General features: G+C 38.0%; 3 protein-coding genes across 5 annotated transcripts; 2 read left to right on the top strand and 1 right to left on the bottom strand.

The window, feature by feature from the left end:
• Window positions 1-14,246: 14,246 nt before the first annotated feature.
• Il5 (interleukin 5) lies at window positions 14,247-17,479 on the bottom strand. The gene is made up of 4 exons (XM_027949568.1): window positions 17,336-17,479; window positions 17,109-17,141; window positions 14,443-14,571; window positions 14,247-14,345 (listed from the first exon to the last, which is right to left on the bottom strand). The coding sequence occupies exons 1-4, from the start codon at window positions 17,477-17,479 to the stop codon at window positions 14,247-14,249; spliced, it is 405 nt and encodes a 134-aa protein (XP_027805369.1).
• Window positions 17,480-29,552: 12,073 nt separating this feature from the next.
• Rad50 (RAD50 double strand break repair protein) lies at window positions 29,553-128,023 on the top strand. 2 transcript variants are annotated; one of them, XM_027949635.2, is made up of 25 exons: window positions 29,553-29,974; window positions 31,284-31,367; window positions 42,363-42,514; window positions 46,016-46,201; window positions 47,300-47,504; window positions 50,456-50,584; window positions 51,017-51,182; window positions 51,801-51,994; window positions 52,414-52,620; window positions 54,261-54,443; window positions 55,790-55,947; window positions 57,770-57,945; window positions 58,389-58,626; window positions 65,738-65,927; window positions 66,455-66,581; window positions 67,022-67,215; window positions 69,056-69,166; window positions 69,649-69,741; window positions 69,815-69,928; window positions 78,530-78,657; window positions 80,195-80,419; window positions 121,677-121,762; window positions 122,296-122,438; window positions 124,988-125,121; window positions 126,371-128,023. In XM_027949635.2, exons 1-25 carry the CDS (start codon window positions 29,846-29,848, stop codon window positions 126,555-126,557), a joined length of 3,939 nt encoding a protein of 1,312 aa, XP_027805436.1. In that variant the 5' UTR covers window positions 29,553-29,845; the 3' UTR covers window positions 126,558-128,023. The 2 variants fall into 2 exon arrangements, with proteins under 2 accessions (XP_027805436.1, XP_071468202.1); XM_071612101.1 differs by lacking the exons at window positions 29,553-29,974; window positions 31,284-31,367 and adding an exon at window positions 38,650-38,726.
• An 11,549-nt stretch (window positions 128,024-139,572) lies between these two features.
• On the top strand, window positions 139,573-141,933 carry Il13 (interleukin 13). Of its 2 annotated transcripts, none has more exons than XM_027949663.2 (4): window positions 139,573-139,707; window positions 140,668-140,721; window positions 140,962-141,066; window positions 141,393-141,933. In XM_027949663.2, exons 1-4 carry the CDS (start codon window positions 139,573-139,575, stop codon window positions 141,495-141,497), a joined length of 399 nt encoding a protein of 132 aa, XP_027805464.1. In that variant the 3' UTR covers window positions 141,498-141,933. The 2 variants fall into 2 exon arrangements, with proteins under 2 accessions (XP_027805464.1, XP_027805466.1); XM_027949665.2 differs by having other exon boundaries at window positions 141,390-141,933.
• Window positions 141,934-144,179: the final 2,246 nt, after the last annotated feature.

The following is a 144,179-nucleotide window of genomic DNA, read 5'->3' as shown; positions in this document are numbered from 1 at the left end:
AAAAAAGAGTAGAGACAACAATAAATGTTGGTGAGGATGTGGGGGGAAAAGGCACACTCATACATTGCTGATGGAACTGAAAATTGGTGCAACCACTCTGGAAAGAAGTATAGAGAAAAAAACTTGGAATGGAACCCCATTTGACCCAGTTATCCCACTCCTCAGTTTATACCCAAAGAACTTAAAATCAGCATACTATAATGCAGCCATATCAATGTTTACAGCAGCTCAGTTCACAATAGCTAAACAGTGGAAGAAAACTAGATGCCCTCCAATATATGAATGGATAAAGGAACTGTGGTATATATACTCAATGGAATAGTACTCAGCATTAAAAGAGAATAAAATTATGGCATTTGCAGGTAAATGAATGGAGTTGGAGAATATCATGCTAAGTGAAGTTAGCCAATCCCCCAAAAAACAAAGGCCAAATGTTCTCTCTGATAAGTGGATGCTGATCCATAATGGGAGGGGCATGGGGAAAATGGAGGAACTTTGATGGGGCAAAGGGGAGGGAGGAGTGGGGAGGGGGCATGGAGGCAGGAAAGATGGTAGAATGAGATAAACATCATCACCCTAGGTACATGTATGACTGCACATATGGTGTGAAGCTACATTGTGTACAACCAGAAAAATGAAAAGTTGTGCTGCAATTGTGCACAATCAATCAACATGCATTCTGCTGTCATATATACCTAAATAAATAAATTAATTAATGGAGGAGGAGGAGGAGGAGGAGGAGGAGGAGGAGGAGGAGGAGGAGGAGGAGGAGGAGGAGGAAGAGAAGCGGCCATTGCATTCTTCCCTCTAGTGGCAAGAGGAACAAGCACATTCATGACGCTGTTGGTCCCTCCATCCATTCCCTCGGCCAGCTGATATTAATGGATTCCTATGCATGCCAGCACTGCACTCGCAAGGGAGAGAGGGAGTTGGCTAGGCCCCTTTCTCCACAGAGCTCACCCCAGAAGGGACCTGAAGGGCGAGGACATGAAAAGTGACGTTCTGGCACAACTGTAATTCAGTCATATTTGATTACTGATTTGGTTTGCTCTTGCTGCCCACTGAGTCAGATGCTGAGGATGAGGCGTGAAACGTTCTAGGGAAGGACATGAGGCCAAGTATGGCCACTCCCCCTGGACCTCCTCTCCATCGCCTCTGGGCCTTCCAAGCTCATGGTCACTGCCCTCTCTCCTTGATTGGACTCATGCTGCTTCTGGGGGTTTAGCTGGGATCGATTCCTAGAGGCCCGGGCTCCCTGCAGAGGCAGAAGTGGGTCCAAGGACTTGCTGAGATGTGCCGGGAAATCAAGAGGCGAGGAGGGGAAGGCTGGCAGGCTGTGGCCTCTGAGGTGGTTATGGAGGGGACAATGGGATATTAAATTTAACGTGTCAGCCGCCAGAGGGCGGTGTTGAAGCCTGTCAGTGGCTCAGACAATTATGCCTCTGCCAGGGAAAAGTAACCAGAACCTGGCTTCTCTCAGCCCCGGCTTCCGTGTCAGACAGGTTTCATTTGTTTTTCTGATATGTTTTTAAGCACCTTAAACCCCTAGAACCTCTTTGTGCAGGACCAGCAAAGGGGGAGCCCTGCACCCAGTCCCAGGATCCCTCTAGTAGGGATTTGCTGGGGAAATACCTGGATCAGCCACAAGAGGGAGGTGGGGAGCCGACGTCTTGGGTCCATAGAGGAACCATGACATGTCTCAAAAGGGCTATAAAAATTGCTCTGTCGCGCTTGTAATCCCAGTGGCTTGGGAGGCTGAGGCAGGAGGCCGCGAGTTCAAAGCCAGCCTCAGCAACAACTTAGCGAGGCCCTAAGTAACTCAATGAGACCCTGTCTCTAATGAAAGATTTTTTAAAAAATGGCTCTGTATTAGAAATTGAGGCTGAGAGTGAGGCTCAGTGGTAGAGTGTATGCTTAGCTTGCGGAAGGATCTGGTTTCCTTACCCAACAACAAACACAAAAATAAATAAATGAGGGACTGGGGTTGGGCTCAATGATGCAGTACTTGCCTCACATGTGTGAAGCCCTGGGTTCAACTCTCAGCACCACATAAAAATAAATAAATTAAATAAAGGTATTGTGTATATCTACAACTAAAAGTTTTTAAAAAGAAATCAACGAAATGGAACTGGGTGAGAGAGGGGGAGCTGGTGCAAGTCAAAGACAAGGAAAATGGAAGGGAACTGGACATGGAGTAGTGGAAGCTGCAGAATAGGGGCAGCATTCAGGCCCTCCTGATGGATCGCATGCAGAGCTAACCACGTGGCATCAGCAAGGCCCCAGTGGTGGCCTTGCTGACACAGGTATGGGAACTTGCGGCCACCCTGGCAAAGGCTTTGTAGGTTTTGGACTTGGATGTGAGCAAATTGGAGTTGGAGCCTGCCAAGAGAGCTCAGCTGAGGAGAGGGCTCGGGGCCATAATGCAGGCAGCAGGTTGGAGGAAAGGAAGGAGGGACCCTCCTCCCCCTCCCCCAACACACACACACATACTCTGCAGAGAAAATTGAATATCAATGGGGGAGGGGGAGAGACTTTTCCAGCAGAAGGTGGAATTCAGTTCTGGGTCTTGAGGGGAAAGAGGACGTTTCCTGGGGGAGATGAGAGGTCAGAAGCCCACATTGAGGCCCAGTAAAATGGGATTCTACCCCTTTTCCACTACCAATCCTGGGCATTCATCCTGTTATCACCATGGACTGAGGGAAAGCTCTGACCACAGAGCAACAGCCGCTGAACAGGTTTCCTTGATTGAACATTAACACCCTCCTTGGTTTCCACACAAAAACTAGAGAGCTTTCAAGAACACACATCAGATAATGTCCCCCCTCTGCTTTAAACCTTCCATGAGTTTCCATTACTAGTATTAAACTCCACATCCTTTCTGTGGCCTGCCTGGGCCTCCTTCACTCTCCAAACTCATCGCCTACCTAATGTGCCCCAGGTGTCTCCATCTTCCTGCTGCTCCTCACCTACCCAAGCTCATTCCCACCTTGGGCTTTCAAACTTGCTATTCTTCCTGCTTAACCATCAGGATTTCCATCATTTAGCTCTTAAATGTCATCTCTTGGATATAGAAGGTGGCCCTCATTCCCTAGAACCTCCCTAACTTTCCTTTATCACATCAGACCCCATTTCTTATCACTGTCTGCAGTGGCCTTTATTTCTCAGTGACAACTTCTACATAGAGATTCTCAATTTTTTTTTTTTTTAAGATGGCTTCTCACTACATTGTCCAGACTGGCCTGATCCTCCAAGTTGCAATCCTCCTGCCTCAGCCTCCCAAGTAGTTGAGATTATAGCCATGAACCACCACACCCAGCTAAGAAATATTTTTTTTGAAAGAGCAAATCTTCCACCAACTCATTCAACAGGTTTGATTATCTCTTCCATTTTATAGAAAAGGAAACTGAATCCCCAAAAGGAAAATTCACTTGTGCAATGGGTAGACAGTGAAGGCAGAGGCTAAGCCTGGGTAGCCTGACTTTAGTGCTTCCGCTCGAAACTGGGTTATCTCACCTCCAGCCTTCGCTTTTTCCTTGATAGCATTTACCATAATCTATCGTTGTTCTGTTTGTTTGTCAGGTGATTCCTGCCCACCCACCACCCCTACCCCACCAGTGGGGACAGTACTGCTAGAGAGCATGTCTATGTCTTACTCCTCCCAGTTTAGCCAATATTTTGAGCAGTGAGTGCTTTGTGCATTGTAGCTACTCAGTGAGTATTTGCTGAGTGAGTGACTAACCAAATGAACAGACAAGTGCAGGATGAATGGAGGAGTAGGAGGGCACCAGTAGTGCCACCCTCCCAGGCCACAGCTGGAGCCAGAGCCCACTCTCACCTGGGCAAGGGGGTCTGCAGAGAGGTGGCTTCTTCCAATGGCATTTCTTAGGACTCTCTTGCAGCAAAAGTCTCGCTGCTCCATGAATCTTTAAACTTGGGGTCATTCCCCACCTAGATGCAGAGATTTGGCCTTTGTTCCCAGCCACCGCTGACAGTCCAGCCCACCCACAGGAGGGATGCCAAGGGCTCTGGGCAGATCCTGCACGCTGCAGGACTTCCACTCGCTATGTTATGTCAGCACCTTTGTCGACTTCTGAGAAACAGGAAGCATTATGATGTGTGGTGGAGTTTGAAAAGGATGATAAGAGACATAATCGTATTTCTTTGGTTTGGGCCCTGGAGGGCTGGGGTTCCTGTTTGCTCGGACTCTAAAACATCACCTTTTCACTTAAGCCAGAATGGTGGAGGATGAGGATAATGTAGAAAATAGGCTTTCAGGGCGAAATGAAAAAGCAGGTATGAGAGCTTTAAAAAACATTACTATAAAACAGATCCTACATACAAGAGAAAATATCACCTACACAAACAGTCTAAAGGAGCAAAAACCCACGTGCCAACCACATGGTGATTGATAGGGAAAAGGGCTCCATAGAAACTCTATACCATCTTCACAATTTTTTCATCAATCTAAAATTATTCCAAAATTAAAAGTTTCTTTAAAAACAATGCTGCTATGAATGTATTTGTTTATATTTCCTGATGCTCATAGGCGAGAACTTCTCTAGAGGATGCGCTAGATTGAAATTCTGGGTTATAGTGTACAGGAACCTTCAATTATAAGGAACTGTCATTCAAAAGTACCATTTTACTCTTTTGCGGACAACGTATAAGAATTCCTTTTATTCACATTCTGAGCAAGACTAGTAATGTCTGACTTTTAAATTTCTGCCAGTCTGGTGTGGTGTGAAAATTTTATCTCATTGTGGTTTAATTTTGCATTTCCCTGACTACTAACAAGGTTCAACATCTCTATATATGTTTATTGACCATTGTGTTTCCTGTTCTAAGAAATGCTTATTCACGACATTTATCTTTTTTTTTTTCAGATTGGGTAATTTAACTTTTTCTTATTAAGATGACTTAGCTCTCAGTACCACACACACACACACACAAAGGATGTGTATACATTCTGGAAACTAATGTAATCTTTAATATGTGACGTAAATATTTGTCCTAGCTATGGCTTGTCTTCACTCTGTGTGTAATATTTTTGATGAATGTGGTGTTGTGGTGGCACATAATCCCAGTCACTCAGGAGGGTCTCAAGTTTGAGGTCAGCCTGGCCAACTTAGTAGAACCCTGTCTTAAAATTTAAAATAAATACATACATGTAGCTCAGTAGTGGAGCACATCAAGAAAGAAAGAGAAAGAGAAATGTTGAGGGAATGATCTCTTCCTTGATGATCTCTGTTTTGGGGTTTTGCTTATGCAGTCCTTCCACTCTGGACTGGAGGCTTCCTGGTTTCCCCTCCAGACCACTCTCAATGCTCCTTTCACCATGCCTGGGTCACGGGAGGCTAACCTTTGTGGATTTCTTTGTCTATAGGTTCTCTGTTGAGTTTGGTCGTGGTGAGTATCAATGGATAATACACAGGACAGTCCCCTACAACAAAGAATTGTCCCACCCAAAATGTCAGCAGGACTGATGTTGACAAATCTTGGGGGGAGAGAGATAGACCAACAGGAAACTGATCTAAAAAGACAGGATGGAATCCAGGTGGGAAGAAGGTGAAATCCGGATATTTATTCTCTCCTCTCCTTTTTTGTAATGTTGTGCAGGCTGACCATGTCCCTTGACTGAAGGTCCCAGCTCTTGTCAATGGCTCTCTGCCCACAGCTCTTTGTATCTCTGAGTTTCAGTAACCAGTGGTCCCTCTCCTGTTACAGCTCCTGTTGTTACTAGCCCCAGAGGACTTTGTTTTCCCTACATCCTGTTCTCACTTTTATAATGGCCCTTTATTAAATAAATTATCTTCAAGTTATACAATACGACTGATCCAGCCATTTTCTGTTGGGTATGCCCATCCTATGGTAATATTTCCTCCATCCTTCCTTCCTTCCTTCCTTCCTTTCTTTCCTTCCTTCCTTCCTTTTTTTCCTACCTTCTATCCTTTCTCTCTCTTTTTTTAGATACTGGGGATTGAACTCAGGGTACTCAACCACTGAGCCACATCCCAGCCCTATTTTGTATTTTATTTAGAGACAGGGTCTCACTGAGTTGCTTAGCGCCTCACGCTGTTGCTGAGGCTGGCTTTGAACTGATGATCCTCCTGCCTCCCGAGCTGCTGGGACAGGCATGCACCACGGCACGGGGCTTCCATCCTTTCTTTTTAAATCAGTTTCTTGTTGGTCTATCTCTCTACCCTCAAGATTTTTCAACATCAGTCCTGCTGACATTTTGGGTGGGACAATTCTTTGTTGTAGGGGACTGTCCTGTGTATTGTAGGGTGTAACAGCGTCCCTGCCCTCTACCTACTAGATGCCAGTAGCATCCACTCCCTTCCTTCCAGTTGTGACGACCAAGAATTGCCAACAGTTCCCTGGGGGAAGACTCACTCGCCCTCTGTTGAGAACTACTGCCGTACCCTCTTGTCAACACCACACTGACTCTGTTATTAAAGCCTGATATTGAGCAGGGCAAGTTGTCACACTTTGATCTTCAAGATTGAATTGGCTATTCTTGGACCCGCATTCTTTCATGTACAAGAACGAATAAGCTGTTTTAGAACCGAGTCTTCCTTACCTTTGTACCTGATAGGTCTCTGCCTATCTTTCAATAAAGTTTTTAATTGTTGTCTGTTTTGTTTGATTTATTTCTTGGCACCATATTAGCCTTATAAGTATTATAATAATAGTTACACTTACTTGTAATGATGTTTTCTTTAAAATTATATTTTCTATTTTTGGTGATAGGTAATAATGTAATTGATTTTAAAAAATTGTTTTGTAGTTGTAGAGAGAAAGTATGCTTTTATTTTATTTGTTTATTTTTATGTGGTGCTGAGGTTCAAACCCAGTGCCTCACACATGCAAGGCAAGCTCTCTGCCACTGAGCTATAGCCCCAGCCCTGTAATTGATTTTGTATATTGATCCAGCAACTTGCTAAACTCTCTTATTACTTATAATTACTTAAATGACTCTGTATTCTTTTCTTGCTTTTTTTTTCCTAATTAAGTGAGGGAGCCATGTTATGTTGCCAAGGCTGGCCCCTAACTCCTGACTCAGATGATCCCCTTTCCTCAGTTTACTGTGTAGCCAGTTCGACAGGTATATGCCACAATGCCCTACTCTCCATTCTTTTGAATTTTGTTTTTGTCATAATGTATCATCTGCACACACACACACAACACACACACACACACACACACTTAACTTTGTTCACAATCCTTATATTTATTTATTCTATTTGTAACTTATTGTGAAGCCCAGGCCCCTTAATCACAGTACTTTATTTAAATGGAGTTAGAAGTATCCAGGGATTACTACTAGCTCATATAAAGCCTTTGTACAATTGGAAAAAAAAGTTTCCTCAAGACACTTTACTTCCATCTGGTAAGAAATTGTTCTGATGTACTTTCAAATCTACGATGTCTATCATGTGACTGGTGCTTGCTTTGTTGTGGAGCCCTCACAGAGTGGTACTAAAGATGTTCAGACATTATTTATTTATAGAGAGGTTTAACTAAGAGGCGCTTTATCACTGAGTTATATCCCCAGTCTCTTTATTTTGAGACAGTGCCTCCCTAAATTACTGAGGCTGGTCTCGAACTTGCAATCTCCCTGCCTCAGACTCCTGTGTTGCTGGGATGACAGGTGTGCCCCATCAAGATGGGCCAATATTCCTGCTTTTTTTTAAAAAAAAAAAAAAGGTTTTTTAGTTGTAGATGGACACAATACCTTTATTTTATTTATTTTTATGTGGTGCTGAGGATGTGCTAGGTAAGCTATCTACCACTGAGCCACACCCCCAGCACTATTCCTGCTTTTAAAGGGATGCTTTTGACATAACACCATTGTGCACAGTATTTCCTACAAGCTCTTCAGGTTAAAAAAATTCCCTTCTATTTCAACTCTGTAAATAGTAGTCATCATAAGTGGATATTAAATTTCAGCAATGCCTTTTGTGCATTGATGAAGAGATTAATGTGCTAGATTACATTAAAAGATTTTCCAATGTTGAATCTTAAATTCCTGAAATAGACCCAACTTAGCTATCACATAATATCTTTTTATACATCTGGATGTGGATTAATAATACTTTGTTCACAATTTTTACATCCATTTCGTGAGAGTGAGGGATTGAGGGATCCTAATTTTTTTCTTATGCTGCCACCTCTTGTTTTTGTATGATGTATATTAGCTTCACAAAATGAGCTAAAATAAACAAAACATTTATTTTCTATGTGCTTAGCTATGCTAGGATTTACACAGGACTTGAACATTTAGGAGGATTCACCTGTAAAACCGTGTTACATATTCTTTGAGAAAGATTTGAAATGACTGATGCAGTCTCTTTAATGGTTACAGAGACATTCCGATTTTCTATGTCTTTTCCCATCAGTTGTGGAAATTTATCTGTGTACTGGACACACATTTTTGTGCCTTCTCAAACTTCCCCCACAGCCTTCTTTTTCTGTCTTGTTCAGCACCCTACCTTTGCCATGTCACCACTGTGTGTAGAACAGGGTCTGACTTATGGCTACCAATGACTGGATGGTACAGTTTGGCCTCGCCCACATCCTGCGTGGGCTATGAATTTTGGGTTTCCCTTGCGTGAAGTGTACTGGCTGAGAAATACAGCGAAAAATCACAGACACTGAAAGTAATTTTCACAAAGCGGGGGCGGGATGGCTTCATGGCCTTATGGGTCCTGCTTCCACACTGAAAGGAGAGCAAGAGAAGAGCCCCCGTTTGCTTTGTTTATACAAGGAGGCTTCAAAGGATTTTCATGGAATGTTCTTTTGCCAAATCAGGTAGGAGAAGGGCTGTCCAAGCCCAGTGGGAAACGCCCTTCTGGAGCTACAGAGCAGCTTCTCTAGCTGAGAGAAGACTGAGGTCACCACGTGTCACCATTAAGTGGGAGAAGCCACAAAATGACTTGCAATGCCAGACCCAAATCTCCTTGGCTTCAAGGCCCAGTAGAGGTTTTTCAAATAGCTCAGGGGTGGCCCCCCACAGTTTGGAATTGCAGGGAAGCGAGCTCTTGTGGAGTGAAGCATGACCTTTGAGTTATGGGCCAGAATGACAGCCTGGCATATACATGTCCCTCTCCTATATGTTGTTAGGTAGGATTACGGTTGTGCAATACTGTGTCTGGCCAACCACATTCTTCCACATCTTTCTTTGCCTCACTTCCTTTTTCCCTCAACCTTAACCAGCCCAGGCTTATAACATCTGGAAAATGTCAGCACTTCAATCTTTACCTCAGACTTTGCTTTCTGAAGCTATCAAAATTGGTACCAGCTGTAGTTTTAGATAAGCTGTGGAATGGAATTGTGAATTTGGATTGTTCCTGTCTCTAAAATAATAGAAACTAGTCCTGAGGATAAGTAAGTTGATCATAACTTCTGGCATAAAATTATTTGAGATTTTTAAGCATTTAACTCTGGTTAATTTGGATAAAGGGCCGGCAGAGAGCAAAGCAACAGAATATATGGCTTGGATACATGGGAATCATGCTAATTACAGGATTGCAAAGTACAGTGCCTCTTCTGACACCTCTTTTATTTTTTTGTTTTTTAATCAAAAGAGAATGATGGTACAAGACAATCTAATGCCAACTTAGCATCCTTTGAATTCTACCAGGTTTCAATGGCAACTTTAAAGAAAAACCTATTTCCTACAGCCGCAGATCAGATTGAGCTGAAAACTAGGTTCAGGGTCTGACAATTTGCAGGTCTTTGAAGAGCCACAGAGGAGGATGGTTGTGTACCTTTGGCACTCCTCTGTGTCAAAGTCAGACCCTGATAAGGAAAAAGTGGGACCGTGAGACCTTAACTGGACAAACCTGAGACTCTTGAACACCCAAATTCTCCTGAGCCCTCTTCCACAGGCAGAAGCAGTCCATTCCCTCATGCCAGAGTAGACTTGCTTCCCCCTTCCTTGTAGACAGAATAACTATTTTCACTCAAAACATAAGGTGACCTTTGCTCTCTTCTCCCACAATACCCCTCATTCCTCCAGGCCAATAATCACAGTCAGGTACCTAAACATTTAGTATTAACTAGGGACTGATCAGAAGATAGAAACCATATTGTTCATCTTATTTTATGTGGATTTTTCCCCAATACCTTTATTCTACTTATTTATTTTTATGTGGTGCTGAGGATCGAACCCAGGGCCTCATATGTGCTAGGCAAGCGCTCTACCACTGAGCTCCAGCTTCAGCCCAAACCATTTATTTTAATAGAGAGAATAAATATAAAGAACTGTTGCCATGCATGCACACCTGTAATCCCAGCTACTCAGGAGGCTGAGGCAGACGGATTGGAAGTTTGAGCCAGGCTGGGCAACTTAGTGAGACACTGTCTCAAAATAAAATTTAAAAAGGAGTAGGGATGTAGTACAGTAGTAGAGTGCTTGCTTAGCATGCATGAGGCCCTGGATGGAACTCCCAGTACTGGAAGAAAAAAAAAAGTGTTAACAGGGCATGAAAAACTGGATAGACAAAAAAGGGAACCACAGGGTACTATGGAGGTCACAACTGTAGGGAGGAGCTACCACCCTTTTGGTTGAAAAGCAAAACCAAGATGTTAGAATTATTAAAATTTACTTTTTGGAGGAGATGTCTGTGGAGGCGACACGGCCCTGAACTCAGAAAAGAGATCCTCCAGGAATAGAACCCAGGCATTTGGGGGAGTGCTTATTGTCTGATGCTAAGGTCTTAGAGGGGGGTTGGAATACTTGAAAGCTGATATTATGAATGGTAGAAAAACTTCAAAATGTCAAACAACTATTGCTAGTGGAATGAACTGCTGCTTCCAGGGTTAATGTTAGGCTTGGGAACAGGAATCTTAAAGGATAAAGAACAGGAAACAGAAAAGGAAGCAAACAGAAACAAACAATCCTTTCTTACTGGAGCCTCCTAGGCTGACCCTCCTTAAGGTTAGGAAGACATTGGTTTGCAGAATCCCAGCTCCAGCAGAGTTTATAAGGTGGGTTTGAAGTTGAGAGACAACATTTCAACAACTGACATACAGTCGTGGCAGGGAAGCAGAAGATCTGGAGGAGTTCAGTAATATGTACTGTCAGAATCCAAGAGAGAATGGATCCTGAGGTGCTTCATCCAGAAGAATGCAGACTTAAATAGGAGTGAATTCATTCATATGGCAACTACTCATTATCACTCAGAATTTAATGGTTTTATAAGAACACCCAGAGCTAGTTCTACCAGTTTACTGCATTGGGCCCTTGAAGCCTGACCCTGATGATGCTGTGCGGCACATGAAGTAAAGATGCTAGAGCTTCCTTCCATGGTGTTGAAGAAGAAGGCTCAAGGAAGTAGGAAGGCTTAAATGGATTTATTGCATCTTGTCTAAGAACCTGCTATCTTGCATGTTCCTGGAGGGCAACAGAGTATGGTCCTTTAACTAACACAGCAAGGGAGGCCCTGATGAAGAGAAGCAGGCGTCGTTGTGAAGGATGCTAGTGGATGACCTCTGTAAATTGGGATGAAAGTGAGGGATGCTGCCTCTGCCATGGATGCCCCAGTATCAGTGGGCAAGATGGGGTCCTTGAATGGTAGAGGCCAAGTTGGGAGCACTTCCTGTCAGAAGCAAGATGGACAAAGTTACTACCACGAACCTTATTCCTGAAGGTAAAAGTTCAAGGTACCCTGATTGCTTTTGTGGCCACAAAAGCAATCAGGGTACCTTGACCTTTTACCTTCAGGAATCTATGATGGTGACTTATAAAGTGTTTTTCTAGAGAATGTTAGAAGTACAAAGATAAGGAATTTTGTCTGTTTTATTCACTGATGGATCCTAGTCCTAGAACATACTGTGGTTTATTAAACATTAGACTGAATCTCGACTTAATTCAATTTGGCAAATATTTTGCAAGTTGAGTTTCCTGTTTCCTGTCAGTTTCTAGAGCAGCCATCATGGTGATCTGCTCATCCACCTTCCTCCCTCGCTGGCTCAGCTCATGGCTCAGAGTGTGTACAAGTTGGGAGACGGAGCCAGGGTGGCTCAATATTCTGTCCCCCATGCCTGGACCTGTGCTTCTTTCTCAGAGGAGCTTGCATTCTCTCACCTGGGAATCTGCGTCTGTCTGCTCTGGCCCCTCTCCTCTGCCTAGCAACAGTAGGAGCAATTGTTTCACATGCACATTGGCGGGCCCAGCACCGTTGTCAAGCGTGTAGATAATGTCCAGGATGGTGGCACTGACCTCTAAGGACAGGTGTCACAGTCCCACATCTGTGCCCTATCCCTAGCACAGGACCCCAATAAATATTTGTTGGATAAAGGAATGAAGGAATCAGTGGCATAACTGAGTATTGTTACTGAGTCTATTTCAGTTTTAAAATATATTTCACAGAACATATTTTCTGGATCTTTGATAGATTTTCTCAAGCAGAGAAATCTCCATTTATGCTACTAATAGCCATCAGCAGGCAGATGGGAGTGTTGTTCTGCCTGGTGCTACTCTTCTTCTGCGAATATAAGATGGCAGGCCCCTTTGGGACCCCATTTTCAGAGAGAGACTTTCAGGAGCACTTCTCTGCTCCTTTTTCAGTTTCTTTTCTTTTGTGCTGGGGGTTGAATCTCTGCTCCTTTTTCAGTGCTGTTTTGACAGATGTTGTGAGAAGGAAATCCAGGCCCAATGCTCTGGGCCATTAGAAAGCATTTCAGACTTCTCCCCTGAGCTGGCAGAATGGTTGGTCTGGCAAATTCTTATCATAGGCTGAAGACAAACCTACTTACAGGTTTCTACACTGCCCTCCTCCCAGGGGCAACCTTAAAACTCATTTTAATTCTACAGCCAGTCCAGAAGATCCACCCATTCATTCATTTACTGCTTTTTACTCTGCCCCTGTATAGGTTGTGGGGATACTATTGTGCAAAAGAAATCAAGATCACTTCCTGCCCATGTTCCTGCTTTCTACATGCTCTCCAAGTGCTGCTGAGTCACTTGCTCTTGGTTTGCCCAGTCACCTCAAGGCTCGTGCCACCGGAAAGATGGAAATGCTCAGCCAGCGTGCACTGAGGGCTTCCCTCCAAACCCTGCATATCCTCACATGGACTTGAAGCATTAAGACAGAGACCAGTAGTTAATCGAATCAGAGTTGTACATTTTTATTTTATTGGAATGTCACAAAGCATAAAATAAATATTAATTTACCAAATTCTTAATCATTTCATAAATAATATTAAGTTAATTGACATCTTACAGAATGTTAAATTAAATAAAAGTATCTATTTGGCAAACTGGAGGAGAACACTTCAGTGATTTTTGTTATTTGAAACATCTCAAATACTTTACGCTTTCTGCTTGTGTGAGGTGGTAAAGTAGCAGCACTCCTGAAATATTTACTTTACCTCTGAAGTTTATTTTATTTTACTTTATTTTAGGTACTGGGAATTGAACTCAGGGGTACTTACCACAGAGCCACATCCTCAGCTCTTTAAAAAATTTGTTTTTTATTTGAGGCAGGTTCTCGCTAAGTTGCTTAGGGGCTTTGCTAAGTTGCTGAAGCTGGCTTTGAACTTGTGATCCTCCTCCCTCAGCCTCCTCAGCTGCTGGGATTACAAGCATGTACCACCATGCCTGGTTTGCCTCTGAAGCTTAATTACATTGAAAATTAAGAGCCACTCTTGGTTGACTCTCATTCTTTTTTTTTTTAAGATTTATTTTTCAGTTTTCGGCGGACACAACATCTTTGTTTGTATGTGGTGCTGAGGATCGAACCCGGGCCGCACGCTTACCAGGCGAGCGCGCTACCGCTTGAGCCACATCCCTAGCCCCTGACTCTCATTCTTGCTGCAAAAAAATGTCCTTTCCCTCCTCCATATTCTACTCCAGGCACAGAAAGGTAAGTACCATATGATCTCACTCATGGGTGGAATGCAAAAAGAAATGAAGAGGAGAGCTGTAACCAGGGGCTGGGGAAAGTAGTAGAGAGGAGGAAATGTTGATCAGCAGATACTAAATTACAGTTAGATTATAAGAAGATCTGACGTGCTATTACACGGAAGGGTGACTATAAATAGTGATCGTGTGTTACATGTCCTTAGAAGAAAGGATTCTGAATGTTTCGATATAAAAAAGGTAAATGTTTGAGGACTTAGATATGTTTAACCTACCAATGTGTACATATATCAAACATCACATGGTATCTATTAATATGTACAGTTAAAATATGTCTAATAAAAAAATACAAGCTTTGGTTACAATTGGCAGGTTAGTCTCAACTTTCCATCATCCACTCGGTATTTATCACACCAAGAAACTCTTGCAAGTACTCTAAGAATTGCTTGACTCTCCGTCTTTCCTGGCCACACTTTTTCTGTAAAAATAATAGACAATTGAAGAAAACTGTCAGTTTCTGTAGAAACAGGCACAGCCAGACAAATACAATTCCCATAGAAATGTTCATAACTTACTTTTTGGATGTCAATGTATTTTTTCATTAAAGACAAGTTTTGGAATAGTCTTTCCACAGCATCGCCTTGTGCAGTTTGATTCTTCAGCGTATCTATTCCCTGAAAGATTTCTTCAATGCATAGTTGGTGCTAAATGAGGAAGATTTAAAAAGATTTAAAAGAATGAGAGCCAACCAAGAGTGGCTCTTAATTTTCAATGTAATTAAACTTCACAGGCAAGCCAGGCATGGTGGTGCAAATTATCAAAACACGATATAAAAGTTGGGTCTATTGCATAACACTCCTATGTTCCACTGTAGAACATTCCTATATGTGAATACATGACTGGTGTAACTCCACATCATGTATAACCACAAAATTGGGAAGTTATACTGCATGTATGTATGATATGTCAAATACATTTACTATCAAGTATAACTAAAAAGAACAAATAATAAAAATTTAAAAAACTTTGTCATCCCACAATGTATACATATTTCAAAACATAATATTAGAAACAATAAATATACACAATTTTAATTTGTCAACTTTAAAAAATCAGAAAAAAAAATCTGGTCCCAAAAGTTAGGCTTCATTTTATGGCATTTGTTCTCCTCCAAAGAGTTTTATTGCTTGTTTCTTTCCCAAGTGGCAAACTACCTCATGCTGAGAAAATCATCAACAGATAGATGAAGCTTTTTAATTACTGAAGAGCATTACAAAAGTTATTAAGAAATTACACAAGGGCTGGGGTTTCGACTCAGCGATGGAGCACTCGCCCAGCATGTGCGGGTCACTGGGTTTGATCCTCAATACCACATAAAAATGGAACAAAGGTATTGTGTCCAACTAAAACAAAATATTTTAAAAAATAAATTACACAATATTGGGTGCAGTGGTGCATGCCTGTAATCCCAGTGACTCCAGAGGTTAAGGCAGGAGGCTCCAGGCCAGCCTGGGCAACTTAGTGAGACCCTGTCTCAAAATAAAAAATGAAAAGGGATGTAGTTCACTGGAAGAGAACCCTTGGGTTCAATATCCAGTACCACTAAAAGAAAAAAGAAAAGAAACTACATAACCAGAAAAAAAGTGTTCAGGAAATGAACACATAACACAATTATGTTACTAATAGAACTCACATCAGTGTTTTCTTTTATGGTTTAGACTGGTAATTTTAATTCATTTAGTCTAATGAAATAGTATATTTTACCTTTGAGTATGACCATTATGTGTTTCAAATGTACATAATACCATTATATAGTCATAATCATTTAACTATGTGAAAATTATTAAGAGGGCATTTGTTGTTATATTTTAATGTCTACCGATCATGATTCTAAAAATATGACCCAAGTTACTAAGAGTATAACAGAGAATTAAAAGCTGCTTTTTCTAAAAGCACTGACTCTTCCTTTGGGCCTGCAGATGCCCAATGGGTAACTAAAATCAGAGAAGTTTTGGCATCTCTGCTTCCATTTCATCTGTCACCTTTATTACCTTAAATTAGGGTAACATAGTTCTGTGTGCAGGCATAATAATATAAGGTTTATTGATCCTAAATTTACCTATCCTCTCTTGTTCCCCTTCAAGACAGAGGACACCAATAGAAGAGTAACTATGATATTTTCAAGATTTGCAGAGACATTCAACTGCCAGCTTTTACAACCTCCTGCTCCAGAGCCCGAGAGCAGCACCTAGAAGTCTCCAGTCATTGCCCTACCCCTTCCAGAGGCAGTGAAGATTGCAAAGATCACCCCAAGGTGGGACTACTCCCCTAAGCAGGAATAATTATTTAGGGGAACCAAATTGCCCCCTTTCAATATCACAGATCTAATAGATGAACACCCAAGCAGCAAATAGAGATCGCTCCCTCAAGTACTAAGGGCTTCCTGGAGCCATTCTGCATCACCAGGATTGAGATAATAATGTTCAACTTGACCAAGACTTTTAAATTATGCATATCTCTCATCCCCTGCCTGAATTCTTCCTCCATTTAAACCTAAAGTTCTTATCAGTATCCCCAAGACAGGGCTGAGACACTTGATGTACAGTTCCTTGCCTACTCTTCATCATTATTTTTTCTGTTTGATTTTTGGGGTGAGTGACCAGACCTGATTTATTTGGACCCCCAGAGTTGAGCCTCTGATCTAGGTCTCCAGTACAGTACTTTCAGAATGATATTAGACAGAGGGCTGGGGCTGTGGCTCAATGGTAGAGCGCTTTGTCTAGCATGTGCGAGGCAGTGGGTTCTATCCTTGGCACCACATAAGAATGAATAAATAAAATAAAGGTAATGTTATATCTGATTTTTTTTTTAAAGAATGATATTAGATAGAGAATGGCCATAGATGGTCAGAACTGAGAAGAGACTAGCAGGCACCTCTCAGCCCTTGTGGGATTCTTCTGGGAAAAAAAAAAAAAAACTCTAACATGAGGTTCTTTGGGGTAGAGAACTGAAAATATCACCAAAGCCTGATCCACTTGCTTATTCTAATTTTAAAAGTCATTCCTAAGATTCTAATTTTAAAACTCATTCCTAAGATCTCTAAGTACATACATTCACATCCACCCCATCTGAAAACAAAAGAGAAAATTACGTAGTTCCAAAGACAACTAATGATTTATAGTGTAAAATCTGAAAGTTGCTTTTTCATGGGATCGGTTTGTTGAATCATAATTTAACTTACATTTTTATGTGCAGGAACAGGAATCCTCAGGGTCTGGAAAAGGAAAGGTCAAATAATTATTTTTAAAGCCCTCAATCATTCATAACTTTCATTATTATGCTTGCTAGTGATGTGGTTTTCACCTATGCTCATAATTTTGTTATTTATAACGGATCTTTATACACAGTAAATGAAATACCACATATAATTATGCATTTTAAAGAAATGCAGGAATGAAAAAGACTTACCTCATTGCCTATTAGCACCGTTTGATGAGTGGAAAGCAGGGTCAAAGTCTCTTTCACCAATGTACTCATGGGAATTTCCAAGGCCAAGGCACAAGTGTAGGCAGCTCCAAGAGCTACCAAACTCAAGCGCAGCAGCATCCCCATGGCTTGAAATGCTCACAGTTTGCAAAGAAAGCTAAGAAAGTGCTTAGCATGAGATTGCATCCCCAACCAATTTATTCTCTCTCTTTGAGGAAATGAATAATTTCTAACAATCAGATAGAGAATGTCTAATGATGGCAAATGGTGAAACTAAATGTTTCCAATGCCTTGTATCTTAAATAAATTTACTTTTTATTTTATTTTTTTCAGTTCTAAGGATGAAACATAGGGCTTCTGTATGCTAGGGAAAGTGCTCTATCACTGAAGTACGTGCCCGACCTTTTCTAAATTTTTAATTTATTTTGAGACAGAGTATTGCTAAATTGCCTGGGCTATTTTTGAACTTGTGATTACCTGCCTCAGCCTCCCATGTAGCTGGGATTACTGGTGTGTGCCACCTTTCCTGGCTTATCTTTTGAAAAATCCCTACTTCTTCCTTTTTAAAAACATTTTCCATGACAAATGAAAATTTGTAGGTTGATATACATCAATATCTCATGTTTGCATTAATTAAAATCAGAAGATTGAATTTCTTTTAAAAGAGGTACGCACAAAGGAATAGAAACCGCTCAACAGAATTTTATACTAAATGAGAATATTTTCCAGAGGAACTAACTTCTACTGTGGTTGTGGCTGGATTGATCTGTCTCAAAAAGAATTGAAAATACTGGTGGGCAAAAAGACAGTCATTAAAGCAGAGACCACTAAGATTTGGTAAGATCAAGTTGTGTTTGATAGGGTCTTGATTAGGATACTTTCTGTTCTCAGTGACCCCAAGCCTAACCCAAACAGGGTAGAGATAAGCAGAGAATTTGGGTCATATATCTGGTGGAGGTTCCTGTCTGTTCTACTTGCTTTTACGGCTCTTCCTTGACTCCATTCTTAGGCAGCTGTCCCACTGTGGCCCCAAAATGAGGCCAGAACTCCTGGATCTATATGTATCCTGTCATGAGCAGCAGGAAAAAAACCAGTTTTTCTTTTCTGATCATTCAATCAGAACAATTCAGATGCTTTGTGAAAGGGTCGATGTGTTCACCCTTGAACTATGGCTAGGGGCATGAGCTATACTCATGGGTTCTCTCTGAATTAGAGGTAGACTTCATTTCCCCAAACCACACAGCTGAGGAATGTGGGGTCCTAGGTAGTTGTAAGAGGGCCAGGGATGCTGAGATGGTAACTAATAAATACCTGTCACAGACACATAACACGTGGGCATGGCCTTTCCTGTGTGTCCCACAAGGTTAGGTGAGGGGTTCTTTCAAACCTTGGATGGGCTATGTATGAACATGTGTACTCAAGGGAATCAGCCTTTGCTCCTTAGGCTCAGACCTATATTTTCAAGAAAAGAGCAAATGAAACTCCCTTCTAGGCCTCAGTCTTTCTTTCTTGGCTCAGCACACATGATGGTATGGAGGGTTTCAATTTGCATCCTAAAGTAGTTGTGTTGGTGGCCTGGAAGTCTGACTTTAGGACTATCTTGAGCATCTAACACAGGTGGTAATAAACACAAAATGTGACCCAGAACCCTTCTCCAAAGCTGGATGCTATTCTCCATGAGAAACAGGCAGCGAGGGGATAGATACACTTCTAACATGTATGTGATCCCAGATCTGCATTGTCTATATAAAAACACAGCATTCTGGGAGTGGTGGTGCACACCTGTAATCCCAGTGGCTCAAGAGGCTGAGCAAGGAGGATCAAAAATTCAAAGTCAGCTTCAGCAACTTAGCGAGATCCTGTCTCAAAAAAAAAAAAAAAAAAGTGGGGTGGGGGTGGGGAATATGGTTCAGTGATTAAGTGCCCCAAGTTCAATCCCTGGTACCAAAAACAACAGCAACAAAACCCCCCAGTATTCCAGTGGCATCTGCTCACACCATGTCTGCTTTTGTGTATGTGTGTGTGGGGGGGAGTGTGTATATATGCATACCTGCTGAAGTCTGGGGCTCTTAGGCATGCCTGATTTGAAAATCTGAGAAATGTTGGCTCACTACAGTGTTATAAATCATAGTAGTCTTGGTTCAAGGGTATTTTAAAATGGAGCTCTTAGAATACAAGTCAAGTTCTAGTTCAGCCTTCCTTGCCAAAGGGTATGAGAGGATTCTTTCTGCTTCCCCTCTGAGACCTTTGGGCTACACTGAGGAAATGTGGGCTTAGATAAAACTTTCACGGAAATCATCAAATAGCTTATAATTCCAGTATCTTGAAGATTTGAGAGTTAAATTATATCATAGAGCTACACAACTAGAGGAGGTAGCAGATTGAGATGCCAATGTTCCAGACTTCACTGGGAAGGAGAAAACTCACCAACCAATCAACCACTATTTTTAGGGGAATAGTGAGTGATATGGGCAGGTGCTGCTTTCTCAGCACTCAGGTGTGATACCCTTGGGCTTACATTTTGAGATCATCCAGTTTGTCAAAGAAGTCTGAAATTTTGATTGTTTTGTATAATCTGATTTTCAAATATCAACAGCTCCAGGGTACCATTTTGCAGTCTGATTTGCAATATAACTGTGGGTTCCTATTGGAAGGCTGATTACAAAAAATACTTCCTATTTAAAATTGTATTTCTGGGCTGGGGTTGTAAAGCAGTAGAGTGCTCACCTAGCTTGTGCAAGGCCTTGGGTTCGATTCTCAGCACCGCATAAAAATAAATAAATAAATTAAATAAAGGTATTGTGTAATATAAAAAATTGTATTTCTTTAAAGTTTAAAAAATTATAAAATGCATATAACAAAATCTAACTTCTTATCCATTTTTTAAATGTACAACTCAGAAATATTTAGAATGTGTGCAACAAATCTCCAAACTATTTCCATCTTGGAAAACTAAAACTCTGCTAACATTGGACAGTAACTCCCAGTTCCTCCTCCTGCTGCACCTGGCAACTTCTCTTCTACTTTCTGTCTCTATGAATTCAACTACTCCAGAGCCTTAAAAAAAATCATATAGTGTTTTTTTGTGACTGGCTTATTTCACTTGGCATTATGTCTGTCCGTGTTGTAGCATGTATGAGAATTTCCTTCCTTTTTAAGGCTGAATAATTTCTATTGCATGTATAGACCATATTTTTTTTATCCCTTTGTCTGTTTAGGGTTTGGGTGGCACTGGGGATAGAATCCATGTCCTCTACTGTTCCAAGCATGCACTCAACCACTTAGCTACCTTCCCAGCCCTAGCCCTTTGTAGGTTGATAGACACTTTGGTTGCTTTCAACTTTTTCCTATTGTGAATACTGCTGCCTGGAAGATGAGTGTACAAAATTATATTCCTTTTCTCTGCCTCTGTCTTTCTTTGTTTCACTCTATGTTGCCCATGCTGGTCTCCAACTGCTGGGCTCCAGGGATTCTCCTGCCTCAGTTCCCTGAATAGCTAAGGCTACAAGCATACATCACTGCACCTGGCTAAAATTTCTATAAAGTTGTTGTGTCATTAGCTTTTCCTCTATGAGACCTCCTTAACCTGACTACAAATTTTCTCAAGTAGGGACTGTAAAATGATGTATTTTTTAAAAAAAATTTTACATGTTGATGATCTTCATTTTATTCATTTATTTATATGTTGTGCTGAAAATCGAACCCAGTGCCTCATGCATGCTAGGCAAGCACTGAACCACAACCCCAGCCCTCAAATGATGTATTTGAAAGAGCTTCATTAATATAAAATTCGAAATAAATGTTGATGATTGCAATCTCCTTTGCAGAAGAATTCCAAATAACTTATGTGGATATTCCCCCCTCAAGGAGATGTAGTGTGATCCCCATTTCCTTAAGAGTGGGATTCACATAATGGCTTTGTTTTTAAAAAATCAAACAGGAGGATAAGGGAGTAACTTTACACAGAGTAACTCGATAAACTTTTGGCCTAAGCTAGGTGATGGAGGTCAACATCAGCAGTGGTAACTCGTGTTAATAGTATATACCTTTGATGTGATGTCATAAGAATAGCATTTTATCTCTGTGGCCCCCTCCAACCTATAACCTCTGTCTGACCATGAGAAAAATACTGCCCATACCCAAAGAAAAGGACAAAATACTTGATGACCTTATAACTATTAAGGTCATTAAACAAACAAACAAAAAATAGCACTCTCAGAGATGGTCACAGTCCAGAGGCATCTAAGGGACATATCCTGGATGAGATTCAGGAACAGATGGAGGACAGTAAGTAAAACTAAGGAGATTAAAAAAAAAAAAAATCTGGGGCTGGAATTGTAGCTCAGTGGTAGAGTGCTTACTAGCATATGTGAGATACTGAGTTCAATTCTCAGCACCACATATAAATAAAAAGAAGGTCCATCAAAAACTAAAAAAAATTTTTTTTTTTTAAAAATCTGTGGAATCTAGTAAAGTACCAATCAATGTTGGTTTCTTAGTTACAAAAATGTACCATTGTAATATTCACACAGGGGAAAACTGAGTGCAGGGTACACTGGAACTCTCTCTAATACTCTTGAAACTTTTCTTTGCATCTGAAATTACTCAAAAAGTTCATTTTAAAAGAACAATGTGGGCCAGGGATGTAGTACAGTAGGTAGAGAACTTGCCTAGAATGTGCTGAGACTTAGGTTCAATCTCCAGCACCAAGGTGTGTTTGTGTCTGGAGGGGGTGGCCCTGCAAGTTGAAAAAAGTTCATGATTATTTTTACTATTGTTATTTAAAAATACTTTGTATCCCATGAATACCATGCATGGAACCATTTCACCTCTCCACCTGTGTTTTTTGGGAATAAGGTTTTTATTTATTATTTCTCCTTGAGTTCTACCGTATTGTAGACAATTAATGTTACTTATATTAATAAGCAGGCTCTTTGTTGTATTAGCCGAACAAATTAATATGAATACTCTGGAAATTCAAGGAGTTTGTTCCCTGTGCTGGGAAATTGAAGTAACAGAAACAACTTTGGCAGGACTCTAGGAAAATAGAACAAAGCCCCAAGGTTTAGTTATAGACACCAAACCAATGTAAACAACTGTGACATTTTTAAAAATCCACATTATTTTAGGGGAATAGAAAGAAATTAGCAGTCAGTACTCTGAATTAAAAAAAAATTTAATACAATAATTTTATGTATTTATTTTTATATGGTGCTGAGGATTGAACCCAGTGCCTCACATGTGCCAGGTGAGTGCTCTACCATTGAGCCACAACCCTAGCCCAGTACTCTGAATTTTAAAAAATGATTGGTAATTACGTAATTTAGAAAAAGAACTTTGAATAACTTTGTTAATTATAATGTTACATATTGAAATAATACATAAGATAACGTTATTTAAATGTATAATATATAATTTAAATGTACTTTAAATGTATAATATATAAAATATATTTAAATGTATACTATATAAATGTATAATATATAAAATGATATATAATAATAAAGTAAAATTTGTGTTTAAAATAATGTTCAAAAAGGTATGTTAGTGGGTAACATTCAGTCTTTTGTCATAAAATTTTTATCTTTATTAGTGGTTTTGCATATTGGTGACATGGGCTTTTTTTTAAATTTTAAGCTGGTAACTGTGGTTTTTACTGTGTGTAGTCATTTAAGGTCAAATGACTTTTCCATGAATTGATCCTAATCAATCAACTGAGCATGATCCCCAAAAGTTTTGTGGTGACTAAATGTTAATTGATAACATCTCCTTTTCTTTTTGACTTTATTTTAATCTCCATCCATTCAATCCTCAAGCATATCTTCATTAGAATTTTTGAACAAAAAGTTATAGGAAAAATACACACTTAAATTTCCCCTTGGCATAATAAATGTGTTTTTTGATGACTTCTTCCAATCTTTACTGATGCATAGACAGTTTTACAGTGTTGTAATCAATGAATATGTACAATTTGCACTTATCTTTTTTGCTTATTAATATTTCTCAATTGTATTTCTATAGTTTTGCATATAGGTAGTTTCCTACTTATTGTTTTAATGGTTACATGGTATAAGATGAAATTGATGTACCAGTTTTTTTCACAATTCCCTAACTTATAGGCTTTGGGGTTCTCTCTAGCATTATAAAATTAAATAATGCAACTAGAAACTCCTTTGTGGAATAAAAGAATATTTCTTTTTGCTAGGGAATTTATATGATCATTTTTATGGTTTTGGTTACATTTCACCATATCATTCTCTAAAAACTTTTAATACACGAAGAAGAAATCCTTTGTACATTATTGGTTTACAACTTATAAAGCACTTTCACAAAAAGAACTTTAATTCTGACATCAGCACTGTGAGATAGATTTCTTTACCTGAAGGTCCATTAGCACCAGGCTTTCACAGTCTGGAGAATTTAATGAGTGAATGATTTCAGAAGGAGGAAGTGGTAATTGGAGTTTGATAACCGTGTTGGTAAAGCTAAATAAGTAATGCTGGTTTAAAAAATAACTTATTTAACTTATATTGTCTCTTATTTCAAGACAACAAGGAACAAAAATTGCAAACAATTATAACATGGAAGATGGAGTGGGTGATCAGAGTTGGCATATTTTACAGTCTGTAATGTTCAGAAGAATGCTAAAAATATTAATTTTATATTTCAAAACAGGCATTGAAAACGTTAAGAGTAATAATTAAAATCATAGAAATAAAATGTATATCCTTAAACCAGTGGAGTGAAACAAGAGAATAAAGCAGCTCAATTAAGGGGATGGCATTATGGCTTAGTGGCCTTACATGTTTGATCCTTAGCACCACATAAAAAAATAAATTAAATAAAATAATTATTCTTAAAAGTTTATCTTTAAAAAAAGTATTATAAGGATGAATAAGTTCCATAGTAGCTATAAGATAAAGTAGTTTTATTTTTCATTACACTAATTTTGCTACAAGCAAAACCAAACATTTTTCAAAAGTATGTAAGTAGTTTACTGAGAAGTGGGGACTTGACTGATTTACCTTTTAGCTCTTTTTATTTTAGGATCTAGTTGTGCTCACTGAAAAAGATTCTCTACCCCAATCCTAGAGCTTTGCCTTGGTTTTATAGTTTCCTATTGTTACAAAGTTGATTTTTTTTTTTTGTAATGGAATTTGGCTACCTTGTCATTTCCATTTTTTTCCCCTTTCAACTTACTAATTTATTCTGAAGTATTTTAAAGTCTCCAGTGGACAGTATGACACCATCACTAATACTTCCATATGCATCTCAAAAATATAGTTTTCTTACACGGCAAAAAAGTTTTTGTTTAAAGTTGGTGATGGACCTTTATTTAATTTATTTATATGTGGTGCCAAGAATCAAACCCAGTGCCTTACACATGCCAGGCAAGTGCTCTACCAGAGCTACAACCCAGCCCAAGAAAGTTTTCTTAAATGTCACATCTAATATAATAAAATTAACGATTCTTCTTTTTATCATCTAGTTTCCAGTCTACATTCAAATTTCCTAACATGACCCCCAAATATTCCTCATGTCTACGTGCAAACCAAGAGCATGTGATACATCTAGGTGATGTGTACCTCAAATCTGTTTAATTTCAAACAATTTCTTTAAAGTCCACAACAGTCCTTGCTTTAATGACACTAATCTCCTGAGAGCCTGAGCCAATATCTTATAACATGTTCCATCTTCTGGAGTTACCTTTTCGTCTTTACAGTGTTGTTAATTTAATCCTTATAATTCCTGTTAACTGGAAGCTAAATCTAAAGGTGTGATTAGATTTGATTCAAGTTAAGCTTCTCTCTCTTAAACCCCCTCTCAACTTTTGCTTTAAAAAAAAAAAACAGCATAAGGAGTAATGCTGGGGACTTTATACTGAGATTAGAGACATGCAATTAAGTCATTACTAATTTCTTGTTACTTTGAGTCACAAAATTCTCCTTTAAAGTAGAAGTAATTACATTTCTGACCTTTTATTCCTTTAGAGTATCTGGATCTTCATCTATCTGGAACTTACAGTAATAAGTAAAATATGGTATAGACTTGCTTTTTTTTCTTTCTATTGATATTCTGAAATCCACAAAATTTTTTCTTAGTGGTCTTGGTGGGGAATGAATCTTTATATTTGTCAAAACTCATGGAACTGTATTCTGGAAAATGGTGAATTTATGGTATGAAATTATGGTTCAATAAACTTGACTTTCAAACTTACTTGAATAGCTTTTTCTCCAAAAGAAGATATACGAATGGACAATAAGCATCATTTACTTTATTGAAATGCATATTAAAACTATAAATGAGATACCACCTCACACTCACTAGGATGACTACAGAAATAACAAGTGTTGGTGAGGATGTTGATAAATTGAAACCTTTGTACACTGGAATGTAAAAAGGTACAGCTGCTGTGAGAAAAAACATGGCAGTCCCTCAAAAAATTAAAAAAAAAGAATTGCCATATAACCTAGAAATCCATTTTTTGGGGTATATACCTAAAAGAAATGAAAGCATGGTCTCAAAGGGATAGATATATGTACGCCCATATTCACAACAGCATTATTTACAATACCCAGAAACATGGAAGCAACCCAAATGCCATAGATAGATGAATGGATAAACAAAATGTGATGTATACACAAAATGGAATCTTAGCCTTAAAAAAAAGGATTTAAATTCTAACAATTGCTACACCATAGATGAATTTTGAGGTCATTATGCTCAGTGAAATCAGCCAGTCACAAAAAGACAAATATTGTAATTCAACTTCAACAAGATTATTAAAAAATAGTCAAAAATCATAGAGGCAGATAATAGAATGGTGGTTTCCAGGAGTTGGTAAATGGTGTTACTGTTCAATGGCTATACAGTTTCAGTTCTGCAAAATGGAAAGACAGAAGGTGATGATGGTGGCACTATGATGTGAATATATTTAATGTCACTGAGCTGTATTCTTAAAATGGTCAAGATTTAAATTTTTTTTTTTTTATGTATTTTACCACATCTTTAAAAACTGGGGATAAAGGGTCTTTAACCTTTCCCATTGTTTTATTACACTGGTCTGTCAACTAAGACATAAATATATAATTTCAGTCCATTTTGTTGCATTGATAATTTTAAATCTCTTGTAATAAATGATGTGTTCATGTTCTCTTACTTGGTAGTGTGCTTTTATAGTTAGGAATGAGAATAAGGATTTTTTGGTCATCACAGGAACATTGCTGGCTTTGTTCCTGTGGCGAGCAAATAAATCCTCATAACCTCCAAAATTAAAAGTAAAATATAAAGAAGCATGTTTGATATCTCTCATCAATAGAACATTATTTAGTAACACAACTATAAAGAAAAGTCAGGTTATTTAACTCAGAACTAACTTAAATTTAGGACTGCAACATAGAAACCTATGGAATTAAATTTTGTCTGAAAAAGATATCTTTCGTTAGCATTTACAGGTAGGCATTCTTAAAAATACAGGCTCTGAACAGCTCCGGTAGAAATCTGAAACACAGTAGTACAGGTTAGTGGCTGGAAGGCGGGACTAGAAGTCCTGTCTGAGTGACTGTGGAAGAACCAATCGGAAGCCCGCGAAAGTGTGGGAGGTGGGACCAGGAAGCCGGCTCTTCTGGCCAGGCACCCCATGGTTACCATGGTGATGCAAACAACATGGAGTCCGCTGTCCATTGTCGGGGCAAAGGTTTCCCAAGTTTTCCTAGCTGATTGCATTTTATTTTCCCCCGCCTGGCCAAGATCCTACTGCGGCAGCAGCTTGTTCTGTCTCTGCGACCTGCGGTTGCAGCTCGTGTACATCCTGCACTTTTTTCTGTGGCACGTGGGTGCTCCAAAGGTTTTTTAGCAGCAAACGCTAGCATTACCATCAGATTTTAAGTTAGTCTGTGTTTGGCATTTAGGTCAAGTAATTCAAGGGTTAAAAGCACTGCTGGCCGCAGGGGCTAGGACCCCATAGCGAGCAGCAGCGGCTAAAGTCTCTTGTCCCCAGTGGCTGAGTTACAGCCATTCTGATTCATAGGACAATCATGTACTAAAAAGGCCTGTACATACTTTCTGAGTATTGACAAAAACAATAGAAAATTGAAACATTTCTCTCCAGATAAACATCACATTTTCTCTCCCTTTTTCTCACTCTCCTAGTGCAAACTTCTAGAACATAAAGGCCAAAAAATCTCTTTTTTTTTTTAAAGCCTTTTTTTTTTTTTTTTTTTATGTGATGCTGAGGATCGAACTCAGGTTCCGCCCATGCTAGGCAAGCACTCTACCGCTGAGCAACAATCCTAGCCCCCCAAAAATCTTTTATAAAAACAATTTTTAAAAATATACAAAAGCGCGCTTTCCATGGAGAGGACTCAACTCAACAACATAGCCCATCAGTCATCTTAATAACTATATTTCTTTAGAGTCTCTACAATTATACCCCAGTATTAAAAATTTTAACGTCACAGATTTTCCTTTTGTCTAATTCACTTACTTTCTACAATTCTGCCCACAATACTCTGCAATCCTAAACATGCTTAACTTCTGGGGAGAACTTTCAACTTCACTAACTTTCTTTAATATTTAGAAGTCCCTTAGGAGCCAGCATTTGTCGCTTTTGTCCCGGAGGCTTAAAGATGCAGATCTTTCGGCCCACGTTGGACGCCAATTGCTGGGTTTCTGTTCTCGCGACTAAAAGGCTCAGGGGTCACTCTAGTTAAACTGGGCTAACTGGGCTGCATGTAATAACCATGCAAGAGACACAAATACCTTTTTCTTTGGGGTTGCTGTGACGGCTCCTCTGACCTTAAGGGTCCACAGAAAGAGAGAGAGAGCACGTGCTGACCCCTTTTATTGAGGAGAAGCTATTCAAATGAGGCAACGGGTCAAGTTTCAGGGGGCTGAGTATCTTCATGATGTCCACTGTCAGCAGGTTGACTAACACCTGGGTAGGCCACACCCAAGGGCACAGTAAGAGGAGGGGACACACACAAGGCACTTCCATGGATGATTCTATCCTAAATAGGGCAAGGGGTTATATTACAAAGGAACAGGTGAGCATAGCTTCACCCTTGGGGCTGTAGCAAGACACACCCATTTCTGTGACTGAGTGCCTCAGCACCCAGCTGGGGAGTGTAACTCAGTCACCTGTAAGGTTGGCCTCCCACAGTAGTGCAAGAGACTACTTCTCATTGGCCTTCCCCATCTGTTTTCCTAAACACATTAAATTTTTTGGTTTACGTATTAGGTTCTGTATATTATTTTCTTTGGATTGTGTGATTGGACAGCATTTCCTACATTTTTCCATCTCAGGAGCAAATTATACCATCGCATTAAAGTTTTTAATTTTAATATCTTCCAGAAATTTATTTTCAAAGATTTACCTATAGGTGATTACATGTTGTATCCTTCCATTAAGTTTGTTTCCAAGAAAGCAATATTCTCCATTTCGGAAGGTGATTTCTCCTTCCCTTATTTTAAAGCTATCTATCCCTGTTAGGTGCAGTGGTGCATGCCTGTAACCCCACTGGCTTAGGAGGATCCATGTTCAGAGGAGGATCCCAAGTTCAAAGCCAGCCTCAGCAATTTAGCGAGGCCCTAACTACCAACCCTTAGTACCAATGGGGGGAAAAGGTATTTCTTTCCTGTGGAAGTGCTGTTAGGACTAGATTTCCTTTACATTCTACATATTTGCACAACTCTTTAATTAAAGAGACCTACAACAGTAGTTCTCAGGATTTGTCTTAACAGCCCCTTTACACTCATAAAAATTACTGTAGACCTCAAAGGGCATTTATGTGAGTTATAACTAGCAATATTCACAGTCAATTGGAAATTAAAATTGAGTTTCTTTTAACCATTGCACACATTCCATTGCAATGACGTATTCACACTCTTGTGATCAACGGAAACCCCTGGACATCAAGGAATGAGAGTGAGTTTTGACGTTTCTGGAACACGATTGATTCCACCCCATTCCAAGAGTCCCGGGGATAACGCTCTGAGAAACGCAGCGCGGCCCATCACAAGCCACTGTCTTCCTTTTGTGCTGCCCGGCACCAGCAAGAAGTTATAATCCGCATCAACACGCAACAGTATCTGGTCAAAACGCAGACGGTACCCGGAAGCAGGCACTACGCGCGCCGTACGCCTCGCTTCCCGGCGTGCACCGGGCATGCGGCGTGTGACGTAGAGGCGCTCGGGCCCACGTGACCTGTGGGGCCGCTGTAGCGGGAATCTGAGTTCCCGCGGTTGTAGGGTGGCTCGGCCTTTGCTTTTGTCTTCGGGCGGGTCCCCTTCCCTCTCGCCCTCCAGCCGGAAAGGAAGCGGGTGTGGAAGAAAGGGCTCCAGCCTGAGCCCCTGCCCCCTCTCGCTGCTCGCCCTCGGAACTTTTGGCCTTCCTGTGCCTTTCTCGTCCCACATTCGCCCTGCTGCAGCCTCACTGTTAAACCTCGGTGGGCTCCAGGCCCTTTGGTGTCGAGACACGAGACGTTTGCAAAAATGTCCCGGATCGAAAAGATGAGCATTCTGGGCGTGCGGAGTTTTGGAATAGAGGACAAAGATAAGCAAATTATCACTTTCTTCAGCCCCCTCACAATTTTGGTTGGACCCAATGGGGCAGGGAAGACGGTAAGTCCTGAGTAGCCGCCTTCCGTTTACTCGCCCCATGTTACGAATCCAGAAAATAAAATCCCTGGGGGAGTTCTGAACTCTGATTAGGGAAAGGAGAGGCGTACTTACTACTGTGCTTCTGGAGGCCTAGAAAGTGAATCGGGGCGTGGCCTTTTGCGTCATCCCAGTCCCAGGCAGTTTGGGTGTCTGGGACAGCTCCGTGGACAGGTGTCGTTGAGAATCCCAGAGACCTGAACTCGGTCACGGTCCTACATGAAGACCTTTGGCTCATGCTGCTGTTATTTACCCCTGCCCCCTTGCTTTTGAAGCATAATATTCATTTCCAGTAGTTGGCCCATACAGGAATTCCTTAAAAAGTTATGAAGTATGATAAATAAACACTTGGTAAAGATGCCCACTGTTCCTAATAAATGGAAAACGAAATGACTTTAAAATGAAACTGATGTAGTGAGGATTTAGGTTCAATTGGAGAACTGTATTTGGTTGTTACTTAGTTTTTTTTTTACTTTTGCCCAATTAAAGTTGGAGCAGAGCTTGATTACTGCTATTGTTAAAAGCCCAGGTAATATTACAAATTTGAGTGAAAAATGTAACCAAGAGGTGTTCTGGTCCAGAAATAATAGCTTGAGAAAAGCAAAACATTATCAGTATAGGAATAAGCAGAGTCTAAGGGAAGAATTTGTGAAAAGCATGTAGAAAGGGAAGGTTGAGAGTTGAATGCTAGACTGTTGTCTACTTTTATTTATGTAAAAATGTTATATATTGTATATCTATTATTTTCTCAGCATTGTACTAAGTGCACTACTGGAGGGAAGACTAATAAAGTGTTTTTGAGCACCGACCACCTGAATACAGATTTTTTTGCCTCATCATTTATTACTTGTGTGACTGCTGGCAAGTGACCTAACTTCACTGTTAGGTCTAGTTTTAAGTCTTAGTTTTGCCTTAGTTTTTTTATTCATAATATGGTGTAAAAATAGTTTCTATGGCCTAGGGTGAATGGGAGAATTCACTACTTGCATATAGGAATCTGTGTGTAATTGTTAACAGTTGTTTTGGAAATATTTTTCTTCTAAATCACGAATTCTTTATTTTAGGATGCCTTTTAAATTATATAGCTTTTTCTATGAGCTTACAGCAATTATTCTTTAAACTCTTAATCTTATCTTTATTATGAATTTATATTGTCAAATTTTTCCCAATCACATTCTTATAATCTCCATGAGAAATATTTTAGTAATGAATTAATATTTATGGTAAACTTAAGCAGTTCTCTTATAACTAGTATAATTTTCTATTTCTTTAGACCATCATTGAATGTCTAAAGTATATTTGTACCGGAGATTTCCCTCCTGGAACCAAAGGAAATACATTTGTTCATGATCCCAAGGTAATGGTGCTAGTAAAACTTCATTTTAAAATAAAATTTTTGTAATTATGAAAATGATAATGGCTTATTGTAGAGAAATTGGCAGTGGTAAAGTATAGAAATGAAAGTCACCTACACACACAGTCTTAGCACCCAGTGATAACCATTGTTGATATTTTTATGTGTTTTTCTCTTACTTTACATATTGTTTTACGTAACTGAGGTCATATTGTATCTAATTTTGTGTTCAGCGTTTTAAATTTTTTTCCCCACTACACATTATTCATAAAAGTCCTATGTCATGGACTGGAGTTGTGGCTCAGTGATAGAGTGCTTGCCTAGCATGTGCAAGGCCCTGGTGTGATCCTCAGCATCACATAAAAACAAATAAATAAAAAAAAGGTATTGTGTTCAAGTACAACTGAAAAAATAAATATATTTAAAATTCTTAATATGGGCTTATGTTATATGATTGCTTCTTTTTAGTCTTTGTTTTATGAACATTTTTAGTAGTTGCATTTTTTTTTACATTTAGACTACATTTAGTTTTTTCATTAAAATATTCCAAGATGACCATTTGCATATGAATCCTTGTTTGAATTTTGGTGTTTATACTATTAGTATGTGGAAAGGACATAGGATTTGGCCTATCTATGAAACAAATATATATATATATATATATATATATATATATATATATATATATATATGTTTTGTGGAGTTGTGTGCTTCTCTCACTGATCCCTGCCCTGAGTCCCACTAGGTTAAGAGTTCATTGTATTTTCTTTCAGGCGTTTTTCTGTCTTTATAAAACCATGCCCGTGTGATTTTATAAGTACACTTGGTATATTTATCTTTAAACACATCAGTAGATTTTTATTTTATAGTGTAAAAGTTATTTAGTGACATACTGTGGATCTGTTAATACACACATACACACACACACACACACACACAAATCCACATATTTCTGTTTCATTATTTTAAGTTACTAAGTAATTTTCCATTGAGTTTATATCCTGTAGTTTAACCAACCCCCTACTGGTCATTTAAGTTGTGTCCATTTCTGTGTAACTGAAGATAGCTATAATTTTGAAGGTATTTATGAATTTTCATATATTATATTATTATTTGGTACCTTTACTGAGTAACAAATAACTATTTTTCTGAAATGACTGTTTCTACCTCTCTTGTTAAATCCACAATGTACTTTCCTCAACTAATGATCTTGCCTTGTATTTTATTGAGAAATAGGAGGAATCAGATACATTCTCTCATTTTTCCAATCATGAAATTTATGAAACTACCATGTACACATTCCTATATAGTTTCCTCTCCTGTAGTGAGGGTAAATTGATTTTCATTTTTTCTAAAAATGAACCAACTCTTTTTGGAGGCTGGAGCCCATCCATCCCTCTTATCAACTAAAAAAATTTTGCTCTTTAGTTCCTTCTCTTTCTGTATTAGTAGTTTCTCCTTATAGGATCATTCACATTAGCTTGTAAATATGCTCCAGTGTTCAGATAAAAAAATTCTCTCTGTACTCCAAAACATCCTCTAGCTATTATCTTTGTTTTCTTTCAGTTTGTAGCAGAATTCACAAGGGTTGTATGTATACTTCATTGCCTCCCATTTCCCCCTCTGTGTATTCCACTCGGGTTTTTTTCTTCTTCTTTTACTAAAATTGCCTTTGTAAGGTCACCAGGAATCTCTGTGTTGCCAGATAGAATGGTCAGTTTCAAATTCTCATTAACTTCTCAGCAGATTTGATTCAATTATTCTTTTTTTAATATATTTTTATGTGGTGCTGAGGATCAAACCCAGTGTTTCACACATGCAAGGCAAGCACTCTACCACTAAGCTACAGCCCCAGCCCTTGATTCAGTTATTCTTAAAAAAAAATTCCCTTTTGCTTTCTATGACATCATAATCTTATGGTTTTTCTCCCTTTTTACTTGCCATTTCTTAGTCTTTGCTGGGTCTACCTTTGTCTGATTTCTATATGCTGTTGTGCCCTAACACTCAGCCTCTTTTCTGTTTTCTCTCTTGGGTGATCTCATTCTGTTTCATGAATTTAAGTACTGATGAGTCCCAAATTTATGTATTTAACGTTGACCTCATTCTTAAGCTTTAGGTATATGTCTAGCTGTTTGGGTATTTACTAGGTGCAGCAGTCTGGCTGGGCACAATCAGGAGCCACTTGTCAAAAGAAACTAACTTTATTTTTAGAACCACACACGCCAAACAAAACAGCCTCTCAGGAAAAACCCTCAGAGCCTCAACTGCCACCACCGGCTTTCCACAAGCCTCTCTCTCCCACACAAGCTTCTCCCCACCTCCCACAATCCTCCAGCTCTTGAGGCCGATTGGCTGGGTCATGTGGGCGGAGCCAAAAAAGTCCCCCAATGAGCAGCTCCGTGGTCTGAAAGGGCAGGGAAACAGTCCAATGAGCATCACCGCAGAGGAGCCAATCAGCTAGATGTTGCTGGGGCCGAGGAGCCAATCAGCTAGATGTTGCTGGGGCCGCTGTGAGCCAATCATCAGCCGGCAGCTGGAAGTTTGCTGGGGCCCCTTTGGCTGTGGCTCTCAACATCTAGGCATCTCAAACTTAGTATGTTCAAATAGAACTCTTGATTCCTTGTATCCCTATTCCTCCCACATTGTCAAGTCTGCTACTACTTAAATATACCAATTTAGTAAATTATATCATCATCCATACATTTGCTCATGCCAAAGTCTATGGGCTGTCTTTGATTGATTGTTGTATCTCACTTTATTTCCAATTCATCAGCCATTCTTAGCTACCCTTTTAAATTGTGCCCAGAATTTGTCCTCTTCATTCCATTGCCAATACTTTCCAGGTACAAGCCACCATTATTTTTCCCTTGAACTGTTAAATACTAATCTTCTAAGTTGTTTTTCTGCTCTAATTCTTGGAGTTCTCTCCTTTTCACACAGCAAGCAGTTGTCTTTTAAATATTCATTCAAGAAGAGTGAATTGTTAAGAATATGGAGTAAGAACATACATTTGATCTTAATATTTAAGGGCAAAGTCCCTGAGGTATGAACATGTTTGGTTTTCTTACCAAGAAGAGCAAAGTGCGGGGGAAAATGGTAGAAAATTCAGTCACAACAATAGAAAGGACTGAATTCTATGAGATCTTGGATTCTATTCTTAAGTAGAAATCTATTGGAAGATATTGAGTAGGGAAAGAACATGGTCTTATTTATGTTAAAAGGGACTAAATTTTCCTAAAACAGGAGATTCTAAGCCAGGTGTAGTGGTGCATACCTGTAATCCCAGCAGCTGAGGCAGGAGGATTGCAGGTTTGAAGCCAGCCTCAGCAACTTAGTGAGGCTGGAAGCAACCTAGTGATACCCTGTCTCAAAATGAAAAGGTCTGGAGGTGTGACTCAGTGGTTAAGCACCCTTGGGTTCAATCTCTGGTACCAAAAAAAAAAAAAATAATAATAATAAAAAGGACCAGTTTGGCAACTGAGAGAAAGCTATCTCCTTTCTGTAGCTAGCAAAGATTGGAGAACAGAGACTAATTTAGGGGTTTGTGATAATCTAGATGAGAAATATTGGTGACCTGATGAAGTTAGGTGTGGAAGTGGTGAGAAATGCTGGATTTGGGATGTTTTGAAGGTAGAACCAACAGATGAGGTAATAGTTTGGATAATAGTGTATGAGAGATGTAAAAGCACCAAGCATGATTTCAAGGTTTTTTTTGCTTGAACAGGTGGTTAAAAAGTTTGACCATTGGGCTGGAGATGTGGCTCAAGTGGTAGTGCGCTCGCCTGGCATGGGTGAGGCACTGGGTTCGATTCTCAGCACCACATGGAAACAAAATAAAGATATTGTGTCCACCTGGAACTAAAAAAATAAATATTTAAAAAAAAGTTTGACCATTTATTGTAATAGGGGAACTCTAGAAAAAGAGATTTGGGTGGATCTGGTTTAAACATGTAAATTTGGGATGCCTGTTAGATATCCAGAAGAGCTGTCCATTTGGCAAATAGAAGTTTATCCAAGTGAGTAGTTAGACCTAGAGACCTAGAGAAAAAATTAGAAAACATTGATATATACACTTAATTCTATATATTAATTTAAAAGGTTTGGTTAATTCAAATGGGGAGAGTAAATAGAAAAGAATCCAAGACTTGAACCTGGAACACTAGAGCTAATGGATTTAGAGATCACAAAGAGGATACTAAAGTACAATTAATAAAGAGGAAAATTGGGAGAATTATATCTTGGAAGACAAGCAAATAAAGTGTTACAAGGTGGGAGCTATCAACTCTACCTATGCTAGTACTTAAGAGGAATGTTTGGGTACATGGAACCCATAGCTGCTTTTGATAAAACTAGTTTCAGAGAAAGGAGGAGGCAAGGAAGTGAAACTTAGAATAATTTTATGAGTTTTGCTAAACTAACTCAGAAATAGGGCAATAGCTAAAGAGGTGTAAAAGATAAAGAGGTGGTTAGTTGGTTATTCTTATTTTATTATGTTTTTAAAAATTGGACATTCTAGAACATTTGTAGACCAATAAGAATGACTGTGGATAAAGGGAAAAATTGATGCAAGAGAGGGGATATTTGCAGAGCAAAATCTTTGAGTACACAAGAAGAGATAGGATTCATTGCCCAGCTGGAAGGATTAATAGGAGGGTGCACTGTTTATCTAATGTAACAATACATGATTGGAAAAGTAAGCAGTGAAAGAATAGTAAGTTCTCTTTTGGTTGCTTCTGTTGTCACAATGGAAAAAAGACATGAATTTATTGGCCTAGAGTGGGAGAAAGGGTTGATTTAGGCTCAAAAATGTGTGAAATAGTTTTTACCTCATAAAATAAATTGACTAGGAAAATGTTATAGGGTTGCATGACAGTGTCAGGAGTCTTGAAGTTTATGTATGAAAATATAAAGAGAGACCAGTTGTTATGACTGTGTTTTTTCACTCTTGTTCAATTATTCAGTGGCAAGCAATAAGTTGGACAGTTGAATTTAACCAAGGTTGGGCATTTGCCTGCTAAATACAATGAAGAGAATGAGACTCAAGAAACTGACTACATTCTTATTGTATTTACTAGTTTGATCAGTTTCCCTATATGTCATGAATCTGCCATCACTGCACCAGGGCTCCAACACCCCACGTTGGGCCGACTGCATTCCCATATTTGACGCCTCTTTACCTTGTTTGGGCTCTTGACTCCTCAGCTAGCTCCTTCACATGATGCTGTCCCATTCTGCTTCAGCTCTATCTTCCTGTACTGGATGACCTCCTCATTCCCCTCCCATGGACACCTTTCTCAGTTTGATACTTTGTACCAGCTAAGCTCTTGAAGAGATGTTTACACTACTCTGATCTAGATCCGCCAATAGTCTTCTCCCTCATGTGGACCCCCTGTGCAGCATTGTTAGACTCTGAATTCTCATATCATCCCTTCTCCCAGTGTGGACACTCCTCTCCTGAGCTGTATTATTCTGATTATGAATGTCTTTTTCATCCTGCTTGACCTCTGATACCCTGAGACTCTTGAAACCGTGTGCCAAGATCTCTCCTCATGTGAATACCCTTCTTAGTCTACATAAACTCATTTATCCTACTCCATGCTGAGCTCCTGTGTGCATCTCTCTCCAGGTCTTCAGCCAGCATGGCCATGTACTTTCTTTTGACCTGTCTAATAGTTTAGGGTATAAATTGTTTGGAAAGGGAAGGGTTTATTATTTATTTTATTCTTTTGGATAGAAATTGTCCTTAGGTATATTAGATTAACACAATCTAAATAACTCTTTCAAAGTGCCTCTTTCTCAGTAAGAACATCAACAACAATATTTTAATAGAAAGATACCCTTTGCTTGAACTCCATTTACTAATTTGATATTTACCAGGTAGATTTACCTTTCTAGAAAGGTAAATGCCATGGAAAATGAATACGTGCATTTGGCCTGCTAGTGGGGACATTATAAACAAATTAATTTTCTGGTGCTTAGATGCATAGCTCCTTAGTTGAACGACTGAGAATTAAACCCTTAGAACTCCTCTCTTTGGGATGAAATGACTGAATGTCCTCCAAGGCTTTTTTTTTTTTTAAATAAATAATTTTTTTTTTTTTTTTAGTTGTCGGTGGACTTTTATTTTTTTTATTTATATTTGGTGCTGAGAATTCAACCCAGTGCCTTATGTGCTAGGCAAGCACTCTACTACTGAGCCACATACCCAGCCCTTTCACAGCTTTTTATTAAACTCTGGCCACCTTTTCTCTATCCTAAGAGTCCAGTCCAGAACTCTCTTCCTCTTTACCTACATCTTCAGAGCTAAAACCTTGTCCACGCTGTTTTCCTGACTTATTTCAGTCCAATCTCTTCACCTTAAAGAGAAATGATTCTTCTAAAATGTTTACTACATGTAATTCCTTTGGTTCAAATCTTTTAGTGCTTTCTTCTCTCACTTTAAGTCTAAAAAACTATGTTTCAGAAAGCTCTTAATTGCTGGATTCATTTTTTCTCTTTACTTTTCCCTACTTTCTGAAATTACAGTTGTCTCTTAGAATCCAATAGGGATTGGTTCCAGAAATCCCTTCCCTCACAGAATACCAAAAATCCAACAATGCTTCGATCTCATAGAAAACATAGAGACATGTGATGTCCTATTTACATATAATCTACTCCCATCCTCTTATATACTTTAAATTATCTCTAGGTTACTTATAATGCCTAATACAATGCAAATGCTATGGAAAAAGTTCTTATATTCTATTGTTAAAACAATGATACAGAAATAAGTCTACATATTCAGTTCAGATGCATTTTTTCCCAAAATATTTTCTACTCAAACTTGATTAAATTTGCAGATGGTGAAACCCTCTGTTACTGAGGGTCAACTGTATTTTAGCCACTCAGTGACTCAAATCTTTTCATCTGGCCAATTCTTTCTCATCTATCAGGTCTCAGTTTAAACATTCATTTCTTTTACAATATCTTTTCTCTGCGCTCTCCTTTGTGTTTCCTGAGCACCCTGTACTTCAATTATGATGGTGTTAAGCATATCTTTTCTACTCTTGTTCAATCTATTAGTCTTCCATGTGCTAAAGAAAAAAAAATTGTCATTTTAAACAAAAACAACACATGAAAGCTACAAAATACTTTATAAATGCTTGTTGAGTGTTTTGATGAATTAATGTCAAATAATTAAAACAAGAATATTTTCTAACTTAAAAAAGCAGAACCTAGGATTTCTAATTTGGTCAGAATTGTGAGTATTACAATTATACTCTCAAGATAAACAACTATGAAACTGGAAAAAAATATTTGAAGGAACTGTTTGCAGGCATTGGACAACAGATCATGTTCACTGAAAAAAGAAGAGCATATGAGGTGACTATATTCTAACTTTTTACTTAGGGACATTTTGTAAACTTTAGGACATGGAATTATAATTCAACAGAGAACAGGGACATATTTAAGCAAATAAAACTGAAAAGTTTGTATTTGCTGAGGTGACTGGAATTTATGGAGCAAGGTACTGGAGTAGGATTGTTGCAGAGAGGGCACTGGAAAAGTACATAAGGATCCTTTGAGTTTTTGGGAAAATACAAGCTAACCATGTCCAGAATGAGATTCAATGATGGCTAGCAGAGAAAAAGTACTGAGTAGGGTGAGTGCTGGTACCACATGTTGAGTGGATTAAAGAGATCACACATGCTGGAAGACGTATGATTCTTGACATGCCAGAGTGGAAAGACCTTATGGAACTCTCCAGTATTATAATGGAGACCGCAGAAAGGCCACCATAACAGAACCTCCAACCAAGCTTTGACAGACTCAAGCTAACCTATCAATAAATTAACTGCTAGAACAAAACCCTTTTTAAAAGTTACTCAATGTAACATCCACAATGTCTAAAATATAGTAAACATTTAGTGGAACCAGCCAGGTGTGTTGGCACATGTGTATAATCCTAGCTACTCAGGAGGCTAAGGCAGGAGTATAGCAAGTTGGAGGCCAGTCTTGGCAACCTCTGCAATTTAATGAGACTGTCTCAAAATAATTTTTTTTTTCTTTTTTGATACTGGGGAATGAACCCAGGGCACATCTCTACCACTGATTCACATCCCCAGCTGTTTTTATTTTGAGACAGGGTCTCACTAAGTTGCTTCAAGCCTCACTAAGTTGCTTCAAGCCTCACTAAGTTGCTTTAAGCCTCACTAAGTTGCTTAGGATGGCCTTGAACTTGCAGTTCTACTGGAATTACAGGCATATGCCACCAATCCTGGCTCAAAATAAAATATTAAAGGGCTGAAGATGTAGCTCAGTGATAGTATCTCTGCATTCTATCCCCAATATAAAAAAAATGACTTAATTAAAAAATTAAAAAGGTAATTTATCACAATTACACTATTATTATAGAGGAAGTTTTTGAAACTGAAGGAAAATAATACTGAAGTGTCAGTAAATTTACAAGGATTGAAGTCATATAGAGTGTGTTCTTTGACCACATCAGACTTAAACTCTAAATCAGTAACAAAAATGTATCCTGGAATATTTGAAAATACGCGGACATTTATAAATAATTTATGGATAAAAAAAGAGTCACAAGGAAAATTAGAAAATACTTGGAATTAAAAGCATAGCATATAGCTGGGCACAGTGGTACATACCTGTAATCCCAGTGGCTTGGGAGGCTGAGGCAGGAGGATTGCAAGTTCAAAGCCAGTTTGAGCAATTTAGCAAGACCTTAACTCAAAATAAAATATAAAAAGGGCTGGGGATGTGGCTTAGTGGTAAAGCACCCCTGGATCCAATACCCGGTACTCCCCCACTACACACCAAAAAAAAAAAAAGAAAAGCTAATGAAATTCAAATATGCAAAAGGAGGGAAATAATCAAGATGAGGGCAAAAGTCAGTGAAATACAACACAGACAATAGAGAAAATCTTTGATACCAGAAGCTGGTTCTTTGAAAAGCTTAATAAAATTAATAAACTTCCAAGTGAAGTGATAAAAAAAGGCAGACAAATTGCCAAGATTAGGAATGAAAGGGAAGACAGAGCTACAGATCTTACAGGGAGTGTTGTGAGCAACTTTATGCGAAAAAATGTAGTAAAGTAAAATGGACAATTCTTTTGAAGACACATGGTACTAAAATTCACTCAAAGAAATATCCTATGAAAGCAATTGATTTGAGTTTGAAACCTCTCAATGAAAATGCCAGGCCTAAGTGGTTTCACTGGTGAATTCTACCAAACATTTTATAAAGAAACAATGTCAATTCTATACAAACTTTCAGAAAAGAGGCAAAGGGAGTGCTTTCCAACTCGTTTTTATGAGTCTGGCATTACCCTGATATCAAAACCAGACAAAGATATTATGTGACAGCTGCAGTCATTCCTTTCATGATGTAGATGCAAACATCCTTAACAAAATATTAGCAAGTCAAATTCAGCAATGTACAAATAAAGATAATACACTATGGCTAAGTGGTATTTACTTCAGGAATGCCAGATTTGTTTAATATTAAAAAACCAATCGGGCTGGCGTTGTAAGAGTGCTCACCTAGCACATGTGAGACACTGGGTTCGATCCTCAACACCACCTAAAAATAAATAAATAAAATAAAGGTATTGTGTCCACCTACAACTAAAAAAAAAATTAAAAAAAAAAGTTGGGGCTGGGGTTGTAGCTTAGTGGTTGAGCGCTTGCCTTGCATGCATGAGGCATTGGATTCTATCCTTAGCACCACATAAAATAAATAAATAAAACAGAGATAAAAAAAAATCAGTGTAATTTGCCATAGAATAAAGAAAATGACAAATGCATTTAAATTTAAATCTAAATCACATTAAAAACTCTTGGGCACTTTCCTTCATTCCTGAATAATTCATTCCAAAAGCCATTAGGCGGACTGAGTTGGGAATGCATCCACAAAAGTTAGTGTAGTAACCTATGGGGGATTGGAGCCCAAGTAAAAAATCCATGAGTTCACACTTATGCCAAAAATAAAGGAAAAAATAGGGAAAGAACAAAAGCTTTTATAGTAGAGTCTTTCTTATAATAAAACTAGAAAATTTGTTTGCTAGCTCTCATAATAATTTAAGTAAAAATAATAGATGCTAAGACTGGTAGAGGAAGTTTGGTAGAGAGCTGGCAGATGCAACTTATCAGGAGATTGAAGTTAATGCTCCTAGTAATAAGGTAAATTGAAATCATGTCCTACCCGATGAAAGGCAGAGGATGTCATCATTACTTCTATAATATGATGCCAAAGATGGGTAACCTGATTCCAGTCATGAGGAAATACCAGACAAATGTACATTTTAAAAACATCCTACAATATAATGATCTTTAATTTTCAAGATTATCAGTCATAAAGGTAAAGGAAAATTTGAGCAACTGTTCTGGACTGAAAGAAACCGTAGAGAGATGACTGCCAAATGAATTACACCAAATGTATAATTCTGAACTGGATCTTTTTGTTGTAAAGGACAACAATTGGTAAAACTGTTTCCAGTGACAGTTGGTAGAACTAGAATAGGATCTGTGAACTGCATAGTAATAAAGTATCAGTATCAGTTTTAGGAAATTTTTGTGGTTGAAAAGTTCTTGCTTTGTAAGAAATTGGTGATGGGACATCAGATCTGCACTATACTTTCAAATGATTCAAGGATGTGGGAGGTATATATACTTTTTATTTCCAATTTTGTTTTGATTTTTTAAGTTAAAAAACATTTTTGGTACTTAGAAAGATAAAATTTATTTATTTGGAAAGTCCATATACCTAGTCTCCTAATGTTGTTGATTAAAGAAAGTAAATAATACTTTATCATTTTAGTAAATCAATTAAACAGTATTTTTTCCTCCCATATTTTGAATAGCTTGTAAAAATGTCATTTATTTTGAATGTATTATTCCCTTTTTTTGTTCTCTTATTTTGAATAAGTAAGAGTGCTTATGGTTTTTCTTTCAGATTGTGCTTATTACTGTAGCATAATTTTTCTCTGTTTACCTTCAAAGGTTGCTCAAGAAACAGATGTGAGAGCCCAGATTCGTTTGCAGTTTCGTGATGTCAATGGAGAACTTATAGCTGTGCAGAGATCTATGGTGTGTAGTCAGAAAAGCAAAAAGACAGAATTTAAAACCCTGGAAGGAGTCATTACAAGAACAAAGTAGGTGTTTATGTTATAGTTTAATATTGTTCATTTTTAGTCTTTTAGGTGTATAAGACCATGGACTTTTTTTTTTCTATTTATTTTTGGGAGCATATTGGTTTTCTTTTAACAAACTGTTTTTAGAGTAGTTTTAAATTCATAGTAAAATTGCATAGAAATGTTACCTTATGGTCCTCACCCCTATACCTCTCATAGCCTACCCCACTATTAACATGTAAATGTTTTGCTTTATTTTCTCAAAATTGGAAATTGAACCTAGGGGTGCTTTACCACGGAGCTACACCTCCAGTCCTTATTATTTTTTATTTTGAGACGGGGTCTTGCTAAGTTGTTTAGTGCCTCACTAAGTTGCTGAGGCTGGCCTTGAACTTGGTATTCTCTTGTCTCAGCCTCTGGAGTTGCTGGGATTACGGCTGTGTGCCACTGTACCTGGCAACATTTAATTTTGTTTTTTAATTAAGTTGATTTTTTTAATACCTTTATTTTATTTATTTATTTTTATGTGGGGCTGAGGATTGAACCTAGGGCCTCGCACATGCTAGGCCCACTGAGCCACAACCCCAGCCCTAATTTTTGATACTTATTTACTAAATAAAGTGATCACATTAAAGATTTTGTGATAATGTTTCATTTCATTGAGTAATTTATGAACAGTTTCAGAGTCAAAAGTATATAATCATCAAATATAGATTTTTTTTTTTAAAAAAGTGTTAGAGTTACATATAGGGATGGATGAGATGAGAAGCAGACAAGTAGGGAAGAGTAGTAATTTGTCGCTCTTAACAATTATCATTGTGTTAGAGTCAAATAATGTCTTCTAATAGATATGGATTTTTGGAGTTTGTATGCTCTGTGCAAGCTTTTAAAAAAAAAAAAATATATATATATATATATATATATATATATATATATATATATATAAAATATATTTATTAGTTGTTGAAGGACCTTTATTTTTATGTGGTGCTGAGAATCGAACTCAGTGCCTCACACATGCCAGGCAAGCACTCTACCACTGAGCCACAATCCCAGCCCTCTGTGTAAGCTTTTATTCTTGTTCATTGAATTACTTAACTATTCACCCTCCTCCCTCATTTTTTCTTATTAAACCGAGTAAGTATTTAGTCAGTGAAGTTTAGCAACCAGCTAGAGGCACTGTACTAGCTACCAGTTTCTCAAGTAGGTTTTTTTTTTCTGACATTTATTCATTCATTTATTCATTTACTTATTTATTTTCTGGTACTGGGGATTGAACCCAGGGATGCTTAACCACTGAACCACATCTCCAGCCCTTTATATTTTTTAATTTTGAGAAAGGGTCTTGCTAAGTTGCTGAGTCTGGTTTTGAATTTGCAGTCCTCCTGCCTCAGCCTCCTGAGCCACTGGGATTACAGGTTTGCGCCATTGTGCCTGGCTTTTCTGACTTAAGTACACTCTCTTAAGTCTCTCTTATATCTTTTCATATTATTCCATTCCAGTTAAGCTATTTCCCTTTTCCCCTTTACAGCCGTTTTTCTCAAGAGTTGTTAATACTTGCTATCTTTTCCTTTTCCAGTTCCATTCTTCCAATGAAATAGCTCCAACTAAGGTCACTAATAACATCTTTATTAATTAAACTAATGTTGTTGCTATACAGAATAGACCTAAAAGCCTCTGTTTTCTTCATTTGTAAAATAGGGATTCATTATGCCTGAATTTGTCTTTGAAAAAATGTAAGGATTGAACTAATGCATACAGAATGCTTACTATGTAGTAAGAGCTCATGGATTAGTTTTCTATAACTGCCATAACCACAAACTTGGTGGCTTCAAAAACCATAAATTTGTTATCTTACAGTTCCATAGTGTAGAAGTCTGAATTCAGGAATTTTTAAAAAATATTTTTTAGTTGTTGATGGATCTTTATTTTATTTATTTGTATGTGGTGCTGAGAATCGAACCCAGTGCCTCACGCATGCTAGGCAAGCGCGTTACCACTGAGCCACAACCCCAGTCCTTGAATTCAGGAAATTTTATGGGTTTTCTGATTTAAGTACTCTCAAGTCTCTTGTAGGACCATTGTTCCATTTACAACAGATTAGTAAATGACAATTGTTAATTAGTCCTTACTTGAAAATTCCTTTTTAGACCCCCATCACGTAATGCTGTTCTTTCTTATTGCAGCCTCATCCTACTTCATTTACCCAGCCAGTAAAGGTTAAAGCCAGACAGGCTCAGTACTATATCTTCTGTTGTGCTCTATATTTTCTTCCTAGAAAATCTCATTCATATCCATTGCTCAGATTACTATGTGACTTTGAGGAACTCACAAATCAGACCTCTTCTTCTAGACCCATTTATCCAATTACCTCTCTTTATGTATGTGTGTGTGTGTGTGTGTGTGTGTATATATATATATATATATATATATATATATATATATATAAAAAATGTGTGTGTGTGTATATATGTATATATACACACACATATATACATATATATAATTTATAGTTTTTTAAAATTTATATATGACAGCGGAATGCATTGCAATTCTTATTAGACATATAGAACATAATTTTTTGTATTTCTGGTTGTATACAAAGTATGTTCACACCATACATGTACTTTGGATAATAATGATCATAACATTCAACCATCATTTCTAACCCCATGCCCCCTACCTGTCTCATTTCCTACCTGTTTCAAATATACATTAGATTCAACATGCCCCAAACCATGCTCGTGATTCACTGTCTTTGACCCCTCCTAATAATCTTCCTGTAACTTGGTCTCTTGCATGACTTTTCATTGCACTGCCCATGCGATAACTCAAGCCAAGAATCTAAACTTTGATATCTTTCTTGTCCTCTCTATCTAGTTTATTACCAAATACCATGGATTTAATTTAACTTAAATGTTTCTTGAATTTGTTTCTTATCTTACATTGACCATTCTAATCCAAACTACCATCATCTTTCCATGGTCTAATGTGATAGCCTATTGTCTTATGTGTCTATTCTAGTCCCCTACAGGACATTCTCGGTATACTCAGTGTAGTATTTTCAAAATTGGAATGTAAAAAAAAAAAAGCAATAAAGACAGATTCTGTGTCTGTCTGCCTAATTAGTCCATTATTGAACAACCCAATTTCTAATGTACATGTTCTTAGGTGTTTTTAAGTTATCTTTGCCTGTCTGCTATTGATCATTGTGTTCTGTTTTATTAATTTAGGTCTCTTATTTTTTATTCAGGAATGAAAGAGAGTATTTTTGCTCTATGTATTAGGTATAAATATTTTAAGTTATCTTAAAGTCCAAATAGGTAAAAAAAAATTCTCTATTTTACCTAACTTTTTTATCAGTTACCTGCTAAATCACTTAAGAATAGTACTTTTTAGCATGAGGAAGCTAACAAGATAGGTAAAGGGACTATTTTTTAAAAGAAGTACAGTATGGATTGACTAAGCAATAGAATATGTATGACCAAAGGTTATTTTACTCATATTCTTTATTTTCTACAGGCATGGTGAAAAGGTCAGTCTCAGTTCTAAATGTGCAGAAATTGACAGAGAAATGATAAGTTCTCTTGGGGTTTCCAAATCTGTGCTAAATAATGTCATTTTCTGTCACCAAGAAGACTCTAATTGGCCATTAAGTGAAGGAAAGGCTCTGAAGCAAAAGTTTGATGAAATTTTTTCAGCAACAAGGTTTGTAACTCTTGAGTGTGCTTTGTAGCCCATTAAGTTGTTGAACCTTTTTTTTTTCCTCTTTCCATTTTTTGTGTTATTAAGGATTGAACCCAGGACCTCATATACTCTGCCACTGAGTTCCCTGAGCCCTTTTTTTTTCTCCCCTTGTATTTTGAGATAGTCTTACTGTGTTATTCAGGTTGGGCTTAAACTCTTGGCCTCAAGCAGTTTTCCTACTTCCACCTTCTGAGCAGCTGGGGCCATAGGCACACTCCACTTCAGCTTGGATTTTTTTTCAGTTATAGTAGAAATTGAACCCTGGTATAGTCTACCTCTAAGCTATGTCTCCAGACCTTTTTATTTTGTTTTATTGGGTTCACTAAGTTGTCCATGTGGGCCTCAACCTTTTTATTCTTCTGCCTCAGCCTCCCAGGTAGCTAGGATTATGGGCATGCACCACCATGCATGGCTGGATGCTTCTTTTCTTTTAAAAAAAAAAGAAATTTTTTTTAGTTGATAGTAGACCTTTATTTTATGTATTTATATTGGTATCTACATTTGTGCTCAGAAACAAACCTAGTACCTCACGCATACTAGGCAAGTGCTCTACCACTGAGCTAACCCCAGCCTGGATGCTTCTTTTCTTAAACAAAAATTTAAAAAGCAAAAGGTAGTTATTTACTACTTTTTACCTACTGGCAACCATGTTTCCTTTCAGTTTTCTTTCTGTACATATGTTTATTTACCAGACTGACAGTGTAAATGCAATTTTTTCACTTACCATTATGTCAAAGCATTTTCCAGGTTACTGAAATTGGATTTGGAAATTGCTGAGTTTGGATTTGAATGTAAACAAATTTATAGCATGACACTAAATTAAACTAGTACGAACTGTCAAATAGCTGTGTAATTACTCTGTCTTATAATTCTGTGTTCCTTTTTTTTAATTGAGAAATATTTCTGTAGAATGTTATAATTTGAAGAATGTTCTTGACATGGCACAAAAATTTTAATTTAATTGTAAATGTAATCTTAATGACTGCATAATATTCTGCTGTGTGAATATACCATAATTTACTTAGCCAGAAATTTTATTTTTATTTGCTATCTTCAAAGGTACATTAAAGCTTTAGAGACGCTTCGTCAGGTACGTCAGACACAAGGTCAGAAAGTAAAAGAATGTCAGACAGAGCTGAAATATCTGAAACAAAATAAGGAAAAAGCTTGTGAAATTCGTGATCAGATTACTAGTAAAGAAGCCCAGTTAACATCTTCAAAGGAAATTGTCAAATCCTATGAGAATGAACTTGACCCACTGAAGGTAATTTGATTTTTTTTTAATTGACAGATAAAAATTATATATATTTGTGATATAAAATATGATGTTTTAATGTAAGTATACATCGTGAAATGGCTAAGTCAAAGTAACTAGCATGCACATTACCTCATGTATTATTTTTGGGAGGAGAAATGCTTAAAATCTATTCTCTTAGCAATTTTTTAGTACACAATATATTGTTATCAATTGTAGTCATCATTATGTACACAACCTGTGTTCTGAACTCTGGAGATAAAGCTAAAATACAGATGTCAAAGAAGAACTCCACAGGATCTGATGACTGGTTGGATTTAACGAATGAAGCAGCTAAAGATGTCACTAAAGATCCAATCCTACATGATTCTCATGTTTCTTGTGTCACCAGGAGGCACTGAAAATACTGATGGAGATACACTGAGAAGTTTGTGGACTTCTGAAGCCAAGATTTTAATATTTAGTGTTCTTAAGTATTAATATAATTCTATTTGTTAGACATCACTCAAAAGATACTTAGTATAGAGTTTTGTTCACAAGTGGTGTGAATGGTCCCATCATTAAATGCTAATCACCAGATACTGACCAGAGTGCTTTAAAATGTATTATGTAAGCTCCACGGTGACCCCATGAGGTTTCTAAGGCTAGAAACTGAGCCATATCTGTTCATGATGGAAGGAGGAAGTGAAACCAGGATTTGAATCCAGGCCTCTTGATTCCTATGCACATACATTTTTTCCTTTTTAAGTCAAATTTATTGAAGTATAATTTATATATTGTAAAATCCACCCTTTTTAAAGTGTTTAATTCTGTGGGTTTGGACAAATGTATACAGTGACATCACCACTGTCACAATCGAAATAATAGAATATTTATCTCCCCCCAAATATCTCTCAAAAGCCCATTTAGTCAATCCGCTTTCTCTGTTCCCAGCCTCTGGCAACCACTAATGTGTTTTCTGTCATTATATTTCTGTTTTGCCTTTTCCAGAGTGGCACATAAATGGAATCATACAGTATGTAGACTTTGTGTCTAGCTTCTTTCCTTAACATAATGCTTTTAAATTTATCTGTGTTGCTGCATGTATAAGAAATTCATTCTTTTCTATAGCAAAGGAGTAATCCCATTGTATGGGATTACTCCTTTGTCTCTTTTTTGTAATTTTTTTAATCCAAAAAAAAAAATTCCTGGTTGATGGACATTATATTGTTTCCAGCTGTGGCTATTACAGATAAAAGTGCTCTAAACTTAGCTGGGCACAGTGGCACACGCCTGCAATCCCAATGGCTCGGGAGGCTGAGGCAGGAGGATGTGGGTTCAAAGCTAGCCTCAGCAAAAGTGAGGTGCTAAACAACTTAGTAAGACCCTCTCTTTAAATAAAATACAAAGTAGGGCTGGAGGTGTGGCTCAACGGTTGTGCCCCTGAGTTTGATCCCCTGTAACCCCTCCAAAAAAACTTTTGTGTACATGTTTTCCTTCCTCTTGACTAACTTTCTAGATTGTATGGTAAGTAGTTTTAACCTTATAAGTTGGCAAACTATTTTCCAAAGTGACTGCCGTTTTGTATTTCTACTAACAGATACATAAGAATGCAGTTATTCTGCATCCAGCTCTGCACTTAGTACTGTTATTCTTTTTCATCTTAGCCATTATAGTAGGTTTGTGGTATTATCTCATGAGAGGTTGTTTTTCTCAATGGTTTTTATTTGTGGTTTCCCAAGGACTATTCTAAAAAAGGTCTAGTTAGAGTTGGTCAGCTTTGGAATTGTAGAACCAGACCTGGGGAGAGTATCCTCAGCATTGTTCAGGGAGAGAGTGCTCTAAAGCAGGTAATACATATTTCAGGAGAGGAGGCAACCAACTGCCCCTGAAGGTAGGCCTTGGAAACAGGCCACTGAAATCATTTGTCATGCCCATCTTACTTCCTCAGAGTCCTCTGTGCTTGAGTACACTTGCAGACTCAAAATTGCTAACTCACTGCCCCGTCAGTGATTTTGATATTTTAAAAGATAAATTAAAGCTGGGGATATAGTTCCATTTGTAGAATGCTTATATACCACTGGTGGGGCCTTAAGTTCAATCTGCAGCACTACAAATAATAAATAATAATAGTAATAAATAAATTCATCTTTTAAGGATCAATTCTTACACGTGGTACTTCCAATACTGTAGCTCATAATACCCTACAAATCAATGACTTTTATGGGTGGAATTGAGGGTAGGTCATGGGCTTTGGAGTTTTAAGTGGAATTTAATTTCTGCTTTTATCAACTAGCTGTGAAGAGTCAGATAAATTACTAACATCTCTGATCCTCAATGTGTTAGCTTTTCATCACTGTGACCAAAAAACCTAGTAAGAACAACTTAGAGGAAGAAAAGTTTATTTTAGGCTCATGTATCAGAGGTCTCAGTCCATGGTTGGCCAACTCCATTATTATGGGCCTGAGGTGAGGCAGAACATCATGGTGGAAGAAAGCTGCTCAGCTCATGGCAGCTGGGAAGCAGAGAGAGAAAAGGGTGTGCCCGTGTATATGCATGCAATGAGCCAGGGACAAGATATAATTCCCAAGGTGATGCCCCCAGTGACCTAATTCCTCCAGCCACACCCCACCTCCCTATAGTTATCATCCAGTAGTCTATTCTGATTGTTAATCCATCGAATGAATTAATCCACCAATGAGGTCACAGCTGTCATAATCTCATCATTGCCTAAAAGCCCCACCTCTGAATCTTACTGTATTGGTGATTGTATATGAAAAACATGAGCTTTTCCAGGGATATTTCTGGAGGATCCAGATCATTACACTTGGTTTTTCTGCTTCCATTACAGTGTAATTGTTGGTATTAAATGAGATCATTTTTACTAAGAGCCTGGTCCTTGCATCTTTTGTTTATTTTCATCTACCAGCAGTGTAAACTAGAGTGAATTTTATTTCTGTAAAATGTTCCTTTGTTTTCAGAATCGCCTAAAAGAAATTGAACACAATCTCTCTAAAATAATGAGACTTGACAATGAAATTAAAGCCTTGGATAGTCGAAAGAAACAAATGGAAAAAGATAATAGTGAACTGGAACAGAAAATGGAAAAGGTTTGTGGTGGTAGAATTTTGTTCTGCTTGAAAACTTGGGGATTATTTTAATGAACCTCATTTGTACTGGTTTTGCCACCCACATTTTGGAATTTTTTATTTATAACAAATGTTTTTTGCTTTTTTTTTTAAAGAGAGAGAGAATTTTTTTAAATATTTATTTTATTTTATAGTGGTTTTTTTTGGCGGGGGGACACAACATCTTTATTTGTATGTGGTGCTGAGGATCAAACTCAGGGCCGCACGCATCCCAGGCGAGCGCGCTACCGCTTGAGCCACATCCCCAGCCCAATAACAAATCTTGATGTTAGTTACTTCTATGTATATGTTAAAATGAAGGATATTGAATGAGATTTGACTTATATTTGATATCTCAGAATTATTGTACCTTCTTATATTTATACATTACAGCCTTTTTTTGGTTCTACACAGGTTTTTCAAGGGACTGATGAACAACTAAATGATTTATATCATAATCATCAGAGAACAGTAAGAGAGAAAGAAAGGAGATTAGTAGACTGTCAGCGTGAATTGGAAAAACTAAACAAAGAATCTAGGCTTCTCAATCAAGAAAAATCAGAACTTCTTGTTGAACAGGGTAGGACATAGTGTTTACCTGTCCTTTCTGCCTACTACATATAACATTGTACATTTTTTGCATGAATGAAGAAACCCCAAGGAATTATACTGAGTGAAAAAAGCCATTCTCAAGTTATATATTGTATGGTTTAATTTGTACAACATTTTTGAAATGTCAAAATTAAGAAATAGTGGACATTTGGGAGGCTGAGGCAGGAAGATTTCGAGTTCAAAGCCAGCTGCAGCAATTTAGTGAGGTCCTAAAGCAACTCAGCAACACCCTGTCTGCAAATAAAATATAAAAAAGGACTAGGGATGTGGCTCCCTGGTTAAGCACCATTGAGTTCAATCCCTGGTGCCAAAAAAATATTTTTGTGCTACTGGGGATTGAATCCAGGAACTCACATGTTAGGCAAGCACTGTATAACTGAACTACATCCCCTCCCCTTTTTATTTTTATTTTGAGATACAGTTTTGCTAAGTTGCCCATGTTGGCCTCAAACTTGTGATTATCTTACCTCAGTCTCCCAAGAAGCTAGAATTATAGGTGTGTTCCACCGTGCCTGGTTCATGTTGTGTTATTTTAAAAATCAGCTGAAGAAAAGAATTATTGAGTTTTTTGTTCTTTTTTTTTAAGGTCGTCTACAGCTACAAGCAGATCGTCATCAAGAACATATCCGAGCTAGAGACTCATTAATTCAGTCTTTGGCAACACAGCTAGAATTGGATGGCTTTGAGCGTGGACCATTCAGTGAAAGACAGATTAAAAATTTTCACAAACTAGTGAGAGAGAGACAAGAAAGGGAAACAGAAACTGCCAACCAACTGATGGTAAATATTTTGAAATATAGTGTTTGCTGTTTTCTTTTGTATCAGATTTATTAATTGAATTGTTTAATTTTTGGATGAACCCTATTTTGGAATATTTTTAGATTAGTGTTAAATTAGAATCTGCTATAAAGTAGAAAAAAAAACCTTCATGGATGCAAATTTTTAAAAATTTATAAGGATAAAACTATGAATAAAATATAGGCCCACATTTTTTTATTTGCTGTTAAGTAAAATCTCTTAAGGTTAATTGCTAAAAAATGTTTTTCATAATTAATGATGGTTATTTCTGGGTGATGCTTTTTACATTTTTAAAACACTTTTGTGTATTTTCTTCAGTGTACATATGTTATTTTGCATAAAAGAAACTGAAAGTTTTTTATGAAAAAAAAATAATGCACATTCTTCATGTATTTATTTAGAATGACTTTGCAGAAAAAGAAACTCTGAAACAGAGACAGATAGATGAGATAAGGGATAAGAAGACTGGACTGGGAAGAATAATTGAGCTAAAATCAGAAATCCTAAGTAAGAAGCAAAATGAGCTGAAAAATGTGAAGTACGAATTACAGCAGTTGGAAGGATCATCAGACAGGATTCTTGAACTGGACCAGGAGCTCAAAAAAGCTGTAAGATATTTAAGTAATCTAATAATCTCAATGTACAAGACATTTAGAATCTTGTATTCTGAGGCATTTTATCTAATCTTTGTTTAAGATTATGGCACGTTAATGAAAATGTCAGCCTTTGCTGACAAGTAAAATTTATCTGAATATTTTCATCACTCAGCTCTTTGGTTCTGGAACCAGGTGGGTTGAAAATTAGAATCACCTAGGGAGTTTGTTAAAGATACCTGAGTTCTTCTTTTTTTTTTTTTTAAATTTTTTTATTATTTTTAAAAATTTGAATTAGTTATACATGATAGTAGAATGCATTTTGACACATTGTATACAAATGGAGCACAACTCCTCCTTCCTCTGGCTGTACTTGGTGCAAGTCATAAGGGTAGTGTAATCATATATGTATTTAGGGTAATGTCTGTCTTATTCCACCATCCTTCCTGTCCTCACACCCGCTCCCCTCCCCTCACTCCCTTCTGCACAATTCAAAGTTCCTTCATTCTTCTCCATCCCTCCCCCCATTATGAAAAAGTCTTTGCTTACCAGAAAGAACATTTGTCCTTTGGTTTTTGGGTTTTGGCTTATTTGCTTAGCATGATATTCTCCGGCTTCATCTATTTATCTGCAGATGCCATAATTTCATTCTTCTTTAAGGCTGATATCTGTGTTCTTAAAGCTTAAAACCTTCCAAATCAATGTAATTTTGAGAGTGAAGCATGAAAATGAATGTTCCAAACAACAGGACTGATTGTTATGAACATCTTGGTTAAAAACCACTTATCTAAGTAAAAAAGCAAGTAAAGTATTTTTCTTCTAGTTTCCATACACTGCAATTTTATATGACCTTTACCTTTTTCTCACTTTTTTTTCTGTGATGAAAACTTTCTAAGAGCCATTCTAAGAATTTCCAAGTATTCTTCCTTGCTTCTAACCTGCCCCCTTCTTTTATATTTATCACCAAAGTCAGCATCCTAAAGATTCCAAATTCTTTTTTGATAATTTAAACATTATTTTTCTCCTTAACTCACCATCATAGCATATATTTTTTTATTTTGGCACATATCACAGCATTCTCTTCTTGGGGTAAGGAATGACCAGTCAGGGTCTACATCACACTATTTTTGTAGTTTCCAAATGCCAAATGATATTTACATGGGACTTAATTGTTGACTGAAGAGTTATTAATCTACATATTTCTCCTAATTTTGCTCTAATTCTCATTTTCCCTTTATCTTTGACTCTTCTAGGTTTATTTACTAATTCTTTACCATTCATAACCTAATAAGGTAATTCTAATAAGATTTTTTTTTTTCTCTTGTTGGATACTAGCAAACAGTAATACTTTGGCTATTCTTTTTTTTTGTACTGGGGATTGAACTCAGGGGTATTTGACCACTTAGCCACATCCCCAGCCCTATTTTGTATTTTATTTAGAGACAGGGTCTCACTGAGTTATTTAGTGCCTCGCTTTTGCTGAGGCTAGCTTTGAACTTGTGATTCTTCTGCATCAGCCTCCCAAGCTGCTGGGATTACAGGTGTGCGCCACAGCACCCGTCCTATTCTGAGGACTAATTTTCTATACACTTTGTCATTATATTAATTCTATACAAAATGTATAAACTTGTGCATTTGTTTGAATTATTGCTTAGGAACGTGAACTAAGCAAGGCTGAGAAAAATTGCAATGTAGAGACCCTAAAAACAGAAGTAATAAACCTTCAAAATGAGAAAGTAGACCTAGACAGGACCTTGCGTAAATTGGACCAGGAGATGGAGCAGTTAAATCATCATACAACAACCCGCACCCAGATGGAGATGCTGACCAAGGACAAAGTATGATTTTTTTTTTTTTTTTCTGTTCTCACTATACAGTCTGGTATTTAAAATGGCTTATCTTGCATTCATAATTGATAGACTATAAAGTGTTAATTTGGTGTTGGCATTCTATTTAGAGGATAAGTGAACTTAATACTCTGTAAAGTGAACTTTTAAGCTTAAAAGTTGTTTTTATTTATTTATTTTTAAACAGGCTCTTGCTATGTTACCTAGGTGGGCTGCAAACTCCTAGGCTCAAGTGATTCTTCTTGCCATGGCTTCTTGAGCAGCTAGGATTATAGGCATGCATCACTATGCCCAGCAAAATTTTATTTTTAATTGCAAAAAGTTAATAATACAGAAGTAAATAACTAAACATATATATATATATATACACATACATATATATATATAGATATACATACATATATATATATATATATATATATACATACATATATATATATTATTAACTTTTTAATTTTTTTTTGGCTATAAATTGGGCATTTTAATAAAATTTTTAGATATATTAACTCATTGGATCTTTTTTTTTTTTTTTTGAGATATTTATTTTAATATTTGCTTTTACTTTTTTTTTTTTAATTTTTTATTGTTGGCTGTTCAAAACATTACATAGTTCTTCATATATCATATTTCACACTTTGATTCAAGTGGGTTACGAGCTCCCATTTTTACCCCATATACAGATTGCAGAATCACATCAGTTACACATCCATTGATTTACATATTGCCATACTAGTGTCTGTTGTGTTCTGCTGCCTTTCCTATCCTCTACTATCCCCCCTCCCCTCCCCTCCCCTCCCCTCTTCTCTCTCTGCCCCCTCTACTGACATTCATTTGTCCCCCTTGTATTATTTTTCCCTTTCCCCTCACTTCCTCTTGTATGTACTTTTGTATAACTCTGAGGGTCTCCTTCCATTTCCATGCAATTTCCCTTCTCTCTCCCTTTCCCTCCCACCTCTCATCCCTGTTTAATGTTAATCTTCTTCTCATGCTCTTCGACCCTACTCTGTTCTTAGTTACTCTCCTTATATCAAAGAAGACATTTGGCATTTGTTTTTTAGGGATTGGCTAGTTTAGAAGTACATAACTAAACATATATATATATATATATATATATATTATTAACTTTTAACACACTAAAGTTTTTAATTTTTATTTTAGACTTATTACTCTTCTCTTATGGCTTAGCAAGACCATACCCAATCTAAGACTTCAAGAAATTTTATATTTCCTTTTTGCATTATTGTAGTTTTATTTTTTTTAAGTCAGTCTTATTTTGTTCTTGATATTAAGTGGAAATATAGACTTGATTTTTAAAAATTTTTGTTTTTTACCTATAGGCTGACAAAGATGAACAAATCAGAAAAATAAAATCTAGGCACAGTGAAGAACTAACTTCATTGTTGGGATATTTTCCCAACAAAAAGCAGCTCGAAGACTGGCTTCATAGTAAATCAAAAGAAATTAATCAGACTAGGGACAGACTTGCCAAATTGAAGTAAGTTTTTGGAACATTACCATTATAAAGAAATGTCTTTTCATGCTTTTATTTTTAATTGTTTGAAAAATAATTTATTGTTATGAAATGGTATTATGTCATATTAATTGACCTTATTTTTTGTAAGTTAAGTAAAATAGCAGTGGGTGGTGGTTTGGGCCTCTGGTCTCTTGAAAATTTGTAGGTCTAACTACAAATTTTAGATTAAAATTCTAAAATTCTCTTGGGATGGGGTTGTGTCTCAGTGGTAGAGCGCTTGCCTAGCATGTGTGAGGCCCTGGGTTTGATCCTCAGTATCACATAAAGATAAATAAATAAAGCTATTGTATCCATCTACAACTAAAACATATATATTTTTTAAAGGCAAGAGCTCAAGAACCAAGATTTAATAAAGTTACTAGTTAAATTGTTTTGAATTCTCTGTTCATTTCTGTAAATAAGCCATTATAAAAGTGATAGTTTTTCTTGGATCTTATCTTAGCTGGTGGTTGGATAAGAAGGTGAAATATTTCACATAAATTTTTGCAGGGTTACAAATTACATTTCCTGTGAAACACCAGCATTTAAAACTTGGCCAGTAGAGGAAGAGGAGCAAGGGAAGAAAATAGGGATATGCCCAGAGATCCAGGGGGGGAGCCAAGCAGGAATGGTATCTGGTGTGCCATGGGAAGATAATCCTCCAAGGAGAGGGTAACAGTGTTTGATGCTTCTTAGAAATAGATGAAAAATGCACTTGGCACTTAGATCATTGGTGACTTTGATGAGAAGTGCTTAGTGGAGCCTAAGATGGTGAAAGTATCATCTATATTATTTTTTCCACATTTTTACTATGACTTACAAGGATGTTATGATGAAGTGTGTGTACACTCGTTTATCTAAAGCAGATTATCAAAATAATACTTCTACATACTATTTATTACGTTCTTTTCTATTTCATTTTTAAGAATATGCTGACTACAGTGCATTAAATTGATTATATGACTGCTGGTACATTATAACCTGTAAGTTGAAAAAAACAATATGTGTGAGCCTTGATTGGCCATGATTTAAGAATTGATGTAGAAGTAAATTATACTAGTAAGCAAAATCTCTTTTTAAAAACTTTTTAAGTTGTTGATGGACTTTTATTTTATTCATTTATTTATATGTGGTACTGAGAATCGAACCCAGTGCCTCACACATGCTAGGTAAGTGCTCTACCACTGAGCCACAGTTCCAGTCCTAGTGAGCAAATCTTCGATGAATGAAAGGTAATAAGCAATTGAGAATAGGTAGATGATCACAACAAAGAGGAGACAAAGGAAAGGCTTTCATAGGAGATTAAAGAAATATTTTAAAGGGACCCAAGGGAACTAGGAGATGCTTTCTTTTCCTTATTCCTTCCAGTAGGCAAAGTATCTTCAGCCTGCTGAGGCTCTTAACCTGGGATCTAAGACCATGACCCCTACTTCCCCAAATCAGGCAGAATTATGCCTATGTACATTTTTATGGGAGCAGATAATGACCAGGATCGGCAAATGAGTCTGTGTACTAGGGGGAGCATTAAAACAGAAATGAATTGTTGCCATGACTAGTATTTGGGATAGGGATGGAACACAGTGTAGAGCATGTGCTTACACGTGCTTCAGTCCCTAGCACCTAATAAATTAGATAGATTGGTTGGTAGGTAGGTAGGTACATAGATAGATAGATAAAAGGAAGGAAGATATTTTGGAAAAGTATTTGATCATACCAAACCCTTATAATGATTTATTGGCAGAATTTGTCTTCTGCCTTATCAAATTTTTCTCATGTTTATAATCCACATTTATTTTTATTTTAGCAAGGAACTAGCTTCAGCAGAGCAAAATAAAAATCATATAAATAATGAGCTGAGAAGAAAGGAGGAACAGTTGTCCAGTTATGAAGACAAGCTGTTTGATATTTGTGGTAGCCAGGATTTTGAAAGTGATTTAGACAAGCTTAAAGAGGAAATTGAAAAATCCTCAAAACAGAGAGGTAAGTTATCTATTTTATATTATCAAGGCATTTTGACACTTCTTTAATTTTATATGAATTTTTATTCATATTTAACTATTAAGAATGGGAAATTTTAAAATCTTGTTATGGAGTCAAATGGCTTCAACTTCAGTAAGGCTCTATAGCTTACTGTCTGACTTTGGTCAACTTACCTTCCTGAGTTTCAGATTGATCATCTATAAAATAAAGACACAACTACCTACCATCTAGAGTAAAAGAGAAATAAGTGATATTATAAATGTAAAACCCTGAGAATAGTGCCTGGCACTGTAGCTATCGCTCAATAAATGTTATTCTTTTTGTATATTTCAAAAAAAGCTTGTACGTGTGTAATGTGTTATAAAGTAAGAGGAACAATCATACATTTATAGAAGAAGGTGGATATTTTTCTCACTGGAAATGTATTTATTTTCTTAAAATAGCCATGTTGGCTGGAGCCACAGCAGTTTACTCCCAATTCATTACTCAGCTAACAGATGAAAACCAGTCATGTTGCCCCGTCTGTCAGAGAGTTTTTCATACAGAGGCTGAATTACAAGAAGTTATCAGTGATTTGCAGTCCAAGCTGAGGCTTGCTCCAGATAAACTCAAGTCAACGGAATCAGAGCTGAAGAAAAAAGAAAGGCGGCGTGATGAAATGCTGGGGCTTGTGCCGATGAGGTGAGAATAGGGTTTATCCTTATTGTATGTGTAGCATCTGCCCTGTAAGGCCTGGCATATGGTAGGTGCTTGGTAAGGATGTGTTGAAAAATTAGAAATCAAAGTCAGGATTCTGAGCCAGTCATACCTTACCTTGTGTTTTTTATATGATAGAAGAACCAATGATTTTGTTTAAAGTTAAGCTTGTTTTTAAAACTAGTCAAGAGAATAGATGTAGTCTTTACATTTGTGTGTAGGGGGTGTGTGGGTGTGGGTGGTATGTGTTAATTCCTGAGACATGATTTGAAGTTCTGAAAAATTCTCCCAAAAATCAAATTTTAAACAATGTTTTAAAAAAGGATGAATCATAGGTTGTTTCTGTTATTGTTTTCCTATACTTGCACAAGAAATTAATTAATTTTTCTCTTTCCACATTTTATTTATTGGTACGTTGTAGTTGTACATATGATGGATTTTTTTTTGTTGTTGTTACATACACACAATATAATTTGGCCAGTGTCACTCCTCAGTACTTCCCCCTCCCTTTCCTCCTTCTACCTGCTCTGGTCCCTTTCCTCTGCTGATCTACTTTTGATTTTCATGAGATGCTCCTGCCACCTTTCTTTTTCTTTTTCCTCTCTAACTTCCACATTTGAGAGAAAACATATGACCCTTGACCTTCTGAGTTTGGCTTATTTTGCTTAACATAATGGACTCAAGTTCCATTCATTTTCCTGCAAATGGCGTAATGTCAATTTTTGTTTTATGGCTCATTGAAGCTCCATTATGTATATATACCATGTTTTATTTATTCATTCATCTGTTGAAGAGCACCTAGGCTGGTTCCATAGTTTGGCTGTTGTTAATTAAGCTGCTGTAAGCATGTATCACTGTAGTATGATGAATTTAATTCTTTAGGATAAATACTAAGGAGTGGAATAGGTGGGTTATATGGTGATTCCATGCGTAGACTTTTGAGGAATCTTCATACTGCTAATTTACAATCCTACCAACAGTTGCACAATAAATTTAGATGATGGGTTTTTTTTAATATTTATTTTTTAGTTGTAGTTGGACACAATACAATTTATATTTATTTCACCCATCCATCTTTATGTGGTGCTGAGGATCGAACCCAGGATCCCTCATGCGAGGCGAGCACTCTACCGCTGAGCCACAACCCCAGCCCATAGATGATGGTTTTTGTTGTTGTTATTTTGTTTGGTTTGGTTTGGTATTAAGGATTGACATCTGGGCGTTCTACCACTGCTCTACATCCTTGGCCCTTTTAATTTATTTTTCATTTTTTGAAACAGGGATTCACTAAGTTTCTAGGACTGGCCTTGAAATTTCGATCCTCCTGCTTTAGCCTCCTGAATCTTGGGATAACAGGGATGTACCACCACACCTGGCTAAATGATAATTGTCTTTTTATAAATCAAATCAGATAATATATAATGATTGCCCTGATATCTCCCAGATCATAGAGTATAAGCCTGATCACAGAGACTAGTAAGACATGACCCACAAGGAACTAATGGTCTAATTAAAAAGAGGCAAGCTCTCAATATTAGATAAAAAGCTGGGCTTAATAATGTGCTTAAAAATGAACAAGTTTAAAAGAGAGAAGTCAGTGGATACAGAATGAGAAAAATTATTTTGAGAATGAGATAGGAAGAAGAATATGAAGAGTAGAGATTTTGGTATGACTTAGTTAAAAGGAGAAAAGGGAAATCATAACCATGTATGCACAGGAAGAGCAGTAGGACCTATGCTGCAACTGAAATGTTATTTGATGTTTGGGAAATTATTTGTAGGAATTGATTCTCATAAGTTGGGAAGATAGGGCTACATTATATTCAGGCCTAGTTATAACATTGTTTCATAAGTTATAAAGAATTATCTTCAGGGATTTAATAAAATATATATTTTAGGGAAGTTGAGTGGCTTGGGATAAAAAATATCTGGAAGCAGAAAAACTAGGAGACTGTACTGTCTAGGAAAATCAAGGAGAATTTCAGGAAAAAAGAGGAGGAGAGGTCTAAGAAGATGTGTTTTGTGGCAGCCAGCTGTTAAAGGTGGTCCCCAATGGACTATGCTTCCTGGTATTCATGTGTCCTCTCCTCTCATGATGTTGCAGGTTTAATCTGTGTAACCAGTAAAATGAGACAGAAGTAATAGCATATCCCTTCCAAGATTAGGTTACCTAAGGTGTTATGGCTCCTGTTACCCCACCCTTTTCTGGGAGAAGGTAGTGGCCATGTTGTGAACATTTCCTGTGGAGAGGCCCATATGGCAAGAACCTACAGCCTTTGAACAAGTAAGTTTGGAAGCAGATTTTTGTAGCATTTAGTCCTTAGATGACTGCATCCTTGGCAGACAGCTTGACTATACTTTATGAAAGACCCTGTGTCAGAAGCATATTTCCTTATCCCATAGCTGTGAGAAATAATAAGTGTTTTATGCTGCTAAGTTTGAGGTTATTTTATTATGCAATAATAGGTAACTAGTATAAGCATCAGTTCAGTGATGCCACAGAAAAAATTTGATAAGGAGATAGAGCAGTAGTTCAAGACCCTTCTCAGAGTAAGGTACCTGTCTTATTATTGTTTTGTCTGCACAATTCCTCATATGTTATAACTTTGATAACTGATAAGTGAAGAACTGTAGGATCTGTTCCACTTACTTATTGCTGCATAACAAACATCCTCAAAACTTAGAGCCTCACAGCAATGATTTTTTTAATGATTTTTCATGATTTTTGTGAAGTGCCCAGGCTCAGCTGAGTGGTTCTCACCTGGGGTCTTTCAGGTGGCTGCAGTCAGAGACTGGCCATACTCATCTCAAGGCTCAACAGGGCTAGACATTCAAGACAGTTCATTCCTGGCAGCAGTGATGCTGACTGCTGGCTGATGGCTACGAGCTCAGCTGGAGCTGTCAAACAGGATGCCTTCACATGGCCTCCACATTGTGTCATTGAACTTTGGCAGCACAGTGGCTGGGCTACCAAAGGAAGTTTTCCAAGTGCAGGTATTCCAAGAGACAGGAAATAAAAGCTGCAAGTCTCAAGATCTGGGCCCCAAACCAACACAGTGACAACTGCTGCCATTTTCTATTGGTCAGGATAACCAAAAGCCTGCCAAGATTAAATCATAGGAGATACTCTTCCTCTCAATGGGAGGAGAGTCAAAGAATTTGTGACTGACTTTAATCTACCTAGTAACCTTAGATCTATAGCAGCACCTTGTGCCATTCTGGTCACCACACAGTAAGAGAAGAAGCTGAGGCTGGGATTGTAGCTCAGTGGTAGAGCACTTGACTAGCATGTGTGAGGCACTGAGTTCACTTCTCACCACCTATATAAATAAATAAATAAATAAATAAATAAATGTTCCTTGACAGCGTAAAAAAAAAGAACCTGAAGTAAGAAAAGTTCCAGAAGAAACACTAAAAAGAGACCAAGGTGTTACAGGGCTTCTAAGTGAAAACATGGTGAAACCATTTTTATTAAAAGTACTAAAACATGAAAACCAAAAGAGCAAGCTAATGTTTGCTCCTAGATTGTTTTCCTCCAGTGGGATGTCATCCTGGAGAATAATGGGATTAGTATCTATGAGAGAGGGCTTTCTCTCTCCAAGGAAATAACATTATGAAAGATCTGGGCCTTAATTTTCCCCATATAAAGTGAGGGGGTTGACTTAGATGACCATTAAGTTTTTTTCCAGCTCTGGTTGTATAGGATACTACTATTATATGCCTCCTGGGTCAGCATCATTTTTGAGATTGATTTGTCATCGTCATTTAGAGAGTTATTTATTGGTGAAATAGCATATAAAGTGAGGATAATTATTGATGTTGAAGTAATGAAATAACAAGAAAGGTTATATTTATCAGATACCATTTGTCAGCCAGTACATACTTAATAGATATTCTTCTGGGGCACTGGTAATGCAGCAGTAGACAAAGTAGACAAAGTCCCTGCCCTCATGGAGTTTATATGCTAGTAGGGAAAAGACAGTAAACAAATAAGTAAATATACAGTGTACTGGTGATGATCAGTGCCAGGAGAAAAGAACAGTAGGATAAGGGAATACCAAGTGGATAAAGGGTGATGGGAGGGAAGTTGCTGATGAAGGTAGCTTTTGAGTGGATACTTCAGAGAACTGAGGGAGCCAGGTACACATTTGCCCAGAGCAAGAACATTTCAAGCAGCATAAAATCTCTGCAGCATGCTTGACCTGACGGCTAAAGAAAAAGTAGTGAAAGATGAGCTTAGAAGGAGTAGTAGGAGACCAAATTATGCTTCTCTTCTTTGGAGAAAATAATATTTTCATTTAAAGCCCTACACTTAATTTGAGACTGCCATTGTGAATGAAATCTTAGCTGAAAATACATCTGTTTATCATTTTATCTAGTAATGACTCAGGTTCATTTATTATAGAGCCTCATTTAAATAAAAACTCATCTAACATTTTCCATTGCTCCCAAAGTTTTTTCCCCCGCTTTATTATCATACTTTTGTGGGCCCTTTTATGTACAATGCCTTTGGAACTGTCAAAAATAGGTGAATTGGGGCTGGGGATGTGGCTCAGGCGGTAGCGCGCTCGCCTGGCATGCATGCAGCCCGGGTTCGAACCTCAGCGCCACATACAAACAAAGATGTTGTGACCACTGATAACTAAAAAATAAATATTAAAAAAAAATTAAATAGGTGAATTGAGTTTCTGGGGAAAAAGAAAAAGAAAAAAAAAAACCCCAAGGGGCTGGGGATGTGGCTCAAGCGGTAGCGCGCTCGCCTGGCATGCGTACGGCCCGGGTTCGATCCTCAGCACCATATACAAACAAAGATGTTGTGTCCGCTGAAAACTAAAAAAAATAAATATATATAAAAAAAAAAACCCAAAATAAGTTTTAAATGTCTTACCATAAAAAATAATAGGCAAGGAGATAGATATGATAAATTGATTTAATCATTCTACCTTGTATGCCTATGTGAAAACATTGCATAGCTCATAACTATGTGTATTAATTATTTGTTGAAATAATATTAATAAAAATTGTGAACCAGGAGAAAAATGAATAGCGGAAATAAAAAATTAAAAATTCATAAAAATGAAAATAACTCAAGAGAACCCTAACAGATCTCAGTAGCCCATTCTCCAGGGAAGTTTCTTTACTTTTTCTTAGAACAGTTATTTTAGCATCTTATATCTATTATCAAAAAAGAACAGACCAAGCGGAGTGTGGGGGGACACAATTGTAATCCCAGTGACTTAAGAAACTGAGACAGGAGGATCACAAGTTCAAGGCTAGCCTGGGGAACTTGGCAAGACCCTGTCTCAAAATTTTAAAACTAAGAGGAATAAGGATATATTGTAGCTCAGCAGTAGAGCACCCCTGGGTTCTGTCACCAGTACCAGCAGGGAAGAATTGGGACACCAAAATCTGCACCTCATTGATAAAGGGCTGTGTGTGTGTGTGTGTGTGTGTCTGTGTCAGTGTGTGTGTGTGTAAATATAAAAAATGTATGCCTATAGTTTTTCACAAAGACACCCCAGTTTTGTGAATGCTTGACCTTCATTAGGCTCTCTAGTTGTGTCAGTTTTCAGGTACTGAGAACATAATGTAGGACCAATTGGTCTGATAACAATATTCTGTAAGTAATATAAGTGTGGAATTAATTGCTCCTCACCTGCATACCTTCATACTTACTTACATATAAAATAAGAATACTTAATATTTCTGTGATATTAAAAAAAAAGATCTGTTACCACATATCAATTCAGGTTCACATTTCTTGGTCATATCACAGTACACATTATTTTTTAACCATTGTATGATTACAGTATGTAAGAGCCAGCCCTTGAGTTTCTGGGTTTTCTTTTCCTTTATTAAGATTCCTGTTAGCAATTACTTTATTATATCACTTTAACTTACTGTACTAATTTTAAATAAGAATTTGGAATTTTTCTGAAATAAACTTTATTTTTTAAAAAGATTTAATACAAGTTCTATTGCTTCAGAGGTGTTCACAAAAAATATGTATGGAGCCAGTACCTGTCTTAGAGGCAGCAGTTCATTAGTGACAATGAAAAGGGTTGACAGTTTTTATATCTTTAACCTTTGTAGTATTTGGCTGAATGGCTGGCTTCTTTCCTTCCTCTCTGTAATTTTTTAAAAAATTTAAATTTTGAAATAATTTTCTACTTAATGGAAAACTTGTAAAAATGGTATGGAGAATTCACATAGACCCCTCGCCCAGCTTCTCCTGATATTAAAAATTTACGTAATCATAACACAATTTCAAAATCAGGACTTTAATTTTACTAAATAACAAGTCATATTTGAATTTTTTTTTCTAGTACTCTTCTTTTTCTGATTCAGGATACAACCCAGGATCCTACATTGTATTTAGTTGTTATTTCTTCTAAGGCTTCAGCAGTCTATAATAGTTCATCAATCTTTCTTTGTCTTTTATGACCTTGACACTTTTTTTTTTTTGGTACCAGGTATTGAACCCAGGGATCAGGGATGCTTGACCACTGAACCACATCCCAGCCCTTTTTATTTTTTATTTTGAGACAAGAGTCTCACTAAGCTGCTTAGGGCCATACTTAGTTGCTGAAGCTGGCTTTGAATTTGTGGTCCTCGTGCCTCTGCCTCCTGAGTCTCTGGGATTATAGGTGTGCGCCACTGCAACGAGCTGACCTTGATATTTTGATGAGTATGGTCAGTTAATTTGTAGGTTCTTTCTCAGTTTGGCAGGCAACCCTAGTAATAATTATTGCAAGTAAGATTGGTATTGGTAGTAATGGATACTAAAATCAGTGCACAGAAGTTTGAGAAGCAGAATAGTTACATATTCTCTTTATGACTATTCTAAGATTTTTTATTTACAAAGAGAAAAATAGTAACTTTACAGTGGAGAAACCTGGCTGAGAACCACCTTAGCCAAGTGAATAAGATTAACATCACCAGTATTAAGACTTAGTGACATCAAGTAGCCATTGATATAATGCTTAGAAAAGGAACAACAACATTTGTATGGTATTCTTGCCAAAAATGCATAGCCTCAGTCTAACTACGAGAAAACTTCAGATAGATTGTTTTTAATTGTTTATTTTCTGTTAAGGCAAAGCATAATTGATTTGAAGGAGAAGGAAATACCAGAATTAAGAAACAAACTACAGAATGTCAATAGAGACATACAGCGCCTAAAGAGTGACATAGAAGAACAGGAAACACTTTTAGGTACAATAATACCTGAAGAAGAAAGTGCTAAAGTATGTCTGACAGATGTTACAATTATGGAGAGGTTCCAGGTAAGTTTATTGTAGTATAAGGCAGAATAAAACTTATTTCTTAGTGACACAAATATGAAATGTAAGAGTGTTAAAAATAGTATCTAGTTTTCAGGTATATATATCATGTTTAGAATTCCAGGTAGCCTCAGGGAACATTTGATTGATTTATATTCTTTTTTAAAAAATTTTTATTTATTTTTTTTAGTCATTCATGACAGTAGAATGCATTTTGATATATAATACATACATGGAATGTACATACATCAATCATATTGTCTGTTCTATTCTGCTGCCCTTCCTATCCTCCATACTCCTCCCCTCCTCTCCCATCCTGTCTTGATTTATATTCTTGAGTTTAAATTTTTTATTCATAGATTATAAAAATTAAGACATAATTCTGTGTTCTCATTTTTAGTTAACTTCCTTTTTTTACCTCATTTGAGTTTCTAAAAATTAATTTCGCTTTTATACTATTAAACTGCTTAAAAGCTTTTGAAATACAATGCAATAAATTTCTTTAAGGAAATAACTATTTTGTTCTTAAGATGGAACTTAAAGATGTTGAAAGAAAAATTGCACAGCAAGCAGCTAAACTACAAGGAATAGACTTGGATCGAACTGTTCAACAAGTAAACCAGGAGAAACAAGAAAAACAACACAAATTAGACACAGGTAATATAGTCTATTTCCTCAACCATAAAGATTTCAATATTGCCAACATGTGATTTTATGGTGAATTTTATACCTGTTACATGGACAAATAACTTTCTTCCTTTTAGTCCAAAGTATGTCCATTCTCGTTTTTTGAAAGCATCACTTGTTTGTTCCCTTGCTTTTGAACAACAGATTCTTGGATGGAGGGGAGTGTTGAATGAACTGTACTCTTTCTCAATAACATCTACCCTGGGAGTTTTACCTGTGAATAGTCAGGAGAGGATAGCAAGCAGTTTTGGGAACTGCAGGGGTTCTTTTTATACTTTTGATGCAGTCACTGGAGCCCACAGAAATTCAGCCTTGGTGGATTCCACAGTACTATAAAAACTGAAAGGATGATGCCAATAGTATTTTGTGTGCCCTTTCACTAATCATCATGTCAATATGTTTTTGTGTAGTTTCCAGCAAGATTGAATTGAATCGTAAACTTATACAGGACCAGCAGGAACAAATTCAACACCTAAAAAGTACAACAAATGATCTTAAATCAGAGAAACTTCAGATATCCACTAACTTGCAGCGTCGTCAGCAACTAGAGGAGCAGACTGTAGAATTATCCACTGAAGTTCAGTCTTTATATAGAGAGATAAAGGTATAATAGTTCTTACATGTTTGTTTTTAAAATTAGTTCAAATATATCAAATCATATTTATTGACATAATGACCAGAACTGTAGTTGCCGTGAGGATCAAATGAAAATGTTACAATTTTGTGCTTCCTGAGTGACAGAATTTGTCCTAATAAGTAAAGCTTTCTGGAAAGAGGAGTTTGGCCATGGTAAGAAGTACCAGCTGCTTGGTTAAACAGTGAACTTCATGTTATTGGAAGTAGTCAGGTTGTGGCTAGATTAATCTATATAAAGGTTCCTTCCTGTGTGAGGTATTTGTGTTATCTGTGGATGCTATGTCCATTGTAGACACGTACCATCAGAGCAATGTTTCCATTTGATTCTAGATGTGGTCTCAGACTCCTTACCAATACAGTGTAACAGGCACTGAGTTACCACATGTACTGGAATGCATTTGCCATGCCTAATATAGATTATTCATATCTAAGACTTAACCTACTAAATTATGAACAGTCTAGAAACGTTAACCTAGGTTTTTTTATTTTTATTTTTTAAATATTAATATTATTTTCTTTTTTTGGTACTGGAATTTAATCCAGGGGCATTTAACCACTGATCTACATCCCCAGTCCTTTTTGTTTTTTTATTTTGAGATAGGGTCATGGTAGATTGCTTAGGGCCTTGCTTAGTTGCTGAGACTGGCCTTGCACTTGCAATCCTCCTGCCTTAGCCTCCTGAGTTGCTAGGATTACAGGTGTGCGCCACTGTACCCAGCAGTTTTCATAATTATACATGATCATTCAGTAAATACTGAATAAATTACTGAATCCATTTATCACTAATCACTATAAATTTTTTTTAGTTCTTAAACAATTTTGAATACAGATTATCAGAGGCTTAGAATATAATGTAAAAATAGTATTACTTTGCATTTATTATTTTTTTACTCCTTATAAATCACTTTGATATTAAAACATTCAGTGTTTTAGCCACACTATTGAAACAGATGATTAAAGCTTCTTTTTGTAGTAAAAGAAATGGATATTTTCAAATGTTCCATGAGTTGCCCAAGTTTACGCACCTAATAGGAGGCAGCATTGATTTTCAGATATGTCTTCTTATACTGAAGACATTTGACCTCCCACTACACCATACCACTTTTCACTATGAGAAAATACACCTACAGTGAAGTAATCCTAAATATTATGTCTGTCTTTATAGGTTTAGTAGATATTTCAGGATCATAAGGTGGTTGAGAGTCATTTTTTGAATAGTGGTTATTATATAAATATGTTGTACAGATGTTCCAAGGATAAATAATGGGGACTTCTGATCAGTAAAATAGTTTATTACTTGAAAACTCCCTTCCTTTCACATACCAACATGAGTATACTTTTATTACCATATAATAGCCACTTAGCAGGCTTAAGTGTAAGGACAAAAGTGGTTTTGCCGTGATAGTCCCATGTATAAGAGAATCGTGAACCAAATGAGCTTTTTTTTTTTCCTGTTTTCTGATCACACAGAGCTGACATCAGCCCGTATTAAACTCATGAAAATGCATGCCTGAAGCCACATAATAATAGAATGGGGAGCACACAGCCTCAACCAAGAATCAAGTCAGTGACTGAGGCAGTGTTGCATAGTGGTTAAGAGAATAAACTCTGTAGCTAGATTGGGTTAAAATCTTGGCTATATCATTTACTGTTTTAACCCTGGACACATTTTTCTCTGTGCCTGAAATAAAAGGATGAAAATAGTGGTAACTTTCTCATAGGGTTGTCAAAAAGAGCAAATGAGTTGACTTTAAAGCCTGGCACATAAAAAGGGCATTTATTAAGATTTCTACTTTTTGTTTTTTTAGGATGCTAAAGAGCAGATAAATCCTTTGGAAACAACACTGGAAAAGTTCCAGCAGGAAAAAGAAGAATTAATCAACAAAAAACATACAAGCAACAAAATAGCACAGGATAAAGTAAGATTTCATTTATGTATTTATTTAAAAAATATCTTTATTAAACTTAGATTTACAGCCCTATCATTTCATGTGAAATTAAATAGCTTGATAAGATTAATAGTATTTTCAGATTCATTATATATATGTATATTATTTTTAAGAGGAGGAGAGGTACTAGGGATTGAACCTAGGGCTTTGTACATGTTACGCAGGTCTGTACTATTGAGTTAAATCCACAAATAACATTGATATTAGAGATACTTGTTAGAATAAGAATTAAAATTTAAAATATTTTGCCTCTTGATCTAAAATAGAAGTTAAAAATTGAGACTATTTAATCCATTCCCATTGGTAATAAAAGGACTTACTTAAGATCATAAAATTTTATAGTAGTGGAAGTTGGAACTGAAGATTCCTACTTCCAAGCCACTGTTTCACTGTGCTACTTATTAAGTGTCCTGGTCCCAACTAGTATAAATTTAATAAATACTTTTCCACAGCTGAATGATATCAAAGAGAAGATTAAAAATATTCATGGTTACATGAAAGACATTGAGAATTATATTCAAGATGGAAAAGATGACTATAAGAAGGTAATTTAAAACTTAAAATTATTTATTTAGTTATTTTTGTTTCATGCACTTAAAAGTTTTTCTTTTTTTGTAGCAAAAAGAAATTGAACTTAATAAAGTAATAGCTCAACTAAGTGAATGTGACAAAAACAAAGAAAAGATAAATAAAGAAATGGGAATCATGAGACAAGATATTGATACACAGAAGGTAGGTCTTTTTTGCTGATGGTATCACGTAAACATTCTTTTCTCTAGTTTTATTATAATAGAAGATCCCATTGATCCCATACAAACAGAAGGCAATTGTAATTACATGTTCTTTTTGTTGTTCTTTATTTTTCATTTTTATTTTCAATAAAAGGCCCAACTGGTAAATTTTTAAACATGAAGACAGAAGATTAAGTGTCCTTCTCCTCCTAATTCCCAGTTTAATTTCTAGATGTCTTTATTGTTGCAATTTCTTATTTGCTCTTAAGTTTTTTATTCATATACCAGAGATAGAAGGATAGATAAGTTTAGATTTATTTATATGTATGTTTAAATTTACTTTGACAGATGGGATCATACCATTTATTTATTCTGTACCTTTTTTTAACTCACAGAATTTGATCTTCCATGTGAACTTACAGATATATCACTTTCTTTTTAATGATTAAAAAATGTCCCATTTTGTGTATGTACTGTAACTTGATGACTTCTTTCCTTATTTTAAACTCTATAGCAGTGAATATTCTTCTATGTGCATCTGTATGTTGTTTTTATTCTAACATATCTTTGGGTAGGATAAATTCAGAAAAGAGGGATTAAAGTCTAATATATTCCTTTTGGGGGCAGGGTACTGAGGATTGAACCCAGGAGTACTTTACCACTGAACTATATTCTGAGTCCTTTTTTATTTTGAGACAGGGTCTCATTAAGTTGCTGAGGGTCTAAGTTAGGGAGGCTGACCTCAAACTTGCAGTCCTCCTGCCTAGCCTTCTGAGTCACTGGGATTATAGGTGTGCACCACGATACCTGGCTTTAGTGTATTCTTTAAAGTTATTTTTAAGGGGGATTAGGACCTGCCTCTTTTAGGGTAATATAGAAGTCAGTATAGCTAAGAACCTTAGTTGGACAATCCCTGCTTTGTTATGGAGTTAGTGTGTTGAGCTCCATGTAGCTGTGAGGTGAAAATCCCGTAGTCAGAATCATCCATAACAGTCATATCCAATGATATTAAATATAGCTTAAGTCAGTGTCCAATTTTATATTACTCTGCTCTGTTCATTCTGTTTCTATGTGGTGTCTTTTTTTCCCTTTTATTTCACAGGAAATTCACTAATAATTTCCTTGTTTCATTTCTTGAGTCAAAAAACTTAAGATCATTAATGTATTCTTTCTGAAGGATTCATTGTTATATGTGGTAACATAAGACTTCTGTCATGCATTAACTGCAGATCATGCAATACAATCACATGATTGATACCATAATTTGAATTGGCTTTTTAAATTTTATGCTCTGAGAGTGCTATTTCACTATATTGACAATATTTTGACTTAGTTACTATATTGAATTGCTTATACAGGTAAGGGAAGATGTTTGTGTACCATCTTGAACTATTGCAGTCCTAAGAAAAATATTGAATTTATGGTTTAACCTGGGGTAATTTTTACCCTTAAGAGTCCTTAGAAAACTCTGGCCTTAACATTCTGGTCTATGCATGGCCTAACATTTTTTACTTTTGTTCTCCTTAAGCACAGCTGAAATAAGCCACCATTTAAAAAAAAAAAAAATACTAAGGGAGAATGATAAAAAATAATTTAAAAAATGAAAAATATATTACCAAGGGTTGCACATCCCTATCCAGTTTTGATTGATATGAACAGAATTAACATAGAGGGATTTTGCCTGTGTGTGAGATTTATTGGATTTACTTGGGCTAACTCAAGGGCTGGCACATATCTCTGGCAATTTAAATATCTGTTTTTCTCAAAACCCTCTATGCCTTTTGGTTTCTGCCCCCATAGACTTCCATCATTCACTCCTTCATACAAGGAGAATGAAAAATAAAAGATAAGTTTTGTGAGGACCAAAAAAAAGTTACCTGTGAGGGAAAATATTTATAATATTAAGTCATTTCACAATTGATTTCCTTTTTCACTTATTTCTCTATTAAGGAAATCAATTTCTACAACGTAATTAAAACCACATAGAGATACTATCTTCAGCATGTCTTAGGCAGCCATGGTTGTTAATGTTATGGAAAACTGCATAATTTTTCTGTTCCCATATTTTAAACAAAAATTTCCATTTGATTGTTATAATCACTTGGTTATAAATGATTAAAAATCTTTGAAGATTATCCAGATCAGCTTTCTTCTGAATCTCTGACTATAACAGGAATTTCAAATACCAGTCAAAGGTAAATTGGTGACCTCATAAATGCCAAATACATTATATATTTATGAATTGTGTATTACAAAGAACTTAATTATCACTAGTTTATATATGGGTTGACTATATAAAATCACAATCTATACAGCTCCCTGCCTCTCTGTATGTATATACTTATATACAGACATATTCAAAAACTTAATATTTACCAATCTGTGATCTTTTTCAAATTGGTGGTCTGAGCTTAGTGAATCTGATGGCATCAGTTTTCTTTGTAACCTGCCTTATTAACAGAAATTATTTACAAACTTAGAAATAGTAGAGCATTGTCAAATACATATTCAGTTAAGGTGAAAACAAAGTGATATAAGGACAAGAAGGTAATGAAACCAGGAGAGAAGTGTATAAGTGTGTATAAAGTGTCTGTGTGTATTTATATATATAAATGAAGTCTGGCCAGACATGGTGGCACACACCTGTATCTCAGCAGCTCAGGAGGTCGAGACAGGAGGATTGTGAGTTCAAAGCCAGCCTCAACAACTTAGCAAGGCCCTAAACAACTCATCGAGACTCTGTCTCTAAATAAAACACACTTGGGGAAGAGGGGTGGGTTGGGATGTGGCTCAGTGGTTAAGTGCCCCTGGGTTCAATTTCTGGTACCAAAAAAAGAAAAAGAAAAAGTCTAATATGCTTGCTAAAGATTCTAGTAGTCCATTTAAGAGAGAAAGTCACAATTAGTTAAGATTTCACCTTTTATCAAAGCTAAGAGAAACAAGTTCCCTCGACTAAGATCAGAGAAAAATGTCTCTGTTCCTCTGAAAAGAGGACTCTGTGTAGACTAATAACAACTGTGTCTTTTAACAAACTTAATTGGGCTTTTATTTTAAACGTGTCAGCATCAGCTCTTGAGGAGGAGGTTCTAGAGAAAGTGATGTGATTGAAACTTAAAATAACATGTTACAGTGTTTTGAAAGCAGTGATTCTTAGCTAGGGCCACCCATCAAAATCATCTGGGTTCTTCCACTCTTAGGCATTGAATCAAGAAATTGAAAACATATGTTCCCATGAAACTGGTACAAGAAATGTTCTTAGCAGCATTATTCATAGCCATCAAAATGTGGAAGCGACCCAAATGACTATCAGCTGATGAATGGATAAACATAATGTAGTATATGACTGTAGAGGGATATTTTTCAGTTATAAAAAGGAATGATGTATTAGTATCTTCCATGACATGAACCTTTAAAACATTATGCTAAGCAAAAGAAGCTAGTCTCAAAAGACTACATATTGTATAAATGTATTTATATATGAAATGCCCCAAATATGGCAACATTCCCTGCGGTGGTCAGCCAGCTACCTATTGGCAGTTTGATTATATTGGACCACTTCCAGCATGGAAGGGACAGTGCTTTGTCCTTACTAAAGTAGACATTCTGAATGTGGATTTGCTTTCCCTGCAAGTAATGCTTCTGTCAAGATTACCATCTACGGGCTTAGAGAATTCTTTATCCACCATCATGGTATTCTGCACAGTACTGCCTCTGACCAAGAAACTCATCTTACAACTAAAGAATTATAGCAGTGGGCTCCTGCTTATGGAATTCAGTGGTTTTTAACATGATCCTCATCATCCTGAAGCAGCTGACTTGATAGAACTTTGAAATAATCTTTGGAAGATGCATTTATAGTGCCAGCTAGGTGACTTTGCAGGATTGGGGCATGGTTCTCCAGAAGGCTGTCTGTGCTCTTAAAAAGGGAACAATTTATGGTACCATTTTTTTTTTTTTCCTGTAGCCAGGATTCATAGGTCCAGGAATCAAGGGGTAGAAATGGAAGTAGCTGACCCTTATCCTTAGTGACCACTAGCAAAATTTTTGCTTCCTATTCTCCTGACTTAACGTTCTGCCAGAGAGAGGTATCCTGCTACCAGGAGACAGAACAGTCATTTCACTGCACAGGAAGTTAAGATGGCCACCCTGTCACTTTGGGCTCTTTATTTCTCTGAGTCAACATATACAGAAGAAAGTTACAGTACTGGCTGTGGTGATTGATCCTAACAAGGGGAAATTGGACTACTGTTCCATAGTGAGGGTAAGGAATAGGATGTCTGGAACACAGGAAATCCTTTTAGGGTATCTCTTAATCTTACCATGCCCTATGATTAAGGTCAAATGGAAAAGTGCCACAACCCGTTTCACTCAGGACTATGAATGGCTCAGACTTTCAGGAATGTGAAGATTTTGGTCACCATACCAGGTAGAGAACCATGGTCAACTCTGAGCAAAAAGAATAAATAATGGTAAAAAGAATAAGAGAAGGAAGTTTTGAATGCCAACTATTACCATGTGACCAGTTACAGAACCAAGAACTCTAATTGTCATAAACATTTTCTTCCTATTTTGTTAATAATATGTTTGTATGTGTGTGTGTGTGTGTGTGTATATATATATATATATATATATATATATACACACACACACACAGTCAAGCGTCACTGAATGATGGGGATAAATTCTGAGAAATGGGTCATTAGGCAATTTCATTTTTGTACATATATCATAGAACATATTTGCATGAACTGAGATAGCTACATCATTACAAGGCAATACAATCTTATCATATGTGGTCTATCATTGATCAAAAGGTTGTTATTTAATGTGAGAATATACTATTAATTTTACAACATAGGGCTGGGGACATGGCTTAAGTGGTATAGCGCACTCGCCTGGCATGCGCAGACACTGGGTTCAATCCTCAACACCACATAAAAATATAATAAAGATATTGTGTCCATCTAAAACTAAAAAATAATAAAAAATATTTATATCATATTATTCAAGTTATGGGATATCAGGACAGGAATAATATTACCCAAAGACTTTACCTCCTTGTAAAGTCTCTGGGGAATAGATTTAGTGAGTTTTCAACTGAATATAGGATAGTTGTGCCTTGTTAGGCAGAACTATAATCTTGTTGTCTTTATTTGGAGCTATGAAAGTATAGTTTAAGGAGATATGTTTGGATGCCAAGTTGAGAAGGGGTGGGGTTCTGATGGTTAATTTTAGGTGTCAGTATGACTGAATTAAGGAATACCTAGAGAACTGGCAAAATGTTACCCCTGAGTATGTTTGAAGGTGTTTCCAGAGTTGATTGGTCTGTGAGTCAGTGGACTGAGTATGGAAGATCTGCTCTTAGTGTGGATGGACACAATCCAATTAGCTAGAGACCTGAGGAGAACAACAGCAACAAAAAAAAATCCTCTTTCTTTCTCTGGAGCTAGGCTACTCTTCTTCTTCTGCCATTGAATATGAACTCTGGGCTCTCTGGCCTTAGGACTCTGGTTGTAGACCAATGGCCCCCTGGGTTTTCAGACCTTTGGCCTCCCACTGAGAATTATACCATTGGCTATTCCATTGAGCTCCCTGGTTCTGAGGCTTTACTCTTCAACTATGCCATCTTCCGGCATCCCAGGGTCTCCAGCTTGCTATCATGAGATTCCTCACCCTTCATGACTACACAAGCCAATTGCCCTAATAAATCTCTTCTCATGTATCTATTCCTATATATCCTATTAGTTCTGTCTTTGGAAAGACCTAATACAGCAAACTACCTGCATAATGTATCATCTGAGCTAACTGATTAGGGTTGCTATTTTTTTAATGTTATTTTATTTTTTACACCTTTATTTTATTTATTTATTTTTATGTGGTACTGAGGATCAAACCCTGTACCTCACGCATGTGAGGCAAGTGTTCTACCACTGAACTATAACTGCAGTAGAGTTGCTGTTTAAGAACTGGGAAAACTAATAATATTTGTTTACATGCTTATTTAAGCCCTACTAAATTTAATCCTAAGAATAAAATTATTTGAAAACTAGTAATCTGCCTCCCTTATTTTTCAAATGAAGGGCAATATCAAAGGGCATGAAGGTGATCTGACTTGACCAAGGGTACACAAGTAGCAACAGATTTAGAACTTGACTGTACATTGTCAAATTTCTAGTGTAGTGAAAAACAGTACTGGTATACTATCACTGTATCTGGTTTTCTTTCCTCCCTTTCTCTGATATTTTTTAAGATATAATTGGAATTTTCACAGCTTAGAGTTAAAAGGATAAATTTGACCCAGAAGGCTTTTACTCTCAATTATTGAGCCAAGCACTGTACTGATTACAGACACTAACTTAAGTAACCTTCACAATAGCTCATTACATGTTACAAGCAAACTGAGGTTCAGAAAAGTTAAACTAATCTGTCCAAAATTATTGTGTTTAAAAGTTATAGTACCAAAATTGGAGCCTAAGTATACCTGACTTCAAAGCCTATGTTTTTGGGGAGTGGGAGCGGTGGGCACTGGGGATTGAATTTAGGATCACTCAACAACTACCCATATCCCCAGCCCTATTTTGTATTTTATTTAGAGACGGTCTCACTAAGGTGCTTAGCGCCTCGCCCTTGCTGAGGCTGGCTTTGTGCTGGGGATCCTCCTGTCTCAGCCTCCTGAGCTGGGATTACAGGCCTGCACCACCATGCCCAGCAAAGCCTCTGCTTTTTAACTACTGAACTATATACTGTCTTTCAAAGCTAAATAGTAATAGAAGCTGACCTAAAAGAAAGAAATGCCTGCTTTCCTGGTGATCATGCAGGTAAATAGACCACAAACATCATTTTTTTGCCAGAAATCAGTCTTACCTAACATGTGATAGCACTTTAACCCCAAGAGTCCTTTCATGTAGTTATGAAAGCAGATTTAGGTATTACATAGTATCAGATGAAAACAGGCATCGAGGCATTGGGACATTTTCTTTTTCCTAATGAGGAAATGTAGTATAGTTTCCCATGGAAGGAAGAGCTTTAAGGAGGTGTAGCAGCTAATTACAGTGCTATAGCAGCTACCTATAACTACATATGGTGGTTGTCTCAGCCTCAGAGAACTTTTAAAACCATGTCATTCTAGCTACCTTTGCTTATAATATTGCCATTAGCAAAATTGTGTCTATTTATAATATTTTCAGGAAAGTTGAAAGTAGCCTTAAATTTTTGAAAGTTTTTAAAAAACATAAAAATGGTGATTTCTAGATAGTCAAGGCTGGACATGAACATTGAGCATGTGAGAGAAATCCTTAACTTCCCTTCTTGCTCCTACCTGCCTTTCTCCCTGACCTTCATTGTTGGCAGTAAGGTATTACCAAAAATCTGACCTTCCCTCCTTGGCTTCCTGCATCACTGAGTTTTACTCAGCTGCAAGGGCTATTATTAGATATCCCACTTTAATATTTGAGAAGTTCTGACTGCAAACTCAGGTTAAATTTTACACATGTGGATTATGGGGGCCAGACCACCATTGTTTCTGCAAGATTTTTTTTTTTTTTTAATTCCAAAGAGTCAAGTTATAAATTCCTTACTAGTGTTTATCTCTTGACAATATAATTCATTATATACACACCAGGAAAGCTACTGGGAAAATTTTTTTTTGCTGCCATTACTAAGGGATTATCCTTTTTAAGGAGTAGTAGCAGGTAGTTTTTACAAATTCAATTCAATAGCCAGGAATATATCAAGAAGTTTGTAGACAAACACTACTTTTATGGCACCTCTTACTGCTTGTATGACCATTATAAATTGAGAGTCTCATTTAAAGCACATGAGACCAGAAATCTTTCAGATCTCAGTCTTTTGGATTTGCGATGTTTGCATAGACTTATTTGTTGAGCAGCCCTAATCCAAAAAATCTGAAATGCTCCAAATTCATGGTAGATGCTTACACTGTTTTTGTAAACTTGAAAGCAGAGGTTGTATCTGACGTATACTTATAGAAGCTAATAGTCTTGGCACATGATAAGTATAGGGAGATTTCAGCAGTAGCAGTGATCTCTTATGATTTTTTAAAATTAGACTTATTTTTAACTGATACCATAGAGACACTAAAATTGTACATATTGATGAGTCTTACTATCTTTTAGATCAACAGGTTCCATCATAGAGTTTCTGGACATGATGTGATTCACTGGAATGTAGATATTAACTGTGTAATTTTTTATTTCATCATATTAAATTCCTGTTTTATATATGTTTTGATGAACATATTCAATAGCATTTTTAACCAAATACTTCATAAGTAAACAAGTACACAAAGATATATGCTCATATCATTTGTTATGGGACCACCCAGTCAAATAGGAAAATAACTTTACATCATGGTCAGGAAAGGGCAGTAAAATCTACATTACAGATGTCCGTCCTGTGACTGTTAGCCATCTAGATTAGTATAGGCCTAGAGATAACTTCACACTGGTTAGTTCTCCCTTTGTCCAATTTAACATGATTCTAAGTAAGGCCGAATTAGCACTACCTGTTGGCATGTTTCTGTTATGTATCTCCTGTTTATAACTTGATTATTTTCATTAACTGACTTAATATTTATATTTAGATACAAGAAAGATGGCTACAGGACAACCTCACTTTAAGAAAAAGAAATGAGGAACTAAAAGAAGTTGAAGAAGAAAGAAAACAGCATTTGAAGGAAATGGGTCAAATGCAGGTTTTACAAATGAAAAAGTGGGTTTTTAAAAATAGTTCTTAGTTTAAATAGAGGTCTTTATTATTGTAATGTAAGGAAATTAAATAACTATTTTGTGGAAGAATTTAAGCCTCAGCTTAATATTCTTGGAGACTTAAAGGAAGGTGGACACGGTTTTTATATCTTATAGCCTTAAAAATTGAATTACTGAAAAGTAATATAAAATTGATAATCATACTGCGGGAAGGGACAGTAATTAGTATTATCCCAGGTCCCCAGACTTCTTCTGACCTACTGCACAGACTAGTGGTACTGAGCACACAGAATATACAACTATGGGCCCTACCTGGCTTATAACTTGTACAGTCCATGATATTGCCAGTGGAGTTATTTCCAGAGCAATTTGCCAATGGAGACTTATGTCCTGGTTATAATTTTGTGCCCACTAGAACATTTTGAGTGTATGTGAAAGAGAGGGAGAGAGAGAGAGAGAGATTAGCCAGACTCTTCCTTCATTTGGTATTATTGGTATTTATTGTGGGTGCTTCCTTCCTGGTACAACAGAAAATATTTTGTTCCTTCCTTCCCTGCATTAAAGTTAACTTAAGAATTCTCAAAGAAGCTGTTTGATTCTAAAATACTAGGAAGGTGTAAAAGATTGTACTTGCCATTTTTAACCTCCTCAACAGCTTTAATCGAGGTCTCATTTATTTATTCAGTTCTTCCTTGTTCATTTTCAGAAATCTGAATCAAAGAATGCTTAGGATTTTCTAAAGGATATAGTAAAAGTGAAGTTTTAATTTAATTTATACAATCTAACAAGTGGTTAAGTACTTGGTTTATCTATTCAAAATTTCTTTGAGATAGCGAAGACCATACTGGAAGAGCTTATTATCTTCGGCTTCTTCATTTTTTATGGATTTGGACACCAAGACTCAGAAAAGTCACAGAAAAAATTATGATGAAAACCAAGAATATGACCCCAACATCCCTTTAGCTCTCAAACCTCAGCTCTAACACAGTGATATTAGTGCTTTCTCTGGCAAGTTGGAAAAGGAAAGCTTTTAGAAGGAACTTTAAATGAAATAATTTATTCTTTACTACTAAAGACCCAAACCAGATATTTTAAAAATTTCTGTGATTAGTACTTAATAATGCCTTTTACATTCACTCAGATTTCAAATTCATCTGTTCTTTTTCAAACCTTTCTTCAACTAGGATACAACAGAAATGTCAACAGAATGTACAATCAGGCCAGCTTTCAGATGTCTATAAACTTGAGAGCAATGTCTAGCTCCTAAGAGGATGTTTAATAAATAAACAATTGTTAAATAAATAAAAAATTTTTAAAGTATACATTGAAGCCTGTATAACCTGCTAGATTATCATAAGATTTTGATTATTTTACTTCTTTTTGGTCAGTGTTTCAGTTTTTATACTTGGGTGCAAGAGTAATTTTTTTTTAATAGAGAAGTCTAGCTTTTTAATAAAAATTACTGTAGAAAATTGTTTATTTCAGATAAAACTAGACTGTCTTGGACATATTGTGAACAAAAAAAATTTTCCCTTTTACAGTGAACATCAGAAGTTGGAAGAGAACATAGACAATATAAAAAGAAATCACAGTTTGGCATTGGGGCGACAGAAAGGTTATGAGGAAGAAATTATTCATTTTAAGAAAGAACTTCGAGAACCTCAGTTTCGAGATGCTGAGGAAAAGTATAGAGAAATGATGATTGTTATGAGAACAACAGAGCTGGTAAACAAAGATCTGGACATTTATTATAAGACTCTTGACCAGTAAGTATTAGGCTGGAGATTTTGTTTCCATTGCCATGAATATCAGCTAGCATATTTTAGTCATCTTTCTTCTTTTTAAAATTTATTTTATATATGTCATAGAATAGAAGAATATATGTATGTATGTATACACATATTTACCTAAATTATGAAGTTAGATTATAAAGCATATTAGTATTAAGATGGAATTTTCTACCTCTCCCAACCAATCCAACAACTCTATCATTATCACCAACTGGCCTCCACTTAGATGCACTTCTCTTATCATAACCTTCAATCATCTCCACTTCCTGTAACCAGTGACAAAGATTTTTGCTTTCTCTGCTTTTTAAAAGCTAGGTTTATCATAGGTGTGTTAGTTTTTAAGCTTTGTAAAAATGGCATTATATTCTCAGTACTCACTGGGGATTTGTTTTATTATTTTGTTCTGCTTGTATTTATCCATGTTGCTTATAGCTGTAGCTCATTCATTTGCACTGATGTTCAGAATTTTACTATGAAAATATACCACTGTGTATCTATTCTCCTATAGGGTTTTTCCAGTTCTTTACTAATACAAACTTTGCTGCTTAGAACATTCTTGTCATATCTTTTGGAACAGAGGCATAGTAAAGTTATAAATGTGGCAGTGGGTTGTAGGGTTTGCTCACCTTTATAGTCTCAAATTGTTTCCCAAAATGGTTTTGCTAATTTACACCACTAGCAGTATATAATGCTTTTCATTAATGCATTCTCTTTTATTAGTTTTGTAAATTTCTTAATATTTGCCAATCTGATGGCTAATAAATCACCGTGGTCTTCATTTGCAATCCCCTTATTTATTAATATGTAGTAATTGTACATATTAGTGGGGTTAGTATGATATTTCTGTATATGCATAGAGCGTGCACTAATCAAATCATACATTTTCATGGGGTTAGTGTGATATTTCCATCTATGCATATAGAGCGTGTAGTAATCAAATCCATCCCCCCTTTTCCAACCACTCCCCCTAACCATATCTTTCCCATCTCAAGTAATCACTATTCTTTTAAGGTCAGCGTTTTTATGCTTCCACGTATGAAAGACATATGGTACTTGTCTTTTTGTATCTGGCTTTTTTCACTTAACATAAAGTCCTCCAGTTCAATTCATTTTGCTGCAATGACAGGATTCCATTCTTGTGGCTAGTTATATTCCCTTGTGTATACATCCACATATTTTTTTTATCCATTCATCTGTTGATGGGCACATAGACTAATTCTTAGCTCTTGTAAATAGTGTCACAATAAACTTGGGCATGCAGGTATTTAGTGAATATGCTGGTTTCATTTCCTCTGGATATATACCTAGAAGTGGAATAACTGGGTCATTTGATAAATCTATTTTTAATTTTTTGAAGAATCTTTGTACTGTTCTTCATAATGGCTATACTAATTTTCATTCCCTCCAAGAGTATACAAACTCCTTTTTCTCCTTATCCTTGCCAGCATTTTTTTTTAAGAGAGAGAGAGAGAGAATTTTTTTTAATATTTATTTATTTTTTTTGTTAGTTTTCGGCAGACATAACATCTTTGTGTGTATGTGGTGCTGGGGATCGAACCCGGGCCGCACACATGCCAGGCGAGCTCGCTACCGCTTGAGCCACATCCCCAGCCCACCAGCATTTTTTTAATAATAGCCATTCTGTGGTATTATAATAGCCACTGAAAGGTATCTTATTATAGTTCTGATTTGTATTTATCTTACAGCTAATGCAATTAAGCATTTTTTCATATATTTTTTGGTTATTTGTGTTTCTTTTGAGAAGTGTCTCTTCAAATCATTTGCCCATTTTTAAAATGGATTGCCTGTTTTTTGTTTTTTGAGTTCTTTATGTATTCTGGATATTGATCCTCTGTCAGTCAGATATTTTCTCCATTCTGAGGGTTGTCTCTTCACTCCATTGATTATTACTTTGCTATGTAGAAAACAGAAAGATATTTACTTTTATTTTTATTTGTGTGTGGCAGGGTACTACTGATGGAACCCTGTAATACTGTACCACTGAGCTACATGTTCATCCTTATTTATTTATTTATTTATTTTAATTTTGCTAAATTGCTGAGGCTGGCCTCAAACTTGCAGTCCTCCTGCTGTAGTTTCCCAAGTCTCTAGGATTGTAGGCATGTACTACTGTGCCTGACAAAGAAGCCTTTTAGTTTGATGTGATAATCTTAATCAGTTTTTGCTTTTGTTTCCTGTGCTTTTGGGGTCCTTTCCTGAAAACCATTACCTGAACTAATGTTTTGAAGTTTTCCCCCCATGTTTTCTTCTAATAGTTTCAGAATTTCAAGTCTAACATTTTATTCTTTGATCTGTTTTGAGTTGATCCTTGAACATGGTGAGAGAGAAGGTCAAGTTTCTGTCTTTGCAGGTAGATATCCAGTTTTCCTACTGCCCTTTAATGAAGAGGCTTTCCTTTCTCCAGGGTGTGTTTCTGGCACTTTTCTTGAGAATAAGGAGGCATTAGATATGGGGGGATGGGTATTTCTGTATGTCTGCTGTTCTTTGGTCCATTTATATGCCAATATGATGCTATTTTGATTATCATATGTATAGTATTTTTGAAATCATTCATTACGATGTTTCCAGCTTAGGTCTTTCTGCCTGTGATCACTTCAGCTATTCACAATTTTTGCGCTTCCATGTTAATTTTGAAATTGTTTTTTCTAGTCCTGTTAGGATGTCTGGGATATTTTGATTGGGATTGTTTTGCATCTGTATATCACTTTGGGTAGTGTGGTCGTTTTAACAATATCAAGTCTTCTAATCCATGAATGTAAGAGGTCTCCAGTGTGTGTGTGTGTGTGTGTGTGTGTCTGTCTGTCTGCCTGCCTGCCTGCCTCTGTCTTCAATTTACTTTATTGGTGTTTTTTTTTTTTTTAATTGTAGAGGTTTTTAGTTCCTTGGATACGTTTTATTCCTAGGGAGTTTTGTTGTTGTTTGTTATTTCATAGTTATTGTGAATGAGAGTATTTTCATGATTTCTTTCTCAGCAAATTCATTATTGGTATATAGAAAAGTTACTGATGTGTGTGTGTGGGGGGGTGTTTATCCTCCTACTTTACTGAATTTGTACATCAGTTTTTATAGTCTTTTGGTGGAGCTTTTAGTTTCTCTGCATATATAATTGTCTGCAAATGGATAATTTGACTTCCTCCCTTCCTAATTATATCCCTTTTCTTTCTTTCTCTTGCCTAATTTTCTGGCTAAAACTTCTAGTAAGCAGTGATAGTGGACAGCTGTGTTCTTGTTCCTGATCTCAGAGGTACTGCTTTCAGCTTTGCCTCATTCAGTATGATGTTAGCTGTGGGTTTGTCATATACAGCCTGTATTATGTTAAGGTACAATCCTGTACCTATTTTATGTAGAGCTTTTATCATGAAGTCATGCTGAATTTTATCAAATACTTTTTCTGCATCTATTGAGATGACCATATGATTTTTATTCTTTTTGATGTTATATACTATGTTTATTCATTTGCATATGTTGAATCATCCTTGGATCATATCTAATTTGATTATGGTGATTGACCTTTTTTTTTATTATGCTGCTGAACTTGATTTGCTAGTTTTTTTTTTTTTTTACACTTGCCTGTTGTACATCTTTATTGTTTCTAGTTGAGCTCATTACAAATAAATCATCCATGAACATTTGTATGAACATATATATTTCATTTTCTTTGGGGTAAATATTGAGAAATAGAGTAGCTAGATAATGTGATAGGCATTAATTTAAAATATTAATAAACAATTGAAGTATTTTTCAAATTAGTTGAAGCATTTTACATTCTCATCAGCAATGTAGTTCCAATCTTCCAAATTGATTTGCTAGTATTTTTTAAATTTTTTGTAGTTGTAGATGGACAGCAGGCCTTTTTTTTTTTTAGTTATTGATGGACCTTTGTATTATTTATTTATATGCAGTGCTAAGAATCAAACCCAGTGCCTCAAAAATGCTAAGCATACATTCTCCACTGAACCACAACCCCCGCCCCTTATTTGTTTATTTTTATGTGGTGCTAAGGATCAAACCCAGTGCCTTACACGTGCTAGGCAAACACTCTTTGACACTGAGCTACATCCCCAACCCCTATCTGCTACTATATTGTTGAAAATTTTTGTATCTATATACATGAGAGGTATTAGCTGATAGTTTTGTTGTTGTTGTTGTGTTGTTTTGGCATCCTTTTCTGGTTTGAATAACAAGGTAATGCTATCTCCTAAGATGAGTTTGGAAGAGTTCCCTCCCTTTCAGTTCTGTGAAATACTTAGAAAAGAATTGGCATTAGTTCTTTTAAAAGTTTGATAAAGTATAATCCCAGCTATTCAGTAGGCTGAAGCAAGAGGATCACAAGTTTAGGGCCAGCCTTGGCAACATAACAAGACCTCTCCACACCACTAGCACCCTCCCACACACAAATAAATGTTTGATAAAATTCAGTAATAAAGTTATCTGGTCCTGGGCTTTTCTTTGTTGGGAAACTTTATTACTAATTCAGTCTCATTACTTATTATTGGTCTAGTCATGTTTTTTTTCCGGTCCTCATGATTAAATTTTGGTAGGACATAAGTGTCCAGATATATGTCCATTTCTTTTAGGGTTTCCACTTTCTGACATGTAAATTTTCGTAGTCCTAATGATCCTTTGTATTTCTGTAGCATAAGTTGTAATGTCTTCCTTTTAATCTTTAGTTTTGAGTCTTCTCTCTTTTTCTTGGATAGTGTAGATAAAAGTTTGTCAGTTTTATTCATCTTTTTCAAAGAACCTACTCTGTTTCATGAATCTTTTGGTTTTTAATTTTTTTCTCTATTTTACTTATTTCTGCTCTGATCTTTGTTAATTTCTTTTCTTCTAAAATTTGCAATTTGGTTTATTTTTGCTGTTCACAATCCTTGAGGTGCATCATTAAGTTGATTGAAATATGTATTTTTTAATATAGGCATTCAATGTGTAGACTTCCCTTGTAGTACTTATCCTGCTTTGCTACATTCTACATTTTTGAATGTTGACTTTTTATTTTCATGAAATTTTAAAATTTCCCTTTTGACTTCCTCAGTTCAAAAATCCATTGTTCAGCGAGTGGATGCTTTGCGTGCGTGAGGTCAAGTGTTCAATCTCCAGCACTGGAAAAATTAAGTGTTGTTAATTTCAATACATTTGTGTAATTTCTAAATTTTCTTTTGTTGTTGACTTTTGGTTTCTGACCACAAAATACACAGGATATGATCATTTTTTAAAATTTGTTAAACCTTGTTTTTGAACCAATACATGTTGTAGAGAATGTTTCATGTGCTCATAAAATAATTTGTGTTCTGTACTTGTTGGGTAGAATGTAGTGTAAATGTCTGTTCAGTCCAATTGATCTATGATAGTATAGATTCTCTGTTTCTTTGTTGATTTTGTTGTTGTTGTTTTTGGTTAGGGTGATCAGTTCATTGATGATAGTGGGATGTTGAAATCCCCCACTTTTGTTGGAGCCTGTCGCTCCCCTTAGGTCTAATACTTTATTTATAAAATTGGGTGCTTGGGGAATGAAATTGACAAAATTATATTGTTCTATTGTGTGCATGTATGAATATGAAATAATGAATCCCATTATTATGTATGATTACAGTGTACCAATGTACCAATTAAAAAAGGAAATAAAAATAAACTTTTAAAAATCGGATGCTCCAACATTAGCTGCACATAGACTTATAAACGTTCTTCTTGTTGAATTTATCCCTTCATCATTTTATAGTGACCTTTGTTTCTTTCAGTTTTTGTCTTAAAATCTATTTTGTCAGATATAAGTATAGCTATCCTGCTTGCTTTAGGTTTCCATTTGCTTGGAACATCATTTTCCATACTTTTACTTCTAGTCTGTGTTTCCTTGCTGGTGAAGCAAGTGACTTATAGGCAGCATCTTGTTGGGTCTTATTTTTTATCCATTCATCCAATTAACAACACTTAATTTTTCCAATATCGTTCAATTGGAGAATTTAGTCTGTTTACATTTAAGAATATTATGGATATGTAAAAATTTATTCTCATCATTTTATTGACTTTCTTCTAATTGTTTTGAATATTTTTTTGTTCTTCCTCTCTGCCCTTCTTTTTGGTTTGGTGGTTTACTGTATTGCCAATGTTTGATTCTTTTCTATTTCTCCTTTTTGTATGTATTCTTCTAGTGGGATTTACAATTTCACTTGCTTTCAGAATGATTTCTTTATCTTTCCTTTCTGAGTGTAGGACTCCCTTACACATCTTTTTCGTGGTAGACATGAATTCCCTCAGTTTTCAATTGTCTTAGAACATTTTTATTTCTGAAGGATAGCCTTGCTGATATAGTAAGTTAGGTTGGGAATTATTTTGATTCACGACTTGGAATATATCATTCCATTCCCTCCTTATCTATAATGTTTTTGCTGAGAAATCTGTTGGTCTAATGGGGATCCTGTAAATGTGATTTGGTGCTTTTCCCTTGAAGATTTTTTAATTATTTCTTTAACTTACACTTCTGACAGTTTGACTATATGCTGTGAATATCTTTTCTGACCGTGTCTTTTGGCAGCCCCATAAGCTTTCTGTACATGGATATCTATGTTTTTTCCCCCAAGATTAGGGAAGTTTTCTATACCTTAACTTTTTTCTCCTTGCCTTTGCTTATTCCAAAAATAAATACAGGTGTTTATACATTTAAAGTGTCTCATAGGAATGAATGTGGCATAATTTTCCTGTGTACTATATGAAAACACCACAGTGAATCCCACCATTACATCCATAAGAATGGGACTCTAACTAGAATAAGATGTATTCCATGCTTGTATAATTATATGAAAATGGATTCTGCTGTCATGTATAACTAAAAAGAACCAATAAATAAAAATAAAGTATGTCATAGATCTTGAATAATATTCCCTCCGTTTCTTCATTTTTCTTTTCTTTCTTTTTCTTTTTTTTTTTTCGTTTGCCTCAAGATACTTCTAATGACCTGTCTTCAAGATTCAAGTTCAAACATTTTTTTTTCCACTTGGTATAGTTTGTTGTTGAGACTTTGGCAGGTATTTTTTTTGTTTGTTTTCAACCTGTTGAACTCTTCGTTTCCAGGATTTCTGTTTGATTCTTTTTCAGAATCTCTCTTTGCTGAATTTTTCACATATATCTTACATTGTCTTCCTAATTGTATTTATTTGTCTATATTCTCATGGATCCCTTTTAGCTTATAATTGTAACTTAATTTGTAGGAATTTTATTTATTTCTACTTTTGGGGAATCTGTTTCTTTGAAAGCTGCTACTAAAAAGGATACCCTATTAAAAGTGGTAGAGTTAACAATCTACCAGAATCTTAGTGTAGGAGCACAAGAAGTATGGAAAAATAAGGTCATGTGAAGCCTCCAAAAGAACACCAATTATTTTTATTATTCTTAGTAGCAGTTTTCTCCTGAAGATATGTCTTGGGGTATGGGTTTGTTATACAGTGTTGGCTTTTTTTTAAGACATGAATATATTTATTAATATGGTTTTGTTAATTAATTTTTTGTTTTTTGTTTTTTTTTAATTTTTTATTGTTGGTTGTTCAAAACATTACATAGATCTTGATATATCATATTTCACACTTTGATTCAAGTGGGTTATGAACTCCCATTTTTACCCCATATACAGATTGCAGAATCACATCAGTTACACATCCATTGATTTACATATTGCCATACTAGTGTCTGTTGTATTCTGCTGCCTTTCCTATCCTCTACTATCCCCCCTCCCCTCCCCTCCCCTCCTCTCTTCTCTCTCTACCCCCTCTACTGTCATTCATTTGTCCCCCTTGTATTATTTTTCCCTTTCCCCTCACTTCCTCTTGTATGTACTTTTGTATAACCCTGAGGGTCTCCTTCCATTTCCATGCAGTTTCCCTTCTCTCTCCCTTTCCCTCCCACCTCTCATCCCTGTTTAATGTAATTTTTTGTTTTAATTAGTTACACATGACAGTAGAATGCATTTATGTACTTTGATATATCATACATAGATGGGATATAATTTCTCATTTTTCTGAGTGTACATGTTGCAGAATCATATTGGTCGTGTAGTCACATATATACATAAAGTAATAATGTCTGTTCATTCTACTATCTTTCCTATCCCCATATCCCCTCCCTTCCTTCACATCTTTCCACCTAATCTAAGGTAATGCTATTCTTCTCTAGTGCCCCATACCTTATTATGAATTAGCATCATCATCCTCATACTAGAGAAAACACTAGGCCTTTGGATTTTGGGGAATTGGCTTATTTTGCTTAGCATGATATTTTCCAACTCTATCCATTTACTGGCAAATGCCATAATTTTACTCTTCTTTAAAGCTGAATAACATTTAATTGAGTATATATCACTTTTTTTTTTTTTATCATTTATCTACTGAAGGACACCTAGGTTGGTTCCACAGTTTAGCTATTGTGAATTGAGCTGCTATAAACATTGGCTTGGCTGAATTACTGAAATATGCTGATTGTAAGTCTTTGGGTATAAACTGAGGAGTGGGATAGCTAGGTCAAATGGTGGTTCCATTCCCAGTTTTCTGAGGAATCTCCATACTGCTTTCCATAGTAGTTGCACCAATTTTCAGTCCCACCAGCAATGTATGAGTGTACCTTTTTCCCCACATCCTCACCAATATTTATCGTTTTCTGTATTCTTGATGATTGCTATTCTGACTGGTGTGAGATGAAATCTTAGAGTACTTTTGATTTGCATTTCTCTAGTTACTAGAGATGTTGAACACTTTTTCATATATTTGTTGATTGATTGTATTTCTTCTGTGAAATGTCTGTTCAGTTCCTTAGCCCATTTATTGATTGGGTTATTTGGTTTTTTTGTGTGTGCTTTATTGGAGGTGCATGTGGTAAAGATTTTCTCCCAATCTGTAGGCTCTCTCTTTACATTACTGATTATTTCCTTTACTGAGAAGAAGCTTTTTAATTGGAATCCATCCCATTTATTGATTCTTGATTTTACTTCTTGCACTTTAAGAGTCTTGTTAAGGAAGTCAGATCCTATGCTGACATGATGAAGATTTGGGCCTATTTTTTTCTTCTATTAGGTTCAGGGTCTCTGTTCTAGTGCCTAAGTCTTCGATCCACTTTGAGTTGATTTTGTACAGGGTGAGAGAGAGAGGTTTAATTTCATTTTGCTACATATTGATTTCCAGATCTGCCAGCATGATTTGTTGAATAGGCTATCTTTTCTCCAGGGAATGTTTTTAGCACCTGTGACATAACTGTATTTATGTGGGTTTGTCTCTGTGTCCTCTATTTTATACTATTGGTCTACAAGTGTATTTTGGTGCCAATACCATTCTGTTTTTGTTACTGTAGCTCTAAGTTTAAGGTCTGATATTGTGATGCCTCCTGCTTCACTTTTCTTGCTAAGGATTGCTTTAACTATTCTGGGTCTCTTATTTTTCCAAATGAATTTCATGAGTGCTTTTTTGAGTTCTATGAATAATGTCATTGGGATTTTAATAGGAATTGCATTAAATCTGTGTAACACTTTTGGTAGTATGGCCATTTTGACAATATTAATTCTGCCTATCCAGAAACATGGGAGATATTTCCATTTTCTGAGGTTTTTTTTTTTTTTTTTTTTTTTTTTTTCAGTTTCTTTCTTTAGTGTTTGGTAGTTTTCATTGTAGAGGTCTTTCACCTCTTTTGTTAGATTGATTCCCAAGTTTTGTTTTTGTTTTTTTTGAGGCTATTGTGAATGGAGTAGTTTTCCTAATTTCTCTTTCAGTGAATTTAATACTGAAAATGTATAGGAATGCGTTTGATTTATGGGTATTGATTTTCTGTCCTGCCACTTTGCTGAATTCATTTATTCTAGAAGTTCTCTGGTGGAATTTTTTGGAACTTCTAGATATAGAATCATGTTGTCAGCAAATAGTGATAGTTTGAGTTCTTCTTTACCCATTTGTATCCCTTTGATTTCTTTCTTTTGCCTAATTGCTCTGGCTAGAGTTTCAAGGACTATGTTGAATAGAAGTAGTGAAAGAGGACATCCTTGACTTGTTCCAGTTTTTAGAGGGAATGCTTTAAATATTTCTCCATTTAAAATGATGCTGGCCTTGGGTTTAGCATATATAGCTTTTATAATATTTAGGTATGTTCCTTCTATCCCTAGTTTTTCTAGTGTTTTGAACATGAGGTGTGCTATATTTTGTCAAATGCTTTTTCTGCATCTATTGAGATGGACATATGATTTTTGTTTTTAAGTCCATTAATATGAATTACATTTCTTGATTTCCAAAGTACCTTATTAGAAGAGCCCACAAAGCCATACACAATAAAAACAGACTTAACCAAGTCACATTTGTGTGAAATTTAAGAATAATCAGTACAGATAAAAGATCCTGAGTTTCCATAAAGAAAAAAATTCAAGCTGGGTGTGGTGGCCCATGCCTGTAATCTTAGAGGCAGGGGGCGTTAAGAAAGGAGGATCGAGAGTTCAAAGCCAGCCTCAGCAAAAGCAAAGTGCTAAGCATCTCAGTGAAACCCATATGTTGAACCAACCCTACATCCCTGGGATGAACCCCACTTGGTCATGGTGCACTATCTTTTTAATATGATTTTGTGTGCAATTTGCCATAATCTTATTGAGAATTTTTGCATCTATGTTTATCAGGCATATTGGTCTGAAGTTTTCTTTCCTTGATGTGTCTTTGTCTGATTTGGTGTCAGGGTGATATTAGCCTCATAGAATGAGTTTGGAAGGGTTCTCTCCTTTTCTGTTTCATGAAAATTTCATGGAATACTTTGAGGAGTACTGATGTTAATTCTTTGAAAGTCTTGTAGAATTTGGCTGAGAATCCATCTGGTCCTGGGCTTTTCTTGGTTGGTAGGGTTTTGATGGCATTTTCTATTTCTTTACTTGAAATTAATCTGTTTAAATTATGTATTACCTCCTCATTCAGTTTGGGTAGGTCATATGTCTCTAGAAATTTGTCAATGTCTTCAATATTTTCTATTTTATTGGAATATAAATTTTCAAAATAGTTTCTAATTATCTTCTGTATTTCAGACATGTCTGTTGTAATATTTCCTTCTTCATCTTGTATTTTAGTAATTTGAGTTTTCTCTCTTTTTCTCTTCATTAGCATGGTCAAGGATTTATCTATTTATTTTTTTAAAAAAACAACTTTTTGTTTTATCAGTTTTTTAAATTGTTTCTTTTTTTTATTTTGTTGATTTCAGCTCTGATTTTAATTATTTACTGTCTTCTACTGCTTTTGGTATAGCTTTCTTCTTCTTTTTCTGGGGCTTTGAGATGCAGTGTTAGGTCATTTATTTTTGACTGTTTATTCTTTTAATGAATGTACTCAATGCAATAAACTTTCCTTTTAGTACTGCCTTCATAGTGTCCAGGAGCTTTTGATATATCATTATCAGTGTTCTTATTTACCTCTAAGAATTTTTTTATTTCATCCTTGATTTCTTCTATTATCCATTTATCATTTATTTAGTCTCCATTTGTTATAGTAGCTTGTATTTTTTTTAATCTTATCGTTGATTTCTAATTTCATTCCATTGTGGTCTGATAGAATGCAGGGTATTATCTCTGTTTTTTTTGTACTTACTAAGAGTTGCTTTGTGGGATAAGATATGGTCTATTTTAGAGAAGGTGCCATGTGCTGCTGGGAAGAAAGTATATTTGCTCAATGATGGATGAAAAGTTCTAAATGTGTCTGTTAAGTCTAAATTATTGATTGTATTATTTAGTTCTATAATTTTCTTATTTAGTTTTTGTTTGGAAGATCTGTCCAGTGCTGAGAGAGGTGTGTTAAAGTCACCCAGTATTATTGTATTGTGGTCTATTTGACTCTTGAAATTGAGAAGGGTTTGCCTGATGTACATAGATGGTCCATTGTTTGGGGCATAAGTATTTATAATCATTATATCCTGCTTATATATACTTCCCTTAAGAAGTATAAAATGTCCCTTTTTGTCTCTTCTGATTAACTTTGGTTTGAAGCCTACATTATCTGAAATGAGAATGGAAATCCTGCTTGTTTATACAATCCATATGACTGGTAAGTTTTTTCCCATCCTTTCACCTTTAGCCTGTGGATGTTTTTGCCCATGAGGTGAGTCTCTTATAGACAGTATATTGTTGGATCTTGCTTTTTAATCCAGTCTGACAATCTGTGTCTTTTGATTGATGAGTTTAGGCGGTTAACATTAAAGGTTATTATTGAGATATGATTTGTATTCCCTGTTGTTTTGATTTATTTCTAGTTTTTGATTTGTCTTAGTTTCTCATTTGGTTGAATGTCCCTTTAATGTAGCTCCTCCCTTTCCTAGTTTTCACTTTTTTCCCCCACTTCATCCTCATGGAATATTTTGTTCAGAATGCTCTGTAATATAGATTTAGTAGTTGTGAATTCTTTTTAATTTTTGTTTATTGTAAAAGGTTTTAATTTCATTGTCAAATCTGAAACTTAATTTTGCTGGATATAAAATTCTTGGTTGGCATCAATTTTCTTTCAGACCTTGAAATATATTATTCCAGGACCTCCTAGCTTTGATGGTCTGGGTTGAGATCTGAATTGGTTTCCCCCTATACATAATTTGATTTTTTTTTTCTCTCACAGCCTTTGAGATTTTATTCTGTGTGTAAGTCATTCTCATTATAATGTGTCTTGGTGTGGGTTTGCTATAATTTTTGTACACTTGGGGTCCTGTAAGCCTCTTGTATTTGATATTCCATTCCATTCTTTAGGTTTGGGAAATTTTCTGCTATGTTATCATTGAAAAAACTGTGCATTCCTTTGTTTTGTATCTCTATTCCTTCATCTATTCTGATAATTCTTAAATTTGGTCTTTTCATGTTATCCCATAATTCTTAGATGTTCTGTTCATGATTTCTTACCATCTTCTCTGCATGATCAACTCTCTTTCAAGATTATATGTTTTGTCTTCATTGTCTGAAGTCTGTCTTCCAAGTGGTCTAGTCTGTTGGTGATGCTTTCTATTGAATTTATAATTTGGTTTACTGATTCCTTCATTTTGAGGATTTCTGCTTTTTTTTTTCATGATCTCTAACTCTTTATTGAAGTGGTTTTTCATTTCCTGTATTTCTTCGATTTTACTCCTTATATATCCTTTACTTCACATACCAATTTAACTATGTACAATCTGAACTCCTTCTTAGACGTTTCTTCTACTGTATTATCAGTGGCTTCTGTTGTTGAGGCATCTTGGTTTGTTTGGGGCGCTTTATTCCCTTGTTTTTTTCATGTTAGTGTGTTTTCCCATCTAGATGTATGGATGTAAGGGAGCATAAATTTTACCCTGAAGGTTTCTAGCACTTTTCCTTTAATGGTGAGACCAATATCAACAGCACCCAGTGTATACAATATATAGCCTTAAACTTAACAGCTCCCACTAAGGTGTTTACTGCTTTCTCGCATTAAATCAGAATGATGAGTTCAACAACTATCTATAGTACAAACAGAAAATTTGTTAAAACAGTATACAATTTCAAATGGTGGATGAGAGAACAGACGTGGTGTAGTATGCAATATTCGCAAGGAAGGAAGAGAAGCTAGAAGTAAAAATTCACAGGAAGAGTGGAAGAGGAGCAGAAAGAGAATGGCTGTGGGTTGGAGAAAAGTTGGAAAGAAAATCCAATAGACAAGAGAGGAAGAATATGAACAAAGAGAAAAAAATAAAGACATAAGAATACAACAGAAATGCAAAACACCATTCATATATCATTGTCCTCCATACACTGAGGCATAAAAAACATCCTGTTCCAAATATGATAGAGAGATTAGTGAATTGAAAAATAAAATAAATCTTGCTGGAAAGTCGAACTGTCTCTATCAGTGTTCATCAGTTTCTTAGCCCTGTCTCTGTCGTCTTTTGGGATCACCAAACCCAGATCGGCCCTCGCAAACCCAGTCTCTGTCCCACCGATCTGGGCTTTAGATACCTCAGCCTCAGCCACGCTGCAGTCCCAAGATCTCAATGATGCTCTTACTTGCAGACAGATCTCTAGGGATATACTCATGCAAAGGAGCAACCCCAAGATGCAGCAGCAAGACAAGGGCCACCAGCACCCTCAGCAGGAAGACCCCAGGTTTCTCCAAACCCATAGGCACCCCCACACTGGACCTGCAGTTCCTGGGTAGAGTCCCCAGATAGAGGCTTTAATGGTGATAAACCTGCTGGCACCCAACTTTTCTCCATCCCACAGCCATTCTCTCTCTGGTGCTCTTCCACTCTTCCTGGCTGTGGTGGTAGCAGTAGTGGTGGTGGTTGTTGGCAGCAGGCATTGGGTTAGCAGCATCAGTGGCTGTAGCAGCTGCTACAATTGCAGCTATGGGGGCAGCGTCACCAGGCGATCTCCAGGGATCAGCTCCAGGGATCAGCAGCAGTGTCGGCTTCAGTTGCATCCAGAGCAGCAGTGTCTTCCGTGGCAGCAGCACCCAGAAAAAAGATCTCCAGGTGACTTCAGGCTGGCAACAGCAGAATCAATTCCTGGTACCAAATAAATAAATAATAAACAATTATATATATTACAAATATCTATTCAAGCTTTGTACTTTTACTTTTTACTTGTCTTTTGATGACACTTGATTTTAAGCTAATTGAATTTATCTGTTAGCTCTTTGTTTTTTGTTTTTTAATTGGTTGTTCAAAACATTACAAAGCTCATGACATATCATCTTTCATACATTTGATTCAAGTGGGTTATGAACTCCCATTTTTGCCCCAAATACAAGTTGCAGAATCACTTCGGTTACACATCCACATTTTTATATAATACCATATTAATGACTGCTGTATTCTGCTACCTTTCTTATCCCCTACTATCCCCCCTCCCCTTCCCTCTCATCTTCCCTCTCTACCCCATCTGCTGTTGTTTGATTCTCTCCCTTGTTTTTTTTTTTCCCCTTTCCCCTCACAAACTCTTATATATAATTTTGTGTAACAATGAGGGTCTCCTTCCATTTCCATACAGTTTCCCTTCTCTCTCCCTTTCTCTCCCCCCACTCGTCTCTGTTTAATGTTAATCTGTTCCTCATGCTCTTCTTCCCTGTTCTGTTCTTAGTTGCTCTCTTTATATCAAAGAAGACATTTGTTTAATGTTAATCTGTTCCTCATGCTCTTCTTCCCTGTTCTGTTCTTAGTTGCTCTCTTTATATCAAAGAAGACATTTGGCATTTGTTTTTTAAGGATTGGCTAGCTTCACTTAGCATAATCTGCTCTAATGCCATCCATTTCCCTGCAAAATCCATGATTTTTGTCATTTTTTAGTGCTGCATAATACTCCATTGTGTATAAATGCCACATTTTTTTTATCCATTCATCTATTGAAGGGCATCTAGGTTGGTTCCAGAGTCTAGCTATTGTGAATTGTGCTACCATGATCATTGATGTGGCAGTATCCCTATAGTATGCTCTTTTAAGGTCCTCAGGGAATAGACCGAGAAGGGCGATAGCTGGGTCAAATAGTGGTTCCATTCCCAGCTTTCCCAGGAATCTCCATACTGCTTTCCATATTGGCCACACCAATTTGCAGTCCCACCAGCAATGTACAAGTGTACCCTTTTCCCCACATCCTCGCCAGCACTTATTGTTGTTTGACATCATAATGGCTGCCAATCTTACTGGAGTGAGATGGTATCTTAGGGTGGTTTTGATTTGCATTTCTCTGACTGCTAGAGATGGTGAGCATTTTTTCATGTACTTATTGATTGATTGTATGTCCTCCTCTGAGAAGTGTCTGTTCAGGTCCTTGGCCCATTTGTTGATAGGGTTATTTGTTATCTTATTGTTTAATTTTTTGAGTTCTTTATATATTCTGGATATTAGGGCTCTATCTGAAGTGTGAGGAGTAAAAATTTGTTCCCAGGATGTAGGTTCCCTATTTACCTCTCTTATTGTTTCTCTTGCTGAGAAAAAACTTTTTAGTTTAAGTAAGTCCCATTTGTTTATTCTTGTATTTAACTCTTGGGCTATGGGCATCCTATTAAGGAATTTGGAGCCCGACCCCACAATGTGTAGATTGGAGCCAACTTTTTCTTCTGTCAGGCGCAGAGTCTCTGATTTGATATCAAGCTCTTTGATCCATTTTGAATTAACTTTTGTGCATGGCGAGAGAAAGGGGTTCAGCTTCATTTTGTTGCATATGGATTTCCAGTTTTCCCAGCACCATTTGTTGAAGATGCTATCCTTTCTCCATTGCATGCTTTTAGTGCCTTTATCAAATATAAGAAAGTTGTAATTTTGTGGATTGGTCTCTGTGTCCTCTATTCTGTATCATTGGTCCACCTGCCTGTTTTGGTACCAGTACCATGCTGTTTTTGTTACTATTGCTCTGTAGTACAGTTTGAAATCTGGTATTGCTATACCTCCCGATTCACACTTCCTGCTTAGAATTGCTTTTGCTATTCTGGGTCTTTTGTTTTTCCATATGAATTTCATGATAGCTTTATCTATTTCTACAAGAAATGCCGTTGGGATTTTGATTGGCATTGCATTGAACCTGTAGAGAACTTTGGGTAATATCGCCATTTTGATGATGTTGGTTCTGCCTATCCATGAACAGGGTACATTTTCCATCTTCTAAGATCTTCTTCTATCTCTCTCTTTAGGGTTCTGTAGTTTTTATTGTATAAATCTTCCACCTCTTTTGTTAGGTTGATTCCCAAGTATTTTATTTTTTTTGAGGATATTGTGAATGGGGTGGTTTTGCTCATTTCCATTTCAGAAGTTTTGTTGCTGATATACAGGAATGCCTTTGATTTATGCGTGTTGATTTTATATCCTGCCACTTTGCTGAATTCATTTATTAGTTCTAGTAGTTTCTTTGTGGACCCTTTTGGGTCTTCTAGGTATAGGATCATGTCTTCCGCAAATATGATATTTTAAGTTCTTCTTTTCCTATTTTTATGCCTTTAATTTCTTTTGTCTGTCTAATTGCTCTGGCTAGTATTTCAAGGACTAAATTAAATAGAAGTGGTGAGAGAGGGCATCCCTGTCTTGTTCCAGATTTTAGCGGGAATGCCTTCAGTTTTTCTCCATTTAGAATGATGTTAGCCTGAGGCTTAGCATATATATAGCTTTTACAATGTTGAGGTAAGTTCCTGTTATCCCTAGTTTTTCTAGTGTTTTGAACATAAAGGGATGCTGTACTTTGTCGAATGCTTTTTCTGCATCTATCGAGACGATCATATGGTTCTTATCTTTAAGTCTATTGATGTGGTGAATAACATTTATTGATTTCCGTATATTGAACCAACCTTGCATCCCAGGGATGAATCCTACTTCATGGTGCACAATTTTTTTGATATGCTTTTGTATTCGATTCGCCAGGATTTTATTGAGAATTTTTGCATCTATGTTCATTAGAGATATTGGTCTGTAGTTTTCTTTCTTTGAAGTGTCTTTGTCTGGTTTCGGGATCAGGGTGATGTTGGCCTCATAGAATGAATTTGGAAGAGCTCCTTCTTTTTCTATTTCTTGAAATAGCTTGAAAAGTATTGGTATTAATTCTTCTTTGAAGGTTTTGTAAAACTCTGCTGTATACCCATCCGGTCCAGGGCTTTTCTTGGTTGGTAGTCTTTTGATGGCTTCTTCTATTTCTTCCTTTGTTATTAGTCTGTTTAAATTGTGTGTGTCTTCCTGACTCAATCTGGGCAGATCATATGACTTAAGAAATTTATCGATATCTTCACTGTCTTCTATTTTATTAGAATATAGGGTTTCAAAATACTTTCTAATTATCTTCTGTATTTCCGTAGTGTCTGTTGTGATATTGCCTTTTTCATCCCGTATGTTGGTAATTTGAGTTTTCTCTCTTCTTCTCTTCGTTAGCATGGGTAAGGGTCTGTCGATCTTATTTATTTTTTCAAAGAACCAACTTTTAGTTTTATCAATTTTTTCAATGGTTTTTTTTGTTTCAATTTCGTTGATTTCCACTCTGATTTTAATTATTTCTTGTCTTCTGCTATATTTGCTGTTGTTTTGCTCTTCCTTTTCTAGGGTTTTGAGATGTATTGTGAGTTCATTTATTTGTTGGTTTTTTCTTTTTTTGAGGAATGAACTCCAGGAAATGAATTTCCCTCTTAAAACTGCTTTCATTGTGTCCTAACGATTCCGGTATGTTGTGTCTGAATTGTCGTTTATCTCTAAGAATTTTTTGATTTCCTCCTTTATGTCTTCTGTAACCCATTGATCATTCAGTAACATATTGTTTATTTTCCATGTGATGCAGGATTTTTCCTTCCTTCTTTTATCATTGATTTCCAGTTTCATTCCATTATGATCAGATATGGTGCATGGTATTATCTCCACACCTTTATATTTACTAAGAGTTGCCCTATGGCATAATATATGATCTATCTTTGAGTAAGATCCATGTGCTGCTGAGAAGAACGTGTATCCACTTGATGATGGTTGATATATTCTATGTATGTCGGTTAAGTCTAGGTTATTGATTGTGTCATTGAGTTCTATAGTTTCTTTATTCAGCTTTTGTCTGGAGGATCTGTCTAATGGTGAGAGCAGTGTGTTGAAGTCACCCATTATTATTGTGTTGTGGTCTATTTGACTCTTGAACTTGAGGAGAGTTTGTTTTATGAACGTTGCCGCACCATTGTTTGGTGCATACAAATTGATACTTGTTATGTCTTGTTGGTGGATGGTTCCTTTTAACAGGATATAGTGTCCTTCTTTATCCATTTTGATTAACTTAGGTTTGAAGTTGATTTTATTCTATATGAGTATGGCCACTCCTGCTTGCTTCCGAGGGCCATGTGAGTGGTATGATTTTTCCCAACCTTTCACCTTCAGCCTGTGTATGTCTTTTCCTATCATATGAGTCTCCTGAAGGCAGCATATTGTTGGATTTGTTTTTTTGATCCAGGTTACTAGCTTGTGTCTCTTGATTGGTGAGTTTAGTCCATTAGTATTTAAGGTTACAATTGAAATATGATTTGTACTTCCAGTCATGTTTATTTATTTATTTATTTTAGCTTGGCTAGTTTTTACTTTTTGGTATTTTCCTCCCCCTTTACTGAGATACCTCCTGCTGTTAGTTTTGGGCACTATTTTTCCATTCCTCTTCTTGTAGAATTTTGCCCAAAATGCTTTGCAGTGCTGGTTTTCTGGCTGTGAATTCTTTTAGCTTTTGTTTATCGTGAAAGATTTTAATTTCATTGTCAAATCTGAAGCTTAATTTTGCTGGATACATTATTCTTGGTTGGAATCCATTATTTTTCAGCATTTGATATACATTGTTCCAGGATCTTCTCGCATTCAACGTCTGTGATGAAAAATCAGCCGTTAACCTAATTGGTTTACCCCTGAATGTAATCTGCCTCCTTTCTCTCGTAGCTTTTAATATTCTCTCCTTGTTCTGTATGTTGGCTATCTTCATAATTATATGTCTTGGAGTTGGTCTATTACGGTTTTGGATGTTTGGGGTCCTGTAGGCTTCCAGGATTTGGCAATCCATTCCATCTTTCATCTCTGGGAAGTTTTCTAGGATTATTTCATTTAATAAGTTGTCCATTCCTTTGATTTGAGTCTCTGTGCCTTCTTCTATCCCAATGACTCTCAAATTTGGTTTTTTGATGAGGTCCCATATCTCTTGGATAGATTGCTCGTGAGATTTAAGCATCTTTTCTGTGTTGACTATATTCTTTTCAAGTTGATAAACTTTGTCTTCATTATCTGATGTTCTGACTTCTACTTGATCTAGTCTATTTGTAATATTCTCGTTAGCGTTTTTAATCTGGTTTATGGTTTCTTGTATTTCTAAAATTACTGTTTGGTTTTATTTTTAAGATCTCTTTCTCCTGCTAAAGTTCGTTCTTTGCAGTTTGAATTTGTTTGTTTAGTTCGTTTTCAAAATATACTTTCAATGCTTGGACTTCCTGTCTCATGTCTTCTCTAATATTCCGTTCCATCTGAGATAGGTATGCCTTGATTTCTTTCCCTGTCCATGTTTCTGATGCTTCTAGGTCCTCTTGTAGATTTAAGTTGTTCTGCATTATCTGTAATCCTTTTTTCCCTTGTTTTTTCATGTTGTTCACGTTACTTTCCAGCTCTCTTTGACTGCTTTGTAACTGCTTTCTCCTATACATTTGTTTTGGCTTTGTATATCTCTATTGTCTCTCCTTTGTGGTGGGAGATTATGCCTAGAGATGTTGGGCTTTATTGTACTTTAGAGCTGGTTCATTCAATTTATAAAGGGCTTCCAGATTTTGTATGCATATAGTGATTTGTTGTTTGTTCTTAGGACTTTAGGTTAGGTGCTATGAAGGTATAAGTGTTAGTAAGTCTTGGCTACTTTAGAAGATTGCTCTACTGAAGGGGGATACTAACCGTCGATTGGATCAGGGTGTTGGTAGTCGGTAGGTATTTAGGAGCACTATAGACGGCCTCGAAACATTCACCTATTTGCATTTAGACAGTTACACGAAATGGAGGACGTAATGCTTGGGATGAAAGTTGGGGGGAAGGAGAAGGAAGGTGTTCTTGAAAAGAAAGAAGGAGAGGGAGATAGATAGCATAGAGGAGAATGGAAAGAACAATAAAACTTGGAATGGGAAGGAAAGAGGGGAAAAAGGGAGAGAAAAAATAAAATAAAATTAGGTCTTAGAGATCCATTTTCTTCTCTTCCCGTAGGCAAAGCTGTGCCCTCCGGGCTGAGTTTTGCCCTCAATGTGTAGACAGTAATCCCTGTAAGGCGGCTCCTGGGAGTGTCTCAATCCTGTTGGTCTAGAGCCGTTTCACTTCTACGGCCCCTCCTCCCCTTCCTCCTGCCAGCCAGCCAGGTCCTGCTCACCGGAGGCGGTTCCCCAAGTATCTGGTTACACTTTCAGCCCCACCGCGTGCCCTATTTCCCGAACGACTGAGCACTCTCTCTGTCATTCATCTAAGCCCCAGTGCTGTGGAGCTGTGGTCTGGGAGTCAATAGTTTAATTTTTCCGGACCCCTTTGGTGGGCACACCCTCGGAAGCTGGCAGCTAAGACCTTTGGTGTCGCCTCTGGTGGTAATGGGAGTTGGGGGTCGAGGATCCCCTCTGCTTCCCTCAGCCCCTACAATCACGACCACTCCGCTGGCAGTAGGAGGAGTTGGGGGTCTGGAGTGTCCTCTTTTTCCCTCCGCCCCTACCGTCACGCCCTCTCAGTTGGCGGTTGGGGGAGTTGGGGGTGGGGAGTCTTCTCTGCTTTCCTCCGCCCCTACAGTCACGCCCACGTCACTGGCATTAGGGGGAGTTGGGGGTCGGGAGTCCCTTGGCCCTTACGGTTGCGCCCACGGAGAGATTTTTGAAGTTTCCCGGTTGTTTGTATCTGATGTGGGTGGGAGTCACACACCTGCTAAAGTAGATTCCGCAGGGAAGGAATCTCGTTGGCCGAACTTTGGTGACTTCCCCTCTCTGTTATGGCGGGCCCCTGGCTTCTTGCCGGAGTGTCTGAAGGGAGGGGTGGAACTGGCTTGTCTCTGGTCTGACTCAATCTCTGGTTTTAGTTCCCAGTTCGCTATTTCATAAAGGCTTGGTTAGATTTCCTTCACGTTGCCTCCTGAGCCGGGCGGGCGGGGGCCGTTTGCCGGGCGGGCAGGGCTGTTCACCGAGCGGGGGGGGGGGGGGGGGGGGGTCGTTCGCAGAGCTGGGCGTTCGCCGTGCGGGCGGGGCCGCCTGCCGGCCGGGCGGAGACCCTTCTCTCTGCGCCGGGCCGCTGGGGGCCGCTTGCAGAGCCGGGCAGGCGGCGGCTGCGGGACTGGTCCTCTGCACTGCGTGGCCAAGAGCCAAGCGGGCAGGGGGCCGTTTGCCACGTGGGTGGGGGCGTTCACAGAGCCGGGCGGGGACCCTTCTTGCCGCGCCGGGCCCGCCAGGGGCCGCTTGCAGAGCCGGGTAGGCGGAGGTCGCGGGACTGGACCTCTGTGCCGCGTGGTCAAGATTCACTCGTCTGGGATAAACTGTCACCTCTAATAAACTTACTAATTCCTGGCAGGTCTCCTTTCAGCGGAATTTTGCTACTCAGTAGGTAGAATCTAGGTGTATTAATGGGTCTTTCTGATCCCGTTAATGTGGAGATACTGAAAGTGCTGCTTCCTCGCCGGCCGCCATGTTGGATCCTCCTCTGTTAACTCCTTGTATATCTTGTTCAGAAATCTCCCTATTCCTTCATTTTCTTCTAAAAAGTTTAAAGTTTTATCTTTTCATATCTAAGTACATTTAATTATTTAATTTTAAATTTATTTTTTTAATATTTTTAAGTTGTAGATGGATAGCATGCCTTTATTTTGTTTATTTTTTTTAACTTTATTGTTTTGATTTATTTTTATGTGGTGCTAAGGATCGAACCCAGTGCCTCATGCATGCTCGGCAAGCGCTCTGCCACTGAGCTACAGCCCAGTCCCTTAAATTTAATTTTATGTACAGATGTAAAGTATGAGGTAGGAATTTGATTTCATTTCTTCTCTTATGAATTACCAGTTGTCCTGGTTCTATATATATAGTAAGTCATTATTTTTTTCTCATTGATAGGCCACATTATTTCTGTAATATATTAGAATACCATATGTGCATGGTTTGGCTCTAGGTTCTCCTTTCATCAGTCACTTTGTCTATCTGTGTGCCATTACCAACATGGTCTTAATTAGAGTCTGACAGTCTTTTTTTTTAATATTTATTTTTTAGTTGTAGTTAGACACATTTACTTATTTTTATGTGGTGCTGAGGATTGAACCCAGGGCCTCCCGCAGCTAGGCAAGCACTCTACCACTGAGCCACAACCCCAGCCCCCCTTCTTTATCTTTTACTAAACTTATTCCTTTCATACTCATTGTAATTACTTAATAGAGCTGAATTTATTTCTGCCCCCTTTTTTAATCCTTTTCTACTTTTTATAGGATTAATTTATTCTGTATTCCTTCTTTTTCCTTTCTTTGGATTGTAAATGATTTATTATACTTCAGTGATTTGGGTACTTACCTTTAAATATTTTAACATACTTATTTGACTTCAGGTCAAACACATTAACTTTCAGAGTGGCCCTGGAACAACATTGTCCTCACCAACTTGGAACTCAGCCTCCAACTCAGACTCTTTAGATGTGGTGGGGATCTGAAATAGGAGGATTGCAAATTCAAAGCCAGCTCAGCAATTTAGCAAGACTCTGTCTTTAAATAAAAAATTTTCAAAAAGCTAGGGATGTGGCTCAGTGGTTAAGGCCCCTGGGTTGAATATCGAATACAAAAAAAAAAAAAAAAAATTTTTTTTCTTTTGTACTGAGGATTGAACCTAGGAGGGCTTAACCACTGAGCCTCATCTCAGCCCTTTTTTATGTTTTATGTTGAGGCTGAGGCTGGCTTTGAACTTGTAATCCTCCTGCCTCCTTAGCCACTGGCATTATAGGTGTATAATACCATGCCCACCTAGTTTTGTAATTTTTAAAAGTTATTTTTGGGGGGCTGGGGTTGTGGCTCAGTGGTAGAGTGCTCACAGCATGTGTGAGGCCCTGGGTTCGATCCTCAGCACCACATATAAATAAATAAATATAGTTTAAAAAAATAAAATAAAATTATTTTTATTTGTTCTGTTTAGCTGTACATAACAGAATGCATTTCAATTCATTGTATACAAATGGAGCACAATATTTCAGTTCTCTGGTTGTACACAGTGTTGAGATGCACCATTCATGCAATCATACATGTACCTAGAGCAATGATGTCCATCTCATTCCACCATCTTTCCTACCTCCATAACCCCTTTCCCTCCTCCCCTTTGCCCAATCCAAAGTTCCTCCATTCTTCTCATGCCCTTCCTCCATCATAGATCAGCATCCACTAATCAGAGAAAACATTCAGCCTTTAGTTTCTTGAGATTGGCTTACTTCACTTAGCATAATACTCTCCAACTCCATCCATTTACCTGCAAATGCCATAATTTTATTCTCTTTTAATGCTGAGTAATATTTCATTATGTATATATACCACAGTTTCTTAATCCATCCATTGATGGGCATCTAGGTTGGTTCTACAATTTAGCTATTGTGTGGCTATGTCACTTTGGTATGCTGATTGTAAGTTTTTCGGGTATAGAATGAGGAGTGGGATAGCTGGGACAAATGGTGGTTCCATTCCAGGTTTTCTGAGGAATCTCCACACTGCTTTCCAAAGTGGTTGCACCAATTTGCAGTCCCACCAACAATGTATGAGAGTATCTTTTCCCCCACATTCTCTCCAACACTTATTATTGCTTGAATTCTTAATAACTACCATTCTGATTACAGTGAGATAAAATCTTAGAGTAGTTTTTTTTTTTTTTTAAGAGAGAGAGAGAGAGAATTTTTTAATATTTTTTTTGTTTTCGGCGGACACAACATCTTTGTGGTGCTGAGGATCGAACCCTGGCCACATGCATGCCAGGCGAGCGCACTACTGCTTGAGCCACATCCCCAGCCCTTAGAGTAGTTTTGATTTGCATTTCTCTAATTACTAAAGATGTTGAACACTTTTTCATGTATTTGTTGATTGCCTATGTGTATCTTTTCCTGAGAAGTATCTGTTCAGTTCCTTAGCCCATTTATTGATTGGGTTGTTTGTTTTGGGGGGGATTAAGCCTTTTTGAGTTCTTTATATATTCCAGAGATAAGTGCTCTGTCTAATGTGCATGTGGTAAAAATTTGCTCCCATACAGTAGGCTCTCTTTTCACCTCAGTGATTGTTTCTTTTGCTGAGAAGAAGCTTCTTGGTCTGAATATATCCCATTTATCAATTCTTGATTTTATTTCTTGTGCTTTAGGAGTCTTGTTAAGGAAGTCAGGGCCTAATCCAACATGATAAAGATTTGGGCCTACTGTTTCTTCTATTAGGCATAGTCCCTGGTCTAATTCCCAGGTCCTTGATCCACTTGAAGTTGAGCTTTGTGCATGGTGAGAGTGAGAGGTTTAATTTCATTTTGCTATAGATGGATTTCCAGTTTTCCTAGCACCATTTATTAAAGAGGCTATCCTTTCTTCAATGTATGTTTTGGTGCCTTTGTTTGGTGTGAGGTAACTGTATTCATGTGATGTTTATTTCTGTCTTCTATTCTGTACCAGAGGCCTACCTGTCTATTTTGGTGCCAATATCATGCTGTTTTTATTACTATTGCTCTTTAATATTGTTTAAGATCTGGTATTGTGATGCCTCCTGCCTCACTTTTCTTGCTAAAGATTGCTTTAACTATTCTAGGTCTTTTAATTTCCAAATGAATTTCATGATTGCTTTTTCAAGTTCTATGAAGAATGTCATTGGGATTTTAATAGGCATTGCATTAAATCTGTATAATGCTTTTGGTAGTATGGCCATTTTGATAATATTAACTCTGCCTATCCAAGAGCATGGGAGATCTTTCCATCTTTTTTTCTTCAGTTTCCTTCTTTAGTGTTCTGTAGTGGTCATTGTAGAGGTCTTTCACCTTTTTTGTTAGATTGATTCCCAAGTATTTTATTTCTTTTGAGGCTATATTGAATAGGGTAGTTTTACTAATTTCTCTTTCAGTGGATTTATCACTTATGTATAGAAATGCATTTGATTTATGGGTATTGATTTTCTATCCCGCTATTTTGCTGAATTCATTTATTCTAGAAGTTCTCTGGTGGAATATTTTAGAACTTGTAAATATAGAATCAGGTCATTAGCAAATAGTGATAGTTCTTCTTTTTCTGTGCATAGCCCTTTAATTTCTTTTGTCTGTCTGGTTGCTCTGGCTAGAATTTCAAGGACTGTGTTGAATAGAAGTGGTGAAGGAGGGAATTCCTGTCTAGTTCCAGTTTTTAGAGGGAATGCTTCCAATTTTTCTCTGTTTAGAATGATGTTGACCTTGGGCTTAGCATAGGTAACTTTTACAGTGTTACATTGATCCTGGTATTTCTAGTTTTTCTAGTGTTTTGAACATAAAGAGGTGCTGTATTTTATCAAATACTTTTTCAGCATCTATTGAGATAATCATGATTCTTGTCTTTAAGTCTATTAATGTGGTATTACATTTATTGATTTCTGTATACTGAACCAACCTTGCATCCCTGGGATGAACCCCACTTGATCATGGTGCACTGTCTTTTTAATACGTTTTTGTATGTGATTGGCCAGGATTTTATTGAGAATTTTTGTGTCTATGTTCATCAAGGATATTGGTCTGAAGTTTTCTTTCCTTGATGTGTCTTTGTCTGGTTTTGGTATCAGGGTAATGCTAGCCTCATAGAATGAGTTTGGAAGGGTTCTCTCCTTTTCTATTTCATGGAATAATTTGAAGAGTATTGGTATTGGTTTTTCTTTAAAGATTTTACAGAACTTGGCTGTGAATCTGTCTGGTCCTGGGCTTTTCTTGGTTTGTAGGCTTTTGATGGTGTCTTCTATTTCCTTGCTTGAAATTTATCTGTTTAAATTGTATGTCCTCCTGATTTTGTTTGGGGTATATCATATGTCTCTAGAAATTTGTCAGTGTCATTGAGACTTTCTATTTTATTGGAGTATAAGTTTTCAAAATAGTTTCTAATTATCTTCTGTATTTCAATAGTGTCCATTGTGATATTTTGTTTTTTATCGCAAATTTTAGTAATTTGGGTTTTCTGTCTCCTTCTCTTCATTAACATGGCTAAGGGTTTATCAATTTTATTTATTTTTTCAAAGAACCAACTTTTAATTTTGTCAATTTTTTTGAATTGTTTCTTTTGTTTCAATTTCATTGATTTCAGCTCTGATTTTAATTATTTCCTGTCTTCTTTTTTTTATGTGGTGCTGAGGATCAAACCCAGAGCGCTAAGCAAGTGCTCTACTGCTGAACCACAACCCCAGCCCAGATCTTCTTCTTTTTTTTTAATCCAATCTGCCAGTCTGTGCATTTCTGATGAGTTTAGGCCATTGACATTCAGGGTTATAACTTAGATATGGTTTGCATTCCCTGTCATTTTGGTTTGTTTTTGGTTTTTAACTTGAGTTGGTGTCTTCTTTGATAGGATTTTCCTTTAGTGTAGTTCCTCCCTTTGCTGATTTTTATTGTTGTTTTTCATTTCCTCCTCATGGAATATTTTTCTGAGAATATTCTGTAGTGCAGGCTTTCTTGCTGTATATTCTTTTAATTTTTGTGTATCGTGGAAGGTTTTTATTTTATCCTCAAATCTGAACTTAATTTTGCTGGATATAAGATTCTTGGTTGGCATCCATTTTCTTTCAGAGCTTGGTATATATTGTTCCAGGATCTCCTAGCTTTGATGATCTGGGTTGAGAAATCTACTGAGATCCAAATTGGGTTCCCCTTATGTATAATCTGAAACTTTTCTCTTGCAGCTTTTAAAATTCTATACTTATTCTGTGCTTGGCATTTTCATTATAACATGCCTTGGTGTGGATCTTTTGTAATTTTGTGCATTTGGTGTTCTGGAAGCCTCTTATATTTGATTTTCCAATTCATTCTTTGTGTTTGGGAAGTTTTCTGATATTATGTCATTGAAGAGATTGTGCATTCCTTTGGTTTATATCCCTGTGCCTTCCTCTATCCTGATAAGTCTTAGATTTGGTCTTTTCATGTTGTCTCATAATACTTGAAGGTTCTATTCATGGTTTCTCACCATCTTCACTGTGTGATCAACTTTATTTTCAAGATTATATATTTTGTCTTTGTTGCCTGAGGTTCTGTCTTCCGTGTGATCTAGTCTGTTGTTGATGCTTTCTATTGAATTTTTTTTATTTGGTTTATTGTTTCCTTCTTTTCAAGGATTTCTGTTTATTTTGTTTTTTTCAGAGTCTCTCTTTCTTGAAGTAATCTTTTACTACCTGTATTTCCTCTCTTATCTCTTTGTTGGAGCAGTCAGTTGTTACCTGTTTTTGGTATCTTAATTCATTCTGTGTTTCACATATCATTTTAATTATGTGCATTCTGAACTCCTTCTCTGACATTTCATCTACTGTACTGTCAATGGAATTTATTATTGCAGCAGCTTGGTTTGTTTGGGGCACTTTTCTTTCCTTGTTTCTTCATATTGTGTATGTGTCTTCTTCTCCAGCAGTGTGGATTCACAGTATTATAGTTTCTACCTTATAATCCTGTAGTGTCCCTGTAGGTTTCCAATAACTTGCCTGCAGGAACCTGGATGATGGTCTTGTAGGTCTTGGCTATTGTCACTAGATGGAAGCTGGGAGGCGGGGCAGGAGGGGTACCCAATGGGAGGACCCAGCCCAAGCGTTGGTAAATGTGGCACTGCTCCTACCAGGTGGCAGGCAGGTCAGGGTTGCTCTACTCCTACTCCTTGGGCTTGGCTGGTGGGGCCCCAGTTTTGTCATTTTTTGACACATACAAATTGTACACATTTATTGAATATGAAAAGATTACTTCATGTGATGTTTGATACATGTATATATTGTGTAATGGTCAAATCAGGGTAAATATACCTACTCTTCCTACAGTTATCATTTCTTTGTGGTGAAACATTCAAAATCCATTCTTTCAGCTTTTTTGAAACATATAGTATATTATCATTATAGACACTATACTGTGCAATAGAACACCAGAATTTATTTCTTTTAATTCTATCTTAGTACCCATTAACCAACTTTTCCCCATTCCTCCATCTCCCCTGTCTCTCCAGTCTTTGGTAACTACTATTTTATTCTCAGCTTCTTTGAGATCAACTTTCTTAGCTTTCAGGTGAGTGAGATCATATGGCATTTTTCTGTGTCTGGTTTATTTAACTAAACATAACGATCTGCATTTCCACCTGTGTTGTTGAAAGTGACAGGATTTCATCCTGTTATGACTGAATAGTATACCATTGTGTGTATTCACCACATTTTCTTTAATCAGTTGATGGACACTTAGGTTGATTCCATTTCTTAGCTATTATGAGTAGTACTGCAATAAACATGCGCATAATGTCCTTTTGACATATTGATTTCATTTCCTTTGAACTTTCAGTAATAGGATTGCTGGATCATATGGTAGCTCTATTTTTAACTTTTTGAGGAACCTCTATACTGTTTTCCATAATAGATGTATTATTTACATTTCCACCAACACTATCTAAGGATTTTCTTTTCTCCATATTCTTACTAATCTTTTGTCTTTTTGGTAATAGCCATTCTAACTAGAGTGAGGTGATATCTGAATATGCTTTTAATTTACATTTTCCTAATGTTAATGATATTGAGCATTTTTTCATGCACACCATTGACCATTTGTATGTCTTATGAGAAATATCTATTTAGGTCTATTACCATTTTTTAAATTTTTGTCTTGTTTTTAAGGGGATTTGGGGGGGTTGTTGTTTTGTTTTGTTTTTGCTATGAGTTGGGTACCCATTTCTGAGTATTAACCAGTTGTGTAGTTTTTATGTATTTTCTTCCATACCATAGATAGTCTCTTCACTCTGAGGATTGCTTCCTTGTTGCACAGAAGCTTTTTAGTTTGATGTACTCCCATTTGTCCATTTTTGCTTTTGTTTCCTGTGCTTTTGGATGTTTTCCAAAAAATCTATAGATCTCTTGCCTGTTTCAGTGTCCTAAAACACCCCTGTGTTTTCTTTCAGTGAAGTGGCACCCCCTTTCTCCACAAGGAAAGTCTTAACTGGGCTTCTCCAGAAATCTTCACCATGACTGATTTTAGGACTGTCAGCAAAAGAGTCTCTGCAAAAGAGTTCAATGTAGATAAACTTCCTATTTTCGTGTTGCCCTATTTTACTTGGCCACTGGCCAAGAAGATACCAGCGCTCCAGATGCTGGACACCCCCTTACTAGTTTTCCATAATAGATGTATTATTTACATTTATCTTATTATTATTTACTGCTGTCTTCAGTGCCTTGCCTCTTCTGTCCCTACAACATCAGTAGTTTCATAGTTTCAGGCTTTAACATTTAATTATTTTATCTATTTTGAGTTGATTATTGTAGAGGATAAGAATAGATCTAGATTCATTCTTCTGCACGTGAATAGATATCCCTTTTTTGCTAGGTAGAGAGCACTATCTATCGAAGAGACTGCCCTCTCCTCAGTGCATATTTTTACCACCTTTATTGATCAGTTGACTAGAGATGCATGGGTTTACTTCTGAGCTCTCTATTCTGTTGCATTGGTCCATTTGTATGGTGTTTTAATTATTATAGCTTTGTAATATATTTTGCAGTTAGTTGGTAAAATGCCTTCAGCTTTGTTGTTTTTGCTCAAGTTTACTTTGCCTGTTTGGGGAATTTTTGTGGTCCCATATGAATTTTTAGAAAATTTGTACTGGTTCTAAAATATTTTGATAGGGATTGTATTAAATCTATAGATCTCTTGAGGTAGCACAGACATTTTAACAATATTGATTCTTCCATTCTCTTAACATAGGATATATTCCCACTTTTCTTGTGTCCTTTCATAAATGTTTTATGGTTTTCTTTGTAAAGATTTTTTCTCCTCTTTCATGAAATACATTGCTAGGATTTTGTTTTCATAGCTGTTGTAAATAATATCGCTTTCTTGATTTCTTCTTCACATAATTTGCTATTGGTATATAGAAACATTACTTATTTTTGTGTGTTGATTTTGTATCCTGCAACGTTGGTAAAAATTAAGGTTTTAGAACAAGAAATAAGCAAGACTTATTAAAGAATTCTTGCCCAGTAAACTACATATATTCATATTTTTCCTTTTTTATTTTTTCTTAAGTAATTTTCTTTAGACTTCTCCTATGCCTGCAGGAGACATTTTACTTTAGTTCTTTAGCAATAGTTGTTAGGAATCCAAAAGACTCACACCAAACATTCTTTGAACACTAAGGAAGGGTAGACCCAGGTCCTGCTGACAAGGACATTTTTAAGTTTACTTAAAGAAACACAATTCAAAACAGATTTCTCTAGTAAGAACCTACTGAATGGGGTAAGATAATTTAAATTGGTTGTGATAGAAAAACAAAGCAGGGAATTACAAAGCAGAAGTGGACTTTGTGTGAAAGTTGATAAATTTTTGCCTTCATGAAGCCTCAAAATTCCATAATACATGGTTAAAAGTACTATCCCTTAAAACTGAATTTGAATTTGAATTCTGTTATATTAAGCAAATTATTTATATACCCCAAGTTTCCATTTCCTAATTTTAAAATGGAAAAGAAGGTTTTAAATCCTTAATAGCATTCAGAATGGAGAAAGTTAAAAGGAAAATTCAGGGGTAGTTTTGAGTTTAGTCCATCTTTCTTTGTCATATTCTATTCTTTAATATGAGGGTTTTTTTCATATTGATTATGACCTCTTAGTTTCTGATTCTGCTTCTTTTTTACAAAACTTAAAGATTATTGATTTTACTGGAAATATTGTGTTCAGTATTTAATCCATTTTCTTTTTAAAGCTGTTCTCTTTTTTCCACATTATTTTGTTGATGCATTATAGTTGAACATAATGATGGGATTTGTTGTTACATATTCATATATGCCATGATATAACAATATAATTTGGCCGATATCACTCCTCAGCACTTCCTTCCTCCCTCCTTCCCCCTGCTCCCTTTCCTTTGGTCTACTGACCTCCCTTTGATTTTCATGAGAGCCCTGCTCTTCCCCACACCTTTCCTTTACTTTTTCTTCTCTTGCTTTCACATTCTTTAATGTAAGTTCTTAAACTGTATTCTTTAATAGCACTAATGAACTCCACTGGAAGTAAATATAGATTTCTTTTGTTCCTATTTGGATTTTCTTAAGGTTTAATTGTCCCAAAGTTGGCTATGCAAAGGAGACACTAATATTAATTGAATATTTACTGTGTGCTTGCCATAATCTAATTTAATTGCTATATCTACCCTGTAAAAAATAAGTATTTATTGGCGAGATTAAGTAGACTGCCCAAGATTGCACAGCCAAATGGCAGACATAAAATTAGGTCTCAGACCTAAGAGTTGTGCCTCCTCCCCTGCCAAGATGCTACCATGGTAGCCCATTTTATAACCTCTTAAAAAGTAATTTTTATATAATAGGGTTGTAACTTTACTTAATTCATACTTCCTGATTTATAGCCACAGAATCAACTAATTTTCACATATTTTATAACAGTTCAGTGAGGCGTATCCATATGTAAATATATATTTCATTATATTAGGATTTTGGGTGCTTATATCATTGCTTGATACTATTCTGGATATAAGTAAGCAAATAGGAATGAAGAAACAGAAAATTAAAAAAATAACAATGATGGTAGGTGTTACAAATTAACATTATGAGAATAACTGAGGGGCTATTTGAAGGTTTTTCTAAGGTAAGACACTCTCTGAGAATGTGACATCTAAGTTGGGACCTAACTGATGTGAAAGATAACAAAATTCAGGGAGCATGTGCTCCAGGGGTAAAGTATGTAATATAGTGGTCCCAAGACCAGTATGAACAGGACATGTTCAAGGAACAGGAAGAAGGGAAGTATGGTCGAAGAGAATCAGAGGTGGATTACTGATGGAATATGTCATGGCTTGTGTAGCCTTGGAAAACAGTCTGGTTTTATTGTAAATAGATTTGGAAGTCACTAGAGGGGTTAAGGCAGGAAAGTAATATAATCCAATTGAGGGCTGGGGATGTGGCTCAAGCGGTAGCGCGCTCGCCTGGCATGCGTGCGGCCCGGGTTCGATCCTCAGCACCACATACAAACAAAGATGTTGTGTCCGCCGAAAACTAAAAAACAAGAAATAAATATTTAAAAAATTCTCTCTCTCCTCTCCCACTCTCTCTTTAAAAAAAAAAAAATAATAATAATCCAATTGATAATTTGAAGAAATGGTACTGGCTGCTATGTAGAAAACACATTCTAAGGAGCGTGAGGAAGACTGCTATGGCATCCTAGGAGATGGCAGTGGACTTGGGTTGTAGTAATAGAAATGGAGAGAAGTGATGGACTCAGGATTTGTTCTGGGGATAGAGTAGACAGGCCTTGCTTCTGAATTGAATGTAAAGAGGAAAGGAAAATCAAAGATTATGTGTACCATATTTTTACTTGAGCAACAAAGCATTAGGGAAACAAGTTGCCATTCTTGAAACGGAAAGAATTTGGGAGGGAAAATGAAGAATTGTATGTCAGACACTTAAGTTTGAGGTGTCTATAGACTTCTTCTAAGTAGAGAAGTCAACAAACAGTTGGATATATAATTCAGTCTAGAGTTCAGGGGAGAGAAACTTGGGAATCATTGGCATAAATGTGGCATTTAAAATCATGGAATGAGATTACATGTGAGTAGACAGAGAAGGGAAGTAAAGATTCACTATATTTACAGATAAATCAGTAAATATAGTAAATTATTGCTAATGAGATGGTAAAATATTTTTAAAGGTGCAGGATATTGAAAACCAAGTGGAAAGAAAATACTTCAAGAATCTAATTAGGGGCTGGGGGTGTCACTCATTAGTGAAGCACTTGCCTAGCATGCCAGTCTCTGTGTTCAATTCCCAGCACTGCCAAAAAAAAAAAAAAAATGCTATTGAGAGGTTGAATAAGATAAAGACTAAGACTTGACCCTTGAATTTGACAAAATGGAGATTGTTAATGACTTTAAGCAATAGTGAACTGAGTTGGGTAGGCAAAGTTGGTTTTGTTTTAAATTCAGTTATAAATATTGTATTCTGCAGCAAAATCAGTTTCCTTTTACTATGCTTTCCAGCAATTTTGGCCAGCTTAAGGAACAAAGTTGGGCTGTTTGCTGAAATCTGTTATCTGGTAATCAGATGGATTCTTCTAAATGAAAAGAAAAGAAGTAGTACAAATTTCCCCAATACAGTGTCTTTGTGGGCTTATACTTGCAAACAGTGGACTTCTCAAGGTTTATACTATGAGCCTAAATTTGCCTTCTTCCCTGGAAGAAAATAAGGTCTAAAATTTCCCTTATTGTTTCACATCTTAGAATAAGGCATACTGTCAGTGTAATTGTTGCATTCAGTTGTCTATTTAAGGTAACACAGGAAATTAGCAGTGCATTTTCAAGAAAAGCTGATTACCATCTGTTATTAGTAATCATCTAAAAACATCACTAAGTAGAAGCATTGGCAATGGTCAGAGACACAGCAGACGAGAAGAGGAAAACATGCATCATTTAGAATGTATTACCTCATAGAATACATCCACTTAAATGATTTTGGAATATTATCAATATTATCAATAAAGGTATAATGTTCTACCCTATGCCCAAAATATTCTACACATTTTTTCCATACTAGAGGCTAGGTTCTGAGATGGCCAGAAAAGTGGTCTTCACAGCAGGAACAAGAACCCTACGTGGGTGTGAGCCTGCACTTCTGTAATCCCAGCCAGTTGGGAGACTGAGGCAGAAGGATCGCAATTCAAGGCCAGCCTGGACAACCTACCAAGACCCTGTCTCTAAAAAAATTAAAAGGGCAGCTCAGTGGTAGAGCACTTGTTTTAAGTGAGCTGAGGTTTGATTTAATATCTATTACTCTAATTGCTTTCCTGGGTAGGCTTAATATGCTGCTTCAATTGTGACATGAGGCTGGAAGCCATGTATGCTTAGGAAGAAGGTAACTCAGAGGCTCTGAAAAGCTTTCCCTTAAAGGCTAAGTATGGGAAGCATTGGATACCAAAGTTTAGAACCAAAGGGAATATTTTCTTGATGCTGGGGCAGAAGCTCTGGTTGAAAGAGGTGTCAAGAATAATAGAGTCATCTAGGCATTTAAAGGTAAAGGGCATGTCTGCATACAGAAGGAAAAGGGACATAGATGGAAATAGCTCCACCACTGGCACATGTCTGTGTTGTGCTTTATTTTACAGTTCTGAGATTCAAACCTGTGGCCTCATATACATAGGCAAGTGTTCTACCACTAAGCTTCATCCCCAGCCTGTTGTTGTTTTAATAGACTTTATTAGAGCAATTTTAGATTAACAGCAAAATTGAATTGAGCCGACAAAAAAGTAGAGATTTCCCATGTGCTCCCTGACCTCACACATTAGTAGTACCCTACATCAGTGATAACATTTGTTATGCTCTGTGAACCTATGTTGACATTCCATAATCCAAATCCATTGTTTGCATTAGTTCACTCTTGGTAGTATATGTTCTGTGAGTTTTGATGAATATCCAATGGCATTTATCTACCAGTATAGTATCACATAGAATAGTTTCACTGGCATGTGTCTTTTTGTCTTTCTGGCCTCTTGATGCCTCCTTTTAAACAGGAAACATATTAGACGTTTGTCATTTGTGGGGATCACATCCTAAGACTTTCATAGATCACCAGAATTATAAATGCCACTAAAACCAATATGTGTCCTCAGCAAATGCAATATATTTTTGCAGAATTCTTAATGAAATCTTTTTTAGACTCTTAATGAGTATTTAAATATAAGACTAAGTAATTTATAAACCATTATTTTCATAGATATTAGAGCTTCTTGCTTTCTTTTGGGAACCAGGTTTCACACACACAAAAAAAGCATAGCACTTCACATGAGTGGTATGTGTAATTAAGAGATGTGCACACTGCCGTGGTGGGGCTGATATATGTGAGGTAACTACTTGCCTCCAACTGTATCTAGCCCAGGAAATTCAAATCTTTGCTTCAGGAGAAGGTCATAGACTTTTATGGTTAATCTTTAAGGTATTTAATACTAAATACCTACAAAAGCCAGGATGTAATTCAGTGGGACAGCATTTGCTTACCATGTGTGAGGCCCTGGGTTCAATCCCCAGCAAAAAAAAAAAAAAAAAAAAATCACGTGTTCAATGTGTGTGAAGTTAATTGGTCCACTGTCAGTCAGCAGTCAGGTCCCACAGGGTTCTTGACATGGTACTGTTTCACAGCTGCTCTTTCCAAGGCCTCAGCCTAACTCTTCCCTATCACTGGTAGCCTCCTGTACCTCTGATGTCTTACCACTCCTTACACCCTTACATACACTCTCTTCTGTTTCTACCAGGTTAAGCTTCCAAAAGGTGGCAGTCCCTATTCCTTTCATTTTAGGAAACAATTCCATACCTGTCTCTTCCCATTTTTAGCTCTCACTGTTCACTATATTCCTAAGCAAACTCTGAATAGTTTTGTTCCGTTAAGGTACACCACATTTTCCTATGCCACTTCTCCTCCTCAAAATACTGCCTTGATGAAACCCTTTCCAAACAGATATTTTTTCCTTCCTTTGTACTCCACAACACTTTACCACTAAACACATTCAGCTTTGTATTACAGATAATTTCTGCCTCCCCACACTTCATGACTATGCAAATCATAGGACACACTTCAGACTAGACTTAGCTTTATTTCCATGACAGTGTCTGCTGTTTATTCATCACTTCAGTATTACATCAGTGACGTATTTTCATTTCCCTCACAGTGTCTTTACATGTAGTATTCAAATATATCTGTTTTGTTTTTATGTGAATGGTATCACGTTTTTCTGTTGTCCTTTTTCATTTAACACAATTCATTTATATTCATATATGTTAGTACCTCATCACTTTTTTTTTTAAGAAAGAGAGAAGAAAGAGAGACAGAGAGAATTTTTTAAATATTTATTTTTCAGTTTTCGGTGGACACAACATCTTTATTTTATTTTTATGTGGTGCTGAGGATCGAACCCAGCGTCCCGCGCATGCCAGGCGAGCGCGTTACCACTTGAGCCACATCCCCAGCCCAATACCTCATCACTTTTAATGGTTTCATAATCTAAATGGATATTACCTACCTTATTTAACTATTGATGGACATACGAGGAAGCTTTTAAAAGTTGGCTACTACCAATTTTGCTGCAGTGTGTATCTTTGCACACTTATGCAGATATACCAGAAAGATATCTGAAGTTACTGGGTCAGGGGGTATGTACATTTTTAACTTGTTAATGCCTAATTGCCTTCCAAAAACATTTATTAAATTTATTTTTCCACCAGTAATATATGAAAGTGATCGTTTCCAAGTCTGCCTATTATTATTGGCCATTTTGGTTTTTGCTAGTCTTTTGCACACAAAAAATGCTTTCACTGTAATTTACATTTCCCTCCTTATTAGTGAGGTTAAATTTCTTTTAACTTTCTTTATGGTGTCATTTGTGACTTTTAATTTTTACATAGTCAAATCTTTAGTCTTCTTACTTATGGCTTCTTAATTCTGTGCCTTAATTAGAAAAGTCTTCCCCATCTAAAATTATAGAAATGTTTTCTTCTGGTAGTTTTACTTTTTTTCTTTCCTTCTTTTTCTTTAAGATGCGTTCTAACTTGTTGTCCAGGCTGGGCCCAAATTCCTGGGCTCAAGAGAGCCTCTTGAATAATATAGCTATAGACCTGTGCCACTACGTCCAACTTACTTTAACATTTAATCATTTTCTTTTTCAGTTTTATTTTGGGTTTTGATGAAGAGTAGTTATAGCATTTTATTTTTTTTCTTTTTTCCAGCCATGTTGAAAGTTTTTAGGTTGGTTTGAAATGTCATGCCAAAAGTTTTATATGTATTAGACTTATTTCTGGATTTTCTTCTTGTCTACCAATTGTTGTTTTTTTGGTACCGGGGATTTAACCCAGGGGTACTTAATCACTGAGCCACATCTCCAGCCAGTTTTCTTTTCTTTTTATATTTGAGACAGGGTCTTGATAAGCTGCTTAGAGCCTTGCTGAGGCTGACTTTGATAAGCTGCTTAAGTTGCTGAAGCTGACTTTGAATTTGTGATCTTCCTGCCTCTGTCTCCCCAGCTGCCGGGATTACAGGCCTGGCTTCTATCAACTGTTTTATTCTTATTACCAAAATTTTATTCTTTTGCATTGTTTCTTAGAATTTTAGAATCATACTGTGGGTTCTATTTTTTTTTTTTTTTTTTAACTTTTGGGATTTCTGTTTGGATTGCCTTTTATTTATGGATTACTTGGGGAGAATACATAACTTTGCAATATTGAATCTACCATTTTGGACCTTTTACTAAAAGTCTCTTAAATCAAGTTTTTGTCCTATTATAATATTTTATGGCTTTTTCTTCTAGATTATATACTTTATTGCTGGATTTTTATGTATTTTATAGTTTCTATTGCTGTTTGAATAGGATCCCTGTTTTTTTTTTTTTAATATTTATTTATTTATTTTTTTAGTTTTCAGTGGACACATCTTTGTTTGTACGTGGTGCTGAGGATCGAACCCGGGCCGCACGCATGCCAGGCGAGCGCGCTACCGCTTGAGCCACATCCCCAGCCCCAGGATCCCTGTTTTTTGATTGTCACTTATAATGTTGTTAGCTGTTAGAATACTAAAACTATTAATTTTGTGTATTTATTTATAACCATCTTATTAGTCTTAATTTTTTAGTTGACTTTCTTGGATTTCCTAAGTATACAATTGTATCACTTGTAAAAACAATGATAGCCTCCACCCCCATCATTTATGCCTCATTTCTTTTCATTGTCTTACTTAAATAAACGGTTAGAGATCCCCAGGACATCATTTTAGAATGGCCATAATAGTGAGCATTTTCTCTAGTTCTTAGCTGTACAAGGAATGCTTCTGTATATTTTAAATTAAATCGATAGCTTGCCATAGGTACCTGAGAAAGGAATTTTATCAAGTTAAGGAAATTTTCTATTTTTTCTCTTATTGAAGATTTTTAATCAAAACTCGATGTTACATTATATCAAAAGCTTCTTTGACATCTATTAAAATCATTTTTTTATGTTGTACTATTCTTGCTTTCTTGGGACAAATACCACATGGTCATGTGTTCTTTATATTACCCTCACTTACTAAATTTTGTTTTATTTTAGAGTGTTTCTTTTTATTTTCATGCACATAATAGGCCTGAACTTCTTTTGACCTCTCTTCACTTATGTTTTTCCTTGCTGTTTAATACTTTATATAGATGGTTGGGAGCTAGGTCTGTCTTGAGGCTGGTAACTTTAAAGATGAAATATTCACTACCTGTTCAATTTTTGCTACCATAATCAAGGACTGTTAATATCATGCCCACTTTTCTCTGATCTGAAACAACTTACTAATTTTTCCATTTATTAATGGTAAGTGGAGATAAAATCTAACTCCTGGTATTGTTGTCAAGATCCAATGAGATGATGTGGCCATTTAGCATTGTTGTGGCTCAGATAAATGTCCATCAGTAATAACCACTATAATTGTTACTCCATTAGGTTGATTTTATCTTAGTCATCTCCAACTGTTGCACAGTATGGTTGTATAACCTCCATAGAAAGATAGAGGACATAAAGATTAGCTTATGATCCAGCCAACAGTGGTAGACATCAGCTCCCTCTGATACACCCCTGGTGGGTCTGGATTTTGTGTCTTGGCAGACCTACCTGGCTAGAATAATGTACCACCTCTGCTCTACAAGGGATCAGGATAGACTGTGTGCCTTGGACACTCCTGCTCTACCTGGAATTTGTTTTCCACATTGGGCATGCTTGCTTACATTAATTATTGAAGATTTTTAACTCGAATGGAAAAATAACTTTTTTTAAAAAAAAGTTCTTTGAGGGGCTGGGATGTGGCTCAAGCGGTAGCGTACTCTCCTGGCATGCGCGGGGCACTGGGTTCGATCCTCAGCACCACATAAAAATAAAATAAAGATGTTGTATCCACCGAAAACTACAAAATAAATATTAAAAACAAATTCTCTCTCTCTCTCTCTCTCTCTCTCTCTCTCTCTCTCTCTCTCTCTCTCTCTCTTAAAAAAATCTTAAAAAAAAGTTCTTTGAAAAATCAGGATCATAATGTACAATGCTATGGAAAGACAGTCTTTTTTATACAATTGGCCCAAGCACAGTGTGTGATTTTTTTATTTTGACTTTTTAGGAAATTCTTAGATGTTTTATCTCTCTTTTTTTTTTTCTTTTCTTTCCTTTTTTTCAATATTAGGGATTGAACCTAGGGCCCCATGCATCTAGGCAAATGCTCTACCCCTGAGCTACATTTCCAGCCTCCATTTTTATTTTATTTTGAGACAGATTCTTGTTAAATTGCCAAGGCTGGCCTTGAACTTGTAATCCTCCTGTTTCAGCCTCCCACATAGCTTGGATTACAGACATGTGCCACCAACCCCCGACTTATCTGTCTTTTTGAAAGTAGCATAAAGTAGAAAATGGAGACTTGTTGCATTCTCATCAAGAAGCAGAATATGTTTTTTTTTTTTTTTCCAGGGTTCACTACTTCAATAATCCCTCATCTGATATTTAAAATGTATTTACGTTGAGTCATTTCTTTCTCTTTTGCTGGTGAACCAAGAGATCATGAAATGATTTTGCAGAGGCAGTAGCATTACGTTCAGTTTCTTTTTTTGTATATATCAGATAAGAGGCCTGCAAATGGAAGTAAGTCCGCCTCACATCCTTTGTATGGTGATGGCAGTGATGTTTGCCTTTTAATCATCGGAGTGACATTTATTAGTTCATAAACCTACTTCCAAAGAACCTAAGGTCTTTTTGATGAAAGGTGACTATAAAAGGACTATAAGAGGTTTTTGACAGGCTACTTTTATTTTTGCAAACATTCTTCTTTTTAGTGTTTAGGAACTACTATCTTAAAAGAAACTTGGGGGCAGGGACATGCCAGAACCAAATGGAAGTTAATGCACTCATTTAGAATTAGGATTTCTGAATCTGTAATTAGGAAGGCAAAATAAAATTTTGATTTAAGCTTCTAAATCACCCTCTCTGATTTAGAAGAGCCTCCTTCTAGTTGGAAAAAAATTCACAGATCTGAGGAATAGAAGCAGCACAAGGGGCCTGGCTTTTGGTAAACCTTAATAATAAGAGAAGAGGAACCAAGAAGTAGTTTCCTAGATTCAATACTAGTGGAACAGCAAGGTTTTGGTCCTATTTATTTTTTTCTAGTTCTTTTGTTTTGTTTTGTTTGGGGGTTTTTTGTTTGTTGGTTGTTGGTTGGTTGGTTTGGTACCGGGGATTGAACTCAGGGGTGCTTAACCACTGAGCCACATCCCCAGCCCTATTTTGTATTTTATTTAGAGTCAGGGTCTCACGAGTTGCTCAACACCTAGCCATTGCTAAGCCTGTCTTTGAACTCGTGATCCTCCTGCCTCAGCCTCCCACGCTGCTGGGATTATAGGCATGTTTTGTGCCCAGCTTCTTTTTCATATTCTGTTTTTGTAACTCAGAGTTTTAGGGAATTATTTCATGATATTATGTTATTTGTATTATTATATATAATTATATATTTTGACATACATTAGTACAAATAATTAGACATCTTTTATATATAGTAGTACATATTATTGTTCCATTAAAGTACCAATGGCCTCTTTTTCCAGAGCAATAATGAAATTTCACAGTATGAAAATGGAAGAAATCAATAAAATTATTCGTGATCTTTGGCGAAGTACCTATCGTGGACAAGGTAATTAACATGGTGTGTCACAAACACTCTTCACAAAGCCTTCTTCATAACTTCTCCCCGTATGACCTCTCATTGTGCAAGTATTACCTCCTTGGACCCCTTTCTGAACATCTCTTTGAGATTTTCTAAGAAATCTTATCTTGAAACATAGCAAAAAGAAAATGCAAAGTTTTCTATTCCAAAGCCTGATAGGACTTACATCCTTGGCTGCAGTAGGCATGATATTTAGCTGATGACATAATAGGTTCTATTGAAGTGTAGATAGAGATAAACCCTGATGCGATAAGAAGAAAACCTGCCCAAGGAAAATCTTAGAGAAGCAGCAGAGGGGTTGGGTTATCCAAATTGCTTCTAGCCAGACTGCCAGGGTCTTAAATCTTCCCAGCCAGAGAAATAAGTTCAAAATCAGCCAGTATTTTCCCCAGATGAAATCAGCTTCATGTGTTTCTCCTAGGCTTACTTGATGTAGAAAATGACAAAAGGCTGCAGAGGGTAAAGTATTTTACACTAAAGTATTTTTCTTTCTGCATCAGATATTGAATACATAGAAATACGATCTGATGCTGATGAAAATGTATCAGCTTCTGATAAAAGACGGAATTATAACTACCGAGTGGTGATGCTGAAGGGAGACACAGCCTTGGACATGCGAGGACGATGCAGTGCCGGACAAAAGGCAAGTATCTCGGAATTCTGACAGGAAGAGTACCAGAAAGCACCCAGGGCTGTCCTTGATGGTAGGAAGCTCTTTTCAGCATCTGTGGTTACCCTCTCCTAATGCCAACCAATATTTCCTACAGCATTCTGTATAGTGGCTTTTAAGAGAAGGGCCTGAAGGGTCTCAGGATAGGCTTGTGTAGAGAAAGAGGCTGAACCCATTATCATTTCACAGCATTCCTTCTCAGAGTAAGGTCACTCACTGCCTTATCTACTACTCTTTAATGTGCTACCAAGAAAGAAAAAGATACTTGCAACTGTAAGACATATTCTGATTTCAGAGAAGTAAAAATTCAAAATTAATATTAATTATATTAGTAATAGTAACTATACTATTAATCATAGTAGTGTTAACAAGCCAGATTCTAGGCTGCGCCAGATGAGACATTCCAGTAAATGAGAGAATCTTCTTGAGAAAATAGCCCCCATATAGAACCAACCTTCTACCACCCTAGCCTAGCTTCTGGACCCACAGACCTCAAAAAGAGGGCTCTTGTCATTCAGTTGCCTTGATGCCCACAGGGGTTTCTGTTACCAGCACCACATACACAAGACACAGTTGTCAGGTCAGGCCAGCTGGCTCCACATGAAGTCTCTGGGTGGACAGCCCTGCTTGGATATGGAGCACAGAGCAAAATCACAAAGAAGAATGATATTTTAAAGAGTCAGGATAATGGGGTCTGCATCCTGGGGTAGAAAGCTAGGTCCTTTCACTGTGCACAGGTTTCTACCAAACACTTCTCAGATTAGAAGTAGATTATACTTCATATACCTCTGGACCCTGATTTTCATAAAATTTCAAAAAAGAAAAGTATGCCCATGTTATCTTAATTACTTCTATAGTTTTTTGCTTAAAGAATATACCATGCAGCTAGGCATGGTGGCACACACCTATAATCCCAGTGACTCAGGAGACTGAGGCAGGAGGGTCGCAAGTTCAAAGCCAGCCTCAGCAATTTAGCAAGGCCCTAAGCAACTTAGTGAGACCCTGTCTCAAAATAGAAAGCACTGGGGATGTGGCTCAGTGGTTAAGTGCCCCTGGGTTCAATTTCTAGTCCCCCACACATAAAAAAGAATAAACCATGCATGTGTGTATCATCAGCCCAGAGAGCTGATACCAATTCAAGACATCTGCAGATTACTATCTAAATTGTAGTCTGCAAAAATGACAAATTTATGATCTATAATCAGTATCCCTATTTGCTTTTGTGATTTTTTTACTGTTAATTATAAGTGAATTTGAATCAAGATACCTCTAGATTTAAAATGCTTTCAAAATTACTTCCTTTGTATGTGCATGATACTGGGAATTGTCCCCATGCATGTTCTACCACTGTGTATCCCCATCCCTTTTTATTTTTTGAGAAAGAGCGTAAGTTACCAAGGCTGGCCTCAAATTTGTAGTCCTCCTACTTCAGCCTCCTGAGTAGCTGGGATTACACGGTTGCCTTACTGCACCCAACTCAAAAATACTTTCTGAGCAAAAATAGATTTACTGTAGATAGTAGTAATTGCTTTGTGGTAGTAATTGCTTTCTTGGCATTGGGAGAGAAGGAAAAACAAATGGTTTGGTGGAGGTGGGCCTCAACTGTACCTAACACTGGCTTTTGCTGAGGCTTTAGAGGCCATTGTGAGTGGGTGGTAGTAAAGTTGGCAGCAGGGGATTCAAAGGCAGGAAGGAAGTACCTGTCCCCGAACAGGGAAGCAGTGGCCCTCGTTTCTGCAAGCTGCTGGCCTCCCTGGCCATTATGAGAATGTGTGTACTACTACAAAATCAACTCACTCACAAATTCAGTAGGAGAAAGAATTTATAACTCACATAAATGTACTTTATATTTCACAGAATAGTCCTACACTATTAATTCTGTGTTCCTTGTACTCTCAGTTGGCTTTATTTGAGTCTGAGGGTTTTAGTATTAGGTTTCTGTTAGTCATGAAAGTGCCTAATAGTTCTAGTTACTTGGATTTCCTGCAGGTAAGCGTAAACAAAACCACACTTCTATACTCATCCTGATACTGTGACCCATGATTGTTTTTTCCCTCTTACTTTCTCAAAATTATACATACAAACATTTCAGTGTGGACCAGAACACAATACCTGGTACCAAGTCTCTTTATCAGAAAACCATAAAGGTCAGGTGAAGACTTTTTAAGATCATAAATCTTATACCTTTATTAAAATTATTTGTTATAGCCAAGTGGTAATGCATCTCTGTTGTGAGCCTGTGGTTTCAAGTTTTGATTATAGCTGATATGTTTTTTTTATTGGCGGGCAGGGGGAGAATCAGTGTTGCATTTAGCATTTTATTTCATTGCAAATGATGGGCGTGAGCATGCAGCTGATGGCTCACCTTCCAGAGGGACATAAGAACCTGGTTGCAGGCTGGGCTCTCCCACACAACAGCAATTTCTCTAATGTCAGTGACTTTGTGACATTTACTCACCTTTGCCTTCTGAAGCAATCGTGCCAGTCTGTGGTATGCATCTCACTCCTGGGCTTTTCCCCAGGTGTTGGCCTCACTCATCATTCGCTTGGCGCTGGCTGAAACTTTCTGCCTGAACTGTGGCATCCTTGCCTTGGATGAGCCAACAACAAATCTTGACCGAGAAAACATTGAATCTCTTGCACACGCTCTGGTTGAGTAAGTGTCTCACATTTGGGAGATTGTGATAGTTTTGATCAAGAGAGTTGTGTGGGGTGAACTCCACCTAGATGTGTCCTTCTTGGGGAAACCAGTCGGTGACAGACACTTTTCCTTTTGATAGTAATTCTTCAGATTCCCTTGAAAATGAAATAGTGAACAGCAGCCCCAGACATGTCCTCCTGTGAACCCACACGTCACAAACAGGAGTTGGTGTGCCCTGCTGAGATGTTTGTACATGGTGGTAGTGGGTTTAGGACTGTCTCCCAAGCTTTTTACAGTGCATCAAACAGCTCTGAGGAACAACAAAACTCGTATTCAAAAAGCACACTAGTGATTAAGTAGACTGCCGAGGGTGAAACTGCACGCACCTTTTACCACATTCACCTGTGTGGGCGCAGGCTCCAAGGTTGGGCAGCTTTTGCAAAGGCCCTCAACCCTGAGGTAGAAGGGGATGTTTGGGGGCACTCCCGACTCCAGGAAGACTTTCTGGCAGAGGTGATATTTCCTGACTGACAGCACAGCATGGGCCAGGGGCCCTAAGCAGCAGGGCCATCCTCAGTCTGCTCTCAGTAGTCAGGCAGGACGAGCAAGGAAGGGCTAGTGCTTTAGAAACTCAAGTGCGTCCAGTTTCAGGCAAGAGATAAATAACTGGTTAGTCTTTCAGGTCTCAGTCCCAAAGCTGGTTACCTCATCATATAGATGAGCAAAAAAGTGTTCCCAGTGTACCCACTCAGGTGTCCTGTGTGTCATAGAACGGATGCATCTAGTGACTAGTGGTGACAGAATTCTAAGTAGACTCAGCTCTGAAGAAAGCAGTGTTATTCCCCTGTCTGTCATCTTTTTTTTAAAAGAGACAGCTAGCAACAGGTCAGGAAAATGTAGGGGAAGAAGTTGAGGAGTTGAGGCATTCCTCAAACGCCTCCACCTTCTTTAGTAGGAACAACTTTGCGATCTAGAAGAGCAAGTCCAAATTCTTGGCCTGGTTCTTACGGGTCCCTAAGGTGGAATCAGCCATGCATCCCCACTGCCTGGACAGGAGATGGGACTCCTGCCTTACTGGCTGAAGGCCCCTGACCACCACCACCACCTCAACTTCCTGCAGGGTAGCCAGAGGCCCTGACATACACAGCACAGGAAAAGCTTAGTTGCCACATGTAGCAGCAGTTCATGTGTCTGACAAGGTTTGTAGTGACTTTTCCAAATTTTTGCTCTTAAATCATAAAATATTCTAAATATATTGTTTCAGGATAATAAAGAGCCGCTCCCAGCAGCGTAACTTCCAGCTTCTGATAATCACTCATGATGAAGATTTTGTGGAGCTCTTAGGACGTTCTGAATATGTGGAGAAATTCTACAGGATTAAGAAGAACATTGATCAATGCTCAGAGATCGTGAAATGCAATGTTAGTTCCCTGGGATCTTATGTTCATTAGCTGCTTGTTTTTTTTGATTTTGGGTTTTGTGTGTGTGTGTGTGCGCGCAGAGGATTGAACCCAGGGCCTTGCAATATTAGCCAAGTACTCTACCAACTGAGCTACAATCCCCACCAGCTGCTCACTTCTGATATCAACTGAACCAGATGAAGAAACATTCTTTAAAAAAAAAAAACTTGTGTCTAGAATGTTGAATGTTTAAGAGGTTCTGAGATCATAAAGTTGTTTCACATGAAATTTGGACTGATTTCCTAAACTGTGTCCCCCTGCAGCAGCCTCTAACAGCCTACAGGGCTCAGCAGCTTTACAGTTGGACTCAGTCACTCTGCTTCCCTCCATAGGATAAATAAATGTCCCCCTCCCCTTGCTGTTAAGAAGGATGGGCTCCCTTAACTGTAAATCTGTGCAGGTGACCTCTCTGCCTGGGCCTTGGTTTCTCCTAAATCTGAAGTAGTTGAATGGGGTCTTAAGTTTTGACAGAAACCTTAAGTAGTTATCTCATTGAGTACCCACCATCTTCTCTCTCCACACACCTGCCAGATAGTCATCAAGACTCAGGGCTCTCTAGAGAGGAAATTGCCCACTTGAAGCCTGATCTGTCCACCATGCAGAAGGCAGTCATTCTCCTCTGCATCTTCTGTGTATCAGCTCAGCCTTACCGTCAATCCCAACTACTCTTCAAGGGCAGGTCCCAGTGTGGAAGGCAAGCCAGGCTCACAAATACTCAGGTCCTGCCTCCAACCAGACCTGGAAGAACAAGCCTCTCATTTCCACTCTTGATGACAATTCTGATAAAGCCCAATACTCTTTTCCATGGAATTGTCAGCTAACATCTTGAAGCCATTTGCAGTTATTCTAATGCTTCCCAGTCACACTTTAGAATTCCACTTTGTGGAGTTTTGTCAGAGTCATTCAGAACTGTGTTAGATCTTGATTCAGTCAAGCTTTGGGCAGATCTGGTAAGCATATTGTGTAGTCTGCCTTTCTCATCCAGGGTCCAGAAGCGGATTGAGCCCTAAGGTCCTATATTATCTGTGCTCAGGCTAAATAGTGGCCCCCAAAGACATCCAGGTCCTCATTCCCTGAACCTTTGAATATTACCTTATATGGCAAAGGTGACTTTGCTGAAGTGATGGAAGCTAAGGATCTCGGAAATATATTATCCCTGGGGTGGTGCTAAATGTAATCATAAGTAACCTAATAAGAGGGCGGCAGAGGGAAGTCAAATTACAGGAGAAGGTGATGTGTTGGTGGAAACCGACCAGAGAGATGCACTTTGAAGATGGAGGAAGGGCCGTAATCCAAGAGATAGAGGCAACCACTAGAAGCTGGAAAAAGTAAAGAAGCATTCTCCCCTCAGAGCCCACAGGAGGAGTCAGCCCTTGACTTTAGTTCATTGAAATTGATTTTGAGTTCTAGCCTTCAAAACTGTTAAAAGAATAAATCTGTGCTGTTTCAAGATGGTATATTTTGGGTAATTTACTACTCAGCACTAGGAAATTAATATAGAAATCAGTTTCACTGCATCTAAAATGATACTAGTTATGTACTATCCTTGAAAGAATTGAGAAAGGAATTGCTTAAATCATGTTCTGAGGTTCATATAAGAAGCCTGGTTGAGAAAAGAAGGTCCAGAGTCTCACCCAAGCTGGGGAGGGCCAGGTAACAGGGTATACCACTCCAACCTTTCAGCTCCTGCCTATTCCAAGCCCGTCTTGTGATAAGGTTCAGTCATCCTACTTAGTTTTTTTTTTTTTTTTTTTTTTTAATGACACAACACCTTTATTTTTGTTTGTTTTCATTTTATTGTGGTGCCGGGTATTGAACACATTGGCTCATGCATGCAAGGTAAGCACTTCTACCACTGAGCCACAACCCCAGCCCCCATCCTACTTAGTTTTGACAAACTAAAAATTGCCTCTTAACCAAACTCACATAATCCTGACAAAAGAATCACTAAAAAGAAGAGCAGATCACTGTCACAGTGAGCACAGGCCCAGTGACTCCTGAATGCAATAAAAGCAAATCAACTCCATTCATATATAAAAGCAAACATCTATAGTAACCAAGGGGTGTTTATCCCAAAACACAATAATAAATAATAATAAATCTTGAGAAAATGATAAATCCAATTACAAAATATCAAGGTTAATAAACCCAAAGGGGAATAATTCTTACACATGCCTAACATTTGATAAAATTCGTCTCCCAGGTTTAGCATATTTGTAATTCTGTAAATATTTTCTGAATATTACTGTCAAGTCAAAAACAATAACAAATGATGAAATATTTGTCACTTAAATATTAAAACCAATTACCTCCTATCAGTGTGTTCTGAAAGCTCTGGTCTTTGCAATAAAGAATGAGCAAAATGCAATACAAGTTAAACATAATGAAACCAGAATTATGATTTACAAATTAAAACAGACTTTCCATCTAAAATCTAGGCCACACTCTCACAGACCTTTTGAGTGGCCCTTTCACCCTGTAGCACTCCTTTCAGTGGGCTTGGAAATGAGATAGGTACCTTCTTCCTTCTCATTGCTGCTTGGAAACCATGCTCCATTAAATGCCCCCACCCCCAAATGAAGGGGCATTGCAGTTTGGAAGTTAACCATCTAGATTGCCTGGACTTTAAATTCCAACACCACCACTAATCAACTGAGGGACTTTGAGCAAATTAGTTATTCTCTTTTTGCCTCTTCTTCCATACCTATAAAGTGGGTAAATGGTACCTTGTCTTGTAGGGTTGTTATAAGGATTAAATGACTTAGTATTTATAAACTGCTTAGACCTGCTTGACACATAGTAAGCACTATTTTAGTGTGTTCAAGAAAAACTTCACATCTTCAGTTTATTCGTTCTTGTTGCAGTAGTATCCTAGCACCTGGGCTAGTCACCCATAACTGTAAAGATTTTAGCTGCCTTTTCAGTGTCACTCTTTTCAAAGTACTTTCATAATCACTGATGATTTCAATATCCAAATAATGATTTCACATAGCAATAATGACTCGAGAGCTCCTGTTCTTTCCTCTCCCTTGAGAAGATACCCCCATTGTCTTACTTTGGAGCCTGTTTCTTTTAATAACAAGAACTGCAACCCTCTATTGGAGAGTGAAGAATTTCACATTGGGGTTTAAACTCCTCACTCTCCAATAACCCCTCTGTGTCTACAAGTCATTTCTGGAGTTGTCAACCCAGCAATTCTTTGATCCCACCAAGGTTGAATTCCTACCACCTATTGACAGTACATTTCCTTCATGCCTTCACTTACACAATTTAAATGCTGTTGTCCATCATTATCACCCTGCTCTTCTATCCTGGGCCTTCCTGACCACTCCAGCCCTGGGTAGGTCCCCCTCTCCCCTTCCCTGCACATGCCGCTTTCTTTGCAGTTTCCCTGATTTCTTGCTGCTGCAACACTTCAGTGCTGAGACTGAATCTGCACCTCTTTTCTCTACACCCACTTATTTTGTGATATCATCTATTCTCATAACTTTCAAACAATTTTCTCCCAGAAGCAGAACCTGAAACAAGGCTTTCAAGTGAAAGTAATCAGCAAGAGATTGGGAAAATAAGAGAAGGCAGCCATTGACACGCCTGCTACCAAGCAAACAACAGGAGTTTAATCCCACTCTGGACAATTTGGCAAAAACATGTGACATGGCATTATTCTGCCTGTGGGGCAAGAATATGGGATATTTATATTGCAACTTCCCAGTTACAATATAAATATCCCATATTTATATTGGACTATTCTAGCACATATTAGGTAGCAGCAAAGCTACAGATGAAGAAATTTTCAGACAACAGTAGCAACTGGCCAGGGGCGAAACACACTGGTAGTCCTAGGATTGGAGCAAGGCATAACAGCCCCTGTAGCAACCACCTATATGCTGATGACTCATAAATGTTTGTCTCCAATCCTAAAACACCCAACTCCTATGCAGCTGCCTGTGGACAACTGGACATCTAGATGCACTTAAATATTTAACAGACATCTGAAACTTAAAATGACCCAAACCATTCTTGCCCCAGAACCCACACCCACTACAGGCTTTCAGTTAATAGCAATTCCATTCTAACAGTTGCTCAAGCAAAAATCTCTCCATTAACATCCTTCATTCTTCTGTTTATCTCACATTTCACATCCAGTGCATCAGTTTAATACTATGGATTCAACTTTGAAAATGCATCCAGAATCAGAGTGTGCCTCGCCACCACTGTCCAGGTCCAAGCCAATACCATCTCTAACCTAAGTGGTCTGAGTAACCATCTAACTGCCCTAACTTATTTCTTCTCTGCACTGTCTGTGCTTAACACAGCAGCCAGTGATCTTTTAAGATGGTAAATCAAGTAAATGTGTTTCTCACAGGGCCATGGGGGAGCAGTTCTGAAACTATTATGTACAGATGCTTCTTCATGTACAATGGAGTTACATCCCTCTAAATCTATCATACGCTGAAAATGTAAGTCAAAAATGCACTTATTTTCTGGAGGCTGAGGCAGGAGGATTGCAAGTTCAAAGCCAGCCTCAGCAACTTGTCAAGGCATTTAGCAACTCAGCGAGACCCTATCTCTAACTAAAATATAAAAAAGGGACTGGAGATGTGGCTCAATGGTTAAGCACCCCTGGGTTCAATTATCAGTACCAAAAAAATGCATTTATCACCCCTAACCTACCAACGTCCTAGCTTAGCAACCCAGTGTAGTTGCATAGTATTAGTTTTTTCCCCTTGAGATTACTAGGCTGATTGGGCTGATTGCCACTGCCTAGCACTGTGACAGAGTACCATACAGCATATTGCTAGCCCCAGAAAAGTTCAGTTTAAAATTCAAAATGTGAAGTGTGGTTTCTATCAAATGCATACTGCTTTCACACTATAAAGTCAGACAATCATAAGTCAAACCATCCTAAGTCAGGATCAGTATGTGCTAAAACAATACATATGTATTTTGTAGATAATAAGAATCCAGTGTTCTGAATACATGTATAACATATATTCAGTTAGTAATCAACTAACTTAAATAATCAAAGAAAACCCAGGCTTCATGGATAAACTGATGGTTTCTATCATATTTAAAGAATACCATCAATCCTTTAGAATAAAAAGTTAAAATCACCATAGGAGCCATCAATTCCACTCCTGAGTATATAGCCCAAAGAATCAAAAGTAGGGGGTCTCAAAAGATATATGCACACCTTTGTTGATAGCAGCATAGAAACAGCTCACATATTCATGGATAGATGAATATTGGGTATTCATGTAATGGAACATTGGCCTTAAAAAGGAAGGAAATTCTAACATATGCTGCAATGTTGATGAACTTTGAGGACATTATGCTAAGTGAAATAAGCCAGTCAGCCAAGGAAAAATGCCATTTTATTTCACATATATGAGGTACCTAGAGTAGGTAAATTCATAGAGATCAAAATAAAAGGGGTGTTCCCCAGGGGCTGAGAGAGGGGAGGATGGGGGTTTGTTTAATGGGCACAGTTTCTGTTTTGTAAGATGGAAAGTTCTGGGAGATTGGTTACACAACACTGTGAGTGTACTTAAAAATCCTGAACTATACACTTGAAAATGGTTTAGATGGTAAGTTCTATGGGTGTTCTACCACAACTTAAAGCTTTAAAGGAGACAGAACTAAGTACACACCAGCACAAGCTGGTCTGCACACATATTCTACTTCTGTCCACTGAGGGTGCCTCAGTAATAATGAGCACACCTACTGCCCTAATTATGATCTTGATTTAACTTTTATATAAGGAAATCAGGCTCCTTGGAGAAATGGTTGATTCTAGGGCTGTAGCGTGGAAAAATACAAAAAGAGCCTGGAACACCTTGTGGTACCATTGTGTGTGTGTGTGTGTGTGTGTGTGTGTTTTCCGAAGAAAAGGGTTTGTTCAGAGAACACAGGACCTCACCTGAAGTAATGTCTTTGAGAAACAAAGACAGTATGACAGTATAACCCATAGAGAAACAAAAACCTGTGAGCACATACTGATATAACAAGTACTTAACCAAAGTGGAGAGAAGGAAATTGAAAAACCACCATCAGGCAAATAACCACAGTAAAAGAGTCATTGATTGGTGCTAACATTTAAGGAGAAATGATTTTATATCGTCTCAAACTATCTCCCTCAATATATTTATTAACTAGAACAAGAGAAAGGTGTTAACTTTATAGTGGAAAAACCTGGCAGAAACCATCTTAACCAAGTCAAGGTCAATACCCAGTGAAGCATGACATGACTCCTAAGACATGATGCACTGAGAAGGACACAACTCCATTTCTGTGATATTCTTGCCAAAAATGTGTAACCTCAATCCAATTACAAAAAAATGCCATAATTTTCTCATAAGACACATCCAAACTGAAGAGCATAACTGGTCAATATTATTAGAAAATACAAGAATTATGAATGACAACACTGAGGGACCATTCCAGACTTCAAGAAACCAGGGAGAATAAACAACATTGTGAGATCTGGGTTGGATTTTTTGGGGGGCGGCTGGGGATTGGACTAGGGCCCCATGCATGCCAAGCAAGCACTCTACTACTGAGCTACATTCCCAGCTCCTTCTGGATTGGATCTTGAAACCAATAAAGGACATTAGTGGAAACACTGGTGAGATTCAAATAAGGAGTGTAGTTTATTCAGTAAATGAGTGTTTTTTGTTTTTGATTATTGCACTAAGATTCAGTGTCTGGTGAGCACTTTCTGCATTTGGAAGGTGTCACCATTAGGAGAAGCTGGGGAAGGGGAAATGTGGAAACCCTAATATTTTTTGCAACTTTTCTATAAACCTAAAGTTAATTCAGAATGCAGGTCTTTTTTATTTTTTATTTTTTTTAACATTTATTTTTTAGTTGTAGTTGGACATAATACCTTTATTTTATTTATTTATTTATTTATTTTATGTGGTGCTGAGGATTGAACCCAGGGCCTTGAACATGGTAGGCAAGCGCTCTGCCACTGAGCCACAACTCCAGCCCCAAGGGTCTTTATTATAAAAGAAAAAAAAGTAAATTGAATCATGCTACTACACTCCTGAAAACCTCCTGTGAATCCCCATATCACTGGTCACAGAAGCCCCAGTTCAAACAGTGGCTTAAAAGACTGCTCTGGGCACGTTGACCACCCCACTCACTCCCTCTGCCTACACCAACTTCCTTGCTAAATCCTCAACATGGTATACATCCTCCTGCTCAGGCCTGCTATAGTCTGAATGTAGGTGTCCCTCCAGAGCTCCTCTGTGGAAATGTTACCCCCCAGGGTGATGGTGTTAAGAGGTGGAGCCCTTGGGAGGTGATCAGGCCATAAGGATTCTACTGTGCAGATGGGATTAGTGCCATTATACATGGGCTTGAAGGAGAGAATTCACCCCTTTACCCTTCTGCCATGGGCAAAAGAAGCAAGAAGACACCATCTTGGAAGTAGAAACTGCTCACCAGACACTAGATCTTCTGGTATCTTGCCTTGGACTTCTCAACTTCCAGAACTGTGAGAATTAAGTTTATGTCTTTTTAAAAATCACTAATCTCAGATAGTGTGTTGTAGCAGCAAAAAAGGATTAACACAGGGCCTTTGTCCTTGCCCATACATTCTACTTGGAAACTTCTTCCCCCAAATATCTGCATACTTGCTTCCTCTCATCCTTAAGGTCCCTCTACTCAATCAGCAGCTTCCCAGTGAGACTTTTCCTCACCATCCCTACACAAAGGCACACTTTCTGTAGCCTACCTGTCCCATCTTCCCACTGCCCTTCTGCCATAGGCCAAAGAAGCAAGAAGACACCATCCTGGAAGCAGAAAGCGCTCACCAGACACTAAATCTTCTGGTGTCTTGTCTTGGACTTCTCAACTTCCACCATTGCACTTCGCACCATCTGCCATGCCATACAGTTATTCTGTCTCCACCCACTACAATACATCTCCAAGAGGGCAAGAACTATGCTGTTTTATTGTATGCCCAGCATACAGGAAGTATACAATAAACATTTACTTAAAAAATAAATGAACTTGTAATTGTTGTAAGAATTTCTTGTAATTATTTGTTTCAAATATGTCTTCCATACCAGACTGAATTGTTCCACTGAGCTGCATCCCCCATCTTCACCCCACAGGGGGTACACAAGATCTTGCTAAATTGCCCAGACTGGTCTTGAATTTACTATCCTCTTGCCTCAGCCTCCAAAGTTGCTGGGATTACAGGTGTGCTCCACCCTAACTAGATATTCACAAAGGCAAAGGTTTCCGTTTTCTCTTCACACATCTATCTACTAGAATACTAGAGTGACCGCTACTAAAATATTACAGTGATGATTATCTTTGAGTGCTGGGATTATGGGGGCTTTTTATTTACTTTTGTCTCTGCATTTTACACAAGAACATATTTTGCAAAATCTTTTTTAAATGCAGAATACTGACATTAGAGAAAAGAGACAAAAAAATTATTCAATAAATTATTCCAGTTTTGCAACAAAATACAAATGTGTGCAGCAGAAGGACTGGTAATAACTACAGAGTCCAAGTTAAAAGGGTGCAAGATTCGTGTTGGCTTCTTACTGCTTGTCTCTTTTTAAAACTTTCTACATTAAAAACATAAATTCCAAGTGGAAACAATGGAATGAATACACACTACTGCCTGGATAACCCAGGAAAATAACAATACTGAATTTTTCAATTTTTAATAGCACCGGACTGGGAGAGGGAACAACCACACTAGCAATTTATAAGGTGGAGAGCGAGGGCCAGTGGGCAGGCACTTACTGACCCAGGACAACAGAACTGTGCCGTCACAGGGAACCTGAGACCTACTCTGCTGTGCAAAATCCCCAGTGCTCAGGAACGGGCAGAAGACCAAGTACCTCTGAAAGGGGAGGGCTGCGACTACGGAGAGGGAGTTGAAACTCTAAGCAGCAGTCAGATCATTCCTACTCCTCAAAGTCAGCTGAGCCCCCTCCAGCATACAGAAGCCCTTCCTGGTACCTGGACCAAGAAACACAATGCACACCTGCGGGCAGCCTGACTGCTCAGACTGGGGCACCAAGTCAACAGTTAACATACATGGAGACCCTCAGCCCAGCCGTGCCCTCTGCCCACCTGTGGCTTCCAGAGTGCTGGCAGCAGGCAGAGTCAGGGAGAATCTTTGCTGGGGAAGCTACTTTCTCTGCAGGAAAAAAGGACTTAATATACTGGTAGGGCAGGTCCCCTGTGGCCCTAGAGTGAACACCCAACCACATCCACACCCTCATGTGGACAGACAATGCAGGGTCACCTGACACCCAAGGAAAGTCCATACATGAAAGAGAAAAAAAACAGGCAGAAAAGGCTAGTGACTTGGCTCCGTGGCAGAGCAACTTGCTTGCCTAGCATGGGGCAGGAGGGAGAATTTGGAGAAAATAAAGACTAAATAAAAACCACTACCAGTAAAATTCTTATATTGCTATGAGAAGATACCCCGTTAAACAAGAATGTGGTGCTATGAGGACATACACATGTTCCGATAAGAATAAAATACCCCTGGGATGAAAGATAAAGCTATGAAAATATAGAAGAGGAGAGGAAATTTTAAATGGAAAGTAGAGAAAAGAAAAAAAAACTAGACTATAAAATATAAAAACTAGGAAATATGTAAACTAGAATTATAATAACAATATTTTAACTGGTGGTTCTAATAAGAGAGAGGAAAAAGTCAAAAACTGACCCAAGTTCTATCACTATGGATACAAAAATAATTTCTTACAAAGTAAGAAAAAGCAAGGTGCAAAATGTCATCTCACATATGCAGACAAAATAAGTTGCTTATATTTCCAGAAGCCCCAATAAGTTACACAAAAACACAGTAAAATTAGTCATTTGCAGGGGGGGAGTAGAGATGCTCCATTCAAATATACATAGTTTTGATTTTTGTATCATGTGAATGGAATACCACAAATAAGAACTAACATAAAATAGCCAAGCTTTTGTTTTGTTTTGTAAGAAAGAAAAGTTCCCTAAACTTAATGACATGCTTTCTGTTTGAAAAGGCCCTCCATGTGTCTGGCACACAAGATGAAGACAGAACCATTCCAAAGTACATCACTGTGACATTTGGAGCACAAGGACCAAGAATATTCCTACACATTTCCAGAGAAAGGGTGAGAAAAGATTTAGATTCAGAATGAGTTGGGTGCTGTGGTGCACATCTGTAATTCCAGCTTCTACCAGGGCTAAAGCAGGAGGATCAAATGACAAGGGGCGACTTAATAGGACAGGGTCTCACTAAAAATGAAAAAAAAAAAAAAAGATACTAGGGGGGTGTATAGCTCATATTGCTTGCCTAACATGTGGGAAACTCTGGGTTCAATCCCTAGTATAGAAGAGGGTTGAAACAAAATTGTCTCTGGAAGATAAAACTCTTAAGAACAACGGATTTTATCAAATCTCTTGAGAGGAAATTTATGTAAGTGACCAAGAATTTAGGGTTAAGTCACTGAGAACATAGAAAACTAAACAAATGGGAAAACAAGACAACTCCAGTGGGGAAATGGTTTCAGGAGAGCACTCACTCCCTTACCCACCTGTGTGCTGTGAATATATTAGAATAATTGTTTAAACAGAAACAAGGTTTTTGACTGACCCAAATTATGATCCTACATTGGTAGCAAGAGGAAAAGAAATCATGGAAGGAGGGAAGAAGAAACATCTATCCTAGACAACAATGCCTACACCTGAACATCAAGAAATAGCAGCATGTTTAACTTAGAAACAGGAGGGATGTAAAAACCAAAACAACTTGTCAAAAACGGAAGGATTTCAGATTTTTCCCTATTTACAAGCTTTCAAGTCAACATGTCACAGTTTCATAGATGCTGGCAGTAGACACAGGGTTCTTGGCTCAGAGACAAAGACATTTATTATGCACAGAAGCAGTAGAATATCAACATTTTTGTTCCCAGAATCCCAATGCTCACAGGGTGGTGCAGAGAGGACCAGAGGGCACCCAGTGGGTTGCATGGCAGGAGAGGAAGTCCTAGCTTAGGAAACCTAAACTTTCTATAATGAGCAGAAGGTGTGCCTGCCATTTGCTCTGGAGGAAGCAAAAGGACTGGGGATGTAGCTCAGTGGGAAAGCACTTGCCTAGCATGGAGGCCCGGGATTCAATTCCCAGTACTCAGGATCGCAAAAAGAAGAGAGAGAGAGCTGCAGCCGGAGCGCTCCCTGGCTTGTGCGCACCGCGCTCTGGGCGTCCGAGGGCGCGCAGGGCAGGCGCTGCACCGCTCACTTCCACCTTTGCCTCCCCCTCGCTTCCCGGCCGCTCTGCGCCCTCAGCCCTCCTTCCCGCACCGGCCACCTCCGGAGGCCGCGGGGGAGGGCCGTGCCACTCGGATCCCGCTTATCTGCCCCATCTCGCGTTACATAAGGCCGTTCCCCTATCTCCGCGGGCCATCGCCGCGCCAGCGCGCCTTCTCCCACGCGCCGGGGCGCCTGCCCACCGCTGTCCGCATGCCTTCTGCTGGCCAGGAGGGGTAGGGGCACGTTGACTCATGCATGCGCGGTGATCTGGGGACTTGCACAGCCCAAGGTGTTTTCCCGATCATTCCCCCACCACGGAGACCCCAAAGGAGATGACATTGGCCCTTTGCTACAGATGCGGAAAATGACGCCAGGCTCTGCAAGGCCTCTCTGGGCAGGGGCGGGCTCCCAGGTCAGGGCCTGTAGTTGGGCTGCAAAGCTTTGAGTGTAGGCCAAAGACTGGGAATTGTGTTCCCAGCGGGAAGAGGAGCAAAGCAAGGCTGGGAGGCATCTAAAAGAGTGAAGGGTCTGGCATTCCCGGGAAGACATTTGTAAAGTTGAACCCCACAGAGGAGGGGACAAAGGGAGCCTGAGCAGACCAAGAGGGGACCTGGAGTGGCAGGTGCTGGCCTAGGAGAGGAAGTGGGTAAGGGAGTGAGTGCTCTTCACATTAGCATTCAATAAGCAGATACTGTAGCCTGTGCTGTGGGGGTTTCTGGAGGAATTCTAGGGAAATGAGGGAAGAGCAGGAAAAAGGCTACAGGCCAGCGTCCCTGCAAGGGTGCTGCTTACAGAGGACAGGCCCAGGAGCTCCCTCCACAGCACTTATTCTGCAAAAGGGAAACGGGAGGCCCTCCACGGCAGGGGCTGCTCCTACATAGACTGGTGGGCAGAGGTGGTGCCCCCACCCAGTCTCATTTGGCTCTGGGAACAGTTACACACCGGGACCTGGGCTGGGGCTAGGGCACTAAGGGACTGAAGGCCATGGTGAGCCCCAGAGTTCAGGCTGCTCATACCCAGAGTTACCACCAAAGCATCTTTAAAAAATTAAAAGTCCCAAGAGGAACTTAACCCTGGTTGGCTCTTTCAGTGAAGACCTGGGAGTCTGATCTTTTTGAATCCTTCCTGTGGTGGGGCCAAGGAGGAATCATGTGGGACTCAAAAACCCAACTTCAGTCTCTTCTTTTGTCCTTGTTGAATTTTGTATTGAAAATCAAGCATTACTTTGGTAATTTAAGAAAAACAAGTCCCAAATTCCCATAGCTCATAGACCTGTCACAGACCCAGTGCCACTTGGACTGCCCTACACTTCTGGTGAGCCAGAGGGGTCTGAGGACAGGAGTTCAGAATTGAGTTGGCTGTCCAGGAGCTCAGGATGGTCACCAGGAGGAACTGCTGCACTGCTGATGCCGGCCACCCTCAGGGCCCTCTCACCAACACCTGGGATTCAGCCATTCCAACCTTGGAAACTCTGTACTAGATCCTTCTTGATAAATCCACTAGAAATCAAGCTCTTTCCTTTATACGATGCTGGATTTTCCACAAAGTAAAATCAAGATGAGTAAAGATGTGGTTTCTAGATAGTGCCCGACAAAGCGGAGGCCAGGGTATGAGGCGTCACCATTTGGGCCTATAAAAAGCTGCCACAAGAAGCAAAGGCCACAAGCCGCTCAGCTTTGACCAGCACATGACACGTCTGTTCCTCTGTTCTGTGCTGGCTTTGGGTCTCATGGCGCTCTGGTTGACTGTGGTCCTCACCCTTGCCTGCCTCGGTGGCCTCGCTGCCCCAGGCCCAGTGCCTCCTCCATCCCCAGCCTTCAGGGAGCTCATTGAGGAGCTGGTCAACATCACGCAGGACCAGAAGGTGAGTATGGACTGGCCAGGCAAGGCTCTGAGGGGCCAGGTGGGCGCTATTAGGAAGAGGTCATGAGCAGATTGGGCCTGGACCTGTATACCTGTGGGTGAAGAAAAGCCCCGCAGACGAAGGGCCAGGCCAGGCCATAAGGGGTGTGTGTGTGGGGGTGCAGCAATATGACCTCTGAAGGAGTCCAGCAGAGCTCCTAGGGACCAGCTGCCCCCTGGTCTGGCCTTACCACTGACAGCTCCTTTTCAGCCAGTTGTTAGCAGAGAAGGGTCAAGGTCCTCCTAGAACCATTTGGAATTTGCCAGCTGGGTTTTGAACACAGTAAGCCAGCCATCATTGTTAGCGGTTGGTGAAGCCCGCTCTGTGGGAGGAGTCCTCACAGAGTTGGCCCCTCTCCTCACTGGCGTTGGCTCACACCAGGCCCGCTGCTGGCGGTTTAACATGTCATTGTATTGCTGGCCACACCTCCAGAGGCAGGCGCCATGACCCCATTTTGCTAAAATTCAGTGAGGTTAATTGACGGAGGCCAGGTTCAAACCAGGCCTGGTGGACACCAGAGGGTTCCTAACTGTAGTACCCCTACTGCAGAGCACAGGTACCTAATTCCCCAGACCCCACTGCCCCCCATCTGAATTGTCCTGATCAACCGCAGACTGAGCCACCACCTCCCTCACCCAACCCGGCTCAGGGCCCTTCTCTGCAGGTCCTCTACCCTAGGTGTGGCGAGCTTTAAATAAAGCTTATCACTTATCAGTTTTTCTCCCTCAGCTCCAGGACCCTCTATAATGAGTCCCCAGCCCCTTATGCAGAGCAGAAAATGAAGCTCAGGAGTGCTGAGGGGTTGCCAGGCCTGATGGTGCCATACCAGGGGTACTAGTGGGGACTATCCTGGTGGGGACCTGGCCCCGGGCTGGCTGGGGCCCTACCAGCCATCTGCTCACTGTCACTTTGCTCCCTCAGGCTCCCCTCTGCAATGGCAGCATGGTGTGGAGCGTCAACCTGACAGCTGGCGAGGTAAGGTCCTTTGGCTACTGGTGGGGAAGTGGCAGCAGCTATAGGCCTTGGGATTGTGTTCTCTGAGCCTCACTCACACTCTGGGGCTTTCCCAATGAGCTTCAAGAGCTATCCTCTCTTCCTTACCACTGGGGCTCTTCCCCCCAACCCAGACCCACCTCTGCCAGGCTCTCAGGCCCTCTTCCTATAAACACATAGCCTCCCCCCACAAGGCCTGACACCTGTGGTCTTCTCCCACAGTACTGTGCAGCCCTGGACTCCCTGATCAAGGTCTCCAACTGCAGTGCCATCCAGAAGACCCAGAGAATGCTGAGTGGCCTCTGCACACACAAGAACACTGCTGGGGTAAGGCTCCCCCCACACCCCAGGCCCCTCCCACACCCACTCCTGGGTCCCAGGGAGCTCCCAGGGAACAAGGCTGAGTACCTAAAGTGTGTGTCCACCCAGGAGTGGGTCCACGATGGCAATAGGAACATGGCCTTTGGGATTGACAGGCCTTGGGCTCAAGGTCTCCTGCTTGAGCCTCAGTTTCCACTTCTGTAAAGTACAGATAATGGCAGTACTACCTCGGGGGACTTTTGTGAGGATTAAACAAGACAATCCCTGGAAAGCCCCTGGTTGTCCTTGCCCATGACATCCACTAATGCGCTGGCTTCTCTGTCCTGCAGCAGGCTTCCACCATGCCCATCCCGGACACCAAAATTGAAGTGGGCCAGTTTGTGAAGAAACTGCTCAGTCATTTACGGTGTCTTCTTCGCCATGGAAAGCTCCCCTGAAGCATGAGATATGCAGAAATGGGCCCTGATTATTGAAGTTGCAGATTCATTTTCTTACCAATGTCAGAAACTGTGGGGGACATGGGGAGGAGGGGGGAAGGGAAAGATTGCCTTAGCTTAGACCTCAGCCTGTGCCACCTGCCTTCAGCTGTACCAACCCTTGCCTGGGTGCCTGGGGCTCAGCCTAGTGGCCTCCTTTGTCCAGGGCTCCGAGCTCAAGGGACCCGGAGTGAAGACACTTCCCTGCACCTGGACCCCTCCCTAGGGGTAGCATTCCAGTGGGTGCTGTTCTTGCCAGACAGGGACCTGCTTCACACAGGGTGACTGACTGAAGCAGAGACAGCTCAGGCCCATTTCTTCTTAGTCTTATTTATTATTGTGTGTTATTTAAGTGAGTGTCTGTTAGTGTTGGGGTGGGGGAGGCTTTCGCTGCCTGAGTGCCTATGACTTGGGGCTCTAGCGGAAAGCAGTGGGCATTGGTGGGGTCCCTAGTAACAAGTACTGTGCACACAATCCTGCTACCTCACTGGGGCTCTGGGGCCAAGGAGTAATTTATTATTTTGTCCTCATATTTAAAGTTAAGTATTAAATATGTTAGCAAAGAGTTAATAATATATGGAAAGGAGGCCTACAACAATGAAGGCCGCATGTGTGTGGACTGGGGGAGGGGGGTCACTGAACAAGCTCTTTCATTGTGCCAAACTGGAAGCCAGAAATAAAGATGGTGACAGATAAGCCTGATGATGTTTGCCCTTTTTTGGCCTCTGGGGACACCTGTCTGGTTACAGAACTTCGAGGAGCTCTGTGAGAGGCAGGCTGGTGGGAGGAAGGGGAGTGAGGTGCGAGACCTGAGCTGGAAAGAGTAAGCAAACCCTTGGGATTGGAGGCACATGGCCTTGGGGTTGGGGGCTACCCACAGTGCAGAGAGGAAGCTGGAGCTGGCATGTCAAGGTTCAAGGAGGGTGTGGAATGGGTGGAAGACCTCCAAGATGAATCACTACCACGACTCCAGCTGTGTCCAGCTGTGTTGGCACGGCCCACACACTCTCATATCACCCTAAAGGGCAGAGGAGGACTCTGAAGCTCAGGAGAGTAGGTGGCTCACCCAAGGTCACTAGGATCAAAGCCAGAGTTTGAACCCAAGTTCACTCCAAGTCCAAAGCCCATGTTCTCAATGGCTCCGCCTGCCTGAGTGCCATCCGTCTGAGGGCACTATTTCCCTGTCATCAGCCTGCTGGGCACCCCCATTGACAGGGGTACACTGTCTGCTTCCTGAGACAGCCCCTTCCATGTCTGGACACCACTCAGGAGGAAGTGCTCTCCACCCCCTCTGTGAACAGAGGCATCCGCTTGCAGCCTCTGGACCAGGATGGACCAGAATGGGTGCAAGGGCCCCAGCTGCCCCACTCCGCAGAGCAGGTCTCTTTTACTCTCCTGCGGGCCCAGCGTCCCTGGAGTCTGGAAGCAACAGCCCTCAGCTGAAGCCTTGCCTCTCAGCCCCTCTGGGAGGTGCCCAGAGCAGAGGGTGGCTCCAGAGGACGAGATGCTTTGCAGCATGGGTGGAGGGTTACCAGGGCAGTCTCACACTGGCAGGCAGGCACCCTAGGGTGGTGTGTCTCCCAGCAAAAGGATGGCTGCAGCTGAGTACTCAGGAACCAGCCCTTCCATTCCTTACCTCACTGCTGCGGGGAAAGGAGAGGGAAGAAGAAGTGGAACTGGGCTGGGAGCTGGGGATGCTCAGCCAGGGGGAGAAGGCCTGGGGAGGGGACACAGGACTGTGTGGACAGGGCTGGGACTGGCTCTCTGGAGTGCCAAGGAGGTCACAGGACCTAAGTCCCATTACATTGGCTGAGGACCACCTGTGACCCCACGGGTATAAGCCACCTGGGCTGCTGAGGACAAGGCATCACATGGCCTGAGGCTTGGCACCACAGAGAACTTAAAAACGGGGAGGCTGCTCTCCCTTGGGAGGCCCCCCTGCCCTCTGGACGTGAGGCTTCACTGCTTCCTGGGAGGTAGAGGAGGCTGGAAAGCACCACACAGTGGAGTGGGTAAGCCAGGCTCTTAGCGTCCCTCTCCATCCACAGTCTGGGACTTTCAGACCAAGAATATTTATGAAAAAGTAATGTTTTTTCTCTCTTAAACTGAATTTAGTGATCCATTCTCCAGTAGCATGAATTTCAAACTTATCTTTTCCGCCCCTCTCCATGACCAATTATTTGGCCTGTCTGTTCAAAAAGATGGAGACTCATCCAATGAAATTCATGGGAATCCCTCAAGAACGAAGACTGGCATTTGGGTCCCTGAGGATTTTTTTCCCAGGATGCATTCCAAGCCACCCACTCATTCAGGCGGTATTGGGGGCTGGTGCACAGAGCAGATGGGCTGTGCCAGGCCCTGCCACTAGGGGTCCACAGCTTGCCACATCCTCAGCCCTGCCAAAGCTCCTGCCAGTCTCAGGAGACTTGTCCCCCAAACAGGGGAACCTGTGGGTTCCCAGTGGTGTGCAGTGGGCCGGAGTAGGTATAGGGCCTTCCAGGGAAGAGGGATGCCTTTCAGAGGCACAGAACCAAGCTGCTGCTGGTGACAATAGTGAGGTGGCCCGGTCAGGAATGAGAAAGAAAAGAAATAGAAAAAAAAAGGTAGGTGTCAGCCACAGTGGCTGGGAGCATCGTGGCCTGG

Source organism: Marmota flaviventris, chromosome 5 (assembly GCF_047511675.1).
Source record: "Marmota flaviventris isolate mMarFla1 chromosome 5, mMarFla1.hap1, whole genome shotgun sequence".
In the NCBI taxonomy this organism is placed as follows: Eukaryota; Metazoa; Chordata; class Mammalia; order Rodentia; family Sciuridae; genus Marmota; species Marmota flaviventris.
The sequence above is the reverse complement of the archived record's forward strand: the minus strand, read 5'-3'. Positions and strand labels throughout refer to the sequence as shown.

Coding starts and splice junctions, on each gene's coding strand:
- Rad50 (XM_027949635.2), top strand. CDS start 29,846: ATGTCCCGGATCGAAAAGATGAGCATTCTGGGCGTGCGGAGTTTTGGA. Junction 51,995..52,413: donor AAACTGCCAACCAACTGATG/GTAAATATTTTG, acceptor GTATTTATTTAG/AATGACTTTGCAGAAAAAGA. Junction 69,929..78,529: donor AAGATATTGATACACAGAAG/GTAGGTCTTTTT, acceptor ATTTATATTTAG/ATACAAGAAAGATGGCTACA.
- Il13 (XM_027949665.2), top strand. CDS start 139,573: ATGGCGCTCTGGTTGACTGTGGTCCTCACCCTTGCCTGCCTCGGTGGC. Junction 140,722..140,961: donor TCAACCTGACAGCTGGCGAG/GTAAGGTCCTTT, acceptor CTTCTCCCACAG/TACTGTGCAGCCCTGGACTC. Junction 141,067..141,389: donor CACACAAGAACACTGCTGGG/GTAAGGCTCCCC, acceptor TCTGTCCTGCAG/CAGGCTTCCACCATGCCCAT.
- Il5 (XM_027949568.1), bottom strand. CDS start 17,479: ATGGGGATGCTGCTGCGCTTGAGTTTGGTAGCTCTTGGAGCTGCCTAC. Junction 14,572..17,108: donor CTGTTCCTGCACATAAAAAT/GTAAGTTAAATT, acceptor TTCCTCATTTAG/CACCAACTATGCATTGAAGA. Junction 14,346..14,442: donor AATACATTGACATCCAAAAA/GTAAGTTATGAA, acceptor TTATTTTTACAG/AAAAAGTGTGGCCAGGAAAG.